Source organism: Saccopteryx leptura, chromosome 1 (assembly GCF_036850995.1).
Source record: "Saccopteryx leptura isolate mSacLep1 chromosome 1, mSacLep1_pri_phased_curated, whole genome shotgun sequence".
Taxonomy (NCBI): domain Eukaryota; kingdom Metazoa; phylum Chordata; class Mammalia; order Chiroptera; family Emballonuridae; genus Saccopteryx; species Saccopteryx leptura.
In genome coordinates, this window is record NC_089503.1 from 95,289,895 (window position 1) to 95,411,790 (window position 121,896).

General features: G+C 38.1%; 1 protein-coding gene across 3 annotated transcripts; it reads left to right on the forward strand.

Annotated features, from left to right (window-relative positions):
- Positions 1 to 62,057: 62,057 nt before the first annotated feature.
- ZC3H12C (zinc finger CCCH-type containing 12C) lies at positions 62,058 to 121,330 on the forward strand. Of its 3 annotated transcripts, XM_066371631.1 has the most exons (7): positions 62,058 to 62,703; positions 85,097 to 85,176; positions 90,407 to 91,158; positions 110,017 to 110,156; positions 114,106 to 114,340; positions 115,583 to 115,689; positions 116,332 to 121,330. In XM_066371631.1, the coding sequence occupies exons 3-7, from the start codon at positions 90,479 to 90,481 to the stop codon at positions 117,726 to 117,728; spliced, it is 2,559 nt and encodes an 852-aa protein (XP_066227728.1). In that variant the 5' UTR covers positions 62,058 to 62,703; positions 85,097 to 85,176; positions 90,407 to 90,478; the 3' UTR covers positions 117,729 to 121,330. The 3 variants fall into 3 exon arrangements, with proteins under 3 accessions (XP_066227728.1, XP_066227726.1, XP_066227727.1); XM_066371629.1 differs by lacking the exon at positions 85,097 to 85,176; XM_066371630.1 differs by lacking the exons at positions 62,058 to 62,703; positions 85,097 to 85,176 and adding an exon at positions 62,721 to 62,894.
- Positions 121,331 to 121,896: the final 566 nt, after the last annotated feature.

Sequence of the window (121,896 nt, forward strand, 5' to 3'; positions counted from 1 at the left end):
GCCGGCCCTGGGCCTTGATAAGGCACAGTGTTGTACAGCAGATCTCTAAAATTTATTCATCTTGCTTAACTGAAATGTTATGCTCATTGATGAGCAACTTCCCATTTCTTTCCCTTTATGACTTTATAAATTTGACTATTTTTGGTACCTCATATGATTGAGACTATAAAGTATTTGTTTTCCTGTGACTTATTTCACTTAGCGTAATGTGCTCGAGGTTCATCCACTTTGTTCTGTGTTGCAAATTTTCTATCTTTTTAAAAGCTAAATAGTATTCTATTATATGTATATACCACATTTTATCTGTCTGCTAATGAGCATTTAGGTTTTTTCCACATCTTGGCTATGAATAGTGCAGCGATGAACATGAGAGTGCTAATATCTTTTCAATATCCTGATTTCAATTCCTTTGCCTAAATACCCAGAAGTGAGATTGCTGGATCATATAGTAGTTCTATTTTTAATTTTTGAGGAACTTTCATACTGTTTTTCACAGAGACAGCACCACTTTGCATTCCTAATGCATCAGGCAGGATAGTAGAGAAACTAGGGAAATTCCTTGACAAGTAGACTAAGGGAAACTAAGACAAGATAATTAAACAAAGCCAAACAATTGGAGCCATTTACAGACAGTTTATTAATCACAAGACTTTATCTTCCTTAACCGAAGACACTTAGAAGTAAATGGTTAACATATACATATTTCAGATCTTCTCAAGGCAGAGTAGACTCACTCCTGGTCCCTCTTCGATGATGTTTTTTAAAAATGATACTAATCAGAAAATAACCCTGACCCCTTTACACATACTTTTTGATGAATCGGCATATTGAATGACACACCTGCAAAGCTTATGAATATTCTGTTAATACCCTACCTTTAGACCTCCTCTAGAATTCCCACCATCTAAAGAAAGATAAAGAGCTTCAAGTCAATGTATCCAGCAGTGTGCACTTTCTAGAGCAAACCCATACCTTTCTCCCTTATGTGTTTATCTGCTGTCTTTTCCTAAACCCTAAGGGTCCCCATAAGTCTTTCAACCAGGGAAGCAGCTGGCAGTGGTAGCTCTTCCCAAGCTTAGCCCAAAACCTATCTCCAAGGTATGCTTTTTCTCGGACTTTCCTGTGAGCTAAAAGCAGCTGTGCCTTGGTTCACTTCTGTCCCTATGACTTTTACATATTAGTGAGTCCCCACAGTCCACTGTGGCTCAATTATTTCTTATAATGTTTTTAGAGAGACAAAGTAGCCCTTCATAGACTCTCTCCTATTGCTCTTTCTACCCTAGGCACTTCTTTTGTTTCATTGTCTCCAGCTTTAATAAATGTCTCAAAAATCACTTGGACTCCTGTTGTGAAATCTTTCCTGTACGAAGTCAAAACCCACACACTACCAGCCAGCTAGAGGCAAATCTGCTCCAGGCCCAGTCCCCATCCAGTAATACTACCAACAGTGTGCATGAGTTCTAATTTCTCCATAACTTTGCCAACACTGTCTTTTGTTTTTTGGAACTCACCATTCAGACTGGTGAGGTTTTACTTGCATTTCCCTGAAGACCTTGAATATTTTGCTGACTATTTCTATGTCTTCTTTTGAGAAATGTCTATGCAACTTCTCAACCCATTTTTTATCAGATTATTTTAGATCTAATATTTTTTATAATACCTTTATGAATTTTACTTCTGCCATCAAAGACCAAAGTACTACCTGAATGAAACAAAACAAGATTGATTTGTGGCCAATGACACTATTTTCTCCCACTCTTTTTGATGTGATTCATCCAGGAAACACCAGAAGAATTTATTGCTCTCACCAGCCTAGATAGTTGATGGATGGAACATGGGTGGATGGCTTGTCCATAAAACCCTGCAGCCTTCTGGATTGATGACTCTAATCAGAATAGATGCATAGATGTTCACCTGTCACCAGAAATTGGCTGTGCTTTTAGCAATAATAGTAAAGTATTTTAGCTTTTATAAATCTATTTTGAACATAGTCAAATCGTCCCAACTACTTGAAGTCTCAGGATTTGAATTCAGAGCCAGAGGGAATGAACAAACTATACTCATAGAATGCTTTATAACTTTATATGCTACAATTTTTTTAATGTGACTTGGATGAATTTTTTAAAAAGTCTTTCTACAATGCAGAAGGCCACAGAAAGGAAACTTTTATTCACATTAATTTTGGTATAACACATGGTCCATAGTTTAGTCTCATAACACATGGTCCATGGTTTAGTCTCATAGCCAGTAGAAATATCAGTGAAAACTCACTGTTTATTCTAAGTGCATATGTGTTAGTAAAAGTAGGTTTCTAGATGTTCGTGTGAAAATAATACAATAATTAATAAATAATAATAAAAGAATAAACTTTCACATACTTACAACTGTAAATTAAATTTTGCCCAACCCTGTATGTTAATTATAGTTACTAAACACAAATCCATCCTTGTAACATTCATAAATTATATAGATTATGTTTTATTTAATTTTTCTGATTTTCCAAATAAATTCAACCATGTGCTATACCACTAAAGTTAACTAATAACATCCTAACTCTAATTTCATTGTTATTTATCATTCTTGGCCAAATATTCCAAAGTATACCCTAAAAGAGCAATTATTTTTTCAGTTTTACTGTATAACTTTCCCACAAATCCACATTCACCTATTTTTTTTCTATTTTTGCATTTATTCTCTCTTCTCCAATTCAAGTTTCATGTTGTGCTTCTTTGTTCCTATCCTAATCATCTTATCCTCTCTTTGTTTCTGATGGTTCCTCCTCCATCCCATTCATCCACATTTTCATATTCTTCCTCACTGACATCTGCTGCTGCGGGTCTCGCGTGCGTTCCAGGCTTCAATGCATGGCTTCCCTTCCATTTCCCTCCCTCCCCCACTGTCTTCCCTTCCTTCAAGCTTCTCTGTCTTTTGTGCTGTTGATCATAGCTGCACAGGCTTGGCGAAGCTCGTGAGGAGTCAATTCTAGCCACAGCTAATGATCAAGAAGCTCTTTAAGCTGCAGGCAATTTGTAACATTCAAGCAGGAAAAGGAAGCACGGAGTAAACCGTCTGCCGCCACCTTTCCAGTAATGTCAGTGTGCTAGGAATGTAACCGGGACCTATTCTGCTTAGTGTTCAAATTGGCTCTCTTCATTCAACTAACAGATCCTCTTAGGATCAGGCTCTTGCAGTGAGTGCTAAAGATCTTCTCCCTTCTAATGAAGTTTGGGTTTAGTTTATGTTGTGTGGTGTGGTGTTGTGTTGTGTTGTGTTGTTTGTCTACCAAGAAAGCAATTTCACTTCTTGTGCTTTGCTTCAGCCATCTACCTTGCTGGGAGATTTTCTGTGGAGACAATGGCTTCTCCCTGCCTGGTGGAATCACCCTGGAGGGAGTGTTCCAGGAAACATGGGGCCACACACACAGCAGTGCCAACACAGCCTGGTGGGACATTTCTCAAGCAGCCTTATCCTACCAAATCAGCACAGATTCTGAGCACTTACCTTGTTCCTTGTCAGATTTGAAGATGATATGGAGATTTACTAGATGTATTCACTGCCTTCCAAAAGGAAGCAACTTAGGTGAGACCACAAGACAAATACCAACAGAAGAGATGAAGTGATCAAGCAAGACCACACATGACTGAGGGAGATGACTGTTAAGTGAAATCAAGGGTTCTTATGACTCTGATTAAATTTAGCTGTAAATCCTAGCCTTTCCCCATAATATTAAGGAACCCCGAAGAGACCTAGCCTTTCCCCACAATAATCAGCAACCCCTGAGGCAGCAGAACTCAGTAACCCAGACCTAATGGTAACATGAGCCTGGATCTCTAGCAGGCAAAAGATAACAGCTTGACCTAAGTTGTGTCTTATTTTCTGAGCCCTAAGTTAGAGTAAACCTATGGCTGCTTTCCCATGAAACTGGACATAGGGATGGTCATAACAGACCTCAGAGCTATCCTAAAGATCTTCAGAAATGATTCATCACCCTTGCCTTATCTCTGACCAATCAGCTCCAGCATGTCAGGAGCCCCATAACCTACTGTATCTTTGCCCTACATAATCTGTAACCTACACACGATTAGGGAGTTTGGGCTTTTTAGCGTTAGCTTCCTGTTCTCCCGAGTGGCACCATTCATAATAAAACATCCAATATTTCTCCACTGCAGTTCTTTGTCTTCAGTGTTTGGCTCTGCTAGTGCCAGGGGGACAAAAATCTTTCTGTTCTGTAACATAAGAGTAGCTGGGGTTGAAATAAAAGCAAAAATCGGGGTTGACTGGGAAAAATAGAAAGAGCCTCTGGCTTCGAGCTGGGATAGGAAGGGGTATCATTAGATGAGACCCTGAAAGGTCAAGAGGCTTCTAGGTCATAATTGTGACCCTTATCATGTGACATGTTGGAGTGTCCCAAGTAGATGTCCTTGGCCTTTTTTCTTCTCCATCTCTATTCTTCCCCCATGGCCTTACTACTATTTAATTTAATAGGTTAACGATTCAAATTTATGACACAAGCCAGGATCTTTCCATTGCACACTTGCATTTTATGGTTCACTTAATACTTCTAATTGGATATCTAATAGACATTTCCAATTTAACATGACCAAAATTAAAATCTTTTTTTTTTCTCCAAAATTCACTTTCCCCCAAAGTCTTGCCTATCTAATTAAATTGCAACACCTGTCAACAGTTGCTCAGGCTGAGCATCTGGGGGTTATTCTTAATTCTTCTTCCCTTATACCCATTTCTAATCAATAAGTTCTGATGTTCAACTCTAAAGCATGTCACATGTCAAACACCTTTCTGCACTACCAGTCCCTAGCACGTCTGCTGCTATAACCCTAACCCAAGCCACCATCACATCCCCTAAACTATATGAAAATCTCCACCTGGTCAGCCTGCCTCCAGCATTGACCCACACAGTAGTCAGAGTGATCTTTTCTAAGGTGAGGATCAGGGTATTTGCTCTCTGGCTGAAAATCCTCCAATGGCTCCCCATTCCAACAGAATAAAATCCAACCGTGGACCACACAGCCCTGAATGATCTGACCCCTCCCTAGTTCTCTGACCTCATCTCTCACCACCAGGCTTCATTCACACTGGCCTTCTTTCAACCATTTGACCTCCCAAGCTGAGTCTAGTCTCAGCCTTTGCACCAGCTGTTGCCTCCATCTGGGAAGCTTTCTCCCCTAAACTTTGTGTGACTCCCTTCTCTGTTTAGTCTCTTCAGTTGAAATGTCTTGTCCAAAAAAAAAAAAAAGTGTTGTTCTCTAACTAGTCTAGCTTAAAAAAAAACAACACCTTTCTGCTTTTCTTTACTCTCTAATTGCTGTGTTTTATTTTCTTCACAGAACTTATCTGAAATTATCCTATATGTTTATTTGTTTTGAGTTGATTATTTGTTTCCTTGCCTGAGTATAAACCCTGAGAATACAAATACTTGCTCTAGTGCTCGCAAGTGCTCAACAGATGATTGTTAATGAAGGAAGCTGATGTGGAACAAGGCCCTCCAAGGTGGGGAGAAACTCAATCAGAATGAGGGCTCACAAGCTTGGCTCATGGGCACAGAACTCAGGGATGAGGTGGAGATCACAGGATGCATCCTGTACACAGACACTGGTACTATTTCCTCACCCAAACAATTTGGATTTTAGGCTTTGGAGAAGCCCTCATAGAGAAGGGTTCAAATAAAAATGCATACCACTAGCATTTCTATACCTACTGGGCACAATGTAGACTACCACATTGGTAGGTCACTGTTTCCACCAGTTTGATAGGAAGATGGTTAGAACCTAAAGCAAGTCTTTTCCTAAGCACTTTGTACTTGTTATCATATTTCATCCTTGCAACAATTACACTGTAAAGTGGGTATTATTGTTCCCATTGTATAGATGAGAAAAACCAAGGCTCAGAGAGTTTCTGTGATGCCTAAGATCACAGAACTGCTAAGTGGCAGAGAAAGAATTCAAACACAGGACTGCTTGATGCTAAAGCCAGAGCTCCTCTCAGCCAGCCACACTTCCGATGCGAGGAAACAGCCATAGTGATGAATTAAGAGCTGGCTTATAAGTGGCAGAGGCTCTGGTCACAGTGCTTTCCAGGGAGCAATGGGCACTTTTTTTTTTTTTATAATAATTTTATTTTTTTAATGGGGTGACATCAATAAATCAGGATACATATATTCAAAGATAACAAGTCCAGGTTATCTTGTCGTTCAATTATGTTGCATACCCATCACCCAAAGTCGGATTGTCCTCCGTCACCTTCTATCTAGTTTTCTCCGTGCCCCTCCCCCTCCCCCTTTCCCTCTCCCATTCCCCCCTCCCCCCGCAACCACCACACTCTTATTAATGTCTCTTAGTTTCACTTTTATGTCCCACCTACGTATGGAATAATGCAGTTTCTGGTTTTTTCTGATTTACTTATTTCGCTTCGTATCATGTTATCAAGATCCCACCATTTTGCTGTAAATGTTCTGATGTCATCATTTCTTATGGCTGAGTAGTATTCCATAGTGTATATGTGCCACATCTTCTTTATCCAGTCATCTATTGATGGGCTTTTTGGTTGTTTCCATGTCCTGGCCACTGTGAACAATGCTGCAATAAACATGGGGCTGCATGTGTCTTTATGTATCAATGTTTCTGAGTTTTGGGGGTATATACCCAGTAGAGGGATTGCTGGGTCATAAGGTAGTTCTATTTTCAGTTTTTTGAGGAACCACCATACTTTCTTCCATAATGGTTGTACTACTTTACATTCCCACCAACAGTATATGAGGGTTCCTTTTTCTCCACAGCCTCTCCAACATTTGCTATTACCTGTCTTGTTAATAATAGCTAATCTAACAAGTGTGAGGTGGTATCTCATTGCAGTTTTGATTTGCATTTCTCTAATAGCTAAAGAAGATGAGCATCTTTTCATATATCTGTTGGCCATTTGTATTTCTTCCTGGGAGAAGTGTCTGTTCATATCCTCTTCCCATTTTTTTATTGGATTGTTTGTTTGTTTGTTGTTGAGTTTTATGAGTTCTTTGTATATTTTGGATATTAGGCCCTTATCTGAGCTGTCGTTTGAAAATATCATTTCCCATTTAGTTGGCTGTCTGTTTATTTTGTTATCAGTTTCTCTTGCTGAGCAAAAACTTCTTAGTCTGATGTAGTCCCATTCATTAATTTTTGCCTTCACTTCTCTTGCCTGTGGAGTCAAATTCATAAAATGCTCTTTAAAACCCAGGTCCATGAGTTGAGTACCTATGTCTTCTTCTATGTACTTAATTGTTTCAGGTCTTATGTTTAGATCTTTGATCCATTTTGAGTTAATTTTTGTACAGGGGGAGAGACTGTAGTCCAGTTTCATTCTTTTGCATGTGGCTTTCCAGTTTTCCCAGCACCATTTATTGAAGAGGCTTTCTTTTCTCCATTGTGTGTTGTTGGCCCCTTTATCAAAAATTATTTGACTATATATATGTGGTTTTATTTCTGGACTTTCTATTCTGTTCCATTGGTCTGAGTGTCTATTTTTCTGCCAATACCATGCTGTTTTGATTGTCGTGGCCCTATAATATAGTTTGAAGTCAGGTATTGTAATGCCCCCAGCTTCATTCTTTTTCTTTAGGATTGCTTTGGCTATTCGGGGTTTTTTATAGTTCTATATAAATCTGATGATTTTTTGCTCTATTTCTTTAAAAAACGTCATTGGAAGTTTGATGGGAATTGCATTAAATTTGTATATTGCTTTGGGTAATATAGCCATCTTGATTATATTTATTCTTCCTAGCCAAGAACAAGGTATATTCTTCCATCTCATTATATCTTTTTCGATTTCCCTTAACAATGGTTTATAGTTTTCATTATATAAGTCCTTTACATTCTTTGTTATGTTTATTCCTAAGTATTTTATTTTTTTTGTTGCAATCGTGAAGGGGATTAAACTGTTGAGTACATTCTCAATTGTTTCATTGTTGGCATATAGAAAGGCTATTGACTTCTGTATGTTAATTTTGTATCCTGCGACCTTACTATATTGGCTTACTGTTTCTAGTAGTCTTTTTGTGGATTCTTTGGGGTTTTCAATGTATAGGATCATATCATCTGCAAAAAGTGATACCTTTACTTCTTCTTTTCCGATATGGATGTCTTTTATTTCTTTGTCTTGTCTGATTGCTCTGGCTAGAACCTCTAGTACCACATTAAATAAGAGTGGAGAGAGTGGACAACCCTGTCTTGTTCCTGATTTAAGGGGGAAAGCCTTCAGTTTAGTGCCATTTAATATGATGTTAGCTGATGGTTTATCACATATGGCCTTTATCATGTTGAGATATTTTCCTTCTATACCCATTTTGTTGAGAGTCTTAAACATAAAATTGTGTTGTATTTTATCGAAAGCCTTTTCTGCGTCTATTGATAAGATCATGTGGTTTTTGTTCTTTGTTTTGTTGATATGGTGTATTACGTTAACCGTTTTACGTATGTTGAACCATCCTTGAGATTCTGGGATGAATCCCACTTGATCATGATGTATTATTTTTTTAATATGTTGTTGTATTCGATTTGCTAGTATTTTGTTTAGTATTTTAGCATCTGTATTCATTAGAGATATTGGTCTGTAGTTTTCTTTTTTTGTGCCATCCTTGCCTGGTTTTGGTATGAGGGTTATGTTGGCCTCATAAAATGTGTTCGGAAGTATTGCTTCTTCTTCAATTTTTTGGAAGACTTTGAGTAGAATAGGAACCAAGTCTTCTTTGAATGTTTGATAAAATTCGGTGGTATAGCCGTCAGGGCCTGGACTTTTATTTTTGGGGAGGTTTTTAATGGTTTTTTCTATTTCTTCTCTACTGATAGTTCTGTTTAGGCTTTCTGCTTCTTCTTGACTCAGTCTAAGAAGGTTGTATTGTTCTAGGAATTTATCCATTTCTTCTAGGTTGTTGAATTTAGTGGCATAAAGTTTTTCATAGTATTCTACAATAATTCTTTGTATATCTATGGTGTCCGTGGTGATTTCTCCTCTTTCATTTTAGATTTTGTTTATATGACTTCTTTCTCTTTTTTCCTTGGTAAGTCTTACCAAGGGTTTGTCAATTTTGTTGATCTTTTCAAAGAACCAGATCCTTGTTCTATTGATTTTTTCTATAGTTTTTCTGTTCTCTAATTCATTTATTTCTGCTCTGATTTTTATTATCTCCTTTCTTCGGCTGGTTTTGGGTTGTCTTTGTTCTTCTTTTTCTAGTTCCTTAAGGTGTGAAGTTAAGTGGTTCACTTGGGCTCTCTCTTGTTTGTTCATATAGGCCTGAAGTGATATGAACTTCCCTCTGATCACTGCTTTTGCTGCATCCCATAGATTCTGATATGTCGTATTGTCATTTTCATTAGTCTGTATATATCTTTTGATCTCTGCACTTATTTCTTCTTTGACCCATTCATTTTTTAAAAGTATGTTGTTTAGTTTCCACATTTTTGTGGGATTTTTTTCCTCTTTTTTGCAGTTGAATTCTAGTTTCAAGGCTTTATGATCAGAAAATATGCTTGGTACAACTTCAATTTTTCTGAATTTGATGATGTTGTTTTTGTGGCCCAACATATGGTCAATTCTTGAGAATGATCCATGTACACTGGAGAAAAATGTATACTCAGTCACTTTGGGATGAAATGTCCTGTAGATGTCTATCATATCCAGGTGCTCTAGTGTTTTGTTTAAGGCCACTATGTCTTTGTTGATTCTCTGTTTGGATGACTGATCTAGAACCGTCAGCGGTGTATTGAGGTCTCCAAGTATGATTGTATTTTTGTCAGTTTTTGTTTTAAGATCAATAAGTAGCTGTCTTATATATTTTGGTGCTCCTTGGTTTGATGCATATATATTAAGAATTGTTATGTCTTCTTGATTCAGTGTCCCCTTAGCCATTATGAAATGGCCATTTTTGTCTCTGAGTACATTTCCTGTCTTGTAGTCAGCATCATCCGATATGAGTATTGCTACACCTGCTTTTTTTTGGATGTTATTTGCTTGGAGTATTGTTTTCCAGCCTTTCACTTTGAATTTGTTTTTATCCTTGTTACTTAGATGAGTTTCCTGTAGGCAGCATACAGTTGGATTTTCTTTTTTAATCCATTCTGCTACTCTGTGCCTTTTTATTGGTGAGTTTAATCCGTTTACATTTAGTGTAATTATTGACACTTGTGAGTTCCCTATTGCCATTTTATAGATTGCTTTCTGTTAGTTTTGTGTCTTGTTTGATCCTTCTCTTTTGTTTTTTTATCTTTTGTTTTTATTTGGTTGTATTCCATACATCTTTCCTCTGTTGCTATCTTTTTTATCTCATGTGCTTCTGTGGTGGTTTTTTCAATGGTGGTTACCTTTGAGTAATGAAAAGGGTCCCTACCCTGTTCATTGTAGCACACTATTTTGTGAGTACTTTTGCACTCCATCGTCCTTTGCTACTGTTAATCTCCGTATTCTCCCCCCCTTTCTTTTTGTTGTTGTCACAGTTTAAATTTGGTTTTATTGTGTTCTTCTTGGAGCTTTTACTTGTGGCTCTGTTTTATTTTTTTTTGTTCTTTGTATCTGATTGGAGAACCCCCTTTAGTAATTCCTGGAGTGGGGGTTTTCTGATGATAAATTCCCTCATCTTTTCTGTATCTGTGAATGTTTTTATTTCTCCTTCATATTGAAGGATAGCTTTGATGGGTATAGTATTCGTGGCTGAAAGTTCCTCTCTTTCAGGACTTTAAATATTGGGGTCCACTCTCTTCTAGCTTGTAGAGTTTCTGCTGAGAAATCTGATGATAATCTAATGGGCCTTCCTTTAAATGTTGTATTCTTCTTTTCCCTGGCTGCCTTGAGAATTTTTTCTTTGCTGTTGGTTTGTGTCAATTTCATTATGATATGCCTTGGAGTAGGTTTGTTGGGGTTAAGAAAACTCGGAGTTCTGTTTGCTTCTTGAACTTGAGGCTTTAGTTCTTTCCACAGGCTTGGGAAGTTCTCATCTATTATTTGTTTGAGTATGGTCTCCATTCCATTTTCTCTCTCTTCTCCCTCTGATATACCTATTATTCTTATGTTATTCTTTTTGATGGAGTCAGATAATTCTTGTAGGGCTATCTCATTTTTTTTAATTTTTGAGTCTCTTTCTTCTTCTCTCTGTTGTGCCTCAAGTTGATTGTCTTCTATTTCACTAATCCTCTCTTCTATCTGACCTGTTCTATTAGCTAAGCTTGTTACTTTGTTTTTCAGCTCGTGAATTGAGTTTTTCATCTCTGTTTGATTTGTTTTTATAGTTTCAATTTCCTTGGACATATATTCTTTGTGTTCATTGAGTTGTTTTCTGAGCTCCCTAAATTGCCTTTCTGTGTTTTCTTGTATATCTCGGAGGATTTTTAGGATTTCTATCTTGAATTCTCTGTCATTTAGCTCCAAGGTTTCCAATATATTAAATTTTTTCTCCATAGATTTTTCCTCATCTAGCTGTGTTACCTCTCTTTCTTTTGTATCCATGATATTCGATTTTCTCTTCCTTAATGGCATCTGAGGGTGGTTTTGTTGATAGTATTAATGAGATTTAATAAAGAATAAAAAGTTAAAAAAATCAAAAATCAAAAAGAGTTGTTTTTTTAAAAAAATTAATAATGAAATAAAGAAAAATAAAATAAAATAAAAATTTTAAAAAAAGGAAATTATTCCCCCCTCCTTTTTACCTCTCCTCTCCTCTCCCCTCTTTCTTGAGAAAATCTTGTGGTGAACTGTGAATTATAACAAACAATGCCTGTAATGGAGGGCCTGAATTGGGGAAAAGTAATAAAGGGGCAAAAAAAAGAAAAAAAGAAAAAAAAAAGGGGGTATGGACCCACAAAAAGCAAATAAGGAAAAAATTTGGGTCAAGAATAAAATGATTTGCTTTTAGGTGTTGGTTGACTAAGAGTTATGATGAGAGGAATTAGAGGAAAACAGAAAAATGGGGGGACAAATTAAAAAATTACTATTGTATTTAGTGGAACAAGAACTAGATAAAATGGAGGGCCAGGGATGGAGCACTGCTAGTGAGTTAAAAAGGTGAAGTAAAAACCCCCCCAAAATACCACAAACATAAGTTTGAGTTCCAGATAAGATAATTTGTTTGTTATTGAGTTTTGAATGAGAGGAGATGTAAAGGAGAAAGGAAGAAACTAATATAGAGGGAGAAAAGAAAGAGAGAGAGAGAATAAAAAGAGGGAACCACTAAAAGATGAAAAAAGAAAAAAGAGGAGAGAGAGAGAGAGAGTTAAGGGTTTTGGAATGCAACCCTCATAGAGAGAAAGGAAGAGGAAAGAAAAGATAATGGGAGATGTAACACTTATGGGTAGTGTAGTTCAAGGAGAGGAGAGAGTAAGACCGGCAGAGAGTTAATTGGCCAAATTGGAGGAGGAAAAAAAATATCAAGAATGAAGATAAGAGAAACAAATGAACAAATATAATAAAATGGGATAGGTTATAAAGTCTGCAGATTATTCTTGATTTTGAGAGGTTATCTTCTTGCTTTTTCTTTTCTCTCCCTCTTCCTGGTCGGTGACTCTGTACCCCGGGTTCTGCCCCTTTGGCACGCTCAGGTAGAGGTTTGCAGTTGATAAGTCTCTATGGCAATGTCATGTATTGTGCTTTAGTCTCGTTGGCAGTCGAGGCTCATTAGAGTTTATAGGCTCCGACAGTGAGAGAGTCTGTGTTCCTGGAGCCTTTCTCCTAGTCTTTCCTTCCTCAATTAGTAGCCTGATAATCCAGCTATGGGGTTGCTGCTGCCTCTGCCTGGATAGTAAGACGCTCAAAGAGCTGGCAACTCCCCACTCTATTTCCACTCAGCACAGGGCTCTGGGTAAGGCTCAGTCAGTCAGAGCTGCTAACATAATCAGGAGGGGTTTCCGCCCACTCAAAGACCTCTGGCTCTGCCACTCTGTCCAGTAACAGAGGCGGGCACCCACTTCTGGGGCGCTTGGAGGAAACTCTCGCTCACTATCTGTGCACGCAGACCAGGATATCCAGCCAGCAGTCTCACGCTCTGAGTGAAACCCCCAACCGCATGGAAAAGTTGCAGCGTTGGAATTGGCTCTCGCTCCGTCCCCGTGCGCAGCTTTTGCAAGGCGCTGGGGCGGCCTGAGATTCCGCTTTGGCCCACACAAAGGCCCCTGACTCTGCCCCTCTGTGCGATAACACGGGCGCGCACTGCTGAGGCACTCGGAGAAATCTCTCACTCACTATCTGCGTGTGCAGACCAGGATATGAGGCCAGCTGCGTTTCCCTCTGAGTGAATCCCCTACCAGCACGGAAAAGTTCCACCGTTGGAATTAGTTCCTGCTCCCTCCCGTGCACGGCCTTCCCAGGGCACTGGGGCTGCCCAGAGATTCTGCCCTCGGCCCACAGAAAGGCCTCTGACTCTGCCTCTCTGTGGGGTGCCCACTCCCGGGGCTTAGAAAAAAATCTGCGCGCGCCGACCAGGAGATCGGGTAAAATGGCTGCCCCGCTTGTCTTTCTTTGTTTGGGTTTGGCGCGAGTGTTAGCTTGTATTGCCCGGGTTGCCACAGGATCAGTTTTTCCTCGGCTTGGATCTCCGTGCCACAGCCTGGTTCGGCTGTTTGTGCCGCGGCCTGGATCTATTCACCCCCTTTGCCCGCCTCAGTTTCTATATTCACGGATCCCAGAGAAAGCCGCCCTGTTTAGGTTAGTGAGGAAGGCGGAGCATTTCTTACTCCCTATTTCCTTCGAGGTTTGGTTATATATTTAGCCAATTTTTCTCTCGACCATACCTTCGGGTGTATTGCGAAACATCTGGAGGCTCCAAGGATAGGTTTTTCTGTTTCTGGTTGAAGATCTTGTTGAGTTTTGGGGGAGATTTATCGGTATCGCTTCCTACCCCGCCATTACTCTGACATCATCTGCCGCAATGGGCACTTTGACAAGAGCAGGCAGCTCTTCCTTTGAACTCTGTTATCGTGATAAAAAGCAGCGAAGGAGGAAGAGGCTGCTGGGCACTTGGATGAATTCCATAAACAATTTTCCCACCCCTGTGAATTCACCTTGAACTAGACAGAGACTGTGGCAGAAATGGAGTTTGAGAGACATAACTAGCTAGAGTGAATCAAGGAATTGTTGTACAAATTCCATTATTGCATGTGTTACCACCCAGGCCCTGACTCCTCATCTAGGTTTGTCCTTATTAGAGCCTCTCTTGTTGTCATGTATCTTTCCTTCATAACACTTAGCATAGTTATAATTTTTAACTTTACATGGAATTTTACACAGTTAAGGACAAATCCTACTTTATATTCATGATTATATGAGCATGTTACATCACCTTTTGAAAGGTCTGGTGTTTCTAAGCACAGTGATTCTAAATTTGATTACTGAGTTGAGGTAGCAACAGCCTGATCTCTCTATTTCTCCCTGTGTGATTAGAAAAATAAAATAAAGAATCTGTGGAGTGAAATTTTGATAGAAATGGTTTGTAGCCCAGGCTGCTCATTAGAAATCACTTGGAACTTCTAAATACTTTGATGTCCAGAACCCTTTCCAGACCAATTCCATCAGAATCTCTAATAGTAAGATAGAGGCATCAACAGTTTCCAAAGCTGCCTAATGATTCCAGTGAGCAGCTAACTTTGAAAACCACTAGTAATTCTGCCTCAAATTTTTTACCAGGGGTTGAAAATTGATGATTTTCTGAATCTATAATTTCTTCTTGTTTTAAAAAGAGCTTTCCTTCATCAGTGAAGTTCCTTGACTATTCTGAAATACAATTCTATTGAAAATGCACAATAAATTCTTAATTCTTCCCCCATATACCTTCTTATTTGGGGAAACTCACATGGTTAGATTATTCTGATGTCAAAGAGACTACCAGGAAGAGAGCCTATTATGTTCTGTACTCTTAAACCTTCATTCTAAGCATCATCTTTTTTTTCCCATTGATTTGAGAGACAGTGAGAGGGAAAGAGAAAGAAAAGCATCAACTCATTTCACTTAGTTGTTCCATTTAGTTGTGTACTCATTAATTGCTTCTCGCAATCGGCATGAGCAGGCACATGCCTGTGACCTTTGGCATGCGGGTCAATGCTTCATCCACTGAGCCACCCGGCCACAGCCAAAGAATCATCTTATTTGTAATGTTGATATCCCTGTTGTATGATTCTCTACTGCTGATTTTCTTTTTGGTTTCTGTATGGCCAATGTAAAAAATTAACAAAAACTGAGTGGCATAAAACAACAGAAATTTATTTTCTCATGGTGTAGAGGCCAGAAGTCTGAAATCAAGATATCAGCAGGGCCAAGTTTCTGCTAGGCTAGGGGAGAATCTATTCCTTATCTCTTTCAGTTTTTTGTGGCTGCCGTCCTTCCTTGGCTTGTGGCCACATCATTTTAATCTTTGCCTCTGAGGTCACATTGCCTCTTTCTCTTCTATGTGTATCAAATCTCTCTACTGCCCTCTTATAAGAATATGTGTGTTTTTATTTTGGGAAAACCCAGGATATTCGAGGATAATTTCCTCATCTCAAAATACTTCATTATATATTAAAGACTTTAGGGGTGGGGAGTGGCAAATATAAAGTCAAGTCCACAGACAGGTTCCAGGGATTAGTAGGTGGATATCTTTTAAGAAACCACTATGTTTCAACCTACCAGTCTCAGGAGAAGACAGGCCACATGGGGAGTCAGTCAAGGTATAGTTATCCTATTCTTTATTTTTTTTCTCCCTCCTTCTAAATTTTTAGATATTATCTCTTCCCTATATCCTAACAGAGATGTCCATATCTATTTCTCTACCCTCCCTCCATTTATTTATAGGCTCAATGGGGCATACTGGTCCTCAGTTTCACTCTGTCCACCCACTAATCACCTATTAGAATAATGTCCAGAATGCTTATCTCACTGCATATATCAGTTCACTTAGCCCCTCTTTCTATCTCTCTACCATGTTGCTTCTGTTTTTGTTCCATAAGACCTACAAATAAACTTTCTTCCCATCCACAGAATTCTGTCTCTCTTTGACCTTATGCATGCTATCTCCAATTTCTCATCTTTACTCTAGTTAAGCCTTTTCATTTACCTTTCTGCCTGGGATATATCTGCTCCAGTTGGTTTCAGAATGTGTTGCCTTCCTCTCTTTCAGCACTCCTCCATAAAGATAGACAATGACAGATTTCAACACATGACTGTGGTACCCACCTCATTCCAGACCTGTGCTATTTTCTGCAGGGCAGTTTAACCTTGCCTTTCTGAAACTTGGCTAGGCTCATCAGATCTCAACCGGTTCCACAATTTTTCCCCTCCTTGAGTCCTCAAATGACTCCATTTAATATCAATATTTCTTTCTGTGTTCATGGCAGGTGGTGTTCATCTGTAAATGTTCATTTGGCCTTGAACATCTTTCACAGTTTCTGCTACTATCAGAGTAAAGCAAAGTGCAGTACAGAGGCACTTATCAGCATGCCAAAAAACAATTATCGCCTTATGCTGGGCATCCTTTCCAAGAAACTTCACACCAGGTTTTTAAAAAACCCTTTGCTTTCCAATTCCAAGGGAGGTAGATGTGTGTCCTCACATTTTACAGGGGAACAAAATGGAACTTGATATTTAAAGTTCCATTAAATATCAATGAAGGTATTAAATTACAGAAACATTATTTTTTTTCAATTCTACTCATTCATAATAGATAAAACTCTTTCTATCAGGTCAAATGAAGCCAATTTTTCATTAATTCCTTATCGAGCCAATACCACTACTGTGTGATTCTCTGCTGCTGGACCTCAAATATTTAGGAAACTTGAAAAATTCAATATGTAAAGAGTTTAATTTTCTGATGACTCAAAAAAAAACAAACAACAAAACAAAACCTAAAACAACCCTGTATTTTTATTCCTAGTTTTTATTATTAACTGTCTTTGTAAAATGAGAGTCCATTTTTCAGCCTCAGTAAGCATGAAATAGTGGTCATGATTTACTCTATTTCTACATGATTAGGAACCTTGCAGTATTGAAGGATGAGTGTTCTAAAGAGTAATTATAACTACAGCAAAGGTTCTTAATCTAGAGTTCATAATTGAGCTTCACAGGTTATAAACTGTCTGAAATTGTATACAAAATAGTGCACATTTTTCTATGAGAAAAATGGCCAAAGAAACGATAATGAAAAAAATAGACTTCTTTATTATACATAACATATGTAGAGCAAAATATTATTTATATAAAGTTTGTAAAACTGTAAACAAAAAAATTACATAGTTTTTGTTCACAGGTCTACATAAAGGTAATAATATATCCTGCTTGAAGTTGATAAACACCAAATTCAGAATGGTTCTTTCATCTACAACTTAGTCTACTTGGCTGCTACAACAAAATACCATAAACTGGGTGGCTTAAAGAGAAGTTTCTTTTCTCACAGTTGATAAAGAAAGAGAAAGTCCAAGATTAAAGTTCAGGCTGATGAGTGCCCTCCTCCTGGCTTGCAGACTGCCACCTCCTCACTGTCCTCACACGGCAGAGAGAGAGCTCTGATATCTTTTCCTCTTCTTAGTAAAGGTTTCTGTGCTCATGACAAGTGATGTTCATCTTTAAATGTTCATTTAGAAAATTTACAGCCCTGGAGAGTCAGGGACCAATTCTTATTACCTCATTTAACCTTACTAACTCTTAATAGGCCCCATCTCCAAATAACAGTCACATAGGGAGTTAAGACTTCCATATATGAATTTTGTAGAATACAATGCAGCCCATAGCATTCCGGGAAGGAGAAATGAAAAGGGAATGTCCCCGAAGGCAACAGAGAGAGTGTCAACTCTATATGCAGTATATTAAAAATATAAATGAATAATAAGTAAGTGTGACAAAATGTAGAGATCGAACAGGCTAGGAGATACATAATTTGTTTTTATAGTCTGGTATTCTATGCAAAAAAAAGCATTGTATATTTTTATATTTAAATTCCAGTTTACATTCAGTATCATTTCGTATTAGTTTCAAGTGACAGCATATTGGTTAGACAATCATATACCTTACAAAGTGTTTTTCACAGTATTTCCTGTACCCACCCAGAATCATACCTGATTATTACAATATTATTGACTATATGTCCTGTGCTGTACTTTATGTCCCCATGACTGTTCTGTAACTACCAACCTGAAGTTTTTAGTCCCTTCACTTTCTCACCCCTCCCCTCACACTCTCCCCTCTGGCAACCATGAAAATGTTCTCTGCATCTACGAGTCTGTCTCTATTTTGTTTACTCATTTATTTTGTTCTTTAAATTCCACATATAAGTAAAATCATACAGTAATACATTTTTGTTATATAATTCTTTTTGTTTAAAATAATTTTTAGCTCTGGCCAGAGAGCTCAATTAGTTAGAGTACAGAGAATGCTGGTTCGATCCCTGGTCAGGGCACATACAGGAACAGATCAATATTTCCCTCTCTCTCTCTCTCTCTCTCTTTCTCTCTCTCTCTCCCTCTCCCCTTTTCTCTCTCTCTAAAATCAATTAAATAAAAAGTTAAAAATATTTTTAAAAGAAGAAATAAACAAACAAAATCTTATTTAGATTTCTCTAGAGTATGTGCTCCATGTGAACAGGGCTTTTGTTCATTTTGTTCCCTGCTATATTCCCTTACTTGAAACAGAGCCCAGTCCAGAAATAAATTTAATATATATCTGTTGAATTAAATGGAAAGAAATGGATAGAGAATTAACTTGTCTCTGCTGAGCCTAAAAGTTTTTACAACCAAAAACTTTTACTAGTGTGTTTGTTTTCTAGAATTTCCTTACATAGGTGAATATTATAAATCACATCAACATGCAGGAAATATGGTCCTAAATATCAAAACAATCACTGTAGTGAACTTGGGAATGAGACATGGTGTCTTATCATAGAATTGATATGAGTCAGAAGAGGTTTGCAGTTAAAGCTGACTTTTTAAAATGATTCTTGCCAATTATATACACTTCTAAAGGAACATGATGTTTTCCTTTAGAGCAGTGGTCCCCAACCCCTGGGCCGCGGACTGGTACCGGTCCTTGGCCATTTGGTTCCGGTCCACAGAGAAAGAATAAATAACTTACATTATTTCCGTTTTATTTATATTTAAGTCTGAACGGTGTTTTATTTTTTAAAAATGACCAGATTCCCTCTGTTACATCTGTCTAAGATTCACTCTTGACGCTTGTCTCGGTCACGTGATACATTTATCCGTCCCATCCTAAAGGCTGGTCCGTGAAAATATTTTCTGACATTAAACCGGTCCGTGGCCCAAAAAAGGTTGGGGACCACTGCTTTAGAGGGCAGCCATGTTTTCTAACAGAATCTATCACTTACAGACTATAACTGATAGAGAGGGGAGTCCATCACAGCAGACCAGGTGAGCTTAAAAGTTCTAAGAAAATGAAAACTCAGAGGACTCACAAGAAGACAAATGGTAGAGAGAGGAAACTAGAATAGATCTTGAGAAAAAGAGAGGTTGAGAGAGAAAGAAAGAAAGAGAGAAGAGCCTGAGGGCATTTCTAAAAGCCAAAAGCAGCTCAACTAAAAATCATTTCATCAAACCCCTTATTTTATAAGTGAGAAAACTGCTGAGTTTGGTAATTTGTCCAAGGTCAACAAGCACGATGGAAAGAATGTAATGGTGTTTTTATCATCCTTTAGTGCCTTTATAACTCATAATGTAGTGACCCAGTGGCAGAAGGGAATAAACAACTCCCAACATGTGAAGGCATAGTCTAAAGTAGGTTTTGGTAAATGCAAAATTCCTGTTTTAGATTTACTTTAAAAATGTTGCAGTCTGTTCCAGAGTATCTCTGTTTTAATATACATAAAGTGATATATATTTTTTAATTTAGAAATTAAATTTAATGGGGTGGCATTGGTCCCTAAGAACACATAGGTTTCAGGTAAACCTCTTTATAGTATTTGAATTGTTGATTGCTCTGTGTGCCCAACACCCAAAGTCAAATCATTTTCTGTCACCTTATTTGTCCCTCTGGTAACCATTTATGTCTATGTCCACGAGTCTGCTTTATATCCCATCTATGTGTGAAATCATATAGTTCTTAGCTTTTTCTGATTTCCCTTAGTATAATGTTTTCAAGGTCCATCCATGTTGTTGTAAATGGCAATATATTACTATTTCTTATGGCTGAGTAATATGCCATTGCATATATGTACCACATCTTCTTTATCCAATCCTCTATCAAGGAACACTTTAGTGGTTTCCATGTCTTAGTCACTGTGAATGATGCTGTGATGAACATGGGGTAGATGTGCTTTGGCATACCAGTACTTTTGAGTTTTGGGAATAGATATCCAGTAGAGGGATTGCTGGGTCATATGGTAGCTCTACTCTTAATTTTTTGAAAAACTGCCATATTGTCTTCCATAATGGCTGTACCAATTTATATTCCCACCAGCAGTGAGAGTTCTTTTTCCTCCACAACCTCACCAACTGTTGTTATTACCCGTCTTGTTGATAACAGTAATCTAACAGGTATGAGGTGGTATTCCATTGTACTTTTTTTTTCATTTTGCATTTCTCTAATAGCAAGTGAAGATGAGCATCTCTTTATATATCTCTTTGTTGTTTGTATGTCTTCATGGGAGAAGGGTTTGTTCAGGTCTTCTCATTTTTTAATTTGTTGTGGAGCTTTGTGAGTACTTTCTATATTTTGGATATTAAGCCCTTATCAGAGCTGTTGTTTGCAAATATCATCTCCTATTTGGTTGACTGCCTTTTTGTTTTGTTGTCATTTTCTTTTGTTGTGAAGAAACTTTTTAGTTTAATATAGTTTAATAAGTTCACTTATTTTTCCTTTTTCTTCCCTTGCCTTCAGGGTCAAATTCATAAAATATTTTCTACAGCCAACATCCATAAGTTTAGCCTGGCCAGGCAGTGGTGGCACAGTTGATAGAGCATCAGACTGGGATGCAGAGGACCCAGGTTTAAAACCTCAGTGTCACCAGCTTGAGTGTGGGCTCATCCAGCTTGAGCACGGGCTCACTAGCTTGAGCATGGGGTCGCTGGCTTGAGTGTGGGATCACAGACATGACCCATGGTCACTGGCTTGAGCCCAAAAGCCACTGGCTTGAAGCCTAAGGTCGCTGGCTTGAGCCCAAGATCGCTGGTTTGAGAAAGGGGTCACTTGCTCTGCTGTACTTCCCCAGTCAAAGGATATATGAGAAAGCAGTCAATGAACAAGTAAGGTGCCACAACAAAGAATTGATGCTTCTCATCTCTCTCCCTTCCTGTCTGTCTGTCCCTATCTATCCCTCTCTGTGTCTCTGTCACAAAAAAAAAAAATCCATATGTTTAGTTCCTATGTTTTCTTTTATGTAATTTATTGTTTAAAATATTATATTTTATTATTTGATCCATTTTGAATTAATTTTTGTGCAAGGGGACAAACTGTAGTCAAGTTTCATTCTTTTGCATGTGGCTTTCCAATTTTCCCAGCACCATTTATTGAAGAGGCTTTCTTTTTCCCATTATATGTTTTTGACTCCTTGTCAAAGATTATTTGTTCATATATATGTGGTTTTATTTCTGGGCTTTCAATTCTGTTCCACTGGTCAGTATGTCTGTTTTAATGCCAATATCATGCTGTTTTGATCACATATGGCTCTGCAGTGTAATTTGAAGTCAGATAATGTGATGCTTCTTGCTTTGTTCTTTTTTCTCAGAATTGCTTTATGGTTTCATACAAGCCTGGTGATTTTTTGTTCTATTTCTTTAAACAATGATATTGGGATTTTAGTGAATATTACATTAAATTTGTATATTGCTTTGAGTAATAGGACCATTTTAACTGTGTTGATTCTTCCAAGTCATGAACATGAAATATACTATTTTTCCATATCATTGTGCCTTTTTAAATTTCTTTTAATAATGCTTTGTACGTTTCAGTATATAGAAACTTCACATCCTTTGTTAAGTTCATTCCTAAGTATTTTCTATTTTTGTTGTTACAGTCGTAAAAGGAATTGTTGCTGTTGTTGTTTTCCAATTTATTTTCTGAAGTTTCCTGTTGGCATATAGGAAAGCAGTAGACTTTTGTATATTAATTTTGTATCCAGTGACTTTACTGTATTTGTTTATTGTTCCTAATAGTTTTCCAGTCAAGTCTTTGGAGTTTTCTATATACAGAATCGTGTCATCTGCAAAAAGTAATACCTTTACTTCTTCATTCTCAAAATGGATGCCTTTTCTTTCTCTTGCCTGATTTCTCTGGCTATGAGTTCCAGTACTATGTTGAATAAGAGTGGAGAGAGTGTGCATCTTTGTCTTTCTCCTGATTTTAGAAGAAAAGTTTTCAGTTTTTCACCCTTTAGTCTTTATTATGTTGAGGGACTTTCCTTTTATGCCTATTTTATTGAGTGTTTTAATCATAAATGGATGTTGTATCTTATCAAATGCCTTTTCTGCATCTATTGATAGAATCATATGATTTTTTTTCTTTCTTTTGTTGATGTGGTATATTACATTGATCAATTTGCCTATGTTCAACCATTCTTGTATTCCTGGAATAAATCTCACTTGATTGTGATATATTATTTTTTAATGTGTTGTATTTGATTTGCTACTATTTTGTCTAGGATTTTTGCATCACTATTTATTAAAGATACTGGTCTGTAGGGTTTTTCATATGTTGTCCTTGCCAGGTTTTGATATCAGGGTTATGTTGACTTCATAAAATGTGTTAACAAGTATTATCTCTTCTTCAGTTTTGAGGAAGACTTTGAGAAAGATAGGTAGCAAATCTTCTTTAGATGTTAGATAGAACTCACTAGTGTAATCATCTGACCCTGGATGTTTATTTTTTTGGAGGTCTTTGATAGTTGTTTCTATTTCTTCATTGCTTATGGGTCTTTTTAGGTTTTCTATCTCTTTGTGATTCACTCTAGGAAGATTATATCATTCTGGGAACTTTTCCATTTCTTTTAGATTTTTTACTTTGGTGACATATAGTCTTTTACACTATTCTAGTATGATACTTTGTGTATCTATGATGTCTGTGGTAATTTCTCTTTTTCTGTTTTGGATATTGTTTATATGAGTCATTTCTTTTTCCCTAGTGAGTCTAGCCAGGAGTTTGTCAATTTTATTGTTCTTTTCAAAGAACCAGCTCTTTGTTGTATTAATCTTTTCTATAGTATTTTTGTTCTCTATTCATTCAGTTCTGCTCTAATTTTTATTATTTTCTTTCTTCTGCTGACATTGGGTTGTTTTTGTTCTTCTTTTTTCATTTCTTTAAGATGTAATGTTAGGTTGTTTACCGGGATAGTTATTGTTTCTTGATATAAGCCGTCAATGATACAAACTCCCCTCTTATTACTACTGCTTTCATTGCATCTCAGAAATTTTGATATGTCATGTTGTTATTCTCAATTGTCTGTATATCTTTTGATCTCTGAAGCTTTGATGTGTTTACTGAAGGAAGCAGAAAATTAGGTTTTGTTTTTTGATCCAATCTGCTACCCTGTGCCTCTTTGTCGGTGAGTTTAGTCTATTTACATTTAGAGTAAGTATGGATGCATGAGAATTTCCAATAGCCATTTTATGTTTTGTGTTCTGGTAGCTCTGTTTCTTTTTTGGATCTTTTTCTTTGTGTTTCTGTCAGTTGTATTTGTTTCATGGTATTCCATGCTTTCCTCTGTTTCCTTTTTGTTTGAGCTGTGCATTTCAGTCTTGGTTTCTTTGTAGGTGGTTAACATTAGATTACTGAAGAAAAAAAGTTTCATATATACAAGAGTATTTTGTTTTATGAGTGCTTCTTCCCTCCACCCTTCTTTGCTACTTAAAAATAAATGGTTGTAGTCTGACCAGGTGATGGCACAGTGGATAGAGAATTGACCTGAGATGCTGAGGTCCTAGGTTCGAAACCCCAAGGTTGCCGACTTGCATGTAGGCTTATCCAACTTGAGGGCGGTATCATAGACATGATCCAATGGTCACTGGCTTGAGCCCAAGGTTGCTGGCTTAAGCAAGGAGTCACTGACTTAGCTGTAGCCCCCTAATCAAGGCACATATGAGAAAGCAATCAATAAACAACTAAAGTGCCTCAACTACAAGTTGATGTTTCTTATCTCTCTCCCTTCCTGTCTGTCTGTTCTTATCTGTCTGTCTCTCACTAAAAATAAATAAATAAATAAATGAATAAATAAATAAATAAATAAATAAAATAGGTAAGTCAGGGTAAGCCTCATTGAAATGTGAGATTTCATCAAAGACTTTGAATGCAGTGGGACAGCTAGCTCGCCAAAAGGTTCTCGGAGAAAGATCATTTCTCAATGGAAAAGCCTAAACACTCCAGCAGGAGAGAAACTGGTTTGTGCAAAGAGTGGAGTGAGCAAGGAGAGAGTAGCAGCAAAGGAGATGGGACATAAAGGAGAACTGATCCTGATGTGGTCAGAGCTGTGTCATATGGTGTGGAGTCTGGCTTTTACTCTGAGTGAAATAAAGCCATCTTAGGGATTCGAGCCAGAGAATTGACATGATGAACAGGCTAAGACAATATTCATGTGGATAGGCAGCCTAGCACAGGATGTCTGAGCCCAAGCAGTGTATCCCAGGAAGGGGCAGCCCAGGGAAGGAAAACGGAGCTTTGAGCAGGAAAAAAAGGGAGAGTGTGTAGGGGAGGCATTTCCATCAGAAAAAAACAAAACAAAACAAAACAGTATTCCTTGTTAAAATGCCTGATTTTTAAGGCTCCAGCAGGAAACATATAAGATAAGCCTGAAACATCTTGTGCAACACACACACACACACACACACACGCACGCACACATGCACGCGCATGTGCGCGTGCGCGCGCACACACACACACACGAAAACATTTCAAGAATGATAAGAACATGGCAAAAGCATACAAAAGCCAGATTGAGAGAGCTCCCACTAACCAGATTAAGAATAATTGGAGCATCTAAATAAATAATTACAGTCACCTGTAAAAATAAAACAGTAGAATGAAATAACATAAAATTAAAATAAGTTAAAACAATATAAGACAAAAAGATCGAAGATGGTGGTGGAGTAGGTGGATATTACACTCACCTCCTCCCAGAACCAAAGTAGAGTTACAACTAAATTTAAGAAAAATCATCTTGAATAACCAACTGAAGACTTAATGAAGAGGAGTCTTATAACCAGGACTTCACAGAAGAAACCGCATGGAGACAGGTAGGAAGGGCAGAAATGCAAAAAGACCTGGACCAGCTCCCATGAGCAATGACTGAGGTTTTGAAGGGATATCTCAGCTCCATGGCATTCCCCCTGAGAAGTGTGGGGCTTAAATCTCAAGCTGGGCTCCTCAGCCCAGAGCACCAGAGCTTGGAAGAGGCACCACATAACATCTGGCTGTGAAAAGCAGAGGAGTTTCTGTCTACCAGAAAGAGATGGGAATCTGCACAAAGGCAGGCACCCTCTTAAAGGACCAGCATAAAATCTCTCTTTCCCAGCCACTTACCCTGGGCTCCTGGGGATGGTAAAGGGCTAAGCAGACGAGAGTAGTGTGATGAGAGTCTGAAGTTAGTAGCTCTGGGGAGAAAAGTGAAGGAAAAGCTACCAGGATCCCTATGCTGAGTTATTCTCCAATACTGCAGATTCCATCTTTCCTGGGTGGAGCAGTCCCCTTCATTGTCATCAGCCTGAAGAAAAGTAGTTGGCCCACACTCCAGAGTCCCTTTCTCCTTGGTCTGTGGAGATTAAGCCATGCTGAGGAGTAAACTGCCTTGACTAGAAGTAGAAGTCTAGGCAGACTCAGAGGGTATTAATGATTCAGTTGTCTGGCTTTGAATGGGGCCATCCCTTCCCACTTTCCCATGAATCTGACTGGTGTTTCCTCTTCACAGAAGATTCAATGGAACCAGCCTCCTGGCCCCCTGCACACCCTCCAGCTCTGGAGGCTCTACCTACCCGACTCCTTGTGGCTCTGCCTGGTTGAGGTCAGGGCAAAATCCAGGACAAGCTGAGAACTGTGAGTCTGGGGGGTTGGGGCTGCACCCACACCTTCCCTGAACCCTGACTTGCACCTCCCCCTCACAAGTGATCCACTAGCCCCATCCCTCAAACTCCACCATAGGCTCTTTCAGTAACTGAGCCTAACAGGCAGCCAGCAGACAGAGGCAGCCAGAGGCAGATCTTGGGGTGCCTTGGGACTTTTGCTTACCTTTCCCCAGACCCAAACACACACATACACACACACACACACACACACACACACACACACACACATAAAATATATATAGTGGAAAAAAAATGAACCTTGATTTCATCTCACACGAAGAGTAATTTAAAATGAATCATACACTTACCTAAAACCAGAGCTATAGAGCTTCTTGAAGACAACAATGGAAAATAGCTTTGTTACCTTAGGACTAAGCCAATATTTCTTGAAAGGGAAAGAAAAGGCCTTAATAAAATATTAGTAAATTGGCTATCATCAAAATTTAACTGTTTTTACTCTTCAAAAGTTAGCATTAAAAAAATAAGTAGGTAGTCAGTCACAGATGAGAAACAGATTCAAAGTATCTATATATGACATTATATTTATATTCAAAATATATAAATATCTTCTAAAATCAACAATAAAAAGACACCAACTAAAAAAATAGGCAAAAGATATAAACAATCACTTAAATAAAGAAGACATATGAATGGCCAGTGAGCCTATGATAAAGTACTCAAAATCATCACGGAAATGCTAATTAAAACCACAATGAGACAGCACTTCAACCACACTGGAATGGCAAAGACTAATTACACCAATACTGGAGAGACTAAGAAGCTGCTAGAACTCTCATACATGGCTAGTGCATATGTAAAATGGTATAAACACTTTGGATAACTCTTTAGCAGTAACTTTTTTTTTAATTTTTATTTATTCATTTTAGAGAGGAGAGGGAGAGAGAGAGAGAGAGAGAAAGAGAGAGAGGAGAGACAGAGAGAGAGAAGGGGGGGAGGAGCTGGAAGCATCAACTCCCATATGTGCCTTGACCAGGCAAGCCCAGGGTTTTGAACCAGCGACCTCAGCATTTCCAGGTTGATGCTTTATCCACTGTGCCACCACAGGTCAGGCTTTAGCAGTAACTTTTAAAGGCAAACATATACTTACCTGTGAATGCGTAATTCCACTCCTAGGTATTTACCAAAGAGAAGTGAAACAAATTTTTATCAAAAATTTAAATTAAAAAAGACCTTTTAAAAGAATATTTATGAAAATTTTATTTATAATAGCCAAATGCTGGGGACAATCCCAAATGTCCATCAACAGGAGAACGTATAAACAATTTTGTAGCATATTTATCCAATGGAATATTACTCAGAAGTAAAAAGGAGCAATTGTTGACACAAGCCACATGAGGGAATATCACAGACACTATGATGAGCAAATGAAATCAAATACAACAGAATACATAAAGTATGTTTTCATTTAAATGAAGTCCAAGAACAGGCAAACCTAGTCAACAGGGATCAAAGTCAGAAAGCAGTTGCCTCTGGGAAAGAGAGGAATTGAGTGGCAAGAGAATGAGGAAATTTTCTGAAGGTCACAGTAATACTCTTCATCTTATTTTAGGTTGTGACTAAATGAGTAAACACAACTGAACATTTAAGATCTGTGCATGTTAGTATATGTACATTATACAACTTTTAAAATGTGACCTTTAAAAAAAATGGAAAGCTAGGGTAAAATTGATTAGAAACTTCTTTGACCAATAAAGAGTATCCTCTTGAAACACTAAGTAAACATATTACTTATCTAATAAGAATACACAAGCAATCCCATTATATTCAGATATGAAACAAGAATTCCTAATAATTCCTAATACCACTGCTATTCAACATTATCCTGGGAATGTGTGTGGTAGAAATAAGCTGTGAAGAATTAAAGACAGAGGGGTGCCTAGGGTGAAAGCCCTGAGTGGACGAGAGTCCAGGGGCTTCTCTTACCCATACTGGAAACAGTGCGTGCTGGAAACAGCAAGATAAGATTCAGCAACAGAAATTGTTTAGGCTCTCAGAACACAGATTAGAAGTCAGAATGTTCCTTGCACTTTACTTCACCCCCTGAAAACTGTTGCCTGCTTCCTTGAGTTATTTGTACTGGCTAATAAATACCTGAGTAAGGCTGGGGACGGGGCTTCAGTCCTTCAGTCTGCAGACCGGGGCTGTTGCCTCCTCTTGGCCCCTCAGAGAATGTCATCTGGTCTCTGAGTAGTTTATTGTCACTGCGACAGCATGTCAAGTAATATTACAAAAAAATAAGAGGCATAAATGTCAGAAAAGACAAATTTCTCATTCTCCAATCATTGTCCACTTAAAAATTAGTCAATGAAACCTATTAAAAGTAACAGAAATTTTAATAGGATGGTCAGACATAAGATCAATGTACAAAATCAGTCTCATTGCTGTTTCCATAGTAATTACAAAGCATAATAAAAATTATTCCCTTGATAATAGGATCAAAACCAAAGAGCTATGGGTAAACCTATCAGGAAGAGCACAAGAAAACAATGGAGAAAGTGGCTATAGGCAATAAGGACTGATTTTAAAGACCAAACTAAATACAAAAATTATAAGATTCTGAATGGAAAAACTCAAAATTGTAAAAATATCCACTTTTCTCAGTCAATCTATACATTCAGTGTAATACTAGATAAAGCTTCCATAAGAATTTTATGAATTTTAATCTAATGCTAAATTTCTTATAAAGAAAATATCAAGTAATAGCCAAGGTTTTTTTTAAAGGAAATAGTACTTTCACATATTTTAAAAAACACTTTGAAGTTACAGTTATTATTACAGTAATATGATATAGATATTAAAATATATAGATAAATAAAACAATATAAAGTCCAGAAAAAAAACCCATTTATAAATAGGACTTTGTTATATTCCATAAAGATGGCATTTATAATCAGTTAGGGAAGGATATATTCATTCAATTAGAATAATTTGAATATTAGAATAAATACCTATTTGGAAAGAATAAAATCAGACCTTTACTTCAAATTATACACACAAAAAATAATGCAAATGTAATAGAAAACTAAAGGTGAAAAATAGAATTGAAAATTAGAATAAGAACACACAGAAAAAATAGTTTAATCATCCTAAGGATAAGAAAAGTTCTTCCTAAATTGTAAAATTTCAGCGTTCAAAATGGGACAGATTAATTGATTTAGGTAAATAAAACTAAAAATGTTTTAATAATCAGATTTACCACAAACAAACTTAAAAAAACAATACTTGTAGAAAATATTAGAATGTAAAACAAATAGAGAATTAGTATTCAATCTACATACAAATGAAAGGTTACAAAATGGTAATTGACAGAAGAAATATAAATGAGCAATAAAAACCTATCAAAAGTTGTCTGACCTAACTAGTAATCAAGAAAATATATATTAACATAATATTATATTTCTCCCATCAGATTAATAAGAATTTAAAAGATTTATAATACCTAGTATAAGCAGGGATGCAGGAAAATAGTCACAGTGAGCAAACTGGTTAACTCTTTTTGGAAGGGAATTTGGCAGTGCTTAGTGAAATTGCAAATGCATATATCTCACGTCCAGCTATTCCATTGCTAAGAATTTAAAGAAATTGTGTCCATATATACCAATAAATATGCATTATAATCTTAACTTAGTACTATCTAAAACATTTAAAGTTTAGTTACATATTAACAAAAAAATTAATAGTATATGGTTACATAAACTATGAAACAATAGTGTGGGCTATTTTACACAACATTTACCAACTTCTCTGGCATGCAAAAATCTTGCATGCATAGTACATATAAAGAAGGCATTTAAAACATTGATCCCACATACACATTTAAAACATATATATCATGCAAATAAATAGAAAAAAATGAAAGAATACACTTAAAAATTTAATAAATGTTACTTCTGGGAAGGCTGGTGGAAGTAAGGATAAACACCGTTTAACATTTTGTTCTATTGTTTGAATCTTTTATTAGGTTACACCTCTTTTATTAGATTGAGCTATTTGATATTGCTGCCCTTTGACCATTTTGACCTACAAAAAAAAATGGAAACTTCATAAGATTCAGTTTAATAGAGTAAGAATTTTGGTGTATTGCCTTTGTAATTTAAACAAACAAATAAGACAGTAAAATAAGCAGGATAAGCCAGGATGCTCTAAGGATTTATGATCATTTCTCATTTAAAATGGTTGCTCATTCATCATGTTGTCATTTTGCTGTTAGTCCAGGAATTTTATAACCTTCTTAGCTTTGAAAAGGTAGGCCCTTTGCCTTCCCCTGACTGTGGGACCCTGGCTATTAAGTGTGAGAATTGTCTCAGAGCAATATATTCCTCTTTGGACACATCTTGACATTCTTGCATTCTGGAAATAAAAATTCCTCATTTTAGAAGCATTCAGAAATATAATAGTCTCTATTTCTACACCTTCAATAGCAATTTTCTAAAATAATCCTCAGTTCTATGGCAAATTACTGTAAAAACAATGACCCAGGTATCTTCTTCTTTTTCTGTCTTTATCGGAAATCGCATTAATGATCTAATTTAAATAGACTGAACCTTTTCCTGTAACCACTGCAAATAATTTTAAGCCAATCAATTTTTTAAAAATTGAATATATAGCTATTAAATAAGTTTTATTTTAAAATGTGTTGATTTTTTTCTTATGGCTTTTTCACTGTTCTACTGAAAATATATAATCTCAAAAGAAGATTCCCTCCTAGTCTATTCAAAGATGACAGGTATAATAATTCAGTTTTTAAATTTTTACCAAAGTAAATTTGAATAAGGGCTATAGGTTAGATAATAATCTTAGATTGTTGCTAATTTTTTAATTTTAATAATTACTCTGTGATTATGTAAGAACATATTTTTTAGAAAATATATACTGAAGTATTTAGAGGTAAAGGGTCATTATATCTCAACTTACTTTAAAACATATCAGAAAAAATTATATATATACACATAGAAAGAGAACTATATAGTGAATAATAAAGCAAATATAGTATAATAGTCACATCTGGTAAAAATGGTTGAAAGTTAAACAGGAGTTTTTACACTATTTTGCAACTTTTAGTCTGAAATTATTTTAGAATATTTTTAATAATTATTTTCTCCTGTGGACAAAACAGAGAAAGTAACTATGGAAACTAACCTCACAGGGTAGTGACTGATCATAAATTCCTAACTGGGCAGGTCATGGTGGGTAGTCACACCGCAGGTATATAACTCTTTTATTAAAAGGCTTATCTTTGCCTTGAGCAAGCCCTATCCATTGTTTCTGTGCATCTAGGTTAACTCACCTTTGAAATGCCTCTTTTCAAACCCCTCCTTCTAGTGGTCACTTTCAAAAGAATACGTAATCTTAACTATAGTACTGTAATGCCTTGGTTTTCATTGACTTCAGTTATTGCCACTTTCAGTTTTTGTCGATTTTTTTCCGTGAAAATTTTGTCTCAGTTTCGTCAGTTGCCTCGGATGTTATTGGCATGCCCACGTGACCTCACTGCTAATGTTGCAAAAACAGAGGATGACCCATGCGTTCTCCTGCTCAGTGTGGTGTTGTTTCTCGTTGTGTATCACCCTGTGCCTCTAGCCAAACAACTCCATTGCTTCCCAGTGTTTTCGTGCTTTTTTAATTGATTGCAAGCGCTAATACTACAATTACAGGTAAGTGATTACTGAGTATGCACTATTCAGTGTAATGTGTTTTTGGTATGTATTTTGGAGTATCTAGAACAAATTAATTGGATTTACATTGATTCATATGGAAATAATTGCCTCAGTTTTCTTCAGTTTTGGATTTCTTCGATTGTTTTAGGACGGATTATTGAGGTATCACTGTATCTATAATCCAACCCCTGCCTTACTTTCTTCTCACCTTCATATAATAATCCTGATACTTCCTCCTTAACTCCAAATACATAAAAGAAGTTATGAACTGTCATTTCTTTGAAGCATTTATCTCAGTCTTTTGAGAACCTGCTTCCAGGCATGTCCTCTGTTTCACTCAAATTTTTGTGAAAATTCTCTACAGGTTTGGACTTTCGTATATCAACACTCCCAAAGTGATCCATGGATTCCATAATAACAATTTATTACAGCCCCCATGGGCCTCTATGTGCCAGATATGGGGGCAGGCCTTCACAAGGACTATTTCTAATTCCAATCCAGGTGAAGTGATATTGTTATCCCCCACGCCTCTGAGTATATGAGGGTCTCTACCAGCTGCTGCCTCTGGTCAGCCCCAATCTATTGGCTTTAGGGGCTTTAGGGGCTATTCTAAGCCTTCAACATTCTCTTCAAGCCCATTTTTTCCCTCCCACTTCCTACATCCTCCACCTCTCAACAATTAATTTATTCTTTTGTTCATTACATAATTACTTCCTTTCTCTTCTATATATTCTGAATCTCTTTCTCTCAGTCAACCCCCCTCTGGTCATATATACATGGTACAGTTACTCCCATCCTACTTCGGAAGCCCACACTTAACTCATTGTCCTCTCCTGGCTTCCACCTTCTTGGCTTCCTTTCACAATCAGGCTTTTTAAAAGAATAATCCATATCCCCAACCCTCAATTATATTCATACCAGTGAAGAGAGAGACTCTATATACTATGTGATTAATTTTTGCCTTTTTTTTTTTTTGTATAGGTATGTGGTAAACAGCAAAAGTGCATTAAGAAAAAAAAGATAAGGATGGTGCCTGCAGGAAGGAAAACACAGACTTTCTCCTGGCATGCAAAAACACACAATGAATGAAATAAATTGCTGCTGGATACTATGTACAAAGTACTCTCTTAGGTTTGGCTTCTGGGTGGTTAAGAGAGCATTCTTGTTCATAATCTATTTCTGGCTATAAATATAAATCTCACCATCAGAAACAAAATAAATGCTAAAGACAAAGATTCTTAAAATAATAGAACAGAATTAAATCAAAGACTTTTAGTTTTTTAGGTCAGAAAAAGATATTGGCTACCAAGAATAAGGAGTAAAGACTGTTGGCAGGTGAATCTAAGCTCTAATTCTTTTAGCATCAAAGGAGAGTCAAATAACAGACTCATTTAAAGAAAGCTTAAAAGCCAGGACAGTTTGGAGCTTTCCTTGTTTCTTTGGGTGCAAAGTATCCTATGGATCAGGTAGGACTACCAGTGGACCTTAATCTCAAATTGAATAAATCCCTCCCAGTTGCCTCCTCCTTCCAGGAAGGGATTGTAATTAGTTTCCTCACAATTCCCTGAGGCTGAGACTCAAGTCCCTGCATCTAGACATTTAGCACTATGCTAGGATATTTTGGAACTGCCCAAACAGAGGCAACATTCAGCATTGTAGAATGAAAGGATGAATGAATGGATTGTATCTCTAATGTCCAGCACATAGATTAAATTTTATGAATATTTGTTGAATGAATAAATAAATTCAACCCAATAGATAATGGGACAAAATTACTGGCCTTGCATTTATAATCTCAACTTTTCTCCACTGCCCTCCCCAATCTACACCTTCCCCTCCCCAGGCTTGCCCCCAAGGGCAAGGGATCAGCTAAGGCTAAAGTCCATAATTAATTAAGTTTTCATCTAGGATCATTTCAGAGCCAAATAAAAGTGAAAGCAAACTCTTTGGATAGCCATCTCAGAGGTAGTGTGGGGTGGATGGGTTGCTCAGTGCCATAAGATGGTACTGCACAGTTTTTCTTAGTTTTTATCTTGAGTCATTTTTCCATTCTTTTAAAAAATAGTTAGTGCAACATTATTGTGAGCCAGACTGTGTCCTAGTCACTGGGGGCAGAGCAATAGACAAGCCAACAAGGTCCCTGCTCTTATGGAATTTACCTCTTCATTTATCCAAATGATAAACACTAATTGGGAGTCTATTATGTACCTATTCATATATTCCTATATGAGCAGTGCCTATACATTCCTGCCTCCATGATATTGATATACTAGTGGAGGAAAAACAGAATAAATAAGAAAATGACTTGTATAGATGATAAATCCTGGGTGAGGTATTGGCAGGGGGTGAGAGAGCAGTGAAACAGAGAAGGGGATAGGGAGTAGGAATAGAGCATTTAATTTTTAAAAGGTAGTCAAGGTAGAATTCACCAATAAAGTGATGTTGGAGCCAAGTCCTATAGGAGTGAGGGAGCAGGAGCTTAGGGAAAAGCATTCCAGGGAGAAGAAGGCAAATGCAAAGTCTCTGAGCTCGGGACACCCTTGGTGTGCTTAAGAAACAGCAGGGAACTCAATATGGCTGAAGCACAGCAAATAAGGAGGAGAAAAGAGATGAGGTAGGGGAAGAGCAAATTAAGTTGGGTCTTGTTGGCCACTTTGAAGACTTTACCCTTTTCCCTGACTGAGATAAGAAGCCATCAGATGACTTCTAGCAGAGGATCAATGTGAAGTGACTCGTATTTTAACAGGGTTGCTCTGGTGGCTGAGCTGAAAACATGCTGTCCGCTGGCAGGGAAATGGTTTGGGAGTTGTGGCATTTTGTCTGCTGATGGATTTGCTCTAGTGAAAAGAAAAAAAGTGATGCTTCATAGGGAAAGAGAGAATCATTGCTGGAGACATGACCTGAAGGAGGCAAGCAGAATGGCTCCAGTAGCCAAGTGGAGGGGTTGAGGGTGCAGAGGGTTCACCAATAATCATGAGGGGAAAGCAGACTTTGTGGGCCTAGATGAATGTAATTGGTTAAACATGGTGGTGGGAGCTTCCATTATTTTCACATTTGCCTCAACTCTTCAGTAAAGTGGGATGCAAGACCACCAACCGACAAGGGTATTGCATATTTGAGGAGAAAAAAAGTCATCCCTAAATGGATGCATCTTTTAATAATCTCTTAAAACATTCATAAATCAATACACATAGTACTAATATTTTGGCTATACATGTGGTTCCAGAAGAAAAAAAAAAGACCAGAAGATATTTTTACACATACAGCATATGTAAAGCCATCTGAGTACAACAACATGTACAAACGAAGTGACATGATTTGGCACATTTCCATGAAACAGTGAACACTGTAAGTCAATTCTCTAAATGCTATTGAGTTTTGAATTCGGCAAACATCTCTTTGTTACTGTAAGTCATTTAAATTGAGGTCATTGCATTAGGGGTTAAATACTATGGTATAAAACACGTGTGCAGAGTTGAGCAAGTGAGAAACATTGGTTAAAGAACATGATTATAGGAGCTGCCCCATAACCCTCACTGAATTCCACCCAAGAACGGCCTTTTGCTTCCAGTTCTGTGTTGGGAACCTGAAATTCCCAGGATATTTTTTAACTCTTTCTTTTCTGATTTTAGTTCATCCCACAAGTCCATTACAGGAAAACATGCCTTGAGTACACTCAGTGCCATGGCTATATTTTACCAACTGGGTAAGACAACTTCATGATGCAACATGCAAACAGTTAAAGTGAATTAAAAACCCAAATACATCTGTCTATAAATATTTTTAAACCTGAAACATTTTAAAGCATTACGCACTTCCTTGGCATCGTGGGAGCCTGTCCTCCAGCCCACACTTTGACAGCATTTCCCAGCATGCAAGGCCACTGTGGGTGCTTCAGGCTGGGCTGTGTGTAGCTGGGTAGGCACAGCTGTCCCACAGCACAGACAGCATTCAACCAAGTGGACAAGTGGACATGGGCAGGAGCCAACAGTGAAAGGGACCAGCAAGAAGCCTTAGGTCCTTATTCTTGGTCTTCAGCAATCTAGGAACTTACCTTGGAAGGAAGTGGAATCTTTGGAGATTTGTCCCCCACATAGAAATGTTAGCCCTAGAATTTTTATCTGTTACCACTTTTACTTTCATTTTTAACTCTGGGTTTTAACATTTTAAATTTCGCAATCTTTTACTTGACTGCATTATTTTAACATATATTATCATATTTATTTTTAAATAACTTCTTTGCATATGGTGGTTTTCTTTTATCTTAATTATATTTAATCTATTTAGTCTTCCTTACTATTTAATTTTTACATTTTAATATCTGTAACAATATACAAAAAGTCTGTATTTTCTCATGTTTTAGTCACTTTTAATTCTTTTCTTTTTAAAATGCCAGATGGCACAATTTTATGATTTTATTAGCACAAGCACAATGTGCACACAATCTGTCTTTTTATTTTCTTCCCTGCACAGCCTGGTGATGGGGTGGGCTGCTCTTTCCACAATGGCTTTGCAGTTCTTTGAGGAGACGTTGTAAGCAGCCTCAGCACAGTGAGATTTGTTGTATATCAGCACCACTTCAAGACATCTGAAGTTGTGGACCAGGAATTGTCTTACTACTTTTTTATCATCACAATATATTTATTTCTGTTTTGTCTTTTCTCTTTTAAATTTTTATTTATTTATTTATTTTGCTTTAACTAGTTGCAGGATTGCTTTTGATTTCTTAGCATTGCCTAGTGGCTCCCTGTAGGCCCAGTAGTCACAGTCATTGTGGCCATTCACATGCAGTTTCAGGTTCCCATTAGATTCAGACAGACAGTAAAGAAACTGTGAAGCCAAAAAATGGTGGGCCATTCCTTTACTCTAGCTTCAAAACCGGCTGGTGAGTAAATACACTCAGGTCACCAAAACCCACTCACACATTCTCTGGTTCCACAACCAAAAGAATCTGTTCCAGTTTTTCCTAGAATCAAAGGCTCCCACCAGTCTCCGTGGTGCTCACATAGCCTTTCACCCTTCTGGTTCTCATCTGCCAACATGGCTTCTCACTCTGCAAAAATGGTTCCCTTCCTCTTTCCTTCCTCCTTCTTCTTAAAACTTTTTGGCGTGAAAACCACTCCTCCAGAAACATTAGCATAACAATGGCCCTTCCCAAGCAGGAAGGTAATTAGCAGTTTCACAGATCACATACCTGGGCAGTGGCCATTTTTAACAATAAAAGTGAGCAAACATAAAAATCACATTTTACAAATTTATTTGCCCAACACTCCCCTATTTCTTCCCATCATTCCCCATCCCCTCTCCACTCTCCAAAATTCCCATGTAAAATCTTTAAACAAGACAATTCAGAAAATGTAACAGCCACAGTTACTTCTTTGGACTATAAATATCCTATTCTAGCTGCACATACTTGCACATTTAAACTAATTTTTTTTTCTCAAACTGTGCTCTGTAACATCCTTCTAGAATCCTTCTGTAATGTACAAATCAATGAATAAGAACAAGACCTGTGGAGGGCCACTGCTCAACAGGAGGGGAGGAAGGTGCCAGGTTTCCTTCCGAGGGACACCATAACGTACTGTCCCCAAGCTTATTTTAACAAGGAGTATTCTTGAGACATAACATTCCTAAGAAGGAGCCACATTAAAGGAAACAAAACCTTCAAAATACAAACTCTCTTGACTTTCTATAAATAATATAATTTATCTATTTCAAAACTTGATATAAAAAAATTCTATTCTTGAGTAGATCCCCCACTTCCTTTATTTGAAGTTTCAAGGAGAAATTAACTCCGATAGGAATTATTCCAAACAGGATGTGGGTTTTATTTTTCTTTGTTTTTTTATAGCTATACAAAAAATATACACATATTAGATTCAGTTGCTCTTTTGCTTTGAATCTGGATCACTTAGTGACCAGAATTCTATTAAGCAGCCTGGGAGTACTATGAACCCCAAAACCCCACAAGAATGTGTAAACTGCTGTGCCTCTTGACTGAAAATGGGTCAGTCTTCAACAAAGGAGGGACTGAGGAATGATGCCTACACGCCTCTGCTTGGTTCTCTAAAAAAATAATATTAAGCAAGGCCTAGCCCATGTCCACTATTCCCTGAAACTAAGGGAAATTTTACCAGCTAATTTTTTTGCTTACATTGCCTAAAGAACATGTGTCTCTGCTGTCTATTTATCCATAGTGTTATCAGTGAATTTCCTTTCCTTGCAAAATTTCTTTTGGGGCTTAGAGCCTCAGCCTTTTCTTGCCAATATGTAGCTCCCATCATCTCTACAGCCATGGTTGCAGGAATTCCTAGCTAGCCGGCTCAAACCTCAGAGACTTCTGTGCCCTTGCTGAGTTTCCACTGGTCCTTGCAGTCTTCACTCTGATGCAGTGCCAGTCATGCTCTGCCTTTTGTACCTCAGCACAGATGCACCAAGTCTAGCCAGCCCAAATTTTTACTCTCAGCCACCAATAGGAGATCCATTTATCCCTGAGTCAGGTTCATGGTTGTCTCCTCACAGGCTCAGTAGGTCCCCAAAAGTATTTCTACAAATGACAAAGAATATGATAAAGTATCTTTATGTGTTTTAATATATCATGCCACTGACCAATCCAAATTCTAAAAAACAAATTCTCTCATTTCCAAGAATTAAAGCTTTTTTAATTTTTGTAGAGAACAAGTGATAGAGTGTTAGTCTATTTTATTTAATGTCACAGTAATAACTTCCCAGGATCATATAGTAACAACCCATTTATCCTTACCTGATTCCGCTCTTCAATAAGATAAACATGATATGACTTAATGTTTGTCCTCTTCCAGGACAGACACAGATGGTTCAGGTGCTTGGCCTCTAACAGATGTGATCATAACAAGATTGGCATCAGGCTTGTTAAAGCCTTTCTTGAAGATGGTTTCGACTAAAAGAATTATCTCCATGTGACACAAACCACTTCTCTATAGAGAGTTATTTTAACCTAAGTGAAAAATCCCCTGTCAAATCTATAAATTTCATCAAATATTGCTAAATAATAGCCTAGTATAAATTTATTTATGTTTCAATTTTCTTGCATTGGAATGGTAAAAGGGAAATTTATTAAAATACATGCCTGGTGAAATTTGAAGTGTTACAGCTTTTTGGAAAGCAATATAGTGATATCTATAAAATATAATCCCATTCCAGAAGTTATCCTTTGGAAATAAAAGCACCAATACACAGGATGCGTGTAAGATCCAAGAACTGAAAACATAAAGTCCATCAATGAGGGTGGATAGATGAATAAGTTGTGGTATGCCCATGGAATGCCACATAGCCACTAAAAAGAAGAAACTAAAACAATACAAGATGATCTGGAAGGACCCATAAGCTCTTGTTAAAGGAGAAAAGCCAGAAATAGAAAAATACAGTATATAATTTGTTTACTTTAAAAAATATTACCAAAAAAATCTATGTAGATTACATAGACTGACAACTATTGTAGATCTATATAGAATTATATAAATGATTATTAAACTATAAAAAGACACTCGCTAGGTACTAACTTGGTTCACTTGAAATGGTCAAGGATCAGAATTGGGATAGTAGAACTTAAACAAACAGGATAGTATGATGTGTGCATGATAAATACAGAATATATGATATGATACTATTCAGGTAAAAACACATCTATTTATTTACTTATGTATTTATATTTTTATATATACTCCAAAAATATACATAAAAACAATGATAACCAAAGGTACTAGTGATGGATATCTCAGAGTAATAGAATTTTAGATGAACTTCACTTTTTTGCTGTTTTTATATAAATATGTTGCTTAAATTCTTTAAAAAGAACATGTGCTGCTTTATTTCATATAAATTTATTTATGTATTTTATCTGTAGAAATAAACAAAGACCAACCAAATGAGAAAAGCAAAGACTATTTACTGTGAGCTTGCTATAGCAAGGAAGTAAGCAACCATCACTATGTTGGCACAGACTCAAAGGCAAGCAGAGGTGTAGGCAATGTTATAGTGGGGAAAGAGGCTGCAGGTGTGCCCTGAGTAAAGGCTGTTGGCATAGAGAAGCTGTGGGCAGGCTGACCAGAGCAGGTATCCTATGTGGTCAAGGGGGCACATTTGGCTTTTGCTGGTTAGTCCTAAACAGAAAATGCAGGAAAAAAATCAGGAAAGCTGTTAGTTATGAATGAAATTCTGGCCATTTTGGAGCAATCGCTACATAAATTATTGTTTGGCTTCCAGGATTATTACTAGTGATAGCAATCTGGCCTCCTGCAAGCCTGATTTATAGCAGGCTGGTTTCAAGGCTGATTATTCTAGATAAGGGGTTGGTTTCCTGGGCACACTGCTGCAGGTTGTGAGTCAGAGTTCAACTTTATCTGTGGCCTGGCTGTTGTCTGTCTGTATACTCAGTCTGCATATCTCATATTTTATTATGTTTCTAGATAAATGTATGTGTTGACAAATATAATAATTTACATTGTATATAAAATGGCCAATTCATATTTTATATAAAATATTTATATTAAAATAAAGGTATTTAACTGTGAAAGGGGCAAAAAAAAAAAATAAGTAAAATTGGCCAATAAATGGTGGAAAGGAAAAATGCCCTCTCTTCTTAGTCCTTTACCATAATATGGTAGTCATTTCCAAATCTATTTTACATATCATCACAAAATTAAAAATAGTTTATTAAATTTAAATAGATAGGATGTTTCTATTTCTACAGAAATATGTTTTATTAACTAGAGAGCTTCTTAAATTTCTATTCTAATTGCCCGCCCTGCCTCTCATTGATGGATTGTTCACTGCATCACCTGTGCTAAGGGTGTTTGGTGCTCATTGATGGATTGTTCACTGCATCACCTGTGCTCAGGGTGTTTGGTGAGAATTGTTAGGTGTTGAGAATGAACCTGGCTTGATTAGCAATGTGAAAGGGAACACACAGCAACGTGCCAAAACTGCCTGGAACACTGTGATTAACCCTCCCAGTTACATACCCCAAGGCCTCTCACTGGGGAAGTTAGAGGTGATCAACAGCCAAGATGGGGAGAGGTTGGAGCTAACAAACTAGTGAGCCAAGCATTCCAGCAGGGCTGCTGCTGGCTCCTTAAATAAACTTAGGGTCACTGGATTGGGTTTTTCTCTTGCAACCTGAAAACTAAGGCATGCGCTTACTCAAGAAATACATAATTAAATTTAAAAAATACTTTAGAAAATAAATGTAATAGATTAACATAGAAGGTCCTATGCTAGGTTTGTATGCTTAATTATAAAGGTATATTTATTGACAGTTTAGCCCTGTTCAGGTTTCAGGGAATAGGTATCAGCAGCAAAGATCAACATTAATCTGAACAGCCTATTTCTCTCTGCTTTACAATCCTGAAGTGATTTTGTATGGCTCAAGTTCCTGATGTTTTACATATTCTACCCCTTTCTCAGACTGGACCTGATCACAGGTCTTGCAATTCATCTGAATACACCTCTTAAATTAAAGTTTAGGGTGACTATCCTTTGTCACAGAGCCATTTAGTTCCTTCTCACCGAGGACTTTGTTACATTCTCATCTCATAAAGCCATCAGAAACAGAAAATTTAAGACTGTGGAGTGAACACCTGCTTGGGAATGTCTGTATTGTGTTTTTCTTCTTGTTCTCCCTGGAGACAGCCCTTAAGAAGAAGCAAACAGAGATTTAGTACAGCTACCCTTAGACCAGGTGGGACCACAAAGATTATAGTTAAGCAAGCTTGAAAGGAGAATATAAGGACTTAGGGTAACCTCCCTTCCAAAGGGAACCTGAGTAGTCAGGGTGGCCACCTTTGAAAGGGAGAGCAGAGTTCCATTATCTAAAACGTGGGTGAGAGAAAAATAAAGTTATGGGAACTAGGAAAAGGTCTGGACAGAACACTGTGTCTGGGATTGGATGCCTGGGCCATATTCCCAAGAGAGTTCCTAATGCCATCTGACTAGCACAAGGAGAACTGCCGCATGGGGCGCATGCCTTGCTCTCTGAAGCTAGATCAGGCTATTCCCTGCAAAAGGGGACTATTGGGCCTCAGTTGGCCATTGCCAGGAAATTGCAGAAGGCTCACTGCCCTTCCCCCACCCCCCAGTGCTTTGAGTCCACAAGCACCAAAACATTTTATCACATTCAGGTACCCCCATGCCTCAGTCCAGGACACATGTAAGCCACTGGATACCCAGCTGGGGAAGGGAAGGAAGAGGAAGCTCTTACACCTGGATTTTAGAGCCAGACAATGGTTCACTCAAGCGACTCCAGCAGGGAGAGTAGAGCAGGCATCTCCATCAAACTTCTTACAGCTTTAAATGCCCTGTCATCGCCCTTTCCTTCTGGAGGCAGGAAGCAGCTCTGGGCCAAACTGCATGAACTAAATATAGTCTCTGATTATTTCTGTTCACAAAATGAGGGTAGGCATAACGGTCCTCCGACGAGTGAGTTGGTAACTTCCAATGGTGTGTGTTCTGTCCCACTGCTTTTTAATTTATACAGTCATAATTTGAAATTACTTTAGATGTCCTGGAGGATGTCCCCTCCCCTGTATAATAATAAGTATCTTCCTACATGCTATTAATAAGGTTTTGTTAGAAACCAAGGGAAGGATTCATAAACAACTGGTCCTTGAAATCTATTGCCAGAAAGAAAAGCTCAGTATTAGGTAGAAACATTGTCTTTGATAGTCTCTAAAATTAAACTCCATAGTTTAGCACAAAACCATCTCTTGTTATAAATTAACTTTATCTATCTAGAGGTACATTATGCTGTTAACTTATCCTGGAAAATATCCCAGAAAAGCAACGGAAAAGCTCTAAAATGCATCTCTTCCTACTCATCAACTTTGCAATTCTCTTGTATTGGATACTTCTTGACTGGACAACTACAACAGAGTTCTAATGAGTCTCCATGCTTCTGGTCAGTCTCATCTGGGTATGAACGACTCAACAAACCCATTCTGCTCATACAAATGTGTGAAAATATACAAGTCCCACTTCGGGTGCTGGCTTCTACACTTGGAATTTACTCAGACCATCTGTTCCATGTATTTCAACCTGATACTCTTTGCTTTTGTCTCTTCTGGGTCTCTGACCCCATCTTTGATTGTTCCCTTTTGACATACTACTCCAACTCAACTTCAGCATCTCTCTTAGACATAGTCCTGATAAATCACTTTCTAGTATTCTCTACCCAGCACATAGGTAGGAGACACTTCTAACCCTCCTCACACCAGTCCTTTAGCACTTCTGCCAGTGGAAATTAGATAGTTTCCAGGTTTCCAGTCCTCTTGTAATCTCTCCTCTAAACTGAAGCCAGATTTCTCTAAAATGAATACTTGCAATGTCTCCCTCTTGCTTAAAATTCTTCAATGGCTCCTCTATGGCCTTAAGATAAAGTCCAACTTCTCTATGGGAAACACATCACACAAAGCCCTTCATGATGTTGCTCTAACTACTCTTTCCAGCCTTCTCACTCACAGCTCCTGTCATCTTAACCATTAGGATATATGATACTTGTTTATCTCCCAATGTACCATGATTTCTTACTTCTGACATCCCCCCTACTAAAATGTTCTTTTCTTCATTGTTTGCCAAGTGAACACTAATCTTTAAATATTAATGCTATTTTTTTCTCCAGAAAACTCTCCTCAACTTCACCAAGCAGAGCTTACCATGTAATTTCTGATGGTTTTATAATGTGCTTCACAGAACTCATCATATAGTTGATCCTTGAACAAGGCAGAGAGTAGGAGTGCTGACCCTGCAGGATTGAAAATCCACATATAACTTAAGTCTGTCTTCCACATACATGGATTCCTAGCCACAGATTCCCAACTGCAGATTGAAAAGATGATCTGTACTTGGATGAATCTGTGGATGTAAAACCTAGGGATACGGAGGAAAGGCTGTGTAATTATTGAAAAAAATCCCAGTATAGCTGGACTCATGCAGTTCAAAGGACAACTGTATATCACTACAATCATTTGTTTCTAATGTGTGCCCTCCCACTAAACCACTAAGGGAGAGGACTGGCTGTCTTTTACTGATCTTTGAATCTCTAGTTTCTTACCCATATAATTATTGAATAAAGGAACTGACAAACAAATGAATTAATGAATGAAACAGTGGATCCAAAATACATCCAGGGGGAAATTTTGATATTACTTTCCCAGAGTTAGGCAATATCACTTGGGGCTGTGTGTGTGTGTGTGTGTGTGTGTGTGTGTGTGTGTGTGTGTGTATGTGTATGTGTGTGAAAAAGAGGAAGGAACATGTATTCTATAGTCTGGACCCAATGTTATGAGAGTTTCTCTGGGACCCTGGTGGTCCCTGCTCACTCTCCAGGAGTCCTGACATTGAACAGGTGGTAGTGGGAGAGAAAGGGGGGAAAAAAGAAAGTAATTCAAAAAGATAATAGCTAGTGGTTTTCTTGGGTAAAAGAATACAACTTTTCCTTTGATAATATGTTCAAATATATGCGATACCAGGAAAGGAACTATAACCAACCAATTATTATACAAGTTAGGAAAGAACGGAAATTTGTATTAGTGATGTAAAGTCATGTAAGTGATGCCACTAGGAAATGTCATGCTAACAGGCAGGCGGGCAATATGGTCGGGCAGGAAGAGATGACACCATAGAATTGTCAGTATTAGTAGACTTATACAAAGGTGTTCATAATTTTGCTGTTGTTTTCTCTCTTAATGAAGAGAAAACAAATATTTTTTGTGTGGCATAAAAGAATAAACAGAACCCTGAAACTTACTTTAAAACTGTCATAGGTGATGATGTATGCTTTTGATGGTTCTATTAAATTTTTATTTTTTAATTCTGAAGAGTTGAATAGGGAGGAAGAATAAATTCCCTTCCCTATCCTTCATGTGCCATAGGCACTGTACTTATAATTCTCTGATCTATTTCCATGTAGAGGTGGGAATGGCTAACAAAGGGTATACTGAAAGAGCTTATATATTAGTAAAAAGATGACAATCTGACTGCTATTTTTTTTTTCAAAAAACATAGCCATCTCAGGCAGCCACAGAGACCACTGATACATAAGGCTCTGGACAGAGAAGGTAACCTCAGCATTTTCTGCCTCCTACCCAGCTCCTACCAAGAACTTTGCTGAGTGGTATTGTTTAAAATTTACTTTTTATGATATGCAACCCCTCTGTTCTTCTGGGTACTACGTAATAGCCTTAAATCAAATCCAAGTGTCAAATTAGTTGTTTATCAACAAAAATGCAAGAAATAGTCATTAAACTCCCCATTTCATTTCCTGTTTTAAACAATTATTGAGATCATTAGTGACCATCTCTCACAGAAAGTTTCACATGACACATTTATTTAAAAAATAAAAAAAAATAAAAATACTGCCTTGGACAGTTAGCTTAGTTGGTTAGATTGGTGGCCCAAGCATAGAGGTTACCAGTTCAATTCCTGGTCAGGGTGCATGCAGGAACAGATTGATGTTCCTGTCTTTCTCTCTCTCTCCCTTCCTTTCTCTCACTAAAATAAATAAACAAACAAACAAATAATAAAGTAAAGCAGGACTCAGAATGTCTTAGCTTCTCTGAGAAAAATTGTGTGTGCATCTTTCTTTCTAATGACATAAGTCAACATTGTAACTCAGTGGCTGACTTCTCTGGGCCTTCTGAGCTCAGTTCACAGTAAAATCTCTGTCTAGTCATCTCAGGTAATATGGTCACTAACGTTTACTTGCTCTCTCTTGAATTAACAAGCCAACTTCTCCCTCTCTTTTTGCTTTCCCTCTATTTTTCTTCAGGATTACAGCTTTTAAGTGATAAATTCCCAGGCTTATTCTTTTACTCATTCAACAAAATGTATTGAGATGTATTGAAAGTCTATTATGTGCCAAGTATTGTGCTAAGTATTGAAGGTGGTGAATGAGACAGAAACAATGACAGATCTTACAATTTAAATTAGGAATCAGCTTATGCTAGGTTTCATTCAGCTCTTTTACAACCCAACAATTTCTCTCTCAAAATTCCAGGCTCTTTGCAACTCTGTCAACCTCCTAAATTGGTCTTTCCACCTCTACTAACAACAGAATATAATTCTAGGTGTTGAAAAGTCGGGAGTTCTGGATGTCAAGCAGAACTTGGTTTGAATTGTGGCTCTAAACCGTTAACTAGCTGGATGGCTTTGGGTGAGTTACTTAATCTCTTTGGGCCCAATTTTTATATTTGAATAAAGTTATTGTAAACATTAAATGGAAAACCATATTTTCAAAGTTTAAGCATTGTTCCAAGTGCTTTATATGTATTAACTCATTTACCCCTTACAAGGTCCCCATCCCATAAAAAATTTAGGTATAAATATCACATCACTATTTTACAATGACTTCTATCAGTCCACACCTACCCTACATGCCACACTCTATACCTCCCAATTGCAAAATAGAGGCAGCTTTCTTGCTGTAGCTGGCCCTGAGGTGTTACTACTAGCCCTAAGTGTGCAGGCCTCAGGCCCTTCTGAAGGGGCCTTCAAGCTCAGTGTCGCTGCCTGGTTTAGATTGGCAGCCTGTAACACTTTGCACTAGCTGCAAACACATCTCTGCAATTGAATCCAGTAGAGCTTAGGTTGCTGACATGAAGAACACAGTGCAAAGCATTGCTCTTTAGTTTCCAAATGAATGAAAATGACACATTGAAAGCGAGGCTGGCCACAGCAGTTGAGCTGGAAAACAATGATGACTCACAGGAAAGACAGAGAGTGAGTAAGCACCAACGAAAGGCCACTCATGCCTCATTCATATCACTTGGGAAAATATGGTCTCGTTACCACAAACTTGGACAAAAATCTCCCAGGCTTTAGAGGATAGTCTAATTCGCACCTGGTTTATACTTTTCTAACTCCTAAATTACTATACTAGGAGTTGGGAGAGAATGTACAGGGGTCATTAATATTAGAAACATGGCATGCATCTGTGCCACAACTGGCATTGCTAATCAATTGTGAAATGAGTATTAGATAGCTTTGATAAGAGACCTTGCTATTTACAGCCTAGCTATTGCACTGGCAATAAAAAGAGGTTGGAGTTTCTGTGTGTACATACTGACGAAGGTCTAGACAAAAATCTTTTTAAAAATCTAAGAATAAATAAAATATTTAGTGTGTTACTCTCTCCTTGTTTGAATTATTAGCAGCAGTAGTAGTATTATAACATGTAATGCACCTAGTCTTGGCAAATCTTAAGTGCATAAGTTTCTTATAACATCTAAACTTTTCTTTCAACTTCTCCATTATTTTCATGGGCAGGCATTTATTTAATGTGTTAACAATTATCTTTACAGAAAAAAAAACACATCTTGATTTTTAATGTTAGTAAATGTTCAAAATTCTGAATTATAAAACTATTTACATAGTATTTCACAGGGGAAAATTTACCCTTAGGTTACAGGGTATAATGAATGGGTACTGTCTTCACTTTATTGGGGACTCCTCTGAAATTGCCAAGAACTGAGCACTGAAAGGAAATGTGTAGAAGATTGAGAGCTGTATGTTAAAATATCTTATGTTAACTAAATCAAAGAGTTGTTGACCAAAATGGAGCATTCTTAAAAGACAAACTTTGTATGCATTTTTAATGTTTTTGGCTTCCCAGTATCTATCTAAACCTCTTTGCTCTGCATGAGAAACTTTATGAGGCAGAGCCAACCTGCCACCACAGAACCTGAATTTAACAGGTACCAGCTCACTTAGCTAACGTGTTGGCACATGACATAGGCTCCTCTGATTAGATGCACTCACTTCAGACTTTGACCAGGAGCTAGTGACCGAAGAAGAAGGAAATTCGGGAGTCCATTCTGGCAATAGTAATAGCAGGGACAGAAGCTCCATTCATTTTCCGAGGCAGCAGGCACACGGTACAAGTGACCGTCTCTAGTGCCAGCGTCAGGCTAGATGTTGGACAAGCTGTGGTGTCTCTGTCTATCAGCAGAGACATTGATATATTCCTAGGCTACATCTGTGGTGTGTTGTTGGACATGGTGCTTTGCTCTATAGCTTCCAAGACTGGTTTTCAAGCCTTTCTAGAACTTTATCAGATACTCAACATTTTTTAATAAATTCTATTGTATGAGACCAGAATCCTGATTATTTCATTGTATTTACTTTTTAAAAATTGGAGACATTACTCCAGCTATATATTTTAGGTTGAGAAGCAGGGTAGTTTCTTCTGGGTCAAGAGAGAAGAAAACAGAAATGTAAGCACCACAAAGCATTGGGCAGCCACCACAAAAACATTTGCTGTCAGATTTGGGCATTCTCACTTTGAATTCCACAATGTAATAAAGGCAGCGATAACTATGTATCAACATGTGATGTACATCAGCATTTAACCGATTGTTCCCTCTTACTTGTCCTAGAGTCCCCTCACCATACTATGGCTTCCTGTCTGTTCTTTCTCCACCCTGACTGGCCCACTTGGGGTGCTTCATGGAGTAATTTCCATCCACAGTGAACAGCTTTGTTATCCTAGGTCAGCCTTCTTGTTCCATTGGACTTTCCCTTATTGTATTCCTTCTCTTTCCACTTTCTTGTCAGAGTTCCTTGGTGCAGTATCCTGTTTCTTTGAATAAAAGCCTTGACTATCTCTTCTTTCCCATTTTACCTTAATTCTTAAGAGATAAACTCATAGCAGTAATTGTGCATGTGTAGACTGTCTTACTGGAGTTGGCCATATTATCTTTCATTCACATTAAGGAATTTCTTCTTCCTACACCTCTGGGAAAGAAAAAGAAAATCTTTTGTAGGAATTACATTTTTGTTTTATTTACTTAGCATGGTGCCAGCTTGAATACTATCTCTTAACAAAAGTTTCAGCAAGCCTGACCAGGCAGTCGCACAGTAGATAGAGCATCGGACTGGGACATGGAAGACCCAGGGTCAGAGGACCCAGGTTCGAAACTCCGAGCTCGCCAGCTTGAGCACAGGCTCATCCCGCTTGAGCCCAAGGTCGCTAGCTTGAGCAAGGGGTCACTCAGTCTGCTGTAGCCCCCCAGTCAAGGCACATATGCAAAGCAATCAATGAACAACTAAGGTGCCGCAATGAAGAATTGATCCTTCTGATCTCTCTCACTGTTTGTTTGTCCCTATCTGTCCCTCTCTCTGTCTCTGCCATCAAAAAAAAAAAGTTTCAGCATTTAACAATTCAATTAAAACCATCTCTCCTACTAAGCACAAAGTTTATTTGGACCCAGATGATTCAAGGTGATTAGTATCATATAAGCGAAAACTTATAAAATTATAAAGATATTTACTTAATAAAGGAGAATGTAGGCATTGGAGATATTTAGCAACTTACTCAAAGCACAGAGCTGGTTCAAAGAGGAACTGGATTTCTGGGACTCGCAACCAGGCATTAGACTTTATACCTCATACCATTCCTCAACATAACTGTATCTCTCAACTATAAGTGTCAGTCATGGTGTTTGCCACACACCACATCCAGAGGCACTTCTAATGAGAAGGAAACTGCTCATTCTTGAGTCCCTGCTGACAAGGCAGCTCTAGCCAGCCATGGTGTCTTGGTCACACCCCTCTTGGGTCTCCACAGATTGAATAAGAATGGGCAGCTGACCCCAAAGGAAACCAATCCACAGGCTGGTCAGCAGTCTCTGAGGTAGCCTAACGCAAAAAGTTTTGACTCAACACAGGCGACCTGAGTCAACTAGATTCTAGCTGAGTCTTGTTCCTTCTAACCAAGATACCCTAATTGACTCAATCTTTCTGTACATAATTGTTGTATACACTATTTGGATTAACTGACTGAGTGGAACAACCTTGTTCAACTTCCTATCTGACCACTTTTAGGTAAACATGTCCTAACAGAACAAGACATCACATGTTTGGAAGTTCCCAATCTTCTTAACCTCTGATAACTACTTTTCTTCTAGAAACACTCATTTAGTGGGTTCCGTGGCCCCATACTATCTTGGTCCTCTTTCTACTTTTGGTCCTTCCTTCCTCTACATGCTAGGTAGCATTCTGAGTGCTTTACATAAACTATCTTATTCAAATCTCAAAACAACTTCATAAGCTAAATATATATTATTATTATCTCCATTTACAGATGAAAACGATGAGGCACAGAGAGATGTGGTAATTTGGATGAGGGTGCAGGCAGAGGAGAAGAGAAGGCAGACTACAGATATATTTTGAAAGAAGAACCAACAAGGCCTGGTTTACAGATTAGATGTGGAGGATGATGCTTAAGTAACAGGGTGAATTTTGCTGCCATTTGTCCAATCTATTGGTCATCTTTAATTGGAAATTCCAGAAGTGCCTTCAAAAAACAAGCTCAATGTGTCTAAAACTGAATTGATCACTTTCTTTTTGAGAGAGTGTTATCATCACTGTTATTAAGTAGCAGGCACTTTGCAGAAAGGAATGCAAATGAGAGAAGCAATTAAACTGTGCTAAAGATCTTTGTAGGTATTCAAATTTTCTCCATCCTATTCATATATTTACTAGACTTTTTTTTTTTTTTTTTTGCATTTTTCTGAAGCTGGAAACAGGGAGAGACAGACAGACTCCCGCATGCGCCCGACCGGGATCCACCCGGCACGCCCACCAGGGGGCGACGCTATTGCTCATCCTGGGCGTCGCCATGTTGCGACCAGAGCCACTCTAGCGCCTGAGGCAGAGGCCACAGAGCCATCCCCAGCACCCGGGCCATCTTTGCTCCAATGAAGCCTTGGCTGCGGGAGGGGAAGAGAGAGACAGAGAGGAAGGCGAGGTGGAGGGGTGGAGAAGCAAATGGGCGCTTCTCCTGTGTGCCCTGGCCGGGAATCAAACCCGGGTCCTCCGCACACTAGGCTGACGCTCTACCGCTGAGCCAACCGGCCAGGGTAGACTTTTTTTTTTTTTTTGTAATATTTACTAGACTTTTAACTCCCTCTCTTCTCAGGGGCAGAGATTGTGCCTGTAATTAGAGCTGACATTTACTGAGCATTTTCCAAATGTCAGGGCTTGTGTCAAGCACTTAGTATGCATGAACCCATGTAGTTCTGCCAACAGCTTTATGAGACGAGGATTAGCACATGGCAGTTAAGAGGGTGGGCTGAACCACTTGGGTTCAAATTCTGACTCTGTCACATTATTTGGGAGAAGTGATTCAACTTTTCCATGCTTTAGTCATCATGTAGAACTCTGGGATCATAGAGGAAGGCCGTCTAACCCAGATGGATGAAATCAGAGAAGCCTTTCTAGAATGGAGTGAATTGCTGAGCTGAATCTTTATTCACAAAGTATTAATGGAAAGGTGTTACAGGCAGCTGCTTATGTAGAAGCCCAGAAGTAAACAAATGCATAGAACATTTTATAACTACCAGTGCAGTTTACCAAAAACAAAGAAGGATCACAAACTCAGTGACTTACAAGAATCAGGCAGGTAAAGTATAAGGAAGGCTGGTCAGCAGTAAGATAAAGGGAAGACATGAAGTCTGGGGCAAACAAGCCCATAGGACCTAGATACAGGAACCAGCCTCCACTTCCATCAGCTCCTTCCCTCTCACCAAGTTCTACTACATTGCTCTTCATTCTCTTTCTTGAACCTCTATGTCTATCACCTAGAGGCCCCTTCACTTACTAGTTTCTCTATCTGGAATGTACTTTGCATGGCTGGCTCCTTTGCATCATTTCAGCTGAAGTGTGATTCAAAAGACACCTTTATGATCACTACCATGAGCTAGTCCCAAACCTGCTCTAATTTATTTCTTCAGAGCACTTGCTGTTAGTATGTGGAATTAGTTTGTTTATTATGTGAAATTATTTTGATTATTTGTGGAGTTTATATATTTGTTTAATTGTATACTGGTTATGTATAAGTTCTGTTGGAGCAGGAAACTTTTCTAATACCTACAATAATAACTTATACACAATAGGAGTCCCCCTCCAAAAAAGCCACTTGTTCATTTTGAATAAGTAAAATATGCTTTTATTGTGTGCTTACACAGTGTCAGATGCTAGGGGCAGAGGATATCAATTTGGCAAACATCAGAATATAGGTAGTAGTTAATTCCATAAGAGTAGGCAAGAACCCTGGCTGGTTGGCTCAGTGGTAGAGCGTTGGCCTGGCATGCAGGAGTCCCGGGTTTGATTCCCAGCCAGGGCACACAGGAGAAGCGCCCATCTGCTTCTCCACCCCTCCCCCTCTCCTTCCTCTCTGCCTCTCTCTTTCCCTCTCGCAGCTAAGGCTCCATTGAAGCAAAGTTGGCCCAGGCACTGAGGATGGCTCTGTGGCTTCTGCCTCAGGCACTAGAATGGCACTGGTTGCAACAGAGCAACGCCCCAGATGGGCAGAGCATCACCCCCTAGTGGGTGTGCCGGGTGGATCCGGGTTGGGCGCATGCGGGAGTCTGTCTGACTGCCTCCCCATTTCCAACTTCAGAAAAATACCAAAAAAAAAAAGAGTAGGTGAGAAAACCCAGTATGTGTGTGGAGCCATAAGATAATGTGACAGAGAGGAATTTTTTGTAGGCATAGACAGAAGAAAAGTCCTGAAGAAACTAATTAAACTAATTAGAGAGGTAAGGTGGAACCTGGAGAAAAGTGGTAACAAAAGGCCAAGAAAAACAGAGTTCATGATGGAAATCACAACTTGATTTCATAATCTGGCTGATTGTGATGTGCACCAGACACCTGGATGGCTAAGACTTCTGTCATAACTTTGTCTCACTGTTATATCCATTTGGGGATTTCTGGAAAAAGCCTACCTACACAACAACTACTGTCTGTATGGATTTCCTGTGATATTTCCCAGTAGTGATGTCATATCTGTTCTCTCTCCTTTTACCTTATTAAAATAAACTTTCTTGCATTTTCATCACCAGATAAATAAATTCCCATTTATATATGCATCTTACCTAGAGAATATATACACATAGCATTTTTATAAATGCTTTTTTTTTTTTTTTAAAAAAAAGGTAGATTTAAGAGATGGATGGATATGGCCAGAATGTATATGAAGGGAAGACATGAATGATATTTTAGATAAGGTTTTGAGAATAGCTTCTCTAATAAGGTGATATTTGAGCAGAAATCAGAAGGACATTAGGGAGCAAGCCTTGTGGATAATTGGGGAAGAATATTCCAGAAAGAGGGAAGAGTAAGAACAAGAAAGTCAATGGGGCTCATGGATAATGAGTGGTAGAAGATAAGGAGCTGGCAGTGTACAAGATAGACTGAGGGCAGCAGTAACTGCTTTCAGTTTCGGAATTCTCCAGGTCCACCTTAGGAAATAAGGTACATCCTCACAATGTCAGGCACAAAGTAAGTGCTCAATAAACATTTGTTGAATGAATGAATTTCTAAGGTGAACAGAGAATTATTTTCAGATCCATGTCCTAAAGATTACAGCTGACTGAGTGAGCCCCTAAATCAGACAAGTTTGGCACTTGACTATATTTAATTTGGTGTTTTTTTCATATATTTTTTCAAATGTATGTCTTAACTGTGAAAATATTTGGTTTATTTAAGATGTGGACCGTGTCTTTTTTATTCAGATTCCAAGTTCAGTGGTAGAATTCAATAAATCAAGAAAGGGCCTGACTAGGTGGTTGCGCAGTGGATAGAATGTCAGACTGGGACGTGGAGGACCCGGGTTTGAAACCTCGAGGTCGCGGGCTTGAGCATGGGCTCACCTGGTTTGAGCAAGGCTCACCAGCTTGAGCTCAAGGTTGCTGACTTGAGAAGGGGTCACTCGCTCTGCTGTAGGCCCCTGGTCAAGGCACATATGAGAAAGCAATCAATGAACAACTAAGGGGCCACAATGAAGAATTGATGCTTCTCATCTCTCTCCCTGTCTGTCTGCCCCTATCTGTCCCTCTCTGTCTGTATCACAAAAAAAAAGAGAAAGGAAGAAAGAACAAAAGAAAGAAAGAAAGAAAGAAAGAAAGAAAGAAAGAAAGAAAGAAAGAAAGAAAGAAAGAAAGAAAGAAAGAAAGAAAGAAAGAGAAAGAAAGAAAGAGAAAGATAGTGCAATATAGAAGTAGAATGAAAGAAAATGAAAAAAAATTGTAAGGGTAGTTTTCTCTGGTTGATGAGATGAGAGATCATTTGTATCTTTGAAACCTTATGTTTTACTATTTTAATTTTTCTATGATGAGCATGTATTACCATATGATCTCACTTATATGTAAAATCTAATGAACAAAATAATTTAATAAACAAAATAGAACACAGAAGCACAAAATATATAGAACAGTTTGACAGCTGCCAGAGGGAATAAGGGTTGAGGGCTAGGTGGAAAAAAGTGAAGGGATTAAGCAAGAAGTATATATAAAACACATAGACACAAACAGAAGTATGGGAAAGGGTGTGGGAGGAGGTGAAAGAGGGCAAAGAAGAGTAAGTGGGGATGGAAGGAGACTTGACTTTCGGCAATGGGTGCACAATCCAGTGTGCAGGTGACCCTTTGTTGAGTTGTATACCAGGACCCTTATGGTTTTGTTAACCAATGTCAGTCCAATAAACTCAATTAAAAAATTCTACAATAAGTCTGCATTCTTTTATAATTTACAATAAAACATTAGAATACTAAAAGTTACTAGATACTAAAGCCAGTGAAATCCACCTCTATTAACCCTTGTTCAAGATCAATATAACTGAACTATTTGAGTCACAATTTCACTATTTGTTGGTTACAGTACAAAAGAATCTTAGAAATTGACAGCTCCTACTTTTGTGCAGAAATAATTGACCACCAAGACACTACAAGTAATTGTATAGACCAGTGGCTCTTTTGATGGCTGCATCTGGCTCGCAGACAAATCTTTAATAAAAAAAATAATAATAACGTTACAAATATAAAACATTCTCATGTATTACAATCCATTCATTTCCTACTGCTCATGTTCATGGTTGTGGGTGGCTGGAGCCAATCACAGCTGTCCTCTGGGACAACACCAAATTTTTATTGGATAATGCGTAATGTACATGGGTCGTTGTATGACTCTCACAGAATTATATTTTAAAATATGTGGCGTTCATGGCTCTCTCAGCCAAAAAGGTTCCTGACCCCTGGTATAGACCCAACCCTACCAACACTCTAAAATGTTCTTGCAAATGCATATTTTGCAAAGCAAACCACAGAAAGTGATGATCATGCATTTCTTTGGGACAGTGACTTCTCATAAACAAGTTGTTCTTGCCAAAGCTTACTGAGCATTTAAATGCCTCTTGTAGTTATCCAAAATAAAATGACAAATTCTTGAATTTCTCCAGGAAATTCTCCACTAAAAAGCAGGGACTGCCAAAGACAGATAATGTTCACTTTTCAAAATAACTGTTTGTAATTATTACACAGATGGCCTAGCCCTTCTCAGTAAGCCAGGGTTCTGTGTATAAAACTCCAAAACTAGAGGAGGTCACAAATGAATGAGGAGCTAGAGATACATCTAAGGGGGGTTACTAACATTCTTTTTAATAAGGTAAACGTTGTGACCAAACTGAAGGTCCACGAGACATAGCCTGACTCTACCTCTGTGTATAAGTTAAAACCTGTGTGCTCTGCACTGCCCAGATAATAGATAATATAGAAGACAGTTTCTTTAAAATCAGACCTACCAAAACCATTAAATCATCAGATAGCTCCAGTCTGTTTATCTCTTCAGCATCAATTATCTCCTACCTAGGGCTATAACACTCACTTATGGGACCCATGGTAATCTGCTTAACATTTCCTGCCTGACTGGACTCTTCATCTCTGACTTCTGGGTGCTCTTTGGCTGAATATCCCTGCAATTTCCACCTTCATACAAAAATAGCTGACAGTGAAAAGTCCCATGGATATGAATACTTGGAATGATCTAGGTTGGCTGTTTTCTCCAATTCCCTCTGACCTTGAGGCTCACTTACCTGTGTCCTATCTAGCTTCTGAAGCCAAGTTTGACCCTAAATCAATGACCTGCCCACCCCAACCAGCAAGCTCTCTGGCATACAGTGACTCAGCTGCAGATCTGCTCTGCTGAGAATCCTGTTCTTCTTGTAAACTGTAATCCTAATTATGGAGCTATCTCTTCTATTTTACTGTTACAATATATGTGATTTGTTTGGAGGAATTATTTTATTTTAATGTGTTTGGTGATTGGTTAGTTTTCTTCTGTTAAGCCAAACCCCTATCTTGTTCTGCTAGTTGAGTAGTTGGTTCCTTGGCATGTTACGCCATGCTTAAATATTTTTTTAACTCCCTAGTCTTTTTGAGATTTAAATTCTGCTTTGCCCACTATTTCAGAGACCGGAGTCCTGAATCCTGGTTCCATGACCACCTCTTTGCTACCTTCTATCAGATGAATGCAAAAATAAGCAGCCAAAAGTTGGAGAGTCAGTGGGCATTATGAACCAGTAGTCTGGAACTAACCAATGTGTTTTCCATGTGCCAGACACAGGAGGACTGAGGAGACTTCAGGGGGCAAGACAGGCAGAGTTCTTACCTTCATGGAGTTTACATACTTTTTGTGGGGAAACACAATAAAATAAATATAATTCTCAGTAATGAGTATTATGGAAAAAAAAAATTGCTCCTTCTGCCCCATGCCTACTGCTGACCTTCTCTGATGCCTGAAGCTTATATCAACTTCTCTCCTATCTGCTAATAAGAACTTCCCTAAATGTTCCCCTTAGTTGAAACAGTTCCCATCCAAAAACTTTTAGAATCTTCATTGAAGGTTTTGACAATTAAGTTGAAAAATCAGTGACTAACACCATTAACGTTGGATGGGTATCCTTTAGCAATTATGGGATCTCCCCTTCCACATGATTGTAGGAAACTTTCCTTTGACTGGGAAGCCCCAGACTCCACACGTGCAACTCACAGGACTCCCACAACTTCCTCTTCCTTGTGGCTGTGGTACTATTTGAAAAAAACAACATCTGTTTATTTATAGAATCAAATAGAGAGGCATGGGCAATAGTACATATCACCAATAAATGCAGACTTTAAAAAACATTTTCTGAGTAGCAATTTCAAGTGTCCAACTCAAAATTCAAAAGCTAAAAGTGAATCTCTCTACCACCTTTTCTTCTTAGTCATCCAGTTCCTCAGCCCAGGACACCCACCATTACCAGTGTCTTGTGTGACTTTCCAGAGATATTATACCCATATAAAAGCAAATGCAGAGATGTCTTTTTTCTTTCACACAAATGATAGCTTACTATATACACCAGTCTTCCCCTTAATTTTTCAATAAACAATGGATTATAAAGTTTATTCCACACACATAAAACCACTTCATTCTTGTAAATGACATTCTAATGTATAAAGACACTACAATTTATTTAAATAGTCTCCTATTAATGGACATTTAGGTTGATACTATTTTATTTGCCTTTGCAAATAATGATGTAATCAATATTCTTGTGATATAGCTTTTTAATGTAAAATGTACTCTAACCTGGAAATTCTATAATTTTGTTTTCAACTATCTCAATTTTGTACATTTGTAATTCCACATACCAATTTCCTTTTAAATCTACAGATGCTTGCAGAGATATGCCTGCCATTCCATGTTGAAATAAAAATTTCAAAACTTCTGGGCAGAGAGAACTGCAATGGCAGGTGTTTTTTGTGAAGATGGCAAAGTGCCACTTTAGGAGCAATTCTTATTCTACACTAAGTGTTTATTTTTCTCAAAATTCCTATGCTGCCCAAATGTGAAAGTAGGGCTTCTATGCAGTCTGATTCGGGTAGAAAACCTAGCACATGACTGTTTGACACAAGCATACGGAAAACCTTGCTGTTCTGGCTCCTCCCACAAATACTGAAAAAAAAATCATGCTTTTAGTATGGAACACTTGTGGTAATTCATCAAAAGGAAGAAGCTGTAGGATTGGTCAACAGCGCATATCTCATGTCCTCTAGTTTCCTTCCCCTAAGAACTCAGTATTAAAAAGCAACTCCAACTAGTCACTAAAGCACATGGTCAAGAATGAGTTTTATCTCTATGTATCTATCTTATATAGAACATGTGCTTAGGAAAAGGTTATTTAGGGTAATGATATTAAGGAAACTTCACATTTCAGAGATTGTTGGAATTAGCCAGAACTTCTCTGAAAGACATAAACACTGTGAATGAAAACAGTTGTTGCCTGGCTATGTGGGTGAAACTCTTCAACTAGAGGAATAAAGTCTGCCCAAAGAGCTGGAGATGAAGGTGCTTCCACCGGACTGCTGACACAGTTTCCACTAAGGTAAGTGTTCTGGCAGAAATGGTAGAGTCGGGAGACGTGAGAGTGAGAGAAGTAATTCTCTTGCGCTCCCAATTGTAGCCACCAGGTTCACACATTTTTGATGAGAAAACTCCTAAGGATACTACTAGAAAAGCTCTGGATTGAACTAGAAGTAATTGTCAGGGGTGTGTGTTAGTTCTGAACTTGAAGGTGAGCTACAATCTCAAGGTCTTAGGTAAGGTGGCTGGGAAATGAGAAGTTCCAGGTTGAGGCAGCCAAGTAGGATGTGGCGGGCACCCAAAACTGTCTATGAAGGTTCAAATGTGAATCTGGGTTTGTGGTAGTCTACCTAAAAGCGGTATTTTAGAAAGAAATGCTGCCTTTGCAATCATTATCCTTCTCACCCCCTGCCCCCAACCTGTTCTTTCCAAAGCATTTGCTTTGAACTAGTGAGGCTACTTAAGGTTTTGCCTCTTATGGAGTCACAGCCACACAAATTTTTTAAATGATGCGCAACTCAAACTCATAATTCAAGGTCCAGACTTGATTTTATAATTCAAATACAAAGCAGCTATCCAGAATTGGTAATAACAAATGTGCCTTGTTTGGCTGATGCCTATTTTGAAGTTTTGCTATTGGACAATGAAAATTTGACCCTCAATTTTACCATTAGCAAAATGACAAGTGAAGTCAGACTAATTTTTCTAATTTCTAATTTTTCTTTCATCATTCTTACATTTTCTGAGCCCATGAAATTTCTTTTTTGTATATTGTTTGTTTGTTTCTTTGTTTGTTGTTTTGAGTGAGACAGAGAGATGGGAAGCATCAACTAATAGTTGGGCACTTTAGTTGTTCATTGATTGCTTTTCATATGTGCCTTGATGGTGTCAAGGGTACTTCAGCCAAGCCAGTGACCCCTTGCTCAAGCCAAGCCAGAGACCTTGGGCTTCTGATTTAAGCCAGTGACCTTTGGGCTCAAACCAGTGACCATGGATCATGTCAATGATCCCACACTCAAGACAGCAACCTCAGGGTTTCCAACCTGCAACCTCAGTGTCCCAAGTCGACATTCTATCCACTGTACCACCGCTGGTCGGGCTCTCTTTTTCTTTTAAGTAAATATAAGTTGGAGTAAAGAAAAGAGGAATTTCCTAATAATGCTCACTCATCTCAGAGTCATAGAAACATTTTCTAAAAGTTTCTTTTAATTCTAATAGTGATCACTTAAAATTTTCATATTCTCTCAGTAACAGATAAAAGCTTTACTCACCCAACTATTTGTCCCTTTTAGATAATACTATAGAATATTTCCACATGGATAGCCCACTATGACCACAAATATTTGCCTGAAATCAAACTATTCTAAACATTTACCAAAAAAAGCAGTTCCTCTGCCCCTAAACTTGCTCTTTTTCCAAGTCAGTAATACTATAGGCTTTGTGTTCACACCCACTAAGTCATGTTGAACTTTTCCCTTAATGCCATCTGCATCAAGTGTATACAATTATTCACGAAGCCTTGGTGACTATTAAATCATAATGCCTCACTAACCTGTCCCTTCTTTTTCTCTTACGATTTACTTGTTTTATGTCAGTGCTCCCACATAGGTCTTCAAACTTGTGTTCCTGCTTCAATCCCTCTCCTTCCCAAACCATCTAATAACCTTCACAATATTGGTTTTCCTAAAATAGAACGTTCTCCATGTCACCGTCTGTTAAAAACCCTTCACAGTGTCCACACTATATATAAACTCAAACTCTATCTTACCCTCCCTCTCTTCCTTCTTCCCTCTCTCTCTTTCTTTAAGTCTCTGTGTAATTTAGACCTCTACAGCTTTTTTTTTAAATCCTTATTTCCCAAATTTCCCTGGCACTCTCTCTGTTTATGCAGTTCTACTAATATGCTGTTCCTTATCCTCTCTGTTTATCAAAGTATTATTCATCATCATTATCCAGTTTAAATGTCCCCTTTTTGGAAACTCTGAATCATCCGGTTTGTAGACCTCCCAACCACTCCAACCTAAAGAGATTTCTCTGTCTTCTGAAAATTCATTGCATTTATTACCCATGACATACATTTAACACTTGTAAATCCTCTTTTCTTAGTTTTTTTTCTAGTTTTTCTATGTTTTTATCTTCCCAGCTACACAGTTAAGAGCAGTACTTATTCACATAATGGTTTCTTATTTTAGAGACAAACTGCCTACATTTTAATCCATTATGGTTACTCCTTCTTCTTATTATTATTATTGTTATTATTATTATTGAGATGCGAGAATGCAGATAGACAGAATCCCACATGCACCCCAACTGGGACCCACTTGGCAAGCCCCCTACCTGGCGATGCTCTGCCCATCTGGGGCTGCTGCTCCATTGCTTGGCAACCAAGCTATTTCAGCACCTAAAGTGAGGTCATGGAGCTGTCCTCAGAGCCTGGGGCCATATTAAACCGTTTAAGCCATGGCTGCAGAAGGGGAGGAGAGAGAGATGGGAGTGTGGGGGAGAAGCTGATGGTGGCTTTTCCTGTGTACCCTGACTTGGAATTGAACCTGGAACTTATACATGCTGGGTCGACGTTCTACCCCTGCTGGCCAGGGGCCCTTGTACAGTTACTTACTGGCTGTATTTTTTATCTCAGTTTTCTCATCTGTAAAATGGAAATAGTGATAGCTATCCTCTCGTAGGGGTTTTGTGGGCATTGTGTGAGAGAACACATGCAAAGTGCTTAGAACAGTGCCTGGAAAATGGTAGGCACTCACTAGTTGTTAGCAGTTATAATCATTACATACGTTTCTTACTTTCAAAGAACCTAATACAGTTCTTTGGTCTACAACTATGCTTAATCAATATTGACTGGAATTCAGTTAAGTCGACTGACGGAAATACGGTAGACTGCGGGGGTGTTATATTGTGGATTAGGGGAACGTCCTGGCTTGCAAAAATCATGTCAAAATGCATCACTTGCCCCTCCCTAATACTGCTCAAGAGACTTTTAAGAGTTGGCTCAGTGAACAGGAGATGCTTTCCCAAAGCATGTCCCTCTTCCTGCCAATCAAAACAGACCTAGCTGCAGAAAGCAGGTTGCCAGACTTCCTAAAGGTTTTAAAGATGGTACTAACAGTGCAGACCAGAAGGCTTGCACATGCTCAGAAAGAAGTCTATGAGCCAGCTATTTTATTTACTACACCCCAAGACTGGCCTACTGGAGTGGAAGGCAGATTCAGTGAGATGCTCCCCTTTCATCTTCCAAGCAGTGTTAGGGTGCCAATAGGCACTGGCCAGTAGAATGCTCTCAGCTGGGATCCCGATATCAATAGCTAAAGAGCAACAGATACTGGCCAAAGAGGTAAGTACATCTGTGCTGCTCAACTAACTCCTAAAAGCAGACTTAACTAAAAAAAAAATAATAATTTGTGTGTGTGAGAAAGAGAACATTAAACTGGAAAACATAAAGTTTGAGCCCCAATAAGCATGGCGGATATCACTACCATTTACTGAAGGTGAAAAGTAATTTAACTGAAGGTGAAAAAGTGTTATCAAAAGGCATGAAGTCTGTGCCAGTGAAACAAATATGTGCTTTGCATGCAAACAGATCTGAATCCTTCACATTCAGGCTTTGTGATTTTGGGATAATTTTCTAACCTCGATTTGCCAACTGATAAAGGTGATGATAACACCTCACATGGCTGTGGTGCAACTTAAATGAGATAATGCAGTTAAATCGGGCTACCTAGTCTCTAGCATAGGTGGGTTCCCTTGCCTCTCACTTTAAAAGCGGGTGCATCCTGTCCAAGGCTAGGAGGGAGGCCGGTGAAGATGATTTCAGCATTTTTGTTGATTCTAGATTGTGCTGGGTGTTGTACAGTTCAGAGGTAGAAAGCTCCCAGTGCTTCCCACACTTGGAACTCAGGAGTCCACCTCAGTGTAGAAGGCTGTCTGTCCCAAGCTCCAGAAACAGATCTAGATTTATCCCGGGTTTAACCTCGATTTTGACATATTGCCATTTCCAGCAAGGCCAGTTTCCTTGATGAAAGAATTCCTTCCCCGGGAAGTAATCCCAACAGCCTCATTTGCTTAAGTTCCCTTATTGGTCTTGGTCATGCCGGCTGTGGGTTTTCCTCATTTCACTTTATTGATAAAGAACAAACAACCTCGGGAAGCTTGCTCTAAGGCAGACTCTCGATCTCCTTGCCTGGCCTGGAAAGAGCCAGGTTATCGCTGCTGGGTGGGCAGGTGTCGCCAAGCGGAGAGGCTCCCTCCTGAACCCCGCCGGGGGCGGGCGTGGGGACCCCCGGGCTAGGGAACGGGTGCGCGGGGCGGAGGCGCGGGGACCTCGGGCAGCCCCGGCGGCGGGTCCAGCCGGACGGGCTCCAGCAGCAGCTCCCCTCACCCCTCTCCACGCCTCCCGGGTTTTCCCCTTGGCGCGGGGTTTCCTGTTTCAGTTCTCGGTGATCTCCAGCAGCAGGTGCTGGTTTGCCAACCTCGGCTCCCGTGGAGGCAAAGGAGAAAGGAAAGAAGGAAGGGGAGGAGGAAGCGGCGCGGCGGCGGCGGCGGCTGCGGCTGCGGGCGGGAGGTCGCGGAGCGAGCAGACAGGCGGGACAGCCAGCTCCGCTCTGGCCCGCGGAGCGGGCGGCGCTCCTGAGCCGGCGCGGGCGTGTGGCCGTGCGGGCGGGCGGGCGGCATGGGGCAGCCTCCCGCTCGCCCCGCGCCCTAGCGGCGGCCGCGGCGGCCCAGGGCTGTGGCGAGGCGGACGGCCGCTGGAGGGCCCCGGGGCTGCCCCGGCTTCCCGGGCATGTGATGGCTGCTGAGAAGAGACTGCAAGTAGGTTGAGCACCGCGGCTGCGGCCGTGCGCGCGCGTCCGGGGTGTGAGTGTGCAAGCCGAGCGAGGGGGCGCGGGGCCGCGGCCCGGGGAGGCGCGCGGAGGGCCGAGCTGGCCGCTGCCGCTGCGGGCCTGCCGCCGCCTGCTCGCCGCTTCCTCGCGCGGTCGGCCATGCCGGGTAGCGGTCCCCAGGTTTGTCCCTCGGGAAAGGGGGGGGTGGGCGAGGCCCTCCGCGGTGAGCTTGGTCCCCCGGGAGTCCGGCGCCGGGAGGGGCGCGGGCGGGAGGCCGCGCCGGAGCGCGGGGCCGGGGCCGGAGCGGCGGCGCCGGTGATCTCCAGGCCCAGGCGGGTCGGACGCCCGGAGGTTTAGTCATTGGGCTCCCGCGGCTCCCGGGGCTCGGGAGGGGTCGCGGGGAAAGCCGAGCGCATCCTCCCCGCCGGCAGAGCCGCTCCACAGGGATCGTGGGCGCGGTGAGGCCGGTCGCCTCGGCCCCGCGGCCTAGGGCACCGGTCCACTGCCGCCCGCCCCCGGGCACTGCCGCCGAGCGCGGAGGCGGGCTCGGGCGCCCCGGAGGGGACGGACCCGCTGCCCTGCTCCCGCAGCTCCGACCGCCGCGCGCTCGGCCGAGGCATCAGCGACAGCCCCAGCCCCAGCCCCAGCCATTTGCTTTATTATCCATCCATCCTGGCGTCCAAACCGCCGCCGCCCCCAGACCGGCCCTAACGACAACCTGTCAGTCCACCTCGTCCCCTGCACCCCTCGCGCTTCAGTTCCAGCCGAATTTCCATTTTCTCCCGCGTTCATTTTAGCTGGGCTGGTTTCACTCCGTACAAAGACGTGTTACAAGTATCATTTGGAGACATGAATCCCGCTTTCTTCCCTAAACTGGTTAACTGGTTCTTCCTTCACCCCTTTTAAGAACAGCCTTAGCTTCCAAGTGCAGATTAAGAGGGATTCTAGCGTTTTGGGTAACCGATAACAATCCTGGTTTGTGCCCTTTGTATTGTGATAAAGAGGTGAAATGCTAATTTAGATTTAGGGAAAGTTTTCCTATTGGTTGCAGTATTGGAATAACCCCAGGCCTATGAGGCCCTTGTTGATACAGATATTTTTTTTTTTTTTTTTACCATTTTAGAATACTGTAGATGCAAAAATACTTCAGGCTAAGTACTGCATATTTAGAAATTTGGGAAAGTTCTTTATTTCTACACTTATTCCATCATATAAACAGAAAGCAGTGGATATGCCTCAAACATTTTTTGGATGTATAAGAACCACAAGAAATCACAAATACAGTTATGTTTATATTTTTTTAATTCAATATATTTAGGATTAAATGGGTATGACTTTATTTGATCACTTTATACATTAATTTTAGTAATTTTTTAATATTGATGTTATCTGATATTTGAATATAAAATTAGCAGAACTAAATATTTGTGAAATTATGTTATTTTGATAAGCTGAAGAAGATGGCTATTTCAGACTTGCCTCTCTCTTACCTGTTTTCTTCCAATTTGGCATTAAGTTACCTAAATCCGCTTGATGGTTACCCTAAAAATATCAGAATGGTCCAGTAACTGGTTGTGTATCTATAATTCAAAATGTTCAATCGAGTCTTTTTACTTAATCTAACAACTGGTTTAACTTTTCAAAGTAAGTTACAGTTCTTCCTCTAGCATCTATCTGTTCACAAAAGTACTTAAATACTATAAGCAAAGTAAAACGAACTTTTAAACAAAACAAAAAAGCCGTTATTTTTAGCGTGCATTTAATGATGAAAGTTTAATGAAACTTATTTTATTATAATGGAAAATATTAAAGGATAAAAAACAGAAACTTGGAATGTCTTTGTGCTGATGATTTTCTTAGTCACTTTCCTTTTACTGCATTTCTGTTTTAATTACTAGACTAATAAAAAATCCTGCTTTATATTAATGGCTTTCTGGAGCTCTGTTTGCATTGTTCTTGTACATAAATCCAGAAGAATAATACTTTTGTTCTGATTTTATTGCAGTTTTAAAGAAACAAACGCGTTGAGAAGCAGGAGGGGTTTTTTATTCTTTCACTGTTAGAAATCAGGGTTGTAGACTAATCCGCAGTTATTGTTCATTTGAGGCTGGTAAACTACTATTCCCTCAGCAAATAATTGTTCAGTTTCAGTCTAGGTGCTATGTAAGGCCCCTTACCTGTAAAAGGAGATTATGAACAGACAGAACATAATGCTAGATCAAATGTTCTCAATGACAGGAGAGAAGAAGTAAATTCAGGTGCTAGAGAAGACTACATGCCAGCCCTCAAAGGTTGGATTCAAACACAAGCATACCTTGTAGATATTACTGATTCTGTTCCAGACCACCACAACAAAGCGAGTGGTAATCTTTTTGCTAGTGGAGGATCTTGCCTTTAGTTTGTAAAAACAAAACAGAAAAACACAATCTGTGAAAGCGAAACAAAGCGAATACACACTAAAGTCAAGCACAATAAAATGAGTTATGCTTGTAGGTAGGACTGGGTAGGGATCATTTCCAAAGTAATACTGTGAGTCAAGGGACCCTGTCCGGAAAGGAGGTCTAGTGTGCCCATTCTGTGGATGGTGGAGTAGTAGGTGATTAAAGTGGCAGATAGTTTTGGGGGTATAGTTCTTCAAAAGAAAAATATTAAGTAACAAGGTCAGTGAATAATGGGAGTTTATTAAATCAGGATTCCAAATTAAACAATATATTGAGATTCTAGGGTTAGATCTTAAATATATCAAAGGTTCTAAAAAATCTTGTGTTCTAAGTGTTAATATGCCTCATGGACACTCATTTTTACAAAGTTGTGATGTTGAGATTCATCAAAAATGTTATAGTCGTTGCTATTTCATTATTAACAGTTCAAGGAAATGATCAACAACTGAGAATGTGATTTTTTTTCTGAAAAATCCATTTCATCCCCAAATGTATCCATTATCTTGGTAATTCAGTATGATTTTCTCTCTTTAATATTTCTCTTCAACAGAGAATTGTTTTACTTTCTTAAAATGAAAATAGGAAATAATCACCCATAAAGCATAGTATATATGATTTTATGTCACAACACTGCGAGTAATTCTTAATGCATAGTGAACTAGCCTATATAGGGAATAAGTTGAAAACCCCTAGGTCTCCCTGCTTGTCTTGAACATTATCCCTACCCCCGCCCCCTTCTACCTATTTCCTGGCCCAGCCTTGTCATTCAGGCCTCAACTTAGATCTCACTTAGTTTATTCTATTGTAGTTTAAGATGAACTTACTGTGCCGAGCATTGTTTTAAGTGTTCCACCTGTATTAATGCATTTAATACTGCTCCTACAAAGAGGCATTTCATTACTCCTTTTTCCAATGAGGAAACCAAGCCACAATGTGGTTAAATAACTTAATGGGTTTCACAACTAATAATGGCAGAGCAAGAGCTCCAACTTGGGCTGAGTCCCTGCTGTAACCAAATATTAAGGCTTATGGAACCTAATACATGTTAATAAATGTGTCTGTTATGTGAAGTTTAAATAATGAGGTCATCTTTCTTGGGAATTTGGCTCTTAAAAGATACATCTTTTTCTTGTATAATTGGAATTACACTTTTTCTAGAATTTTATATGCCCCCTTCCCTTCCCCTTTTAATACACACTAAGGATTTTCTTATGCCATTAAAAATATTTTAAACATTTTCTTTCTAAGAACATGTCATTTTAATCATTCTCCTATTTCAGTTACATTTTTTTTGCCAAAATTTTAACATCATATTGCTTAAGTTAAACATCCCACTAAAATTTTTATTTTCTGCATCTGCATTCTTAGATTTCTAGAAGTATTCACCCAAGATAATCAATACACTGTAAGGTTTTTGACCTCTGGCTGAGAAGCTTTCCAGAAAGGCTGTACTGATCTGCGCATACCCATCAGCAAAGTGAGAGTCTTGACCTCAGACCATGGTTGAATGCACTTTTTAAATTTTGACAATTTGTTAGATGAGCATTAATATCTGATTTAAACGTTTTTTGAATTTATATTTTAAATTATTAAAGTAGAACAAGTTGATTAAGAAAAAACAAAGTAAAAGGAAAATTAGCCTGACTGGTGGTGGCACAGTGGATAAAGCATTGACCCAGGACGCTGAGTTCCCGCAATGAAAGCCCCAAGGTCGAGGTCACTGGCTCTGAGTGTGGGCTGTTTGCACCAGGTTGCTGGTTTGAGGGGAAGGAGGAGATCAATCACGTGATCCCAAAGCTCATTAGCTTGAGCCCAAATATTAGTGACTTGAGCAAGGGCACGCTGGTTCTGCCCTGGTTAAGGCACATACAAGAAGCAATCAATGCACAACTAAAGTGAAAGCAATTGCGAGTTGATGCTTCTCACCCTATCTCTCCCTTCCTGTCTTTTTCAACAACAACAACAACAAAAGGGGGAGGGGGAGAAAAAATTAAAACCACCTGGAATCTCATTACCCAGAAATAATTTCTATGAATATTTTAATAAGTATTTTCCTGACAATTTTGTATTCCTGTAGTTACACTTTATATTTCAGTTTTAAAGTAAAAATATAAGCATTTCCTAATTCCCCAGTTTTAGGCAAAATTACTTGTTTATTTCCTGTATTTTCAAAATACTGTATATTTTCCATAACACTTGTATGTTTAGTGATAGTTAACTGTTCTTTTTTATTTCTTATTTCTTTGCTTTTTTTTGTCTTTGCTCTTCATCTAGAAAACAGAATAGACCATAGGTTAACGGATAATACAAAATGTTGATAACAGTACCCTTTACTGTGGCTAGGACTTTTTATTTTGTTCACAGTCTTCAGGCTGTCTGAGTGTAGGGACTCTGTTGTCCCAGGCTTCTACAGTGTTTGGCACATAGTAGAAAACTTCATGAATGTGTTTTTATTGTTAAAGGCCATATAGTATTTTAAATAATAATAATCTGCTGATGTAGGTTGGATGAACAAAAGCCAGTACATGGTAAAGAGATGGACTCAGTGCAAAGCAAGTAACAAAATTGTTGCTCCCTAAACTTTTTAAAATTAACTTAGAATACATAATATGATTTCTTGAGAGGCCATACATATTTGCCTTATAAGAATAAAATTAACCTTATCTACCCCCACTTAATGGGAATAAAAGTGAATTTTTTAAAAAGTTGGCTTTCAAAGTCAAGAGCAAAATATTTTTACTATTTTAAATGGAAGAATGTGTACACATATATTATATTTTTCTACCTTCAAGTAATAGGTAGCCTGTAATTTCACTTATGAAATATGATAGCTAACATTTATCGGACACTAACTCTACGCTAGGCATAGTATTAAATACTATGTTATCTAATTTAGTTTTCTAGCAAGGCTATATGGTTTACACTGTTGTTTTACTGTACAAGTGATAGAACTCATGCCTAAAGATGATAACCTTACCAGAGTTTTCAAGATTTCGGATTTATGCCTGACTAGGCCTTGGCACAGTGGATAGATCATCGGACTGGGACGCGAAGACCTGAGTTCGAGACCCCGAGGTTGCCAGCTTGAGCATGGGCTCATCTGGTTTAAGCAAAGCTCCCCAGCTTGAGCCCAAGGTCACTGGCTTGAGCAAAGGGTCACTCAGTCTGCTGTAGCGCCCCCCCCTCCCCCCCCCCTCAAGGCACATATGAGAAAGCAATCAATGAAAAACTAAGGTGCTGCAATGAAGAATTGATTCTTCTCATCTCTCTCTCTCTCTCTTCCTGTCTGTCTGTCCCTCTATCTGACTCTCTCTGTCTCTGTCACACACACACACACACACACACACAAATATTGATTTATCCTAAACTAAATAGCAATATTTCTTAATGCTTTTTCTTAAGATGGTGTAGACTGCAGGACTCCATGATTTATACTGATTTATATCAATGATTTTTGAGTTGTTCTTGATATTAGATGTTCCTGTAGACATTGTCACTACCACCTTCTAATATGCAGCAGAATCTGCTGTGGGCTGAAAAACAACACCTAATATTATGTCTAAAATACAAGTATTTAGGCAGTGGTTGAAGGCTGTTAGGGAGCTCAGATCGTCTAGATAGCAGAACTGAAAGATTGTACTGCAGGGAAAGAGCAGGCGGGGCCTCTGAAATCAGCTGACTGGATTTGAATCCCAGCTCTGCCTGGCTGCCACTCTATGCAAGACTGAATTTCTTCTTGATTTCTCATCCATCAGACACTATGCACTTTGTCGAATTTGTTTTTACTGTTTCAAGATAATAAGTGTAAAAGTGCCTAGAACATAGAAGACACTCAGTATTACTATAAAATGATTTAACAGGATCCGTTGATTTGATTTGACAGAGATTTTATTCTGTTTACTTATTCACTGGCTCTTGTGTTCTGAGTCATTGGAATTGCCAGTTATAAATTTCTGTAAAATCAAGTTTACTGTTATCACTTTTAATGTCAGTTTATATTTTAGACTTTTCAAAGGGCCTTCAAATCTATTACTTCATGTCTTTTAGGGTGAGGCTAAAATTAGTTTTTATCCTTTGTTCTTAGTCATCTGTACTCATTTCCTATTCAAAATTATGTAGGCTTAATTTTATCCTTATTCTGTGACTTGGTCTTTTTCAAATCTTAGCTTTTAGCTGTTTTGTATGCTTTTCGGGAGCAGGTCTCCCAGGTAATTGAAACTCATTATTGTTGACTTAGATTTTTTTTGTTTAATCTTTGGTTGCCCCATTTAGTTGATTATATATTAGATACTTTTGGAATGTTGATATAACTTTCAATGATTAGTATAGCTCTAAAAAGCTTTAAATGTGCAATAAATTATTTTGATCAAGTAGGTATTATTTCTGTTTTTGCTAAGATAGAAAAGTGCTTTAACATAAAAATCATAGGCATAAAGTATGTTAAAATTAGCAATACTATATCATACATGGGAAATAAATATAATATTAAATAGGGGAAGTGTTTTCTTTATTTTTTTAAGATTTTATTCATTTTAGAGAGGAGAAAGATAGAAAGAGAAAAAGAAAGGGGAAGGAACAGGAAGCATCAACTCCAATATGTGCCTTGACCAGGCAAGTTCAGGGTTTCAAACCAGTGATCTTAGCGTTCCAGGTCGACGCTCTATCTACTGCACCACCACAGGTCAGGTGGGAAATGTTTTCTGAACTGCATTTCTATAACTTAACTACTTCACTTTATCTTTTAAATTTTTATTTTGAGTGTAATATTTTAACACATTCATTTTATCATATTTTCAAATACAGAAAAAGTATAAAATGATAGTGAAAATTATCCACAGTTCTCACCTAGAGTAAAGTTTTTGTATCAGTGTTTTTATTTTCTAAAAGTCTTAGTCAATATAAACATATCCTTTAAAAAAATTATATGCATATGTAGTTTGTTGCTGTTCATTCAATATATCATGTTTTCCTGTGTCATTAAATATACTTTTAAAAGATTAGTTTTATTGGCTGAATGACTTTTCAGCATACTCAAGTACTGCAATTTAATCAAGTTCATATTGTTGAATATTTAAAGCATGACAAGTTTTTTGTTGTAAAATACAGTTCAATAAGTGTGCATGTTTACAGATCTTTGTACACTGTTGAATATATTTTTAAACAAATTCCTATATGTCATCTAGCAAATTGCCCTCTAGATCAGGGGTCCCCAAACGTTTTACACAGGGGGCCAGTTCACTGTTCCTCAGACCATTGGAGGGCTGGACTATAAAAAAAACTATGAACAAATCCCTATGCACACTGCACATATCTTATTTTAAAGTAAAAAAACAAAACGGGAACAAATACAATATTTAAAATAAAGAACAAGTAAATTTAAATCAACAAACTGACCAGTATTTCAATGGGAACCATAGGCCTGCTTTTGGCTAATGAGATGGTCAATGTCCGCTTCCATACTTGTCACTGCTAGCTGTAACAAGTGATATGACGCGCTTCCGGAGCTGTGACGCGTGCGTCCCGCGTCACCGGAAGTAGTACTGTACATGAGCGACACCGCGCTTTATGGTGCCGCCAGATACTGTGCTCCTCTCACTGACCACCAATGAAAGAGGTGCCCCTTCCGGAAGTGCGGCAGGGCAGGAGAAATGGTCTCAGGGGGCTGCATGCGGCCCGCAGGCCATAGTTTTTGGACCCCTGCTCTAGATAAAGTTGCACCAATGTATGGTCTTATCAGCAATACAGAGTATCCATTCTCTGTTCTCTTCACCATTTCCCCACACAACCTGTCCTTGTTATTTTGATAGACAAGAATTATAGTAATGCTAAGAAGCCTATCCTGTAGAGTTGGAGAGACTTGAGTTTGAGCTCTGTTCTGACACTACTGGTTATGTGATCTTAGGCAAATTTCTTAATAATTTCCTTAAGCCTTAGTTTCTTTGTCTGTAAAACTGTGATAATAGGTAGTATGCGTTATCATGGTAATACCATATAATATCATGGTTGTGGAGATTAACTTATGATGTATAATTGAAGCACTTAAGACCTTAAGAGATGTTAGAAAAAGATTTATTGAGAGTGAGATTTCCTCTTGTTATATTTTATAGTTGGTATACCTACATTTTATACCTGGTAGTATCTGGTATAAAGGAAAGTTATTCATTTTTAAATATCCATCTAGCTATTTTATTAAACTCTTATATACTGTTAATTAAATAAAGGATTTAGTCCAACACTTCTTCAGTTAAGTCTCTTGATTTTCAGGATATATAATGACCCTAAAATAATATCAATTTTATAAAGTATTTTAATTTTTTTTCTTGTTTTATTGCATTGTTGACATCAGACAACATATTAATAATAGGCATTTGGACTTATTTCTTATTTTAATGGAACTTCCTCTCTGGTGTTTTATTTTATAAATTCTGATGACTGTTTTCCAACACAGGTGTCCTCTGCTTTTATATACATATTCCTGAAAATATCTTTAAAAGTTAAATGTGAGAAACTTTCAAATAGATGTGTATATCCTGGGAAGATTTCATTAAATTATTAAATTCATAAGTCTCTTTTAGACACATCTTTTAAAATGTTTTTTAATTATTTTTGAAAAAATATAATTTCATCAAACATTACATTAGTAATATTATGTATTTGTACAGTTCCCCAACCTTTGGTCACACCTTTAGGAGGTTATTCACTCCTTCATTCATTCATTATTTAGAACCAGCTCTTTATTTTATTAACCAGTATTTTATTTTGCTTTCTAACTTGTTTGTGCTTTTAATTTTAATTCTTGCCTCACCTTTATTTTAGTTAGTTTGCTCATTTTAATCTTTCCAATTTCAATGTTACATTCCTTTATTTCTTGTTTTTTATTAAATATATTTACATTATTTTTCTTTGAGTATCAGTTTGGCTCCATTCTATAGGTAATAATTTTAATGTCATTTATTTCTAAATGTTTATAATTCTTTATTTTTTCTTTATGTGGTTATTTGGAAAAGTATTAATTTACAGATATCGGGGGTTTTGGGGGGGTTAAATTTATTCTTAGCTATCTGCTGCTTGCTAACTTATTACTTTTTGTATCATGGTCAGAGAGAGTATGTTTTCATTTTGTTGGTTTGAGTTTTTCCTAAGTCTTGCTTAGTTAGTCTAACACAAATGTCTGTATCTCAACTTGGAAGTCAAGCAACGCATAATGGATTGAGTACCTGAGATAAGGCTCATTTTTATTATTGTTGTTAAAATACTCTGTACCCTGGAGTTTAATGCCACCATCGTCACATAAAGCCTGTGGATAAGGGAGGTAAATCTAATGCTTTGGATCGTCAGGCCTTTTTGACATCTTTGTGTAAAGAGTGAATGGTGTAACTTTCAAAATAAGCTGATTTCCCAATTTGTTTTAAAAGTATTTGAGTTCCTGAGATGGAGTTTCTCTGCTTGTAGAGCATCACACCTCTGGCCCGTGTGTGCTCCTGTCTGTTTCCTGGGATTGCCTGGAGGCCGGGGAGCCAGCAGCTGAGGTTTCTCCATGGCCTCCATATGCTCTTCACCAGTTCAGTCATACTCCAGAGAGCGTTTTACAGATACTTCCCACTCTTCCCCCAAGACTGTAAAGCTCTGGACAAGAATTTCACTCTTCATTCCTGACCTGTTTATGGATGGGATGAATAAACTGGCCAAGAGAAGTAGCAGAATTGTAGGCATTATCTCCATATTCTTGAAAATGGAGAATGATAATTCTAGTAATTCCTGTAAGAAAAATTAACCAAGTAATTTTTTTTCTGAGGGAAAAAATGCTTCAAATCATTGCACTTTTATTTTCCATTAAGTTCCCTATTTTTTAGTGTTTTTTCAGATCTACATTAAAGAGAAATCCTCTGATTTATCCTAATGTCTATAAAACCTCCGTTTTGAATAAGAACATCAGCAGGGAACAAGAGACAGCTAACGTTTGAAGTCTAATTCTAATCCACACATTAGAAAGGTTTTCTGTATTAAGAGAAAGGTTTAGAGTTGAAGTACAGTATAGCTAGTATATGTTTAAAGTATGATTCTGAAAAAAGCATTGGGTATCAGCATATAAAAAAATATGTCATGGCCTGACCAGGTGGTGGCGCAGTGGATAGAGCGTCGGACTGGGATGCGGAAGACCCAGGTTCGAGACCCCGAGGTCCCCAGCTTGAGCGCGGGCTCATCTGGTTTGAGCAAAAAGCCCACCAGCTTGGACCCAAGGTCACTGGCCCCAGCAAGGGGTTACTTGGTCTGCTGAATGCCCGCGGTCAAGGCACGTATGAGAAAGCAATCAATGAACAACTAAGGTGTTGCAACACGCAACGAAAAACTAATAATTGATGCTTCTCGTCTCTCTCCGTTCCTGTCTGTCTGTCCCTGTCTATCCCTCTCTCTGACTCACTGTCTCTGTAAAATAAATAAATAAATAAATAAATAAAATAAAAAAAAAAATATGTCATGATTTTACTTTTGTGAGTTTGATTGAAGTAGGAAATTTTACAGCTGGCCTGAGGGGCTGGGAGGCAGGAGCCAGGTTGGCAGCTGCAGCTCAGCTTTGAGACCCTCCTGCTGTGAGAGCACCTGAGTGCAGATGGGCAGACAGGCAGGTCAGGAAAGCACATTGGAACTCCTGAGTGACAGCCAGAAGCCAGAATGCCAGGTCGGCAAGTGTGCTATCAGTCTCAGGCCTGAGCATTACTCAGAATAACAGGTAGATAATAAATGTTTATTTCCTACTTTGAGAGCAGAGGAGTACTTAAGGTTTATGTGCATTTTAATTGGGTAGTCATTTGATGATAAACATCTAAAATAGGCAGGACATTTCAACATGAACGTGGATTCACATTTACTGAAATTCTGAAATAATTTTCTTCTCAATGTGTGGTAAGCTCTTACTCAGCTTTGTGTATTATCTCTTAAAAAGATAACCAGAGTTAAAGGATAAGATAAAATGACCGTTTACTTATTTTAGAATTATTGGTTCTGAAGACTGGTTAATTTGTTTAATTGTTAAATCTTTGCTTCCCAAAAGCTATTTGGGTTAAGAACCTCTCCCAAGATGAGAAATTAGGTAAGCATCAACTCACAGTTGCTTTCACTTTAGTTGTGCATCAATTGCTTCTTGTATGTGCCTTGACCAGGGCTGAACCACTGTTCCCTTGCTCAAGCCAACAACCTTTGGGCTCAAGCCAGCGACCATGGACTCATGTATATGATCTCATGCTCAAGCTGGTGAACCCACACTCAAGCCAGCAACCTCAGGGTTTCAAATCTGAGACCTCAGAGTCCTATGTAATTTCTAATAATCTGCCACTTATATTGTTAAACTGAAAGAAACATTTCTTATTTCCTACAAGAAAATTTGTTTTCTTCCTCTCCGGTGCCTGTTATATTTTCTTCTGTTTATATTTCCATTTTCTTCCTCATCTCTTCACTCCTGCCCACCATCAAATCAATGCACTTTTTATAAATTATTGATTCCCAACCATTTTTTTTTTTCATTTTTCCGAAGCTGGAAACGGGGAGGCAATCAGACAGACTCCCGCATGCGCCCGACCGGGATCCACCCGGCATGCCCACCAGGGGGCGATGCTTTGCCCCTCTGGGGCGTCGCTCTGTTGCGTCCAGAGCCATTCTAGCGCCTGAGGCAGAGGCCACAGAGCCATCCCCAGCGCCCGGGCCATCTTTGCTCCAATGGAGCCTCACTGCAGGAGGGGAAGAGAGAGACAGAGAGGAAGGAGAGGGGGAGGGGTGGAGAAGCAAATGGGTGCCTCTCCTGTGTGCCCTGGCCGGGAATCGAACCCTGGACTCCTGCACGCCGGGCCAATGCTCTACCACTGAGCCAACCGGCCAGGGCCGATTCCCAACCATTTTTATATTCATGTTCCTTATCTTCTTTTTTTTTTTTTTTTTTTTTTTTTTTACAGGGAGAGAGTCAGAGAGAGGGATAGATAGGGACAGACAGGAACGGAGAGAGATGAGAAGCATCAATCATTAGTTTTTCGTTGTGACACCTTAGTTGTTCATTGATTGCTTTCTCATATGTGCCTTGACCGCGGGCCTTCAGCAGACTGAGTAACCCCTTGCTCGAGCCAGCGACCTTGGGTCCAAGCTGGTGAGATTTTTTTCTTTTTTAGCTCAAGCCAGATGAGCCTGTGCTCAAGCTGGCAACCTCGGGGTCTCGAACCTGGGTCCTCCTCATCCCAGTCCAACGCTCTATCCACTGTGCCACCGCCTGGTTAGGCTCCTTATCTTCTAATTATCCTCACTAGCTAAAGTATTCCATTACACTTAAATTGTCAGTTTCCTTAAAAAAAAGATAGGTATGTTTAGCTTTTCCAGATTAAATGTTATTCCCCTTTCTCTCTGAGAAACATTGTTCTAAATTATTTATTTAACAAAATTCACATGGTGAGATCATGAACAAAGACATAGCTAGGACATTTGAACTCAAGGTCATTTGATGGTTTGGTTCTAAAAACCTGGTAAGAAGAGCTAGTGGAACACAATTGTAGCCAGTCTAGCTCCCTTTGTTACATTAAGCAGTTGGTTTGCTATTAAGAAAAAGTTTGGATGAAAATCATATCTCTTTTCTAATGTCAGCAAAACAGTGGTGACCAAATGTGGCAAAGCAAGTAAGTCAAAGAAAATGACAATCCAGTCTTATAATTATTGATATAAAGTTTTAGGGAAAAACAGCATATATAATCCTTCCGTATATTAAGCATTCTGTATAGTTCACAATATTAGTAAGTCAAAACAATTACGACTATATCATTTTAATAAAATCCATATTTCTGGGTTTTTTAAAAATCTTTCGTGAAGGAGGAAAATATATTTTTATAAATGATTTTTAAAGACTATATATAGTTTGGCATGTATATAAACATAATTTCATGTAGCTAACACTTATTGAGTGCTCAGTATGTATGCCTGGCACTGTTCTAAGTGTTTCACATTTATTAGCTCATTAAATTTCAAAATAATCATATTACATATTTTATACAGTTGAGAAAACTGAGGTGTGGGGAGGCAGATTTGCCCAAGGCATGTGTGTTTGAGTGTGTGTGTTACATATCTGTGCGTGTGTACAACCTAGCCCGCCATCACTATAATGCTTAATAAAACAATAGAGATATTCCCATTAACATCAGAAACAACATAAAATAATCATTGTTATTTAATATTACAGTGGAATAAGATAAAAGTACAAAGCAAGAGATACAAAAAAATGGATCAGGAAGAGGCAATCTGATGACTTTTTTATATCCCTGGGCAACCCAAGATCCTCAATGAAACACTGATAGGAACATTAAGAGCTCACTGAAATTCCTGGTCTGCTAAACTTTGTACAGGAATAAAAAAGGAATAATTTTTATAGATACCAACAATAACTAGACACAAAATATAATGTGGGAAAGAAGAACCCTCCATTCATAGCAGCAAGAACAAAAGCAAAACATTTTTTAAGACAAGTTTAATAAAAAATTTGTAAGGCCCCATTAAGAAATCTAGGTAACTATTGAAAGATAAAGTTTCAATAAATTGTTATTGATTAATATAATTCCCAGTGCTGTTCAAGCAGGTATTACTGTAGCACAACTCCATCAAACTCCCAACATCTTTTTTGTTAAAACAATTCTAAAGTATCTGAAAGCATGTACATGCAAAAATAGCCAGAATAAATATATGAAAATGAGAAAAACTAATTATAAAAGACTATACATGCCAGGTACCCAGTATATTATAAATCTGCAGTTTTTGATATGCAGTACAGCACAGAAATAGGCAAAGATTGAAGTGGCCTAAGTGGAAGTGTGGAAGTAGGCCAGACTTATAAGACATTAGTTTAATATAGGGTCTGCTCAAATCCCTCCCAGGGTTTCCCACTGCAGAATAAAAGCCAGGTTCTAACTGTGACCTATGACATTTCTACTCAAAGTAGGGTCTGTCAACCTACAGCAATAGTATCAACTAACTGAGTTCTTAGAATATGGAATCTTAGACTCCACCTCAGAGTTCCTGAATCAGAATTTTCAAGATCCTCATATATTCAGATGCTATGTGAAGTCTGACAAGCATTGACCTTACCTCATCTGACTCATCCCCTTGCTAACTTGCTACCTGTCATATTGGCCACTTGCTGACCCATGAACTCATGCTTATTTTGGGGCTTTGTGCTTAATCCTCCCTCCTCCTGTTACATTTCCTTTCACTTCATTTAGGTATATGCACACGTGTCACCTTATCATAGAAGCCTTCCCAGATTCAAAGATTCTCTGTAGCATTTACCACCACCTGATGTGTACTTATTGTTTATATTCTCTCCCCCTCCCTCTATACTATATACTATATTGTATATCAGAATTAATTCAGATAATCTGTAATCTTGGTGAGGGAAGGAGACTTGCTTTATTCTTGCTCTGTTCTCAGCTGGGCCATAGGAGGGTCCTATTTGCTAAATAAAAGTGGTATGGGAAATTGCAGTTAAAAAAAAATTGTAGGTAGCCTGACCAGGTGGTGGCTCAGTGGATAGAGTGTCAGACTGGGACACAGAGGACCCAGGTTCGAAACCCCGAGGTCACCAGCTTGAGCGTGGGCTCATCTGGTTTGAGCAAGGCTCACCAGATTGAGCCCAAAGTCACTCTCTCGAGAAAGGGGTCACTCGGTCTGCTGTAGCCCTCCCGGTCAAGGCACATGTGAGAAAGCAATCAATGAACAACTAAGATGCCGCAATAAAGAATTGATGCATCTCGTCTCTCTTCCCTCTTGTTTGTCCCTATCTTCCCCTCTCTCTGTCTCTGTCAAAAAAAAAAAAAAATTGCAGGTAAGATCTCTAAGAGTTCTAAAGAGTGAGAAATTACACCCAATTCTTGTTTTTGATCCTACAGGAAACGCAGGATTAAGCTTCTGTGAGCCTCAGGGCAAAACATCTTTATCAACCACTCAGTACATAACCTTGTTGTACATGTATTGCCGTTTAAAGATACCTTATTTAATATATATTATTGATTTGTTAACATTGAACTCACGACCAACAGCGCTATAATATGTCTTAAAAAGTTTACTTAACATACACACTGTCTTCGTAAGACGCTAGACAGCCTCCTTGCACTTAGGAACAATAGCTAGTACTTCAGCCCTAGGCTTGGGAGCCATTAAACAGCAAATTCACCAACAAAAAAAGCACAAAAATGTGAATAAGTTACTAGGACACCTGTGTAGAGTGTGAGAGCTGGAGGAGGAAGGGAAAGCCTGGCCTTGTTCGTCCTCGGCCGGCAGGTGCGCCTTGGGGAACTCACAGGCAGACACACGTCTGTAGACTGACTCCAAAGCACAGCGAGGATTGATTTGGGGCTTACAAATTTAACCAACTAGGCAAATTTGCAAATACAGAATCCTTAAATAATTGGAACCAACTCTACATCATTCTTTCAATAGTTATTTGTTGTTTCTACTATGTGCCATGATCCCAGAATTATTCACCACTCAGATATTTATCAAGTCCTAACCATGGCAGGCCCTATGCAAAACTTAAATAATCCAAAGGAATGTTGTTCCAGGAAAGTTTTCATGGCTAAGTTGGGTTTTTAGCTGAATCTTCAATAATAATGGGAGGGTTTTAACATGTAAAGCTGTGGAGAAAGGTATTTTAGAAGAAAGAAACTTTAAGTCAGTGCTCTTAAATGTGGCTACACATTAGAATCACTTGGAGGATGGCCAAGCTTCCCCGAGACCAAAAAAATAAACCTCTAGGATGGAACTCTGGAAACCAAATACTATATTTTAAACCTCCCCGGATGATTCCAGTGTGTAACCATATTAAGAGAACCACTGCTTTAAATACTCATGTTTGACTGGAGTGTAGGTTATGGAAAGTAAGAAAAGAACAAGTAAATCTGAAAAAAGTTTCAGCTAGATATTAATGCCATCATTTATTAGCACATATTTTTAAGTGCCTGCTGTGTGCCGGGCACCCTGCTGGGTGCTATAGATAAATTAGAAAATAAAACATTAGAATCCCTGTCCTCTTAGTGTTTACAGTTGGATTGCATTGGCAGCTGTGTAGGATAATTCATGTTGTACATTTAAGTAATTCTAGTGTATGATGATTTGTATTTAGAAGGCATCTTGTCCTAAATGCTCAGAATAATAAATTTAATGTCTTAAATTATTACCTCACTCTCTGGTATGAACAGAACTGTATGAAGAAAAATTTTGTTATAATCTTTTGTGCTAATTTCACTGAGCATTTTTCTGTTAACATTCATTTTGTTAGCTCTCACTGTTTTTCAGTTTCTTGCACACCAGGACAATTGTCTAAAATCAGTAGTGTGCAGTCATTTCACGTCAGTAGCATGAGGGCCACTGGAACTATTAACTCAAGCATTTTGTTTTTCCATCTCATAAGAATTATTATTTAAGGAACTATTTTCTATCTTGATCATTACTAAGAATTTATGCTTAGATCAAACTTATAATAAAGAAGTTTTATTGGTTCTTTGTTGGTTTGAAGTTCCTTGTATTATTTGCTGTGTACCATGTTACATGTTTTCCTGAGCTCCTGTACATTTAATATACTATTACACTCTCTTCTAGACCATTAGCAAGAACAGGCAGACCTAATGATAGAGCCCTGTTATCATTCTATCTGATACTATTATTCTTTATAGCTTAAATCTGTCAGCTTTACTTTAATGGTGCTGTAGGTCATACAGCTTTTAATTCATTTGCTAAGCAGAATTACTTATCCCCTGAAGAACAAGACCTGCACCCATCCTCAGCTGGTACGTGCAGCCTGAAGACACTGTGATGTGCAGCTACGAGCATATGCTGGGTGGAGAAGGAGGAATGTCAGCGTGGGGGATCAAGTGCCGTGGCACCAGGCGAGAGAGCTCTCTGTGGCCTTTGCTGCTGATGTAAATACTTGTCATTACCACACGAGATAAAGTGTCATGTAACTACCATCCAGTTGTACAAATGTAGACAAGACATTGCAAATTTTTGGTCAGCTTTTCATCAGAGTTTCAGTTATATGATACTTAATGTAACTGTCTTGTTCACACGGATGGTATCATGTGCTTTCTACTTCTTTTAAAATCATGTATGTCTTTTCCTCAGGAATTTTCTCTGCACCACTCACCCATGTATTAGCTGCTGTAGGGACCTATTAAATCAGCATTTTGGGTGTGATTTGTGTTCCTTCACCTTTTCTAAATTTCCTTGTTCTTAAATATTTACCAGTCTTATAGCAATGTAAGGTAATCTGTTTTAAGACTTATTTGTTTAATGAATTTTTAAAAATACTTAGTGAGAAGCTAATCCCTGGGAAATATTTATAGTCTGAGAAGATGGGTTATATCGTCACAAAATTACTGTAAAAAAGATTCTTTGTTTTTAGACTGCTGGAAGAAATACTGTTTTTGTGGATTTGTTTAGTACCAGTGTGGGTTGTCTGCTCTTACTGATAGGGCACTGGAAGATTTTTTTTAATCAAACCCTAGGGATTGTTACTTTGAGGAGCATTATCTTCTTTATTACAGATTTTTTTTCTTTATTGTAACTTTATCGCTTCACATGTATTTTAGTAGTCTGATGAGAGTTAATGTGTGTCAGTCTTTTTATCACCTTTATTTCCTTAATAGTTCTTTGTACCAAAACTTTTTATTGTTGAATATTGTTTGAGGGGATCTTTTCCTGACTTAGTTCTGAAACAATTGAGAAATAGACGAAAGAGCAAGGCATATGGACATCAAAACAGCAGCTCTTTTTTGATACAATTATCATAGAACATGACTTAAGATCACAGCACAAAGGATTTAGTTATGTTGAGCCCCAAATTAGAAAGATCTAACCACTCGACCTCAGGCAGTGCTGGAGAGCAAAATAACCACGTACTCTCTGCACCGGGTGGATTCTGAAGCACAAGTGTGAATCAGGTTGGCTTTGCTTTCCTGGTTCCTCTTCCCAGACTTCCCCATCAGTCAGTCACCCTCCAGTGAGGAGGCAGAGGCCCCGTGTTCCTCCACAGATGCTACTCTAGGTGGGAAGTTGAAGCCAGAGAAGATTACGTGAAAAGACCTCTCGTCACTAACTTGAGCTCACTCAATTCCACAGCTGCCCCTAATGGTGAAAACAGCCCAGTGGCAGAACCAGGACTATAAGATCATTGCAAATTGGGCTTCTTGATAAACTCACCTTGACACAAAAGAGAGGTAAAAATGGGCAGGAAAGCATTTTTGTTTATATGAATTCCTGTATTTATATTTGCAGGAACCTGTTTCTTACTGGTCATATTTTTCACTCAGATGTCTTCTAGTTATCAGCACCTTGCTGCATATATATGTAGTTTTTTTCTGTGTGGATTATGGGAGACTGAATGGCTCTGCCCTCAAGAAGCTTACAGCCTGTTTCATAAATAAATGCTTACGTTATGCAGTTTGGACTCTTGATATTATAAAATTCAAAGGAGTTGGACCTTAATAAAAACTGACTAGTGCAGTAAGGTTTTGTGGGAAAAATGAACCTCGAGCTGGGCTTAGAACAGCAGATGTGATCTGGGCAGGTGAGGCAGTGCAGTAGAACACTGAAAATGACTTCCTCGGGGTCTCCCCTCCCCGTAAGTGAAATGGGAAATAAGATTACAGGGCCAGGAGGGAAAGGGCCTTGAAAACAAAAAGCAGAGAACCAGAGACTTACGGTTTGCTGCTGTGACTTTTTTTAATAATAAGAGTGGTATCAGTGAAAATGATTTTGGCAGGCATGCACTTTAGGAGTATTCAAGGAAGAAGTAACTTAAGAAACAAAAATAATCGAAGCCCGAAGGAAATTAAGTATATTAAAGCTTTCATGGCCCATCTGACTTACTAAATATAATAACCCAGAGATTAGAATTTAGTGCCTGATTGATTTTTGCTTCATTCTTTTACACCATGTGTATGAATTAGGGTTTTTGTTGGTTGGTTGGTTGGTTGGTTGGTTGGTTTTTTTAACTCTCAAAAATAAGTTTTTAACCTTTTAGTTTTGGGGGGATAATTGGTAAAACTTGCTATAATAATCTATGGTGTTATTGTTAGGCTTCAAAGATATTGTATATTAAAGGGGAACAAACCCATATTAGGAGGAAGGTACCAGGAAGATGGCTTAGATCACCACTGAGAGAATTGATACTAAACAGTGGCATCAAAGCTCACAAGTTTTACATTCAGACCTCAGCAAAAACACAAGGTCCTGTCAGATAGTTGAAGTTTCAAATGTTAGACACATCATTGATATTGACAGATTTTACTGTCTACCTAAAACTATACTGCCTTGTTTTCTTCTGTCATAACTGCACAGTCATCATTGCAGTGACTCAAGCAGAACCAGCAGCTGTTTGTATTAGCTCTGCAGTGGGAAGTGGACTAGGGCCTTGTGACTAAGAGAGACAAACCAGGGCCGTCTTTTCACCTACAGATGTTTTAATGTGCTTACCATTATCCAATACTAGCAACCCAGATAGTCTAAATACCACAGCAGGATCTGATTAGCTTTTTCAGATCACTGCCTTTATTTGCTGTTGCAAAAAAGCTTAATCCAGTGCTAGAGATCAGGCCGCCTGCTGAGCTCTTGGGTAGTTTTCTCTCATTCTTTGTGTTCACAGTGGCAGGAATTAGTGAGACGATTCCTCCTCCTCCTGAATTAAAGCTATAAAACAGTAACTATAGTAGCAAGGGATAAAGAGAAGAAAGAGAACCCAAGGGAAAGAAGATTGTCTATTCATACTAAAGAGTTTTCTTTTTACACGCAAAAGAAAAAGTTTTTAATGAGTTCATAAATATTGATCTCTCTAGTCAGTGCATAGGTTGTTTTATTAGGTTTTAGTTTTAACTGCTTTGCATGAATATATGTTATGTTTTTCATTTTCATCTTTTTAAATCAAACTCAGTTTATCAGAAGTACATTTACTAACCCCTTACTAGTGGCTTTGATTTATCTTTCTTACTCTTTTCATGAGTAAAAGGTATCAAGGGGAAAAAAAGGGGGAAAAAGGATAAATGTTCTAAATTTCTGTAAACTTCATATGCTTGCCCAAGACATAAAATATGAATATTAGAGAGATTATGTAATATTAGAGATTCTATATCTTTAATTGGCTTGTGGAATTAGACTGTGGGCTTAACTATTGCAGAAGCATTACTATAACCCTTGGCAGGAAAAAAAATAGTTCAAATGGTGATCTACTATATCATATTTTATATTTCAATTTTTTTTCTGGAAACAGCAATAATTTTTAGGCTTTTATGAGGCATAAGGAATGCTTTCAGTGAGAAAACTGAAAAATTTTAACCATATAGAGTACATCTCATCTTTATTTTATACAGAGAGAAGAATTTACATTTGAGTAGGTATGATAGGACATGGCCAAGAGCTCCAACCAATATTATGTTTTTCCATGTATTCACACATGATCTTAATTATGAGTAGTCTCTGTATATGTATGTGAAAGGAGAGATGGATTTAGACTGGGGTGCTCTAACCAAATTATACATCTTTAGAGTTCATGATTATATGTATGCTGGAAAAGTCTCGGCTCTCCATAAATCAGCCTAGGTAAAGAATTGTATTTTAAGAGCAGCTTTTTGCCTTTGCTCTCTCGATTTGCACAGGAATGGAAAGGGGGTATGTGTGTAAGCCTGTGTGCCTGTGCGTGTGTGTGCCCGTGCTACATCATGTGAGTAGGTAGTAGGACAGCTCCAGATTTTCTTTTTCTGTAGTAGGAAAATATTCTCACAACATATGATGGTGTTAAATTTTGATTGCATATTTTTCATCATTGGCAGCCCTCAAAAGCAAGTAATCCATAGCATTATAAATAACTGCAGTCTAAAACTCTGAAATAAATCGGGAGTAACAAGCTTCCTTGCTAGGGGGATGGTTTTTGTATACTTTCTATCCTTCAAAAATATCACAATATCTGTTGTTTATGAAGTTAGCTAGTTGCTGAACTGGAATCTGAATATTATATCTTACAAATTTTATGAAGTACAAATTGGTTTTGCTTTTATTTAACTAATGTCCATCATAAAAGAATTTTACACTACTATTTGACATAAGGTGGGCAGTCCTGCTGATTTTAAGTTGAAGTTAGTTTTGTCTGAATGTATATTTCAGACGGGTTGTTTGGCAGTTACACCAAAGTTGTTTTATCTTACTACACTATGCTTTAATGAACTTACTTTTTGAAATCAATTGTTTGTGAGCTCTTAAACCTTTTTCTTTGCAAAGTTATTTTTATATTTTTTCTTTTTATTGTGTTGCAACAAATTAAACAATACTTGCCAATAGTTTAGATTTTCCATTATTTTCAGGGAAATAGTCTTATTATAATCTTGTCTCATTTCACCAGTAACCTGTTTATTACAGAAAAGGGATTGCTACAGTTGTTAATTGCTACTTTGACACACCTCATTTTCTTTATTTCTCAAAAACAAAAAACTGTAGTACCAGAGTAAAGCCTCAACTTTTTGGAAACATACAAATTGTACAACTTTATTCATAATTGGTTTCTTTGTTTCATACATTAAAAACAAGGAGGAAAATCTGAAGTCCGCCTAGGCCAGGTGTTTCTTGCTGGCAGCCCGTTCCCTAATGACTCTGCTCTCAGAGAGCAGCTGCCTACTAGTCGGCTTTGTATGGCCTATTGTTGCCACACACCCTTCGTTAATACACATGCTGCCCCGGGCAGACCCCAAGAGTGACATCAACTTGCTTATCTTAAAAACCTGGACACAGGGTGCTGAAGTTGGCTTGCATCTGCCTGGCCAACTAATTGTGAGCTTTCTGGCCTATGATTGGCTGTTACTCCACTCGGTAGTAGGTTAAGCAAAGACATTGCCATTCCATCTGTTCAACCATTCATTGTTCTTCTTGCCTGCCTAGAAGTCTGCAGCTAAAATTGTGTTAAGGAGTTACTGCTGAAGCTGCTACAGAAACCAGTGTCTTTGTATGTTCCTGCTAATGTGAGTACATGTGCTACTTAATGCCTTAGAAGTTAAACTTTAGTAAATATTCAGAGTATTGATTTGAACTCTGTAAAGGATAGAAAGCACCACAAATGAAAGCCTACAGATTACCACTTAGTGCCAAAGCAACAGAAAATTAAATTCTTTCTGTAGAATATGAAGCAGATTTTTATAAGTCTGGAGTTTTATAATTACAGCTTCATGAGTGTTTGCAAGACATTGGTCATGGCATGTAATCATTTGGCACTTAAAAATAAGTCATAACATGTTCTGATAATTTTGATAAACAATGGATTTAGATTGTATCTTGTCACATTCTTACGTTGTTCTATTTTTAATTTTTATTGATTGATTTTAGTAAGAGAGGAATGGAGAAAGAGACAGGAACATCGAGCTGTTCCTGTATGTGCCCTGACTGGGGATTGAACCTACAACCTCTGTGCTTCAGGACGATGCTCTAACCAACTGAGCTTTCTGGCCAGGGCACAGTCTTAGGTTTCTTAAGGTGTCACCATAGGCCTAGGTGCTATAAGTGATAGTAAGATATGACCGATTGTTTTCATTGTCTTAAAAACCTAGCCTGGGGAGATAGACTGATATAAGTAGATGTGTTTCAAACAGCTTGCTTTAAACATGATGATTAAGCATCTGATTGCCTTGTTAGAAGTTTCAATATTCACATGGAGTTACTAATTTCTTCTCTCCCATCTTTTTCTTTCCTTGAGCTAGTTTCAGATATTAGAGTGAAGATGTCATTTCAAGGACTATTCCTTTCAGGAGTTCTGTAATAGGGAATGGAGGAGGAGACAAAGACTTTCATCTCTCAGTCAGGAGGGAAAGAAAGAGCATAAAGGGTTAAAAAGAGGTTTTCATTTCTATCACATGCCCTATTGTGTGAACATATGCATAAGTCTATTGAAAGTTTTCGGAAGATGGGCAGGCCACCAGTTGCTGGTCTCCTGCAGTTCCAGTAGACATCTGTTGCCCTGGAGCATTAACCAATCTGTTCAAAGGGACATCCTTCCTTTGTTAGCTGGAGGGATGCAGACAGCAGCACTCACTGAAATACAATGGTAATTAAATACACAGAGAGGACAGCAGTAGGTATTTATTACATATTCATTATTTTATTTTCGTTGTTCTCTTAGTATTACCCTTTGGATAACAACCAGAACCTACTTTATGGCATTGTAATTTTACATTACAAATACATTGATTTAACAAGTTTATGGTCTGATATTTCTGATTAATATGAGGCTCTCTAGATTATTTACAAATTTTTATATTTCACTTGAAGAAAAATTGAAAAGAAGGATTATCCAAGTCATTTAGTGAGAACTTTCAGAGAAGCTCACTAAATGGGGAATTTGTGTGTAGGCAGCAAATCTGTAGTAAATAGCCATTATATCATTAACCTGCTAAAATAAAGTTTATTTTTGGCCATTAAAATAATTAGTTATAATTCATCATCACTTACAAAATAATGAAAATTTAGTCTTTTTTTTCCAGCAAATGGTATTATTTGATTTTTTTAACTTATTAGGTCTTTAGCGAGAAAAATTATTTTCCTTTGCAGTGTAATTGCTGGGAGGGAATCTATAGCTTTGCAAGTATAGAAATCTCTTTTCTGGCCATTATATTTTTGCCCAGTATCTTTTGTATTCATGAATGTCATACATAGAGACCAGTTATAATGGATTCCTGCTACAAAGCTTAAATTAAAGTTAAGCCATGTTTCTAGGAGTTTTTTATAACTATCAGAGCATAAACTCTGACCTACTTTGTGAAACTTTGTGCTGCTTTTTAATGAACTGAGGGAAATTGCCTTTATTTTAGTAATTGATTAATTTAAAGACGACATATACGCTTGCATTTTAGTAAATATGAAACTTCAAAGTGTAACAAATGGTTTAGAAATTAAGGAGAAAAATATTTTCTGCCTTGCATGTAATAAATATTATGATGTTATTAGAGTCTTTGCAATCTTTTTCAAAATTATCTTCATCATTTTTAAGGCACTCAACAAAAGATCATATACTATTTTTTATCCTAAGATTTCTTATAACAACTGTTTCTAAGGTTTACACATTACATTATATTATCAAGTACTGCAGCTTATGAAAATATTTTTACCAGTTTTTAAGTTTTAGCATTTAATGTTTATTGAATGATTTCAAGACATTGCCAAAATATTTTTTTAAGTGTCATATTAAGTTAGGGCAATCCTTTACTAATTACAAGTTGGTAAGGAAACATACTGACCTCAATTGATTTTATTTGTACTATTTGATATTTAGTCTGCTGATTTATAGGTACTAAAAATTAATTGACTGCTTGTTTAGGACAAGATGACATTGCATAACTTGCTCTGAGGTAAACAATGAAATCTGGAAGATGAGAGAGGACTGTCAGTGTGAAAAAAGGTTAAACTAAAATCTTTTAAAAGAAAAATTATTTTGAAACAAATCTAATTTGATGTTAATTTCTTTAAAAGTAGGTTATATCAAGCTTACATTTATCCTTAGTATTAAAATTCTATTAACCCAATTATTTCAAACTTTTAGTTTAAATAGTATATATAAATTACATGAATTATCATAAGTTAAAGGTGAATGGTATTCACTAAATTCATTTGTATACAAACGAGTTTTATCTGGTTTAATATAAAAAGCAAACAACTGATAATCCCATTTTTTCTCTCTATTATATCATAGCTATATAATAAAATTATATAGCAGATTTACATAGTGTCACTAACACTTTTCTTATCTTAAACTGCAGATGGTATAAAAAGATTTTAGAACTTTTTAGAGTGGCTAGTTTTCAGTTTAAAAACTCTATCTGGTTTTGTTCTTTTGAAAAATGTAAAACATAAGAATAATTTCATTTGTGCTGTAAACATTTTATTCTAATTTTCCCCGCTGGTTGTATTTTTCATAAAATATTTATTTTGTGTGAAACAATCCATAAGAAAAAAACCACCATTCAAAAGTAAAATGATATTTCCTAGTTTAATTTAGGGATTTTGTCAGTGAGTTATATCTTGAAGAATTATCTCACAACAGCACTTATGAAAAACCCAAACTTTTCAGGGGAGATTAAAAAAAATGTTGCCCATTAAATACACTTCCTGCAGGCTGAGCAGATTGTGGGGTTTACAGAACAATGATGTCGGGGCTTCCAGATTGGTTTGGCAGCTGCATTGTTCTCTGAGGGTAAACCAGACGCACTTAAGTCCCAGTCTCTTTTATAGGCTTTTGTTCATACCAAATTATTCTTTCACTGTGCTAGCATTCATGATGGCATGTTAAAAGAGTGCAGCTTAGCAACCAGCTTCTGGTTGCCAGGCAGCCCAGCTTCCAATAGGTTTTCCTTGTTTAAGATACTTTTGGTGGGAGCACTAAGAAGGCCACAGTGCAGATTTTTCTTTTAACTGTATCCCTTTATTAGGATGCTGTTGTGATTTGTTACTTGCATTATGGTGTCAGTATATTACAGTAGTTAATAAATCAGTGAGTGTGAAGATTTGCTTTCAAAATCCCTTCATTTAATTCTAAATAATTGGGCTCATGCATATCCATATTAATAAGAAAAAACTGAAATGGATATAGCCTCATAATGGAGCAGAAGTACGTGGAGGTCTCCGAAGGAATATTTCGTTTCATCAATTGTACAGTCAGGAGCTAGGAGAGTTTGATGTTTCTTTAAAACTAATGAATGCTAATTAGTAGAACAAGGTTATTAAAGTTCTCTGTCCTCTCAAGGGATAAAAGCTGAAGAAACTCCTGTAGAAGTGTGTAGGAGTTCTACACTGAAGGAATTTTAAGTGTATTGTTTCAAGCTAAAGATTTCCATGTTCTCATCTTTAGTGTTTACCATAATTAATATATTTCATCATGTAGAAATATTTCATTCTCTAATATGTTTAGCAATTATGGATTCAAATGTGTGACTTAGAAAATCACTTAGCATTTTCTTTTAACATTTATATAATAGCTCCTTTCTAGTGTAAATACGATATTGAAGAGCTTTAGGATGAAATGTTTTCCCAATTTCTTTTTTTTTTTTTAGGTTATTTAAATAGATGTTTTATGACAGTCTCAAATTCAACTACCACTGACTTACTAATGTAATCCATGGAGATAGCATTGGAATTGCCTTAATAAGTAAATCGCTGATGTAAATATGATCCGTACAATGAAACTCAGGAGAAAATAACTTTATTTTCCTGGTAGAAAAGTAACAGTTATTCCCAATAGACTTTAAGGAGAATAGTAAAGCAGCAAAAACATTTGAAACAGGAAAAGCATTTTTATAAAGGGAAAGTAAGAGGAAAGATGACTTTTTAATCAAATGCAGATAATGGTTAATTAATTATCCGATATGATATAGAAATATTTTATTTCTCTACTTTCTTTAAATGTGCATAGGATAAAAGAGCTTTTCCCCGCTCCCTGGAATGAAATAGACTATAGTGTTCCTGGCGTTTAATGTTAAAAAATTATATTTTGTTAGTTACTATTTCAATATTCGCAAAATAAAGATTATCAGGGCAAAACTATTCATCTCTTAAATGGAATATGATTGACTTGGTAGCTATTTAATTCCTTGCTAGCTGTTGAATATGTGCTCTTTCAATTCAGTACCGGAATTATGTGTTTAGATTGTAAAAATTATTAATTTTATGATTAATGATACTTTTCCAGTTATAGGAAGTTAATGTTTTCCTTTCTTTCTACATGGCTTTTTTTTTTAAAGAATTTTTACAAAAAAATTAAATTCTTTTAGAAAAAATGTACATAAACTGTCATAGCGAATCTAAAACATGCTTTATAGATAGTATTCTATATGTCACTCTAGAAACATAGGGATTGGCCTTTGTAACAGTGGAAAAACCTCTTCCATCAGGGTTGAGAAGCAGCATGACACAGTGGGAAGCATAGGGGTTTTGGAGTAAGACAAAACTGGTAAAAAAAAAAATCTTGTTTCACTATTTATTTACTTGTTGCCTTGGAGGGCTTACATGGCCTTTCCAATTTCTAACTTCATTTGTAGAACAGAGCGTGACACTGTCTTGATACTATCTTGGCAGGGGTGTTGAGTGATGAGGTGATGTAGACATAACATAAAATCGGTATTTATAGTTTGGTAATTCTCTTCCAACGTGTATAATGAGACAAATGAAACAATAAATATGACATTCTAAATATTTTATATTGTGTTCTAGGAATACGGGGTGCTTTGCATCCAGGAATACAGCAAAAACAGCAAAGTGGAGTCAAGTACACGTAACAGCTTCATGGGCTTGAAGGATCATCTGGGGCATGACCTAGGCCACCTTTATATGGAGAGCACTGACCCACATTTAAGTACATCTGTACCTTGGTCAATGGTGGAAAAACCAACAATGGATAAAGCTAATTCTGGGAAGGAAGAAAAAGAGGTGTCTGAAGAGAATGTGAGCTCTGCTGACTCTGAAGAAAGCACAAATTCCGAGAATGAGTCAGAACAATTGAGTAGCATTTCAGTAGAGCCATGCTTATTAACCAAGACTCACAGACAGCTATGTAGGTCTCCCTGTTTAGAGCCTCACATACTCAAGCGCAGTGAAATTTTACAAGACTTTAAACCTGAAGAGTCCCAGACTACATCCAAGGAAGTGAAGAAACCCCCTGATGTGATGCGAGAATACCAAACGAAACTGGAGTTTGCACTGAAGTTAGGTTATTCTGAGGAACAAGTTCAGCTCGTGTTAAATAAGCTTGGTACCAATGCTTTAATCAATGATATTTTGGGAGAACTTGTCAAACTTGGAAATAAAAGTGAAGCTGAACAAGCAGTTAGTACAATTAACAGTATAATGCGGGAAACATCTTCCATGGAATCCCAGCGGTCTGATTCTCCCATGCAAGAGATTGTAACAGAGGATGGAGAAAACCTGAGACCCATAGTCATCGATGGCAGCAATGTGGCAATGAGGTAAGTGGGGAAATCTTTAGTGATTATTACCCAACGTTTTTGTAGGGTATTTCTAATTCTGTGACTATTTCTCTTCTAACAGTCAATGAAGTCAAGATTATTCTGCATCCTAACATTAACTTACATATGCCTAATTGTATCTCATTCAGTGTTCTACTTCCAGAGTGGTCAGCCATTTTTACTCCATTTGCCCCTAAATAGATAACCCCTCTCCCCAGATATGTCTCTTTTTCTATTCTGGTTCTATTACTGTGTTATAAAAATTAGCATTTGTTCCTGAAGTGTTAATCACTAGTTTTAAAGGAAGAACTTGAATACAGTAATATTCAACTGTTTTGGAATCTAGTCAGATAAAAGCCTATTTCTACATGAAGTCAAAAACACAATTCTTTTAGAAAATAAACTATTTTATATGATTTGGGAACAAATCAAAGCTAGTTTTAATTTTTTGTTTTATTTAAGAGCTGTAATTCAAAAATATTTCTTTAGGAACTGGGTCGGGGGAGAACAAATGCAGAACTTCTAATGAAATATATTTTGTAAATTTTGATGGCTTAAAATTTAAAGTACGTCTAAAGTCAGTTAGTGCTCTATAATTTACTGCCCACACTATTTAGAACACTGGGGATATAAAGATGTATGAAGGCATCAGTTCCTCTTTTATAACACTGAGAATTGTACGTATCATTTCTTGAAAGATGACCTGAGGGTACCTACCACAGAATCATCTGGAGAACTTGTTAAAAATGCACATTCTAAAATAGTGTTGTTCAGTGGAAATACAATGTGTAGCACATATGTCATTTTAAATTTTCTGGTACCTATATTACAAAGTTAAAAGGAACAGGTAAAATTTATGTGAATAAAATATTTTGTTTAGCCTAATCTAGCCCCGATATCATTATAACATGTAATCAGTTAAAACTTGTTAGTGAGATATTTTGCATTATTCCTTTCATAGGTCTTAAAATCAGGCTTGTTACACTCACAGCACATCTCATTTCGAACAAGCAACACTGCAAGTGCTCAACAGCCACATGGAGCTGTTGGCTGCCATATTGTGCAGTGTCATTCCGGAAATCTACCAAGTTCACACATAGACCTGTCAAGTCCAGATCAAAGTGTAGCCCAGGCATCTTCTTTTGTAAAAAAGTATCCTGCTAATAATGCTGCATACTGAAATTTGAGAACCACTGTTTTTAGTACGTGATAACAAGTTCTTCTGCATAGGGTATGAGAAGGACAAACTTGCAATCCCCAAAATTACGTTTTCAGATGGAAGCTATTATCTTACTTGCATTTATAAGCAAATGAGACCATTAGGATTTAAACTACTTGCCCAAGATAGAATATAGTTTCAACCCAAATATGTTTAACTTCAAAGTTATTTTTTATCATATAATGAAAGATAAAAGCAAGGCGCAAAGGTTAAAGCCAGATCTTGCAAGGCCTTGAATGCCAGGCTAGGAAATTTAAGGGTGGCTGTAATCCAAAGGTAATTGAAGATATTTGAGGAGGGGGTGGCCAAATGTAGAGTTACACCTTATACTGATAATAGTGATGGTTAGAGTGGATTATAGGAGGTAGAAGATGAGTTTGGATCAAACAACCCTTTTATAAAGAGGGCCTTAAAAATCATAGAGGTATGAGTATGCATGTGACCTTGAGAAGTCACTCAGTAAAATAACCTGTTTAATCTTTCCCAAACTTCCTAACTTGGCCACATAATGGCCAAGTATTCCTTACAATAACCCAGAACTAATGAACACTTACCTTAGCAGAATGATAACATGTAGGGTCAAAATTCCATGAATTTGCCTAGGGGGAGAAGTGATGAGGAACAGTGTAGTGGTCCTGGAGGAAGGCCTGCAACCACAGCCATATGGCAGAATCACCAGAGGGGTGGGGTTCCTGCACACACTCCGGGGCTCCACGTTTGGAGACTGAGTCAGTGGGGCTGGGCAGAACCCAAATAACTGTTTCTTTAATTGCCAAAGTATTTCTGATGCATAGCTTGTATTGAGAACCATTCAATGAAAAGTGTGGATATCTACAGGTTAGAAAGTAGAAGAAAGGGATGATTCAGAAGAAAAAGTAGTGTGAAAGACATGTGTCAGAAAAAACCATAGTGTTAAAAAAACCAACAGACATAAAAATGCCATCAAACTTAAGAAGAGTCTATCAGGAGAGAATATCCTGTGGGTTGTACTGAAAAAATGGTCAGAGGACATGACAGCCAGAAAGCCATTGTTTTCAAGAATGCTGTACGTTTTTGTGTGTGTGTGTATGTGTGAGACAGAGACAGAGAGAGGGACAGACAGGAAGGGAGATGAGAAGCATCAATTCTTCATTGCAGCACCTTAGTTGTTCATTGATTGCTTTCTCATATGTGCTTTGACGTGGGGGGGGGGGCTACAGCAGACCGAGTGACCCCTTGCTCAAGCCAGCGACCTTAGACTCAAGCTGGTAAGCCTTGCTCAAACCAGATGAGCCCGCGCTCAAGCTGGCGACCTCGGGGTTTCGAACCTGGGTCTTCCACGTCCTAGTCCAACTCTCTATCCACCGCGCCACCGCATGGTCAGCAAGAATGCTATATGATACTAAAAATAGAAGCCCAATTGCAGGATATCAAGAAATGGAAGGACTAGAGCTAGACTTTCATTCTAGAAAGTTGGTGGAGGAAAGGGAGGAGGAGGAAGAAGAAGAGTTGGGAAAGGATTTTGTTTCATTGTGTTTTTAAGAATGAAACTATATAAGCGGAGGGGATGGGGAAAGAGTCTACAGGAGATGAGCCAAGCATATAAAGTTTAATTTTTGAAGCAAAGTTTTGGAAGGAGGAGACAAGAAAGGCACACGTGAAGAATTTGGCATTGGAGGCAAATGTAGGCCTTGGAGGGGAAAGACAGCTTTAGATTTATAAAACTTGGATCCCATAAAGATAAATTTTTAAGATGGATATCATTTAGGTATTTATTAGAATTAGAGATAGTTAATCTCAGGTGCCTGGCAGGAAAGCATGAAAATAGGTGATAAGTAAATTATAGTCAAGTGCCAGAATCTAGTAACTAATGTAATGAAAACTTAGTTATCCCAGCTTTTTATTCAATATTTAACAAACATAGCAATTTAGCAGTCCACTTTATTATGACCTATAGGTATATTTTAATCTTTACTTAAAGTTTATATCATCAGTGGTTTTCAATGATGATTTCTACAGTTTCATAAAAGAGGCTTGGGCTCTTAGATCTGGGTGATTCCGGGATTGCCCCGGGTAAGCCACCGAGCCCGAGTGTAGAGCACAGGATCCCCAAACTGCAGGGACCTCGTGTTGCCTTGGGCAAGCTTCTACCTTTGGCTTATTTAATATCTTTTTTTAATGTGCTTCTTTACAGAAACTCTGGGTAAGTTTGTTGAACAAGTAATTCACCAAAAATTGAGACAAATACCCAGAACTTAATCTAACATAATTTGTGACAGGTATCTCACTACTGTGTGGGTCTAGGAAGGAGCAAAGAGGGCAAACGTATGTACAAATAGAAAAGAGGGGAAAGGAAGTTTAGAGAAAGCCCTAAACTTTTACATATAACATGTTAATTATTCAAAAAGTACTTGGTTTCTGAAACATGAAAAGAATGAAATTTATATTTAGTGGAGCTGGACTAACAATTTCTAACAAAAAGCTGCAGTTCATTTTAATTCTTAAAAAATACCTCTCAGGCCCTGGCCGGTTGGCTCAGCGATAGAGCGTCGGCCTGGCGTGCGGGGGACCCGGGTTCGATTCCCGGCCAGGGCACATAGGAGAAGCGCCCATTTGCTGTTCCACCCCCCCTCCTTCCTCTCTGTCTCTCTCTTCCCCTCCCACAGCGGAGGCTCCATTGGAACAAAGATGGCCCGGGCGCTGGGGATGGCTCCTTGGCCTCTGCCCCAGGCGCTAGAGTGGCTCTGGTCATGGCAGAGCAACGCTCCGGAGGGGCAGAGCATCGCCCCCTGGTGGGCAGAGCGTCGCCCCTGGTGGGCGTGCCAGGTGGATCCCTGTCGGGTGCATGCGGGAGTCTGTCCGACTGTCTCTCCCCGTTTCCAGCTTCAGAAAAATACACACACACACAAAAAAATACCTCTCAGTAACTTAGCAAATTGGTCTTTGGGAGTAGGCTTCTTTCTTTAATGGGGCAGATTCTTGATAATAGAGATGTACCATGAAGTCTAAAGTCCAGATATAGACACAGAAATAAGGTATAATTAATATTTATCATATTTCTGGAATGCAGTTCTTAACAATATTGGGTTTTTATTTCCTCCAGGGAGCTTTATAAGCTTTCAAAATCTGTGATTCCATTAAACTTGAGGTAATTCAGCAATGAAGTGTAGAATTAGTCTTTTTTTTTTTTTTTTTTTTTTTTAGATTTTATTTATTCATTTTTATTAGAGAGAGAGGGGAGAGAGAGAGGGAGAGATAGAGAGAGAACAGGGGAGGAGCATGAAGCATCAACTCCCATATGTGCCTTGACCAGGCAAGCCCAGGGTTTTGAACCGGCGACCTCAGCATTCCAGGTCGACGCTTTATCCACTGCGCCACCACAGGTCAGGCCTAGAATTAGTCTTTATCACATGTATCTAATAGTTTAAATTCCTATTTTTCCTCAAATGAATTCAGCACTCTTTTTAACTGGTTTTAGGTTCGGGTGACTTGTTGTATCATTAAGAAAGGACAGTTCTGTGAGCCATAAGGATGGGAGTAGGATCAGTTGGGGATCAGAGCCCACTGAGTCCGAAAAGTCCGGATTTCTTCAACATGCTGTCATGACCTAGTCACCTGACTTTATTAAAATTGACTATATCTCTATATTCTACTTTAGCTTCTACCAAATATTATATAAAATAAGAATGGTGAACTAGGAGAAACCCAGAGCCTCATCACCACCTCTGCTTTATGCTGTAGCACCAATTCTTCTGTTGGGTGGAATGGAAGCTAGACACTTTTCTCTTTTTGATATAAACAAACTATTGAAACTCTACCGCCACCACCCACCATTATTGGCCAATGAACCCAGGCTTCTGGATTTAGATCAGATCTCCTGACTGGTGGGTAAGCCTAATTGGTGCATGTTTGTGCAGAGCATTAGGATATTTTCTTTTTTCTTTTTTTTTTTAATTTTATTTTTTTAATGGGGTGACATCAATAAATCACGATACATATATTCAAAGATAACAAGTCCAGGTTATCTTGTCGTTCAATTATGTTGCATACCCATCACCCAAAGTCAGATTGTCCTCTGTCACCTTCTATCTAGTTTTCTTTGTGCCCCTCCCCCTCTCCCTTTCCCCCCTCCCCCTGTAACCACCACACTCTTATCAATGTCTCTTAGTTTCACTTTTATGTCCCACCTACGTATGGAATAATGCAGTTCCTGGTTTTTTCTGATTTACTTATTTCGCTTCACAAGCTTAGCTAGAAGAGAGGATTAGTGAAATAGAAGACAAGCAACTTGAGGCACAACAGAGAGAAGAAGAAAGAGACTCAAAAATTTAAAAAAATGAGATAGCCCTACAAGAATTATCGGACTCCATCAAAAAGGATAGGATATTTTCTTTGCTAATAATCTCAGGCAGGACACTTTTAGCCAATAGGGTTCATGCTGTTATCACTCCTCACTTAGTGATAGGAAACAACCAAAAGAATTTAAGCAAGGAACAAGTGGCCTCTCATTGGCCTTTAAGGAAGATCACTTTGGCCTGACCTGTGGTGGCGCAGTGGATAAAGCGTCAACCTGGAAACGCTGAGGTTGCCGGTTCAAAACCCTGGGCTTGCCTGGTCAAGGCACATATGGGAGTTGATGCTTCCTGCTCCTCCCCCCTTCTCTCTCTCTCTCTCTCTCTCTCTCTCTCATTCTCTCTCCCCTGTCTATAATGAATAAATAAACAAAAATCTTTAAAAAAAAAAAAAAAGGAAGATCACTTTGCAAAGAATTTTACAGAAGGTTTGAGCACTAAGACTAGAGACAGAGAGACCTAGTTATATTTAAAAGTATGTAAAGGTTAAATTGTAGACAACTCCTGGAAAAAAAAGATGAACTAAGAATCTCATTGCTTTTGTATACCAATCAAATGGTATAGAGTGGAGAAGTAAAACAATCATTTGCTTGATAATTTATACTCCATCTCCCAAAAAGGAATGTGTTAGAAACCAGCTGCTATTAGTATAAATCTGAGTGTTAACAGAATGTAGAAAAGAACTCCAGGTCAATCCTTAAAGTCATTTTTTTTTTACTTTATTTTACTTTTTAAATTGAATTTATTAGGGTGACAGTAGCTAACAGGTTTCAAGTGCCCAGTTTTACAACACATCTGTACACCATATTGAGTGTTTACCACCCCACCCCCAAATCAAGTCTTCTATCATCATTGCAGCATTATTTACAATAGCCAAGATCTGGAAACAGCCCAATGTCCATTAGTGGATGAGCGGATAAAAAAGATGTGGTACATTTATACAGTGGAGTACTATATGGCCACAAAAAAAAAAAAAAAAGAAAAAAGAAAGAAATCTTACCTTTTGAGACAGCTTGGATGGAGCTGGAGAGTATTATGCTAAGTGAAATAAGCCAGTCAGACAAAGACAAATACGAAGTGATTTCACTCACCTGGAATCTAATGAATAGTGTGGTGATTCCTGGGCCGGATGGTAGGGGGGTGGAGGAGAGTATGGGGGAATAACGTCATTTTCTTAAAGTTGAACAGGAACCAGATAGATTTTGAATTAGAATATAAATAGAGAAAATGAGGACGTTGTGATAACTTACCTTTCTATCAAGAACAGCTCACATCTTTATAAAATACAAGCAAAGTTTAGCAATCTGTATAAATGGGATTTAAGCTTCTGATGAATTTTTTTAAAAGCACACAGCCTTTCATGTATCTCATCTGGTTTGTGAAGTTTAAGAAATTGAGACATCTTCGATGTCACTTGAATTACGGAAGGCCATCTTGCTTGTGCTCTAAAGTTTGCCTACAGTTGTCTGGTAGGTTTGCTACCCTGCTGCGAGTTAGCCATTGGAGTGCAGCACTGACTTAGAGTTAATAAAATGCTCCTGTGTACCTAGTCAGCTTAGACTGTAGGAGAAACTACCAATTGCCAGAGTTCATTCAAATGTTTTGTGCCTGACCTATGATGGCGCAGTGGATAAAGTGTCAATCTGGAACGCTAAGGTTGCCAGTTCAAAACCCCAGACATACCTGGTGAAGGCACATGTGGGAGTTGATGTTGCCTGCTCCTCCCTCACCTTCCCTCTCGCTCACTCACTCTCTCTCCTCTCTAAAATGAATAAATAAAAAATAATTTAAAAATTTTTTTGTATCCCTCAACAAAATTTTATTGAAATTATGTGCCATGGGCCTGTGTGACCCAATATGGTCACCACTAGCCGCATGTGGCGACTGAGCTCTTAAAATGTTTCTAGTCCAAATTGAAATAGTTTGTAAATGTAAAATGCAGACCAGATTTTGAGAACCTAGTACAAAAATATGAAATAATTTTTATGTTGCTTTTGTGTTAAAATGATCATTTTTGATACATTGAATGAAACAAAATTGATGACTAAAATTAATTTCAACTGCTTTTTACTTTTTTAAAATGTGCTATACTAGAGCATTTAAAATTATAAACGTGGTTCACATTATATTTCTATTGGATAGACTCTCAGTGGAATATGTTTTAAGCCCCAACTTAGCAGGGGCTTAATATTAAGTAAAGAACAGCTTAACTTTACTGTTATCTCAAATTTGTTTAAACCCTAACATAGGAAATGGCAACATAATTAGAGTTCACCCAACTGGACTTAGAAATAAGAAGAAATGGGAAAAGTTGCCCAATTATAAGAAAAAGGGAAAAGTGATTAGAATTGTTATTTTCTACTTTTGTTAATGTTGAAGACATTTTTACATCTAGTTACCAGATATGTTCTCTTCAGCTTTTTTTAGCCTAAATCACCCCCTTGGATGTGGATTAGCTAGATGTGCTTTCTATTAGTAACTTTGGCTTCAAATTGTGGATTTTATAAGGTCAAACAAATCTTTCTTCTTTCTTTTTTTCTTACCCTTTCCCATTCTGAAAACTCTCTCAACCACACTGCTGTTATGTCCGTAACCAGCTGGAGGGTAATTGTAAACTATTTCATCTCAAGATTTCCATTGTAATTTTGATGTTGCATATTTTCATTGTCCTAAAATAGTGATTACTTAGACTTACTTCTATTTCCCTTTAAAGCAGTACAATCCTGAAAATATTTTTTCATGGAATCTCAGTATTTAAAACAAAGGCAAAGTATTGGGGGGGGAGGGGAGATTTCTTTCTCTGCTACCTAGAAGGGCCTCTGAGCCACACTGGAGCATGGATTTAGTTTTCTGGTAGTTTGTTGAGTGTTTAGCATCTCAACAACTAGGTTTAGCTTCAAAGTGATCTTGGAAAAGAAATCAGAGATAATAAAGTTGAGTAGCTTGAACAGTGACAGAATAGGCCCAATCAATTATGAGCCTGCAGTAGTATAAAAGAAAGAATTCTAGATGCCCATAAGTCAGCACATAAAATTAATAGGTTCTCAAATACAATATGACATATAATTAGACAACAGTGATAGGAAGTAAAATACTCTCTTGTTTCCACATTGAAGATGATATCCAGCTCCACTGCTTTCTCCCTGCTTAAGGAATATATGGTAGAAATAAGAGAATTTCACTAAACATGGAAACTTTATTAATGAAGGTCTTAACATGCCATGTTTCAAGAATTCTTTAAAATTAAAATCTATTTTCATATGTCCAACTCTGTTTATGTATAATCAGGCCTAAAAATTGAGAAAAGATAAAATAAAATTAAGTCAACAAATATTTGATGAGCATCTGGGTATATTAATAAGTAAGTGTTCAATATTTTTATAATTGCATTACTATTCTGTGATTAATGTCCAGTGCACCCTGACATTCTATAATAAATTAATTAAGCTAACTATATATATGTAAACTGAAGGACTTCGGTACTAAAGATTCCTTTTGTCATTTAAAAGGATACTTTTTATTTATATTTTTCATTATAGGCACTTGACTGATAAACCCTGTAACTTGTGTCCTAATCATCACAGGGCAGCTTGACATAATGACCCACTAACATCGAAGAAGTAGGGGGATAGCAAACTTATAGGTCAAGATTTTTATCTAAATAAAAGATGATATATACAAAGTTATTTAAAAAGCAATTGATTGTCTTTTTGAGTCCCCTGATTACTTTGATCTCTTTTTAGTTTCCTTTAAAAACTAAAACTGTTTAGTGATCTTCATACATCAAAAATTGCTCTAAAAATTATAATTTACTATCAGTGGTGAGACTGGAGCTATTAAAGATCTATCTTATTGGTTTTATTTTCATTTTAATGCAAACTTTCTTACATTTTCAAAACATTAGTACTAAAGGGACATGAGAAAGTAAAGGAGCCAATATTTGTTGAAGCATCTGGGCACACTTGTTCCATTTTTACAGCCCTATAACATAGTTAGGATTATCTCCATTTTATTTTTTTATAAGATCCTTTTTTTTTTAAGATTTATTGATTTGAGAGGGGGGCGGCGAGGGGAGGAGCAGGAAGCATTAACTCATAGTAGTTGCTTCTTGCACGTGCCTTGACCCAGCATACCAGTTGTTTCGAACCACCATTATCTCCATTTTAAATATGAGAAAACAGGCCGTGGCTGGTTAGCTCAGTGGATAGAGCGTCGGCCCAGCGTGCATATGTCCTGGGTTTGAACCGTGGTCAGTGTACACAGGAGGAGTGACCATCTACTTCTTTCCCCTCTCCCTCTACCTTCACTTTCTCTTCCCCTCTTGTAGCCAGTGACTCGAATGGTTCTACTGTCAGCCTCAAGCGCTAAGGATAGCTCAGTTGGTTTAAGCATCAGCCCCAGACGGGGGTTGCCAGGTTGTTCCCAGAGCACATGTGGGAGTCTTTCTTTCTCCTCTCCTCTAACTTAAAAAAATAAAATACTGTATTTTTCGCTCCATAAGATGCACCTGACCATAAGACACACCTAGGGTTTTAAGGAGGAAGAAAAGAAAAAAAATATTCTGAACCAAATGGTGTGTTAAAATATTTAATAAAATACCATATTTTTCACTCCATAAGACGCACGGGCATTTTCCTCTCCACTTTGGGGGGGGGGTGTCTTATGGAGCAAAAAATATGGTAAAATAAATAAATTTGAGAAAATTAAGATTCAGAACAAGTAACCTGGCCAAGATTACACAGAAAAGTGGTAAAGAGAACACTTGAACTCGCATTGGATCCTAAAGACTATTATTTTCACGTGTATTGGAAATAAGATAATTGAAAAGGGATTCCTTTGTTCTTTTTTTTTCAATGCCATGAAAAATAAGAGGCAGTTCCCTTTAATAGATAACTTTATTTTTGTTCCCCTTTAAAGTTTCTCCATGTTTTTCCAGTACTTCTTATGTTTACTACTGAAAGATAACATAATTCTAAAATAACTCTTCCTACCCGGTAGTTAACCTAGTAGATGATATGTGCATATAAAACTTAGAAAGTCTAATATGGAAGATTACATGTCTTAGATATGTCAAGTGGACTGCTTGGCATTTGGAGGTTCCATATCGAGGCAAACTGCATTAAAATACGTGATTCCCTGAATTTCTCTCTGCATTACAAAAATACTTTTATAACCTATTAACCATAATAGATGACTAATTTAATGCCACATTACTAAGGAAATATACTTCAGCTCTCTAGTGGGAACTATATATGGTGTAGCAAATATATTATTTTGACTGTTTATTGAATTGCTGTTCTGTTAAAGCCAAAAAACCTAAAATTTATGTGCTTTTCAAATTAGAGTAGTATTATATATATGTTTTTATATGAATAAATTAAAGATAATCCACTAGATATGAGACAAAGTAAATCTGCATAATAATGAAAAGTTATGACAGGGAAATCTTATGTTTGTCAAGGTAATCTGTGTTCATTTTAGCTTCCCTTGGTTTCCAGTTCCTAGTTGGTAGGGAACTGCATATGTCTGGGACCATGAATGCAAGTCCCTGGACAGAAGTAATGGGGCCTCAGTTACCCCTGTCCAAACCTTCGTAACCCTGTCACAGCTTGGTCTGCATAGTAATTTCATCTTATTATCTGAAATAAGCTCTATAATTAATTATAGAAATCTGTTAAAGAATTTGCAATGACTAATAAATCAGCAGTTGCCATGAATGTTAAAAGCCTCTCTTCTCTACAACTTGGCCTGTAGCAGGGCAGACCCCCAGCTCAGTTTTCCTAGCAGTATAGATAAGCGCATGCGCACTGACGCAGCTGCCTTGTCTCCCAGGAACTTCAAAAGCACTCTACCTGGAGGACAGCCCTTAGTTCATACAGCAGATCTCTTTCCAAGAGTCACAGCATTAAGAAGAGTGGCATCGTCCTCTAACAGAGGACCTATTTGCTCAGGAACCTCAGAGGAGAAAGAACAAGTAGAAGTTTTTTCAGAGATACCCACAACTCGTTTGTTTTCCTGGGTTTGCGTAAAACAAGAAAGGTCACTAAAAATCACAGAATACGTGGCTCCAGGATCCCTAAGGACAGGGAAAAGAAACATGTACTTGAAGTTTTTCCTGTTTCCCCCTCAGCGGCTCTCCAGTTTTGTTGATGTTGCTCATTAATTTACACTCATTTCCTGTCTGATTTCTTGGCTGGGGCATCCCCTGGTGGGCTCAGTAAAGCTTCACGGTCACGTTGAGGTCCTTGCGTCCTCCTCAGTCTCTCCGCGTTCCTCTTCCCAATGTCTTTGACTTCTCACAGTTGTTACTTGCCAGCTTTTCATGAGGGAGTTCTATCTTATCTGTGTTTTTAGAAAAAGGTTTGCTCTCTTTGTGAATAATTCTAACTGAGCAACTAACACTGTAATCTCGAGTTTTCTTTTGTCTTCACCTTTCTCCACTTCCCCCACCTCGAAACTGGATTGTCATTGGCAATACCTGAGAAACTGTCTGTCCTTGCCATCCAGATGCCCTTCTCACTTAACTTTCAGCAACAAGGCTGCCACAGAACTGGAGAGGAATGAGGGTCTGTTCTGATCTGCCCCTGAATCCATCCCTGTTCATTTCATTGGTGAGCCACTGATGTGACCCATCCAGCAGCAGCCTTTCAGCTTTTCTCAGCTCACCTGCTGCAGAAGGGTTTCAAAGACTGCCATCAGCAGCACCTCACAATGGGTATCTAGGGCCTGAGGAGCTGCCCGAGTTGGAGGGGGTGTCCAAGGTCAGGCATTCCCTTGTGAGAGGTTGTCATTTGGCCGCATTGTGCCTGTTTGCCTGGTCAAGCAGAGGCAGCAGGAGTCAACCCTCCATGCAGCAGCCAGTGTCCATCCTTACACATAGAGCTGTAGAGCTGTAGATTGGAAACATGCGTGGTGTGTTTTTGCAGATCTTTCCAAAGCGCTGGAAAATAACTCTTAAAATGGGTGACATGAACTAGGAAAAAAGTCATGTGAAAAAAAGTATCACCATGTCTTATTTGCCCAGCAGTGCTGGGTAAGAAAAGAGTCTGCTCCCTTTGTAAGCAAGGCAGAAGACATGAACAGTGAATCACAGGAGTCACTGGGGCTCCAAAGGAATAGGGCTTTGATTTTTACACATTGAGATACAAGTTGGTTTTATGACACTGTGGTTTCAGTCTCACTTTGCTGTTTCCCTTTCTTTCAACGAGCCTGATGCTTTAATTTTAGGACAGTCTTTTATCCAAATCCTCAGATTCCTTGTTCCTTCCTATTAATCATTCTTGCTTCCCTAGCTATGTTTTGCATGTCAACTGTTGGGATTCTTAGGGATAGACTATCAGAACTTTTAAATAAGACTGGCAATTCTCTCTCTTCCCATGGGAAGTTGCCCCCAGGTCCTAGAGCCTTTGGGAACCATCCATCCAAGAAGTCTCCTCCTAGGTCCCAGATTGAGGCAAAGAGTGGTGATGAGGAAATGGAGCAGGAGCAACAGCAGAAAAGGGCTGAGAACCTTGGAAAGAGGAAGGAGCTTTCAGCTTCTTGATTCGTTCTTTATAGCTGTCCAGTTCGTTTGTTTATTTCCTGCGATCCCAAGATACCAGTAATCCTTTTACTTAAAGTATAGTTTTTCTAAAAATCTCTCCAAATATACCAGTTCATCTACTTCAAATGAGCTTTTCTCTGGCCATTGCAAAGCAAGATTTTAATAAGCTGCCTATTCCAAACATGACAGTACATTAAGCCTTTGAAGAAGGAGGCCTGCTGGCAGGCCTTTTGAATTTTCCTACCGTGAAAGCCAACAGTGAGTCACATGTACCCTTCTAGCCTATGTTCCCCATTTTGCTCAATAGTAACTCAAAATTGGCAGAGAGGATTTGGAATTTTCCCTGGGAGCCCAATCCCATTGAGCCAAAGTAGTTGAAGGGACACTTTAACAGACATTCAAGGTGTCTTGACTAATCAAAAGTGGCCAAAACCCTCCAACAAATTCACCCACCAAAGGACTTACTTGAAGCATACCATTTTTATTACCAAATTGTTGAAGTAAAAAATATATTGCGGCCCATAGGAACATACCAATTTATAAAAATATAAATAGCTATTTTCATTACTGAGAAAAAATAACCCTGAATTCATGCAGATAATTGCCTGTAAGTGGCTACAGAACTATAATGAATTTTCTTCTCTGTTTATATGAAATTAAAAATACAGTTTTTAAATATCATCTAACTTTTTTAGTAAACACTCAGCAGATAGTTACTGTGCACCAGTTAGGTACATTGTACTTACTCTGACATCTAGTTTTTTACAGTTTTTGTCAGGCTTACTCTGTTTTTATAATTGGTTGTCAGAATCTCCTCAGTTGCCCCTTATATTATATCTATCACATGTAATTAGTCATATCCTCCAACACGCCTCACTCAGTAAGGTTAGATTGCCTTCAGTCTCCCACACCTGTCCTTCTCTGTGAAAGCCCATCTGCAGCTGGACCCATTGGTAGTTGTCTACTTGGGCTTGGATATTACTAGGAACGATTCTGGGCCTTGGCTAGCAAGGAATTCTAAGGCAACAGCAGTTGTTCCAGGGATTTGTAGTCAGCATTCATTTCTTCTGCCTGGTAAGGGGAAGATTGGCTGGAAAGGTATTGGAGATTCAGGGACCCACCCTACACATCCCCACTTGACTGCCTTTCCCTCTCCCTGTAGGCAATCAGACATTAGCCTCACCCTAATGAGAGAGAGTAAGAGACAGGCAGGGAGAGTGAGAATTACCCTCCCTAGTTGCTTTAACTTTAGTTGTACGTTGATTGCTTCCCATATGCTTTGACTGGGGCTGAGCCAGGGTCCCCTTCCTCAAGCCAGAGACCTTTGGGCTCAAACTGCTGAGCTTTGGGATTGTGTGAACAAGTCCCTTGCTCAAGCCCCTTGCTGACAAGCCCACACTCAGAACCAGTGACCTCAGTGTTCTGGGTCGACACTTTACCCAGTGTGCCACCATAGCTCAGGCCCTATGTGAGATCTAAAGCGAGGCTGAGGATGATGAAAGCCAACTGCTAAGTGCATTAAATCAAGTTATTGTTGAATTCTACTAAACCTAAATGTAGAACACTGTGTATTAGAGAAAACACGCCTTCAACTTTATAAAGTATTGCCAAATTGCTCTCCTGAATTGTTATCCCAGTTCACACTCCCACCTGTAATGTATGAGTTCTTACTTTCACACATCCTTGGTGACATCTGGTGTTTGCAAACTTTATTTTTTCCAATCCGATGAGTGTGAAGTGGTATCTCATTTTTGCTTTAATTTGCATTTCTTCACTGTTGAGCATCTTTCCATGTTTGTTGGTCATTTGGGTTTCCTCTTCTGTGAATTCACTGTTCCTATCTTTTGCCTTTTAAAAAAATTGCTTATTCTTCTCAATGTATAGGAGTACTTTGTATGTTCTGAACTCTAGCCTTTTGGTTGGTTCTATATGTTACAAATACCTTCTCCCAGTTTATGGCATTTTTATTTTGTTTATGGATTCTTTGCATAAAGAAGTTTTGTGTGAGTTTTTTAGATTTTATTTATTCATTTTAGAGAGAGGAGACAGAGGAGGAGGGAAGGCGCAGAAAACATCATCAACTCTCATATGTGCCTTGACCAGGCAAGCCTGGGGTTTCAAACCAGTGACCTCAGCGTTCCAGGTCAACGCTTTACCCACTGTGCCACCAGAGGTCAGGCGCATAAAGAAGTGTTATGTTCCCAAATGTCTCAGTCTTTTCCTTGATGTAGTATGCGCTTGCATGTCATCTTTAGGAAGTATTTCCCTACCCTGATATGAACGTTCCCTGTAATTCCTTCTAAAAGTTTTACAATATCTCTTTTCATATTTAAATCTTTAATCTACCTTCAATTTATTTTTGTGTATGGTATGAGATTAAAAAAAGTTTTATTTTTTCCATATAAATAACCAATTGCCCTAGTACTGTTTATTGATTGGTTTTTGTCATTGATTTATAATGTTACTTTTTATCATTTACATGTGTGTGTGTGACCTTACACTCACTTTTCTGTTACATGTTTTTCATTTTTGTTTTGTTTTTTTCTTTGCCTATACCAATATAATAACATTGATTGGATTTCTGTAGTTTTATACTACGCATGGATAACTAGTGAGGAAGTTCCTCCTTGTTTGTTCTTTAAAATTGTTTATTCTTGGCGTTTTATTTTTCTATATTAGGATCAGCTTTTCAGGTTCTATAAAAAACTTTTTGGGGGTTTTTATTGGAATTGCAGCACACTGTAGATTAACTACAGCAGTGCTGTCTTCATAAATTGAGTCTAAGCATCTAGGAAAACGGTACATTGTTCCTTTCAGTCAGGCCTTCTCTTATTTCCTTTAATACAGGTTTTCAGTTTTCATCTTCTCTATAAAGCTCTTGCATGTCTCCTCTTTTATAGATTTGTTTAGTTTTTGTTACTATTACAATGGGGTTATTTTTTAAATTAAAATTTTTAATTGATTTGCTAAATAACGACACTAATTTTGAACTAGAACCTTATATTTTCTCTGTAATAATATTGTCAGGAAATATTATCTGTATGATCCTCATGTCTGACATCTCTTGAAATCTGTTCTGTCTCCCACAGCTAACTTCATTATTTCTGTGTTCTTGAAAAGGTTTTCTCTTTGCTAATTTTGTGCAGGGTTTTGTGTATGTCCATTAGCTCAAGCTTGTCATTGATTGTTCCAGTCTCACTGAGTGCAGTCTGCTTCATCTATCCATTCTATGATTGTGGATTTGTTCATTTCTTCTAGTAATCCTGTGATCTTTTGCAATACTCATGTGGAGGTTGAGGTCACGATTATTATAGCTTCCTTGTGAATTGTTCCTTTATTACTATTACATAATAACTTTTTATTGCTAGTACTTCTGTGCCTTAAAATATTTTTTCCTGATATTAATATAGCTTGGCCAGCATTTTTGGTGTATGGTATGACTAATATAGCAGTTAAAGATGTGTGTAGCTGCAAATAACAAAAAAATTGGCCACAGTTTCTTAAACAAATGAGGACGGGCCTTTTGTTCTCTAGTAACAAGATCAGGGATAGATGTGGGTCCCTCCACTCAGACACCCAGGCTCTGAGCTCCATTTACTGTTCACACTGTGGGACCTTCCCTCCGCCTGCTTGTTCTCTCCTTACCATCCTCTGCTGGGTGGGAGTTGGGGGGTGAGCGGCAGGGGGAAGGGGAGGATGGGAGAGCATTGTCGTACTGCACTGTACAGTATGCTGCTTCAGCAGGCAGAGAATCTTTGTCCTGTGTTTGCTGTTTACCCACAGTTTGTGAAAGTTTTTAATAGAAGATAGAATCTTCTCTTCTAACAGTAAAATGTAACAGTTGTCTTTACCAAGTAATGAAGTCACTGGGAAGAAAATGCTCATGTAGTCAGTCATCTCTTAGAGCCAGTAGTTAAAATGCTCAAGTCTCAGTAAACTAATGTCATTATTAACTGACTAGCAAACAATCATACACTTAGATTTCAAAGCATTAATGCAAAATAGGATTTAACAAGTTGATTTTTTGTGTGTTTAGAAGTAGTTAGTATATATATTCTCTGAAGAGATGCTGCCCTCATTTTTTCTATAGTTTTTTGGAAGACTAATTAAATATTAGTTTTTTCCATGAAACATAACATCACTTTGTACCATTTGCTGGGCCACTGGTGAGGCTAACAGTTAGCCCTTCTTAGAAAATGTGACTTCAGACTCCTCCATTTCATATCCCTTTCTTTGAAACTTCCAGTATATCAGATTTCAGCCCTGATTGTGCCCTGGACCATTTGGATGGGTGTGTGGAGACATAACGTCTCTGTGGTTTGCATGTATAGCCTTTAGTATCTACAAAACAAGGTAGTCGGTTTCATTGTGGGGTTTAAAATGATTATTCATATTTAAAATAGCTCTAGTCCTTCCCAGGGGGCCACCAGAACATTTTATCAGAATACCTAATCTTCGATTTGTGCTAAAAGTTAGTAAAGCATTTATCTCCCCATTTCATTTATCTTCCTTAGCCATAAGAATATCTATCTCAGCCCTGGCCGGTTGGCTCAGCGGTAGAGCGTCGGCCTAGCGTGCGGAGGACCCGGGTTCGATTCCCGGCCAGGGCACACAGGAGAAGCGCCCATTTGCTTCTCCACCCCTCCGCTGCGCTTTCCCTCTCTGTCTCTCTCTTCCCCTCCCGCAGCCAAGGCTCCACTGGAGCAAAGATGGCCCGGGCGCTGGGGATGGCTCCTTGGCCTCTGCCTCAGGCGCTAGAGTGGCTCTGGTCGCAACATGGCGACGCCCAGGATGGGCAGAGCATCGCCCCCTGGTGGGCAGAGCGTCGCCCCTGGTGGGCGTGCCGGGTGGATCCTGGTCGGGCGCATGCGGGAGTGTGTCTGACTGTCTCTCCCTGTTTCCAGCTTTAGAAAAATGAAGAAAAAAAAAAAAAAAGAATATCTATCTCCCTTATAGATAAAGAATGGAGCCTTCAGGGCTCAAACTATAAGAGAATGTAATTATTGCATTCAAAACAGGAGACTAAAAAAAATAGAAGTGTTGTTTTGAATTACAAGGTTAAAGGGCATAAGCAGAGCCTGGTGCTACATAAATACTTGTAGAATGATTATACTCTTAGTTGGGCATTGTTTTTAGGCACCAAAACTGCTAATCCAGCTTTGAATCCTATTTTGTCATCATTAATTCTTGTCTCACACAGTAATATTAAACAGAAGCCATGTGTCTTTCACTGAAGGACACGGGGGAGGGGTTGTATGAAATGAAGCACTGTGAACATATTTTTCCTTTTAGGGCATGTGTGTATGTTGTTTTACACGGTCACCTTATAAATTTTGTGCATTGTTTAATCATTGTATTAAAGTATACGCAAAGGAACTCTTAGGAAGGAAGCTTTAAAAAACAAATACTTATTCCATTCCACTCTTTACACCTCTTTTTTCTTTTTTTACCTTCGACTGAAGTTATTCTTGCTCGTTTGAGTCCCTTCTCTATTTCCCATTCTGCTCAAAAAGACCATGTAGCTTTCTGACTAGTTAACCGTTACAACTTGACATTTGAAAACTTACATTTTTCTTCACTCGCCACACTATTTCAACTCGACAGATTTTCAGCTCCTAGGCTGTCTTAATGTTTCTCCGAGCTATTCAGCTCCTTCTTAAGTGTGAAATCTATTACTGTTGAAAATTACGTGATCATTTTTGTTTATAAATTTTAATTAATTTGAGGTTTTGTTGTGTTTTAAGTGTTCTAAAATAATCTTTCAGCCATGGAAACAAAGAAGTATTTTCCTGCCGAGGAATAAAATTGGCAGTGGATTGGTTTTTGGAAAGAGGCCACAAAGATATTACAGTTTTCGTTCCTGCCTGGAGAAAAGAGCAGTCCCGACCAGATGCTCTCATTACAGGTAAGCCCTGTTAGCAGTTGGTTTGAGCTTCCATGTCTACCTGTGCAGGTGTCTGGCGATGTTAGGTATCTCTTTGTTTATTTAGCCTGTGTGACTGCCACATTGTCTTGGGCGGAACATTGAAGTTCTTTTCAAGTTTAAAAACTACTAGATTATGTTAACAGTAATCCTTGCTACATAAGCCTGTTTTGTTTTGTTTTTAATTTGGAAAGTTTTTACTTCAAATTCTGTGAAAATATGACCTTTGGAGACAAACTAGGTGGCAGGAGACCTAAATTTCAATTCTGCCTCTGCCATTTATTAGCCATTGGACTTTAAGCAACACACTGTACCTGTTTGAACCCCAATTTTCTCATCTGCTGTAAGAATTGGTCACTTGGTGACAATCAAATTATAGTGACTGCAGCTCAAAAAAGATCTGTGAGACTCGGGATATTCTATGTGTTGTCAAGTAGAAGGAAATGACTCTATTCCTATAACATATCTATACTTTGTATCATATTATAATTTCTATATGTAGGAGTTTCAGATGAAAACGTCCTCTGTACCTGTTAATTATTGTTGCTGAACATTTTGCTCAGGTTAACAGATTCTCACCTCTCTCTCCACCGCCAACATTTAGCAAAACCTGAGGAACCTGTATGATAAAAATATACTTGAAAATGAAAAACAAATGTAGAAACCTCTTAACATATACCTGAGCTCTTCTTTTTAGACTTTATTTTTATCTGTAATCATTAAGCATAAGAATAGGCAAATTATGGTGGAATCCAGAGCCATGGAACCAGACCCTAGCCTATATAAACTGTCAAGTGGGAGAGGTAGCATAATTCAGCCAGTAGTGCCAAGACATTGGATAACTCTTTGGAAAAAAATATTCATCTTTAGGTCCTTGTCTTATATCATATAACAGTCAATTTCAGATGGTTAAGGAATTAATTGTCAAAAATTAAACCATTAGAGACTATAAATAGTCTTTGAACGGCTAGGAAGAATTGTCTAAATTTAAATGCTTTTAAAGAAGTTACAAAGGAAAAGAGATTTAATTGCATCAAAATTTAAACTTCTGTATTTGGGGAAACTTTCTTTAAAATAAATATTTTTTATTTGCCTGAGGAAAACAAAATCCATGTCCTTAACATGTAAAGAGCTCATACACATTGATAGAACAAACACAGAGTTCTCCCCAATAAATAAATAGTCACATGGTAGGAATAAACAGCTCACAGAAAAGTGAAAGTGCCAAATAAGAGAAAAAAGGTCAACCTTGTTAGTAATTTAATAAATGTAAATTTATACAGGTCTTGTTTTCACCAAATTTGCAGAGGTAAAAAAATGGTCCTGAGGGAGTTGACTCCTACAGTACTGTGGGAACGTAAACTGTTCCAACCTTTCCAGAAAAGTTTGATCTTGAATTAATATTCTTGGATCTACTCTTTCCCCTTCTACAAATAATTCCTCAGAAAATAAGCAGAGGTCCACACAAAGATTTTTGACCACAAACACAATTAGTGCAATATTACTTAAAATTAAAAAATGGAATAAAACCCTATACATTCTTTAAGAGAACTTGCCTGACCTGTGGTGGCGCAGTGGATAAAGCATTGACCTGGAACGCTGAGGTCGCTGGCCTGAAACCCTGGGCTTGCCTGGTCAAGGCACATATGGAAGTTGATGCTTCCTGCTCCTCCCCCCACCTCCGTTCTCTTTCTCTCTCTCCTCTCTCTAAAATGAATAAAAATAAAATCTTAGATTAAAAAAAGAGAGAGAATGGTTCAGTGACTAGTATGTATTGATAGGATAGAATATGTATTGGAATATTAGGCAGAATTTTAAAGAGGAAGTCCTCTTCTACATAAAAGGCAGGTTTTATTGTGTGTATGTATATCCATAAATATGTAGATATGTAAACAATGGAGAGAAAAAATATAGAAAACAATGACTAGAGGGAAATATGCCCAAATATTAACAATATTGAATTAAAACAGAAGCAAACAGTATTTAAACATGATAATGACTGGAAAACCTCGTGCGCATATAAAGCATATGAGATCCAGAAGGGAAAATGGTAATTCTGTACACAGTGTGGGTTGTGGCTAGGTTTGATTTTTAAAGTACAGCATGGTGTATCTGGAACACTTCAGAATGCAGTTTACTTTGTAATGTGCACAACTACTGTCAGAGGTTGTTAGGTGTCTTCTCCCCCAGGATAATCATCCTCTCGACTAAAACTGTCAACCAGATAATAACTGGTAAATTGAATAGTCCCATATTTTTTTACAGTATCAAAAAAAGGAACTTGATAAGAAATAAAGTTCTCAGATATAGATTCATACTAGCACTTTTGCCAGTCTTCCGTTGATTTACCAAATGCTTACCAAGCAAGTACTCAGCTATGTATCAGTCACTGTGCTAGGAACTGAACATTTGGTTAATTTACTTGCTATACTGAACCTATATTTATTTAAGTTAGGATTACTTATCCTAACTAGTTGTCATAATTTATTACTAATTAACATTCTAATTAGTGTGTTTTTTTTCTCACTAGCTGTTAAAGAAATGCAATTAAGCAAGATGATGGTGACTGTTAGGACACCACACTTGTTCCTTCAGTCATTTCGGTGGGGATCCAGGCATATCATATATGACTAAACAGAAATAAAGTACCATGCATTATTCATGAGCATAGACAGTAAACAAATTGGGAGACCTCTGAATATATGTCGTTAAGTAGCTCCTGTATTTGTTCACAGACATTATCTACCAATGTGTTGAGTGCTGATGGGTACAAAGATAAGTGAGACATGGCATCTGTCCTCAACATGTTTACCAAGGGAACACACAAAATAATTATTAGGTGTGACAAATCCTATAGTTGAGACTGGGCTTTTAATTTTGTGTTGGTTTTCTATGACTTTTAAAAGAGATCAACAATTACATACATCTATTAAATGAGGTTAAGCAGAACACAGTGTTTACTGGGAGCTTTCCAGGCACTGTGCTTAATGCTTTTACATGTAATGATGCTTCGTCCTCACAGCCCATCAACACATTTGAGGACATGAAGGAACAGACTCAGTGGGACTGATTAGCAGATAGATAAACTGGCAAAACCTGAGATTAAATGATGACTTGCTGATTTTAAGACCCACATTTCTTTCAACTTCTCTGCTGTTTTTCTAAACCAGAGTCTGGTCTTAATGAACTTTGGAGCTTTATCGGGAACATTATGAAATATATATGCCAGTATTGGAGCTAGCTGACCCATGGTGCTCTTCCATTCCCTCTTCCCTCTACCCTACTCGTACTTCTGTTGTGGCCACTACAGCCCTTGCTTACCTCGTTTACATGTTTATGCAATAGCAGTACCAGAGGCCTCCTTGAGGAGAGGTCGTTCTTAATCTTGGTGGCCATTAACACTTAGCACGGTACCATGGAGGAGGCATGTAGTGATTGTTGGCTGAAGAGATAGTTTTAAAATAATTAGTAACTCCAGTTAATAAAGCATTGAGAAGTAGTAAGCCTATTGCTTTTTAACAATGACGCCTGCTGGCTGAACCTGGCCCTCTGGGCCAGAATTGATGGGAGGGACAACAGGTAGAAGAAGGACAGAAGTTGGAAGAAGGGATGTGATGAAGTCAGAAGTTGCCCAGTCATGATTGAATTTTATACTTTTAATTTTTTTTTAACTTTTAAGAGTTGTTGAAGTTTTAAACTGTTTATGTTCTTTAAGTTCATTTTGGGGGTGCTATTTTTAAAGCTTTTGTTATTGGAAATCCTGAAGAAAAAATATTATTGGGACTTATAAATTTGCTACATCTACAAACTGTAAATTTTAATACCTAATTAAATGATTGTGTATAGTCAGTTTATCTTATAAAAGCTCACATTGTATGAAAGTTGCTGTATATGTTATATATGTATTAATTCTTGAAATTCTACACTGCAGATCAAGAAATTCTTCGTAAATTAGAGAAGGAGAAAATCTTGGTGTTCACACCATCCCGGCGAGTCCAGGGGAGGCGAGTGGTGTGCTATGATGACAGGTTCATCGTGAAGCTGGCTTTTGAGTCAGATGGGATAATTGTGTCCAATGATAACTACAGGGACTTGGCTAATGAAAAACCAGAATGGAAGAAATTCATAGATGAGAGATTATTAATGTATTCATTTGTCAATGACAAGTAAGTTAAGCCATTTACTTATAAACAGTACTGCTTTCCTGAATTGTGATTATGAAAAGCTATTAAGTGCATGGGAAAATACTTTAAAAAGACAAAGCATAAAATTGTGTTTGTAAAATGGTGTATGCATACTGATAAATGACTAAATTGCAACATAAGTGGAAATTGTATTAAGATTGTAGGATTGCCTGACCAGGTGGTGGCACAGTGGATAAAGTGTCAGACTGGGATGCAGAGGATCCAGGTTGGAAACCCCAAGGTCGCCGGCTTGAGCGTGGGATCATAGACATGATCGCATGGTCGCTGGCTTGAGCCCAAAGGTCACTGGCTTGAGCCCAAGGTTGCTGGCTTGAGGAAGTGGTCACTGACTTGGCTGTAGCCCCCCAGTCAAGTCACATATGAGAAAGCAATCAATGAACAGCTAAGGTGCCTCAATGAAGAATTGATGCTTCTCATCTCTCTCCCTTCTTGTCTGTCCTTATCTGTCCCTCTCTCTGTCTCTCTCTCTCTGTCTTTGTCACACACAAGAAAAGATTATAGGATTGAGTGACTCTCTTCTAATTTAAAATTTTTAATATTGCCATATTTTTATATGAATATTAAACACTATAGTTGCTAAATGTTATTACTCAGCCATGTTAACCATTATTCACATTTAATGGGTAAACACTTGGTTTATTTTAAGTTCAAACAGTGATGTAAGTAGTAGCAGAACTTTTCAATCATAACTGCTTTTCATTATGCATGCCACAAATTCTTCCAGACAATCAATCCAAAATAATGTTTATTTTCTCAAGACATTTACTATCTCAGCTGAGAAGCACCTTACTGGAAAGAGAATGGACTGTGGAGTTAGACATCTTGACTGGATCAATATAATTCATCTAAGCTGATTTAGAAAAGTGTGTGAACCTGTAGGGCAGAGCTGAGCCTTTGGGGACCATGTGGGAATGGTGAGATGATGTGTCCACAAGGTCTGACATGTACCAGCTGTCCGTCAGGTCTACGGCCACCTTCCCGTCAGTTCACACTGTTTCTCTTCTCTCCGCCAGCTGCCTTTCATCACCCCCACCTGGCTCGTATTTACAACATTGATGTTCGTAGGACTCTGCTGAAATGTCATTGTCATTGTTTTTAAAATCCTTACAAAATTCCAAGACTGAGGGGAAGGAAGAAATAATTAGAACCTGCGAGTATTAAAACTTCTTACTTAGGTATAATTTTGTATTTTGTTCGTAACAGGTTCATGCCCCCAGATGACCCTCTTGGCAGACACGGCCCAAGCCTGGATAATTTTCTGAGGAAAAAACCTATTGTTCCCGAGCACAAAAAGCAGCCATGTCCATATGGTAACTTTCTTTATGAGTATTAAGGGTATGTCTTTAGAGCACAATACGTTGTTAAAATTTTATCAATAAACATTTAAAATTTTAGATGGCATAGTATGTAGTTCTTTTGATTGTAATTAGATTTTTAAAAAATTCTACCCAGGAAAAATAATTATTTTTACCTAGTTGGGGTCAATGCAAATGCATCCTCCTGAATTAAAACATGGTTCCAAAAACTCGGTTAATTAGTCCTACATGAAGTTTGCAGGTAGATAAAAATTTGGAGTTCTTACATCTAGACACACATCAGATTAGCATGGTTTTATCACATTACAGTAGTATGTTTTGTTTTTTTCCAAAACAATGTCCTACCTGATTATAAAGTCATACTGGAAGAGACTAATAGGTGGGTAGAAGGTGAGAACACAGTGTGTTAGCCAGAAACTCCAGGGGAGACTGTTAGTCCCTCAGCCAGCTTCCGTAGTGCTGTTCCAGGTGCTGCGCAGGGGAGACCGGAAGGCAGCCTTTCCCAGAAGTGAGGAGTAGAGTAACTCTCCGCTAGCTCCCATTTCTGCCTTTCTTCCTTTCACAAGTGAAAGCAGTAGTGCCCAACTGCGTGTCTGCTGGTGTGCTCCTGGGCCTAATTAATTGTCCTCTTCATAGGGAAGAAGTGTACCTATGGACACAAGTGCAAATATTATCACCCGGAAAGGGGCAGTCAGCCCCAGCGGTCAGTGGCTGATGAACTGCGTGCCATGTCGAGAAACACAGCTGCCAAAACTGCAAACGAAGGAGGGCTGGTGAAGAGCAACAGCGTTCCCTGCAGCACCAAGGCTGATAGCGCGTCTGACGTCAAACGGGGTGCTCCAAAGAGGCAGTCGGACCCGAGCATCAGGACTCAGGTCTACCAAGACCTAGAGGAAAAGCTTCCCACCAAAAACAAATTGGAAACCAGGTCTGTACCTTCCTTAGTTAGTATACCGGCCACTTCTACTGCAAAACCCCAAAGCACTACACCTTTAAGCAATGGCCTTCCATCTGGAGTTCATTTCCCACCTCAGGATCAAAGACCACAGGGACAATATCCTCCAATGATGATGGCAACCAAAAATCATGGAACGCCAATGCCTTATGAACAGTATCCCAAATGTGACTCACCTGTTGACATTGGATATTACTCCATGTTGAATGCATATTCAAATCTGAGTATCTCAGGCCCACGAAGTCCTGAAAGGCGTTTTTCCTTAGACACAGATTATAGGATAAGTTCTGTAGCTTCTGACTGCAGCAGCGAAGGGAGCATGAGCTGTGGGAGCAGTGACTCCTATGTGGGGTACAGTGACCGGTCCTATGTCAGTTCTCCTGACCCACAACTAGAGGAAAGTCTAAAGTGTCAACACATGTACCCTCACAGCCGCCTTAATTCCCAACCCTTCCTGCAGAATTTCCATGACCCCCTAACCAGAATACAAAGTTACAGTCACGAAGAACCAAAGTACCATCACAAGCCTCCTCTTCCACATCTGGCTATGCATCTGCAGCACCCAGCTGTGGGAGCCCGGTCCAGCTGTCCTGGCGATTACCCCTCTCCTCCTAGTTCAGCACACTCTAAGGCACCACACCTAGGGCGGTCCTTAGTGGCCACAAGAATAGACAGCATTTCTGACTCTCGGCTGTATGACAGTTCTCCTTCAAGACAAAGAAAGCCTTACTCCCGCCAGGAAGGGCTGGGAAGCTGGGACAGGCAAGGTTTCGGGATTGATGCGTATGGCTATCGGCAGACATACTCCTTGCCTGATAACTCTACCCAGCCATGCTATGAACAGTTCACCTTCCAGAGCCTTCCTGAACAGCAGGAGCCGATGTGGCGAATACCGTACTGTGGACTGCCACAGGACCCTCCAAGGTATCAAGACAACCGAGAAAAGATTTATATCAACTTGTGCAACATCTTCCCACCTGACCTTGTGAGAATTGTCATGAAAAGGAACCCTCACATGACAGATGCCCAGCAGCTAGCCGCAGCCATTTTAGTAGAGAAATCACAGCTGGGTTATTAAAAGATGATGCATCTTTGTGGTGTTTAGTTGCTTTTTGTTCAGCTCAAATGCTGAGGGAGGTTTGCTACAATAGCACATGTGATCTCCTTCTCAGCAAGGAGGTTATATAGTATCCATTTATGTGAAATACTGTATCATGGAATCTGTATGTATAGCCCCACAGTGGAAGTATATCAAGGGATTGCTTTACATTCAAACTTTTTTTAACATTTCCTTTTTAAAGCTATATTCTTGGCTGGAAGTTTTTCCAGTTTGATTTATTAGATGTATCTGTGATCTTTGATATTAATCTTTGGTGCATCAGGGGTTTATATGCGGCACTTTTTATCCTTATTTCATGTTTTATTAACTTGGTGTTTCTCTATCAATTGCAAGCAATTACAATAACTTCAGAATGTTGAACATTTGACTAGACCTAGCAAACTATTTTTTCAAGCCAAGCTTAATTGGAATCTTTTACAGCTTTTTAAGTTATTTTTATTTGGGGAAAGTGGGCTTCTTTGTGCTATAATCATTATTTATAGAAACAAAGATATACTACAGCACTGACTTTATATTTTAAACAATTGTAAGTTACCAGCTTATGTTGAAATGGGTAACAGTATATATTAGAATGATTTACAGTATGGCACTTTTCATTGTTTTATTTTTGTTCAGAGTTTTTGTCTGTTAAGTAATTAGTTAATATGATGAATTTAAAGGAAAGCAGATGCAATCGATGGAAAAAAATTGTTTCCATTTTTTTTTAATGAATAAGGCAAAAGCTGTAATTGTTACAGGTTAGAGCTTTGTTATCCAGCTATGATGTGCTTCTAGATGGTAGAAATGGAATTGAATTCCTAGATTTCCATTGACCTGTAATTTTAATGTGTTTGTCTTATTCTTTGGGGGCACAACAATACTGGATAAAATAACCCTTTCGCAGTACTTGCCTGTTTTTAATGAATCTAATTATTCTCAATGAAACTTTTATATTTAATATACTCTTTAGCTTTCCTGCTATTTATCAAGGCTGGCCTGAGGTGGTTTTATGTGTTGAGGATATGCAACATAAATACTGCACTATGGAAATGGTGATGGAGGAGTTGTAAATGGTAACTTAAACTTTTTGTAAGATACTGTATATTTTCCATTTTCCTGAAGGTAGTTTTATGGGGGGCCTGTTATATTATTAAGGCCAGATTCTTGCCACAAATAGTGTAGTTTTAGATACAGACTAAAGTCTGTTTTAGTATTAGTAAGGGATATTTCTGGTTTCAAAGTCGGGGTTTTGCTCGATGCTAATTCATTTTCGTTGGTTAGAAGATAGATATTGCAATCAGTGGCATACAGTTGTGTGATTAACATGACTTCCCTCTTGCCTCCGGTTTTTGGATTTTGCTTAGTGTAACGAGTCATTCTGATCTGTTTCCATAGTCTGCCGAGATGCCCTGGTTATCCTGATTACTCCATACGCTACAGTTTGAAGTAAGCCCTGAGAAACCAGAAAGTACCTTTTACTGTTGATACAAATTGTATCTTTTTAACTATAAGAACTATTTTGATTTGTAGATCTAGTTAAAACACAAATGTGTAACTATGATTAGACTTTTGGGCAACATTTTATCCCTTATTTAATACAAGTTTTTTAAGTAAAATTGAGGTCTAGAATAGGGTAGAAAATTAAAGTAACAATTTAGGTAAATAAAAGTGTCTGTCCTAGTTTTATATAATATATGAAAATATATTAAATAAATTTATTGGCATTTTCTTTCTTCTAAAACTTATCTAGTGTGAACTTAACTTAAAATAAAGGTAAAATGCTGCCTGAAAATAATGTTCAAGCACCTTTGACTAGGATAACATTTTCTCTACTTGTGTGACACTGTGTGTTGCATGAAGTAGGATTTGGGTATACAGTAAATGCTTCTAAAAGGCATTGTGCATATTGACATATCCAATAATCTGAACCGTGTTCAGCAAACTTAATTCAGGAAAGTGGTGTTCTACACAATTATTGCTGTTGTTTTTGAGGAGAGTGTGGCACTCATTTGTACCTCGAAATAATGCGGATGATGCCACACAAACCATTCTGAGTGGTGTGTGCCTGCGAGCGCCCCCACTCACTTGTGAAACTCTCCTCCTTGATTTTGTGGGTCACTGTCTGCAGAACAGGCTTACATGTAGAGGCTAACCCAGTGCCAAAAATAGGGTTACAAATGTGTAGTACCTTTTATTTTAGTCATATCCTAAGCTTTTTATTATTTTTTTTGTTTGAAATCACTTTTAACTTGTACATGTAGGTTTTGCTTCTGTTCTCTTAATTTTAGTATCTTAATTATTTGGAGATTCTGCCAAACTTTACTATATTTAAATGAGATTTTGAGTGAAATGTGTATCGCACCTTTAATTTGACCTTCTTAATGTTTTTAGCTTATGGTTTGTTGTTGATTCATGGATTTTAGACAATGGGAAATAGTGTAACTAGCCACCTCCTGTCCTGAATAGCTCTGCACTACCCACACTGAAATCCTTCAGTTTAATTATAAGTTCAGATATAGCCATTTTCTTACGTTGAGAACAATTTGTCCCTTTTTTGTTTGTTTGTTTTGAGCACCAGTGTTGCTTTTAGAGATTAAGAATCAGATATTTGGCAGATTTTAGATACAGCAAGTTCTTAATTATCTAAAACAATAATCAAAAGGATCCATCATTAAATTAAATCCATAGCTGACTGTAAACCTTTAATTTAGCCAAAAGTTTCACCTTAATTATATCTTTCACCAGTCTTGCTAATCTATGAAAGGTGTGTTAGTGAGGAGTGAAACTGCTGGAGAAAAGAATTCTGACTAGAGTATTCTGCCCCTGAGTAATTGAGGGTTGACTGTACTTTCCACAGTAATTAGCCAGTTTATTGTCTCTGTGTCTTAGTACAGAGGGAATAGTACCCAACTGGCCAAATACTGGCCCTTAGTATTTCCTCCTTTCTTGCATGTGATATATAAGTTTTCAGTCTCCTTTTTATGATCTCTGTATCCTGATAAGAGTTTGTCATTGACCTAAACATTTGAAAGAAATACAAACCAGTATAAAATATTTGATACTGGTAAAAACTAGAACTTTGTGTTTTTATTGAAATTCATTTATAAGAATATGTAATATAACTAAAAAAGAGTGTTTATATATATACATACATGTGTACATATTTGTTATGAAGTATTAACAATGGGAGGGTGTTATGCTTTTGATGGCTAACTTTTCCGTAGTTGAACTATGTTCCTTGAGTTGCACGCGCCCAAGTCTGGAGTCCAGACGACCAATGATAAGATTCAGAAACACTTGAATGGAAAGCAACTCTTCTTCACTGCTTTTATTCCTGGTATTTTTAAAGAATTATTTTGATAATTTTAATAGAATGTGTAATTTTAAAACACAAAAAAACAAAGTAGTATTGATTATACAGATATTTAACATGTCTTTTATGGATGTATCTATATGTATATAGACAGTAATATATTTATAAAACAAATATACTTTATGTTGTACCTGTTAGTTTGTGATAAGCGGGAGGGTGGCTCTGGATATATACATGTGTGTGTTTTGAAGACTGTCGAGCTGTTTGTCCCAATTGAATGACATTTACCCTATGGTACATTTGGTTTTGGTTATTTCTTTTGCTACCCAACTTCCTTATTCAAGATAAAATGAGATATACAGTGTTTTGGCCATTTTGTTAGTATATGGCTCATCAATTTTATCATCCAATTCCTGGAGAATTCAGGAGTGACCTGAAATCAAACAGGTCATAGAGAGAATGCTTATGTGCTAAATATATAAAACATGGGAACTCTGTTAGGATGTTGACTTCCTAGGTATCCACCAACAAATAAAATGAAGTATAAAATGCATGAACTGTACACATACATTAGAATAAAAGAACTAATTTTAATAAAAGTAGAGAAATATATGCATTATTTTAGACTGGTTTGGGAAACCCTCTAGGGCCAAGGTTGACAAACTTTTTCCATAAGGGGTCAAATAGTAAATAATTCAGGCTTTGAAAATCATATTGTCACTATAAATGACTCACCTCTGCCCCTACAGCAGGAATTTGGCCACAGACAATATATATGTAAATGTGGGTGGCTGTGTACCCAGAAAGCTTTGTTTACAGAAACAGGCAGCGGGC

Coding starts and splice junctions, on each gene's coding strand:
- ZC3H12C (XM_066371629.1), top strand. CDS start 62,680: ATGGCTGCTGAGAAGAGACTGCAA. Junction 114,341..115,582: donor TATTCATTTGTCAATGACAA/GTAAGTTAAGCC, acceptor TGTTCGTAACAG/GTTCATGCCCCCAGATGACC. Junction 115,690..116,331: donor AAAGCAGCCATGTCCATATG/GTAACTTTCTTT, acceptor TCCTCTTCATAG/GGAAGAAGTGTACCTATGGA.